General features: G+C 48.1%; 1 protein-coding gene and 1 long non-coding RNA gene across 3 annotated transcripts; one reads left to right on the top strand and one right to left on the bottom strand.

Moving 5' to 3' along the window:
- Positions 1-69,298: 69,298 nt before the first annotated feature.
- LOC118536494 (uncharacterized) lies at positions 69,299-82,605 on the bottom strand. Its single transcript, XR_004917698.2, has 5 exons — positions 82,475-82,605; positions 72,758-72,943; positions 71,574-71,733; positions 71,400-71,476; positions 69,299-69,843 (listed from the first exon to the last, which is right to left on the bottom strand). It is a non-coding gene; the product is annotated as an uncharacterized LOC118536494 (long non-coding RNA).
- STK35 (serine/threonine kinase 35) lies at positions 81,289-124,807 on the top strand. 2 transcript variants are annotated; one of them, XR_004917695.2, is made up of 5 exons: positions 81,289-81,620; positions 82,214-82,811; positions 94,916-95,665; positions 120,055-121,910; positions 124,595-124,807. XR_004917695.2 is itself a non-coding variant. In XM_036093361.2 (4 exons), the coding sequence occupies exons 1-3, from the start codon at positions 81,315-81,317 to the stop codon at positions 95,626-95,628; spliced, it is 1,617 nt and encodes a 538-aa protein (XP_035949254.1). In that variant the 5' UTR covers positions 81,289-81,314; the 3' UTR covers positions 95,629-95,665; positions 120,055-124,807. The 2 variants fall into 2 exon arrangements, 1 of the variants encoding a protein (XP_035949254.1); XM_036093361.2 differs by having other exon boundaries at positions 120,055-124,807.
- The last annotated feature ends 19,066 nt before the right edge of the window (positions 124,808-143,873 follow it).

Here is a 143,873-nt window from a genome sequence, read left to right as displayed (position 1 = left end):
CACCGATGCTGGGCCAGGCACTCAGCCAAAGCCGTCGGGTTGAATCCTCACCACCTGGCCAGGTAGTGAATATTATCCCCATCTTGCAGGTGAGGAAAAAGAGGCTTCAGAGCGAAGAAACGTCCCCAAAGACAGCCAGCCAGTTAAGTCATCAAGCTAGCTAGGAACAGACGCAGGCTTGTCTGACCCCAGAGTCCCCCGCTCACTCCCTCAGCCCTCCTGGGTGCGAAGGCTCCAATCTGCCAACGCTGAGGGGTGGGGGCCCAGGGCTGCCCTCTCTGGGGCTGTCTCTCTCCACCCCCCACCCCCTCCACCCCACCCCCGTCCAAGGTAGGACAGGGCTGTAGCTCAGAATATTGGAGACGTGGGTTTGCTTCCCAGCTCTGCCAGCTCACAGGTGGAGAGACCTTAGACAAGTTTCCAACTTCAGTTTCAGTTTGTTTATCTGTAAAATGGGGATAACGGTCTCTAGTTCGTTGGGCTCTTGTGGGGGGTGAAACAGAGGGTGTGGGCAGCATCACTTAACGCAGCCAACACTTAATGAGTGCTCCATCGCCATCTGTCCTTGTGATTAATGCCATCATTCCCACTCTGACGCACCAGCGTTCTCCGTTCTCCAGGCGCTGGTCCTCTCCCTGCACCTGATTCATTACAAGGAGGAAGATGGAAGGAGCCGTCTGCTGGGCACCTACTATGTTCCACACACTTCCTCATGTTGCACCGTATCGTCACAACCAGCAGACGTGTGCATGGATGCCCCAGCCACACAGGGAGGGAGGAGAAGTTGAGCCCAGTCCTTTGGGCCCCAAAGCTCAGCTCCCCCCACCACTCCCCTCCAGCCTGGAGATAACATCTACCTCCTCCCTTTCAGAGAGGACTCTTCGGGATCCGAATTTGCCTTTCTTCTCCTCCTTGTCCGTGTTCTCAGGCAGCATGTGCGGTCTGATAGGCAGGTGCAAAGGACTTCGGATGTCAGTGTGGAAGCCCCCGTCCCCAGTGTCCGATGGCCACGGCCCAGGCTCAGTGAGTGCCTGGCCACACATCAGGCTGGCTTCCGGCCAGGGGACCCAGAGGGCTTGGGTGGAGTCGACTCACTGCCACCCCGGGAATCTGGGAGCCTGGGGCTGCAACTGCTTCTTCTTCCCTAAGCCCAGCTTCATCCCCAGTCTCTCTCCAGCCTCCTTATTCTTCACATCCTGCTCAGCCTCCCCACCTCTACCTCTGTAAGCTCTTGGTAATAACCTTGGGATAGACAAAGGCTCTAAGAGATGGGGTACAACAGCTCCCATTCCTGGGAGTCAGCCGGTACCCGAATAGAGGAGTAGGGGCCTCTCTTGACCATTGTTCATCATAAAGAGGAGTAAGTAAGGACAGCCAGGGCAGAGACACTGCGGATAATCCCGATTCACACCATCAGGGTTTGGCATCCTTCACCCCTGGAGTCTATTGCGAGCCTCGAAAACAAACAGTTTATTCATCTGCTTTTCCTTTCCTTCTGCGGCGTCCTTTACGCGCATGCGCAGGACAAGGCCAGGAACAGCTTTCTCCCACAGTCCTAGGGAAGCTTGTTGTAAAGCTCACCCCTCTCCCAGGCTCAGTGAGGCTCGGGATCACGCCCCAGCCCCATGGGCAGTGGCACGTGGGTTGCGGACCCATGAAATCGCAGGCTGGCTTGGGCTCAAACCCCGATGTTCCTTATTCACTGCGTGGCAGCTGATGGGTCCCTCGCCTCTCCGGGCTCCTGAGTCATCCGAAGAGAGGCGGACAACACTACTCCACGCAGACGTGGGGACTAATTCCAAAGCTCTGTCATACTCTCTTCCCTGCATGACGAGGCTCTAATTCGGATCTCGAAGTGGGCCAAAAGCAAACACTGGAGAGAAGAAAATATTTGCAACAACCAGCCCTTGAATCATTCTGTTAGGAAGGAACAAGGAAGAACTTGGCAGAGGACTAGCAAGGAGAGCCAGCATTTTCTTAAGGCCTTCCCCCCGTGCCAGGCCCTGGGGCGAACCGTTCAGTTAGCGCCACGCCCGATTTTCCCAATACTCATGCAATCAGCTGCACGCCGTACCCCCACTTTACAGATCGGGAACAGAGGCTGTGAGAGGGTAAGCCGTTGGCACGGAGCCTTGCAGGGGGGGCACGTGTTAGAGCACAGCCTGAAACCAGGCCGCTGGGTCCCGGGTGTGTGCCCCAGGCACGGGTCCTACTGCCTCCCAGCGTCTCTCCGCCCTGCTTCTGTCTCATTTCAAAGCCCTGTGTATTTTCTCTCTTCACCTGTTGCACTGGGAACGTAGGGGCAGCTGACCTGGATCACTCCGGAGCACTTGGGTGGGATTCGGTGCCTGTCTCCAGCTGGTTTCCGGTCCCCTGGCTGCTCTCGTGCCGCCGCACGCATGCGCTGCTGGAGTCCTGTCTGCGCCGGGCTGCCACGGGATCGGGGACCAGGAAGTCAGAAGGGTCCCCCTGCTCAATCTCTCCGTCTCTGTCTCCCCCTCTCCCCCTCCCTGTCTCTCCTACTCTCGTATCGAAATGTCACCGTGTACCATTCTGTGCTTGGCCCTGAGAGGAAGTATGCCACACCCAACTGTGTCTCTTTGGCTTCATGGTCCAGGGTGGGGGGCGATGGAGGGGCAGGAAGTGCCCAGCAGTGTGATGAGGACCCGGCTGGGAGGGGACCTGCAGTTCCATGGGGACACGGAAGAGGGGCTCCCAGCCCAGCCAGGGGTGGGGTGGGGGGAGGAAGGGAGGAGGGGAAGGTTTCCTGGAGGACAGGAGAGCTAAGTGAGAAATGATCACGAGTAGGAGTTGTCCAGGCAAAGGGGAGGAGAGGACGTCCAGACAGAGGGAACAGCTCAGGCGAAGACGGAGAGGCAAGGATAGTAGAGGAGGATGTTATCCCCCAGAGGATTCATGCTTGACTCCCCTTGTCAAGCTGTCTCGTCCGCAGCCAGAGAGATTGTTTTAAAAATGTACCTACAGGGGCACCTGGGTGACTCAGTCCATTAAGCATCTGTCTTTGGCTCAGGTCATGATCTTGGAGTCCTTGGATTGAGCCCCATGTTGGGCTCCCTGCTCAGCAGGGAGTCTGCTTCTCCTTCTCCCTCTGTCCCCATTTGTGTGTGTGCGTGCTTTCTCTCAAATAGACAAAACCTTTAAAAAAATTAAAAAATAATAAAAATAAAAATGTACCTCTGATTGTGGTACACCCTTGTTTAAAACACTCCAGTGGTTTTCTTCAGCTTGGAAGAAGCTCCACTTTCCTTACGTGCAGGACCCGCTCTCTGCTGACCCGTCCCCAATTCACTGCTTCTGTGAGGCACCTGGAGCAGGCGAACTAGCAGAGACAGAAAGGGAAACAGATCACCAAGGGGCACGTTATTGCTTAAAGGGCACAGAGTTTTTGTTTAGGGTGATGAAAACATTCTGGAAATAGGCAGCAGTGATGGATGCACAACATAATGAATATCCTTAAGACCGCTGAACTGCACACTTTTGAATGGTTAAAAATGGAGGGGCAGGACAGATGGAAGAAGGTGTCTATTTTCCTAGTTGAGGAGAGCTCTTGGGTAACAATGGGGGAGAAAGCAGTTGTTCTTCTCCTAGCCAAGAGACGCAGGCCAATGCCAACAGTGGATTTGATGAACTGGAATTGGAGAGAACTTCCCACACCCGGAGCCTGTCCTGACTTCTGCCACCAGTCAAACAAGAGTTAAATGGTGGGAAATGGTTTTGCCCAAATGAAGAAGAGACGAACCTTCCATCTCCAATCACCCAAATCTTATCACAGCCACCATATATCCAGTTTCCACCAGGTGTTAGGCATGTCTCCTAAACCACCACAGTGCCCCTCACAACCACTCTATGATGTAGAAACCATTAGGTCCCCTTTACAGATGAGCTCAGAGGAGTGCAGTCACTTGCCTAAGTTTGCACAGCCAGTAAGTAGTAGTAGAGCTGGGATATAAACCCATCTGTCTGCCTGGAAAGCCAGGGCACTGCACTCAGCATGCTGCCTCTCAAAAGCCTCCAGTTCTTATATTCCTCGGGAGCAGCCTGGGCACCAGTAGGAGGACAGATCTACCAAGGGATTCTGTATATTTGATCTGAAATGGGAGCCTTGACACAAGAGCTTCTCCTCATCATCCCATAAGCTCCATGAGCTCCATCACCCCTAATAATAGCTCTTAATGAGAAGTGAGTTTCTTTTTGCCAAAGGGGGAGATTAAATTGCTTTATTCTCAGTCTGTGAATCTTAACAGTTTTGCCTAAATCCTATTAAACTGGCAAGTTGCTACCTTTTCTGTATTCATTCCACAAAATGCGCACAGAGTACCTGCCATAGGCCTGGTTCTCTGCTAAACACCCAGGGGTACAGCTGAGAAGACTCAGCCCCTGCCATCTGGGGATCACAGTGGGTGGGGATGATAGAAAGGAAACAGTTAATTTCAGTACCATGTGGAAAAGTCTGAGATGGGGGTGACTGTAGAATCACAGAGGAGAGGTACCTCAGTCAGCCTAGCTGGTAAAGGTAGTCATCCGAGAACTGAAGGCTGAGGCTAGGTTTTAAAGACCAAGTAGGAGTACGCCATGCTAATCGGTCCAAGTTCAGTGCAGATCAAAGAAACTATCCCAAGCTTTCATCGACAGAGATTTAATGTAGCAAATTGGGGGATTTTAAAAAGGTGCTGTTGGCGGGGGGTGGGGGGGTGCGCATCTGCTGGAGGACTAGACTGGTAATATGGGAGTCCCCTTAGAGCCCCAGCCCTGTGGCCCACATAGTCTGAGTGGGAAAAACCTATCAAACCAGATGAATCCAAATTGTCATTTTAGTGATGAGGGAAGTAAGGTCTGGAGAAGAGGTAGTCCTGTCTGAGCTACCAGCCACCGCACGGCCAGTGGGGCCTGGAACTTGGTTATTCCTGTTGTATCACACCGGTTCTGCCAGCCAGCCTCAGCCCCTCTCCTTCCTATCCTGGGGCTCATCCTGCCAGGGCTGGGGCTTGGTTGGAGCTGGGGGTGGTGGCTGGTGCAGGCCAAGGATGGCCGTCTGACATGGTGGGAAAAGTTCAGGCCCCGGAGTCAGACAGACCTGAGTTCTCTTCCTGGCCCCAGTCCTCCTAGCTGTGTGACCTTGGGAAAGTTACTTTACCTCTCTGAGCTCCAGTCGCCTCCTCTATGAAATGGACGTAATGGTAGCACAGAGTAGCGATGAGCACGCAACTAATGTATACTAAAAAGCATACAGTGGGTACTCTCTAAATGGAGCTCGTATGACTAGTTCTACAATATTATTGTTAATTTATGAACTGCTATTATTATTAATAGTAGCTCATCTTCCCCAGTTCAGGAGAAAAAAAATACTTGAAAACTATCATCTATTTCCTTCTCTTCTCCTACATCACAGCAGCATCAAAACACCTGCTCTCTAAGTGCTTCCCCCATCCTGGCCTGCCTACATGTCAATTTCTAACCAAATATCCCCTCCTGGAGGTCCTCAGACACTTATGGCCAGAGACCCACAAGTACCCTCAGGCCCACACCCACAGATGCATACCAAACACACACTGATGCACACACATGGTTAAGAAGACACACACAAACAAAATCACATACACAGACCCTCACCACCACTTCGGACTCACACAAACTCACAGAAACACAACCACACCCAAAAACACCCACAGCGACCACAGGCAAACATACCTTCCAACAGGCACACTGCACACTCTCACAGTTGTGGGACACATCAGGGATATTAAAAGTTGCAAGAAATGGAAGATGGGAAGCCTTGTTTCTCGACTTCCCTTTGAATAATTAACTGGTTGGTGACCACTCAGGACTCCTCCTGGCCCTCGTTGAAAGGACTTTATCAGTCTAATTCTGAGTATGCAGCCTGGGTCCCATCTCTGATAAAGCAATTAATTTTCCATTATAGCTTCTCCCTCTCTGAGTCATCCTTACAGGTCCCTGGAATAATAGCACTTAAGGAGGAAACATTCTGAACACCCCAAATCCCTACATAAAGGTTCAGCTTCCCCAGTGAAGCATTTATGTGCTGGGAAGGGTGCACAGAGAGACATGGTTTCCACATTTGAGAAAAGTAAGTGGGAGGGAATATCAGACAACTGCACAATGCAGATCATCATTTAAATAAAATCCCCATGGGGCTCCTTGGCAGCATTAAATCACTCTGTGCTCCATGAAGGTGTCAAAGAACAGGCTCTCTCCTTTCTTCTGCTTTACCACTGAGAAAAGCAGTGTGGAGCAGTGGAAATATTCTGGAGTTTGATCCTGGGCTTGAGTTGAGCCATCATTTCTGGACTATATATAACTGGGCAAGTTGCTTACCTCTCTGAGTAATGGTTGTTTTATCAACAGAGTACAATGATTAAGAGCAAGGGCTCCAGAGCCATACTACCTGGCTCTGCCCCTGACTAGCTGTGTGATTTTTGGCAAGTTATTTAATCTCTCTCTGGGTTTCAATTTTCTTATCTATGAAATGGGAATAAAATGGCACTTACTTCATACGTTTGTTGCAAATATGAAATTAGTATATGTAAAATGCTTAGGAAAGTGCCTACTACATACTTAGTGCTCAGTGAATACTAACTATCATCATTCTCACCACTGCTACCTTCCAACATTGCTGGGAGGATTAAGAAAGATTAAGAATGAGACTGTGCCCCATAGAAGGGGTCGAGATGTCAGGGGCTTACCATTATCAAAGTTGGTTCTAAATATCCAGGGGATTGGTCATTTTTCAAAAAAGCCAAACACGAGCTCCATGGTTGAGATCCAAGAACAGATTAGGACTGCAAATGGCTTTGGGGTCAGGCAGATTCAGGACTGAGTCCTATTTCATCTCTTTAAGCATTCTGTGACCCTGGGGAAGTCACTTAACTTTTCCAAGCTTCAGTTTCTCATTTGTCAAAAGAATAGATGTTACTCTGCCAATATCTCAAAGTTGCTGAGGATCCTGCAGCTACAAGGGAGGATGTATAAAATTCCTTTGCAATCTAAGACCAGTGAAGGATGGACTCTTCTTGTTTGGCAGGATTTATTTCAGGGACTTGGGAGTCTCCTGATGGGGGTGATAAGGAAACTCCAATCACCTCATGGAACCGATGTGAAGACTAAGTGAAATTCTTAGCAAAGATGTCTGAAATGTGAGCTGCTTTCCCTATGCTGTCTGGCAAGAAGTAGCCCATGCTGCTTTACTTGGACTGAACCTCAGTGGTGGGGGCTTCTAAAGCATCTGTTTCTAAGGCATAACCTACTCTAGACCACTGCTATTCCTATCTCTCAAGAGGCCCTATTGGAGAATAGGTAAGTATCAGAGAGAAGTGGCTTTACCTCAGCCTTCTGCTATCTGGAGCTTCTTACCTGCCTTTGGATATTCTGGTTCCATCCAGTGATTCATTCCCTCTTTTCCCCAGTTCCTAGACCTGAGACTTGCATTAGACAGTGGTCTTTGGGTACATAGCAGGTACTCAAAAAATGTTGGCTGAATAAATAGTACGTTGCTAACTCCCTCTGGCCTCCATTTATTAGATCATTAGACATGGTGAGATCTATATAGGCAGAAGCTCTAATTATCCTTATATCTCTAGTGGCATCCAGAGTGTTGTGGTTTATCCATGGAAAGTGCAGCTACAACTGTCATTCTGTAAATGTTTCTTCTATTCTGAGCATCTTGCTTTTCCTCCTCAAAACATGGGATCCAGTTTCTGTGTATTTATCCAATGCTTTCTAACGTCCCCTTTGATAAATCTGCTCTGCTCACATTGACCTCTTTGCTGTTCCTTGAACATCTTCTTCCTACTCAAGACTATTGCTCTGGTTGTTTCCTCTGCCTGGAACACTGCCCTTCCCTAATATTTACATGTCTTATTCTTTCAATCAATTTACATCTATGCTCAGATTTCACTTCCTCAAAGAGGCCTCCCATGATCATCTTACCTAAAAGAGTGTTCCTTTTCATTATCCTTCCTCTTGACTGGAATTATACAATACATTCATTTGTATAGTTGTTTATTGTTTATCTCCCCCACTGAAATGTAAGTTCCAGGAAGCCAGGGCCTTGACTTTCTTGTACTTGACTCTATCTGGAGCTCCTATAACAATGCCAGGCCACGGTAGGCACACAATAAATATTTATAGACTGAATGAATGATGAACATATTATCACATAAAATACTGGTCAAAATGAATCGTTGGCTAATCGGAACACTCATCCAGCTCCAGACTATTAATCTCAGGCCTTGCCTCTCTCTGGTTTCCCTATGGCCAGTTCTGACTCAGAGCTTCCCACATTCTTGGGTGACAGACATGGGTGAAATCAACCGGGAGTGGGGGGCATCTGTGACTGCTGCCTTTTCCTTGCCCAGGAAGAGACTGGAAAAAGGACCACCAGTTTTCAAGAACATTTTCAAACAGTGCTTTATGGGGCTGTGGGCTCCCAGGTATTACCCTGTGTGGTTATCAAAAAAAAAACACCTGTCTACCTAATGTTCCCAGCTAGCGAGAAATGCCAAATGGGGACAGCTGGAAAAAGAAATACCAGCTTTGGATTCCAAGATATGGCAAAATTAAGATGTCACTAATAGCCAGTGAGAAGTTGGCTCATTCTTCCCCCTCTCTATTCACTTCCCCTGGGCTCCATTTTCTGCCTCAGCACCTGCGCTGCCTCATGCCTACTAGCAGGAATTTGCTTTTCAGCACCACGGACAGCAATCAGCTGGCAGCCGGGAAGGCAGAGGGAGCCAGAACTTGGGGCATCTATGCAGCCAAACAAATATTTACTGAGCACATCCTGGGGCCAGGCACACTGGAGAATACAAAGATTTACGTGGTCTTGACCTTCAAATAACTTAATCCCTTCAAGTCATCAACATTCCTAGACTGATACAGCTGGGACAAGGCCCTGAGCCTCCAGATACTTGAAAAGTTGGAGAATCAAAGGGAAAATGTTTTATTTTTCAACGATTGTTGAATTTCTGCCTGTGTGTTGGCACATGTCATCTAAGTTTCTCACTAGACTGCCACCCTCGAGGAGAACAGGTAATGCGCCATCTTATGCGTTGTTATATTCCAAGTACTCAGCACTGTGCCTGGCACATAGTAGACACTTAGCAGTTTTTCAATAGGTATGCAGACACAGGAACTCTTACAAAATCCTATTCTATACCTTGTCTTTTTATCCTTAGTTTATAGATGAGAAATCTGAGGCTCAGAGAACTGTCTTCTCATGACAGCTGTTAAGGGGCAGAGCTTGGATTGGAAACCCAGGACCTTCTGATTTCATGCTATAATGCCAATCAGAGACACTTACTATGTGCTGGGCACTCATAGAACCTAGAAAAAGTACCATGGAAAGACTAGTTCTAACCTTAACATGGCTTTAAATAAATCACAACCTTAGTATATCACATTTTTCTTTCTGGCATCAATTTCCCCATATGTAAAGTGAGGAGAGGAGGTTGGTATGGCTAAAGGCTCCCCTCCCCCCTGCACCTGGTTTATAAGCACCCGCACTCCCAGCCACTGCCCTCCCCCAGTTGAATCATGCACCCATTGCAGTTGAGCAAGTGGACCAGCAGGGGGCGGTATAAAATGAATTTAAAACCTCTTCCCCCAGCCTCTGCAGGGCGTCAAAGGAGAAGTATATTGTTATCCCAACAGACCTTGGGCTCCCTTTTCATCTTTCTGCTATAACCAGAATGTGTGCGCAAGAAGTACAGGCTCTTTTCTTTTTAGAGTGCAACAAATGAACTTCAACCCCTCTTGAGAAGTGAGTAAAGAGGCAGCCCCAGGACACAGAGACAGTAGAGTGAGGTTGTGGTGACTTATCGCCCAGGAACCCACTGGCTGAGTAACTTTGGACAAAGCCCTGAGCAAAGATAACTGTTTAAATGGCTGCAGCAGCGGAAAAATCAGTTTGGTTGATTGATGTCCTGGGTTTCTAGTTAGCGGGTGGCTTCCAGCCATGGCTGTGCCTCAGCTCCCAGAATTACTCCAATAAGTGATTTGCTCATCCCTAACTCTTCCTGGGAGGCAAGGGAGGGGGCTGAATCAGCTATCTCCAAGCCTGATTGGGATTTAATGGAGGCCAGTGGGTATGTGCACTGGGGGCAGCGTGGGGAGAGGAGGAACAGATCCGTCAGGCTTGGCAGAAGTATCTGGTTCCTGCCTGGAAGTGCAGAGGAGAAAATAAAATCAGGAAAGAACTGATTGCAGAGTGAATGTCTTTCAATTATCTGAAAAGGATGTGAATCTAATGTTTCATAAAGGCAACTTCTCTAACCATATCTTAGTCATTGAAATGTAGATTGGCCAAGGAGGGTGTCCAGGTTGAAGAACAGTAATGCGGGACTTGGGAGATTTTGTCAAGGAGCCTGACTCAGTCAGAGCCGTCTAGAATAATTGGAAGAGAGCAAGCTCTACGATTAGCCAGACCTCAGTTCAGATCTTGGCTCTGCCACTGACTACCTGTGGGACCTGGATCAAGTTACTTCATCTTTTTGAAACTCAGTTTCCTCATCTGTAAAATGGGATAGTGATAACAGTACTTACTCTTTCAGCTGTCTATTTCTGCATAAGAAACCACATTAACACTTTGTGGCATAACAAAACCACCATTTTATTATGCTCACAGATTCTTAGGCCAGGAGTTCAGACAGGACATAAGACTTATGCCTTGTCTCTGCTGCACGAAGTCTGGGGCCTCAAATGGGAGAACCCAAATGATGGGGGGGTTGGAATAGCCTGGAAGTTTCTTCACTCGTGAAGGCCTAGGCTGGGGTGACTAAAGGCTGAGTTCATCCAAAACAATGACTAGTGTCCTCTCTGCATGGCATCCTCAGGGTGGTGGCTCAGGACCCAAAGAGTTCCAGTTAACACACTGAAGTTACATGACTTTCTATGATCTAGCAACTTCTTAGAAATCGCATAGTATCACTTCCTTTGCATTCTATTTGTCAAAGCCATCACAAATGCACCCGGATGAAGGGGAGGGGACATAGATCCTACTTCTAAATGAAAGGAGTGTCAATTTGCAATCAAGTTTTAAAACCACCACACCTACCATGCATGGATGTTGTAACAATTAAAAGCATGCTAAATACTTGACACCAGCTACTCCTGTTTTCTCAGATGACTGACTAGTTCATTGTGAGAGCTCTTCATTATTCTTAGCTAAAAACTGTAAATCCCTACCATGGTGTACAAGGAACTGTATGGTCTGGACATAATTTCTTCTCTAGCCTAATAATTCTTTCAAATTCCTTGCCAGTTGCCTTCCTTCAGCAACTAAAAGGCATCATGCCCCCTCCCATTTTCTAAGTCCCTTTGCTCTGCTGCTTCCTCTGCCTGGAACACTCTTTGCTCACTTCACTGCCTAGGAAAAAACACATATACCTTAGGTCACTGCTTCAGGGAAACCCTCCCTGATTCTTGAGACCTACATCAGGTCCCCTCTTTATATGGTCTTAGATTACACAACGCTTTCCTTCATAGCACTAATCACAAGGTAATTATTTAATTAATAGCCATTTTGGGTGGTGCCTGCGTGGCTCAGTTGGTTGAGCATCTGACTCTAGATTTCGGCTCAGGTCATGATCTCAGGGTCATGGGATAGAGACCCGCGTCGGCTCCACACTCGGTGCAGAGTCTGTTTATCCCTCTCCCTCTGCTCCCCGCCCACCCCCAGCTCTCTCTCTCTCAAATAAATAAATAAATAAATAAATAAATAAATAAAAATTTTTTAAAAAGCCATTCTTTCCTCATGCTCAAACTGACCACCATCATGATAACTAATGGACAGTGACCCTGTGTCTGTTGTATCCTCAGCATCTAGCAGAGAGACTCACATAAAGACTCAAATATTTGCTAAATAAATGAGCAAATCGGTGGCTGGACCTTTAAGGCTTTAGATGTGGGCTTGAATCACACTTACTAACAGTAATTAGTTCATGATAATCAGAAGATCTGATTGGCTTTGGTGTCATCATGGGGCTTAGGTATCTTCAGGGAAGAAGTTTCCAGTATTGAAGATGATAAACTTTCGAGGGTTGGTCTCTTGGAGAGACCTTAAAGATTCCCATCTCCAATGTTACACCTAGCACCTTCTGAGACAGCATTGGAGAATTTTGAGCATTTCCAGCTGGATTTTATAAGATGCAGTGAGAATGTTTCAACATTAACTCATTTGAGCTCAGCTTCTTTTCAGCCAAATAGTGCCAACAACACTGTAAGTATTAAATGAATAATTAAACCACAGAATTATATACACAACACACACACAGTTGTATTAGACACTGTGCCAGGCAATAAGAATACAGTGATAAGGGGAGGGCAGACATGTTCCCTGTTCTCATGGGTCTTAAAATCGAACAGGCAAGAAATATTCCAAAATGGGAAGAGAAGAGAACAAGTTCTGTGTAAGAGAGGAGTTCCAGCGGCTAGTGAGAGAACAGGGGTGGCCCCAGTTCTGCCTGTGGTAGGAGTAGTTAGGGGAGGCTTTCTTGGGGAGCTGACATCCAAACAAAGAATTCGTAGGTATTATTGAAGGGAAGAAGGAGGTGACACAAAGAAATTCCAAGAATGGAAATGGCACGTAGCACAAGGAAATAAAAGAGAAAAATAGCACGGCTTCTTCAAGGAGGTGGAAGACATGAGTATAAGAAAGGGAGGCACAGATGAGGCTAAAGAGCAGGCAGAAGCCTCAGGGTTAAGGACAAACTCTACACCATGTCAGGGAGCCTGTCCTTTTTCCTAAGGGCAGTGGAAAGTCACTGAAGGGTGCTGAGCATGGGTCTGATAAGGCTTCCGTGTGGAGAGCAGATTATAAGGGGAGACACTGAGTATAGGAAACCGGTTGGAGAGTGATCACTGCCTCTGCAGGAGGTAATGGTGGCTTCTGCTTGGGTGTGATGGTGGATCTAGGAGAAATTAACAAGTTCCAGGGAATGTGGCAGGAATAACGGTGATTCACAAGAAATGAAGAGTGGAGGAGAGAGAAGAGTCAAGGAGACCTCCAGAGTTCTGTCCTGAGCACCTGGATGTAAGGGCAGTCAGAATCTCAAGAGTAAAAGCAGATTTTAGTAGAGGAAGATGAGGGGTTCAACTTTTGGTATACTGCGTTTATGTTGCCTGTGAGCATGCTTGCAGAAATCTAGTGCTGGTGCTCGCCCTGGGATGTCTTGGTCCTGGAATTCCCAAGGGATTTGGCTTTATTTAAGGAGTGGATGGAGTTATGAAAAGAGGGTTCCATCTCAGCCAAAATCCCCCTTAAAATTAAAAATCTGAAAATAATAAAATAAAATAAAAATCTGACTTAATCTTCTGAGTTCCCCAAATCCAACCAGCTTTCCCACGGCTCAACTCAGGATGCATACAATCTCCTGGGCATGTGTCTCCTCTGTGGGGTAAAGAGAACATAGTTAAGAAGTCAGAAACCAGGAAGTTCTCATCAGACCTGGGAAGTAATGAGTTCTTTCTCAGTAGTTGCATTTAAGCACAGCATTCAGAGAGATGTTGTATAAGAGACTCAAGTATTGGATAAGTAATTAGATCAAGTGACCTTCAAGGACCCTTACAGTTCTGTTCTTTACTTGTAATTTTATATCTGTTACTAAAAAAAAAAAAATCTAAGTATCTCATTGCCTCAATTTCTTCATTTGCAGAAGAGGGTATAGAGTAATGATTTCAGAGAATCCTCCTAGTTTGGTTAACTACAACTGTTTTGTCAACAGTCTCCTTGTTGGAAGATCCAAAGGGCCCTTCTCAGTCCTTATCTTGACTGATCCCCCATAAGTATTTTACACTGCTAATTCCTCTCTATTTCTTGACTCCACTCTCTTTCTGGAGCTTCTAAGATGAAGAACTCTCCTTTTCTCTCTCTGAGCACTCCTCTTGTGCTTTTTCATGGTCTCCTTTTCCTCTACATATCCCTTAAATGGGGTTCCCTCTTCACTCTCTCTTGACACACTCCTATTCCACACTCTCATTCACCACCATGGCTTCCATACCCATTAGATGCTTATATATCAGTCAGAACTCTTTACTCAAAAGGAATAGAAAGCCCAATCAAACACAATTTAGAAAATATGGCTCACATGATTGAAAAGTCTGGAGACTGAGCACAGATTGACCAGGGGCTCAAGCAGTATCCCCTGGACCCACTCATTCCCAGCACCCCTCAGCTCACATATTTGCAGATGATTCTTCCTTCAGGGAAGAAAGATGGCAGCAGCATCAGATTAACTTCAACTAGAAACAAAGTGTGTCTCCCCAAGATGATGGGACAGAAGTATTGGACCTTACTCTCATTGGCCAAATTTGGTTACAGGTTTAACCCTGAGCCAATTCGTATGGCCAGGAGGAATGGGATATGATAATTAGTTGAGTCTACTCAAAACCCACTTCTAGAGTTGAGAGTGGGTTAGTCCCTTTCCTGTGGCCAAGAGTTAGGGATGGGGTGCCAAAGGCCAACAGATATTAAGTGTCAAAAACAATAGATGCCAACTGCAAATGAGGAGTTCCAAATCTATCCTTCTGCCCAGGACCTTTCTCCTAACTTCAGACCCATGTGATAAACTGCCTTCTGACAGGGCACCTGGGTGGCTCAGTCAGTTAAGCATCCAACTCTTGATTTCAGCTCAGGTCAGGATCTCAGGGTCCTGGGATTGAACCCTTCGTTGGGCTCCATGCTCGGGGGGAGTCAGCTTGGGAATTCTCTCTCCCCCTCTCTCTCTGCCCCTCCACTCCACTCATGTGCTTGTGCTCTCTCTCTCTCAAATAAATAAATAAATAAATATTTTTAAAGATTTTATGTATTTATTTGACAGAGAGAGAGACAGCGAGAGAGAGAACACAAGCAGGGGGAGTTGGGGAGGAAGAAGCAGGCTTCCCATGGAACAGGAAGCCCGATGCAGGGCTCGATCCCAGGACCCTGGGACAATGACCTGAGCCAAAGGCAGACACTTAAAGACTGAGCCACCCAGGCGCCCCTAAATAAAAATATTTTTTTAAAAATTGCCTTCTGACATCTCCACTTGAATGATCCACCAGTATCCCAAACTCTGTATGTTCCAAACAAAACTCATTTCCCTGAGATCTGCTCCTCCATTTAAATTCACCCTGGTAGCGGATGACATCACCTTATACCCAGTTCCTGATCCAGAAACTTCAGTGTCATACTTAATCCTTTCTTTTTTCCTATCCCCACATTAAATCAATTGCCACATCCTCTTGATTCCAGTAAACTGTTAAAAGTCAAGTATATATGTATTGTATTCCCTATATCAAGCATATATACTCTAATACAGCAACCACTAAAAACTGTATACAAAGAGATATGATAAATAAAAAGAGAAAATTTAAATAGAATGCTAAAAAAATTTTCAAAAAAATCCAAAAGAAGTCAGGAAGAGGAAAACAAAGCAAAGAAAAACAGAAGTCAAAAATGAAAAATAAAATAAAATAGGAGACCTAAAGTCAAACTTCTCAATAATTACAGTAAATGAAAATAGTGTAAACAAGAATCCCATCTTAAATTCATGACATGGGTAGGTTAGAAGTTAAAGGATGAAATATAATATACCATACAAATACTAAGAAAAAGAAAACTGGGGTGGCTTTATTAATATTGAAGTGCACCTCAGAGAAGACAAAACTACCACTAAATAATGATACAAGGGTCAATTCACCAAAAAAAGATACAACCTTCTTTTTTTTGAGAGAGAAAGAGAGAAAGGGAGAGAAAGAACATGCAGGAGCAGGGGGAGGGGCAGAGGGAGAGGGAGAGAGAGAATTCCCAAGCTGACTCCCTGCTGAGCATGGAGCCCAACAACGATGCAGGGCTCGATCTCATGACCCTGAGATCATGACCTGAGCTGAAATCAAGAGCTGGACAATTAATCAACTGAGCCACCTAGGCACCCCAAGACACAACATTCTTACATGCATGTATACAACAACAGAGTTTCAAAATAAGTAAAAACTACTGAGCTGGAAGGAGAAATGAACACAGCCATAATTATATTTGGAGATGTGAATATTATTCTCTCAATAACTGACAGGACAAGCACAGAGAGAGTCAGCAAGGATAGAGAAGAACCAACTCTTCATCAAGGAACTGGATCAAATCTACTTTTGCAGAATACTTCATCCAAGAACAGCAGAATATACATTCTTTTCAAATGTCCAAGGAACATTCACCAAAATAGACCATATTCTGGGTCACAAAATAAGCCTTAACAGGTTTGAAAAATTGAAAACATCCAAAAAATATCCCTGAAGATAACGGACTTAAATTAGAAACTCACAACAAAAAGTGATCTGGAAAATTCCCCAAATACTTAGAATATTAAAAAATGAAACAAGCAAACCAAAAAAACACTTGTAAATAATCCATGCATCAAAGAGGAAGTATCAAGGGATATTAGAACAGTTTGAAATGAAGGAAAATGAAAATACATCTCCACATGTGTGAGATATAGCTAAAGCAGTGCGTAGGGGAAAATGTAGATCATTAAATGCATGTATGTGGAAAGCTGTCATATAGGTGTCAAATCCACGATCTAAGATTCTACCTTATGAAATGAGAAAAGAAGGAATAAAATAAACCAGAAACAATCAGAAGGAAGGAAATAATAAAGATAGATATGATAATAAAGGTCAGAAATCAATGAATAGAAAACAGGAATAGTAGAGAAATTTGATCAAACCAAAAACTTCTACTGTGAAAATATCAATAAAATTGATGAATCTCTAGCCAGACTAACAAAGAAAAGACATGAATTACCAATATCCAGAGTGAAATAGAGACTATCACTACAGACCCCACAGATGTAAGTGGATAATAAAGAAAAAATACTGTGAACAACTCTATGCACTTAAATTTGACAACTTAGTTGAAATGGACTGATTTCTCAAAAGTGACAAACTACCAAATCTCACCCAAGAAGAAATAGATGACCTTAATATTCCCATGTCTAAGAAATCAAATAAGTAGTTTAAAATATTCTGAACAATATAACTCCAGGCCCATATGGTTTCATAAAAATATTAGCAAACCATATGAGTGTGTATATAATGTATGTACGCACACATGTACACATAATATATCTTTACCAAGTGAGGGTTATCTGGGGAGTGCAGTCTGGGTCAACATTTGAACATCAATGTAACCCACCACATTAACGTAGTAAAGAAGAAAACCACATGATCATATTATCTAATGAAGAAAAAGCACTTAAACTGCACCCAATATCCATTTGTAATTTTTTTTAAGGCTCTCAGCAAACTAAGATTAGAAGGAATCCTCCTTAACCTGATAAAAGGCCTCTATAAAACACTGACAGCTAACATCACACATGATGGTGAAAGGTTAAATGCTTTCCCTAAGACTGGGAACAAGGCAAGGATGCCCAGTCTCACTATCGACTCAGCATTGTACTGAAGTCCTAACCACTGCAAAAAGGCAAGTAAAAGAAATAAAAGCCATATAGATTGAAAAGAAAGAAAAACTGTATTCACAGATGCTATGATTGTCCATACAGGAAATTCAAAACAATCTACAAAACAATCTACAAAAAAGAAAAAGCTTCCAGAACTAATAGGTGAGTTTAGCAAGTTTATAAAATAGAAGGTCAGCATGTAAACTATTATTTTAAAATATGATTATTAATCGTATCTATATATACTATCAATGAACAATAAGGAACTGAAGTTTTAAAAACAGTACCATTTATAATAAGTCCTAAAAAAGTAAAATATTTAGGTGTAAGCCTAACAAAACATGTCTGGCATCTGTATGCTGAAAATTCCAAAACACTGATGAAAAAAACCTAAATTAAAAAAAAAGACACACCATGCTCACTGATTGAGAGACAACATAGTTAAGATGTCCATTATCCCCCAACTAACTGCAGCAGGAGCTTTTCTGTAGATATAGACAAGATAATTCTAAAATTCATATGGGTATGCAAAAGAACCAGCCAAAATAATTTTGATGAAAAAAACAATGTTGGAGGGCTCACAGTAACCAATTTTAACATTTATTATAAAGCCACAGTAATAAAGACATTGAGGTGAGGTATTAACCAAAGGACAAATACATAGATCAATGGAACAGAATAGAGAGTACAGACATGGACGGACATAAACATAGTTGATTGTTTTTCAACAAAGTCACGAAAGCGATTTAATAGAAGAAAGATAGTCTTTTCAACAAATGATGGTGGAACAATTAGACATTCATATGCCAAAAAATGAACCTCAACTTATACCTCACACCTTATACAAAAATTAACACAACATGATCATAGATAAAATGTAAAACATAAAACAGTTTAAAGAAAAGATAGGAGAGCTCTCCATGACCTTTAGTTAGACAGAGTTCATAGATATGACACCAAAAACATAACCCATTAAAAATTATTGATAAACTGGACTTCATGAAAATTTGAAACTTTTTTTTCTGCTAAGAGAATGAAAAAACAAGCTACATATGGGGAGAGAATAGTTGCAAATCACATATTCTGTAAGGGACTTTTTTTTTTTTTTTTTTTTGACAGAGAGAGAGACAGCGAGAGAGGGAACACAAGCAGTGGGAGTGGGAGAGGGAGAAGCAGGCTTCCCGCGGAGCAGAGAGCCCGATGCGGGGCTCGATCCCAGGACCCTGGGATCATGACCTGAGCTGAAGGCAGACGCCCAACGACTGAGCCACCCAGGTGCCCCTTTGTAAGGGACTTTTATTCAGAATATATAAAGAACTCTCCAAATTCAGCAGTGATAAGACAAAAAATGGGTCAAGTATTTCAATAGCCACTTTACCAAAGAAGATATATGAGAGGTAAATAAGAGCATGAGAGGATGCTCAACCATCATTTGCTTATGGAATTGCAAATTAAACCATCACCATTACACACCTAATAGAATGGCTACAATTAAGGGAGGGGAAAACCCACCTAACAATACTACATGCTGATAAGGATTCAGAGCAACTAGAACTCTCATCCACTGTTGGTGGGAAGGAGAATGGTATAGCCACTCTGCCCTTCAACAAGTGATAAAGGAACTGTGGATCATCAACACAATATAATACTAATAAATAATAAAAATGAAGTGTTGATACACATAACAATATGGATGTAATTCAGAAGTATTACGCTGAATGAAAGAAATCAGAATCAAAAAGTTACATGTTGCGGGGCACCTGGATGGTTCAATCAGTTGAGCTTCTGACTTGATTTCGGCTCAGGTCATGATCTCAGCGTCCTGAGATCAAATCCCACCCACGTTCAGCACGGAGTCTGCTTGAGGATTCTGTCCTTCGCCCTCTGCTCCTCCCCCATTCAGGCTCACTCTGTCTCACTATCTCTCTCAAATAAATAAATCTTTAAAAAGGTTACATATTCTATAATTCCATTATATGACATCTATAGGCCAAAACTATAGGGACAAAGAATAAATCCCTGGTTGTCAGAGGTCAGTGGATGGGGGAAGATTTGTCAAAAAGGGGCAGCATGAGGAAATTTTGGAGGATAACGGGACTGTTTTGTGGTTGTGGTTGTGGTTATGTCAACATTACATGCATTAAACTTCATAAAACAGTATATTGGAAAAGTCAAAGGCGCTGTATATAAATTGTTTTAAACACCCAATGATAGAAAAACAGAGAGCAATGTCTACAAGTTGCGCACCAAAACCCCATAATTTTATACCTAGTCAAGTTTTCGTTTGTATAAATGCAGCGGCAGCACATAGACATTTTCAAGTGTGCATGAACCTAGGAGCAAAGACACATTGTAGGGTTTTTTTCCTTCAAATTTTTATTTAAATTCTAGTTAGTTAACACACAGTGCAATATTGGTTTCAGGAGAAGAATTCAGTGACTCGTCACTTATATACCACACACAGTGCTCATCACAAGTACCCTCCTCATTGCCCATCCCCCATCTAGCCCATCCCCTACCCACCTCCCTCCATCAACCCTCAGTTTGTTCTCTATCTTAAGAGTCAAAGAGACATTGTTTTTTTTAAAGTATTCATTTATGAAATCCAGCCAATAAAGAGATAAACCAAAGTAAAGAATTCAAGAAACACAGTGGTGAGCACAGAATTATTTAAATATATAATCAAGATTAAACCGCTCCAGTAACAACGAGGAAGTCAATGTTCTAAAATCTTGACAATATAAAAATAATTAACAAAAATCTGCAAGTTTAGGAGGAGAAAATGAAAGGATTTCTAGGGGTGCTAATGCCATCGTATTTCACGACAGGGAGTGTTCCATACCCTCTTGAATAAAAACATAATTAGAAACTACTCTAGGGCGCCTGGGTGGCTCAGTTGGTTAAGCGACTGCCTTCGGCTCAGGTCATGATCCTGGAGTCCCTGGATCGAGTCCCGCATCGGGCTCCCTGCTCGGCAGGGAGTCTGCTTCTCCCTCTGACCCTCCCCCCTCTCATGTACTCGCTCTCTCTCATTCTCTCTCTCTCAAATAAATAAATGAAATCTTTAAAAAAAAAAAAAAAAAGAAACTACTCTAATCTCGTATGTCAATTGTAATTCAATAAAAAGCCTACTCTAATCTTCTGTTTTATAAATTTGTTTTCTTAAACTGAAAGTGATTTTTTAAAAATGTTTTATTTTGAAGTAATTCTAGAATTATGGAGAAGTTGGAAAAATAATACAGAGGATTCAATGTATCCTTCACCAGTTTCCCCTAATGTTAACATTTTACATGACCATATACAGTTATCAAAACCAGGAAATCGACACTGGTATAATACTATTAACAAAACTACAGATCTTATTAAAATATTACCAGTTTTCCCAATCATGTCCTTTTTCTGGTCCAGAATCCAATCCAGGATCCCACATTGCACTCAGTTGTCACATCTCCTTAATAATTTCCTTAGAAAGATCTGTTAAGACATAATATCCTTTGTGTGAAGAAAAAGTATTTGAAAATCAGCAATTACTTCAATTTCACTTCCATTTCTTCTTTTTCTTTAAAGTCGGGCAAAGTCAAATTTAATACTCTATTTGAAATGCTATTGCAATAACACCAGTGTCATATGACTTGAGTAAGAGATTAGTATCTCAATATTCATCAGAAAAAACTAATCAAGGTGCTGAGATGCTCTTTGAAAATCCTTATTTAGCCAGAAAATAACACCATGCCCGGGGTTGTTAGGTGATGAGAAACCTTTGAAAAGTTATCAGCACAGAAGGGAACTGATTTGTATGCTTCAAAACATACCTGTGGCAGCTATGCAGGGAATGAATTAGGGGGCTCACCCAGGGGGAGGCAAGTTGGCAAGTTGGGAAGCTGATAACACAACATGTAGACCATGTAGGAATCCATTTAGTTCTCAGTAACAGAAACCCCAAAAGACAGCAGCTTACACAAAGGAGGGGTTTCCTCTTCTTCTCACAAGAAATTTAGAGGTCAGCAGTTAGCTATTTCACCAAGGATCCAGGATCCTTTTTTTTTTTTTTTTTTTTTTTTTGGTGGGGTGGGGGGTTCTTTCTGTTCCATCTTATTATTTCATGGTTCCAAGATAGCTGCCACAGCTCCAGACATCACATCCATGTTTAAAAAAAGAAAAATTCAGGCAACATATAAGGCAAGGCTCCACGAGACTTTTGTTTCCCTCTTTCTGGTTACAACTGTCACTCCTAAGTGCAAAAGAGGCTGGGAACATGAGTAACCTGAGATATAATGGACATTACAGACACAGTGATGCTTTCAGTGTAGAAGAAGGAGAGATTTACATTTTGGGTAAGCAATTAACAATGTCTGTCAGACAGGTGTGACATCAAGAGCCCCTAGCTATGTCAATGAATGGGGACTGGAGATGACTGGGTACATATGAGATATTTAGAAGACAGGAAGGGCAGAACCTGGTGACCGATTAGCTGTCAGGTACGAGGAGAGAGGAATGAAAGATGCCTCTCCTGCCTCTGAGTTGGTAGAACAGATGAATGGCGGTGCTAGGACTGCAGGGGAAAATGCCACCTGCTACCTCCTTGGGGCATCCAGTATACTGAGCAATGTTAGGAATGTGTTCCTTGGTTAATTTTTAAAATAATAATCAAAACAACCACCAACTAATAAACATATACAATGGGCCAGGCATGGTATCAACTGTTTTATTTGCATTATCTCATTTAATCTTTATAACAACTCAGTGTGTTTGGTCTGTTTTGGTCATTGGAATATCACCAGCATCCAGAAAAGCACCTGGGACATAAGAGGTGTTATTTAAATATTAAACAAAGGAAGAAAGACCAGCAGGATTATCATTATTTTAAGATGAAAAATCGAAGGCTCAGAGAAATTTTTTTTAAAGATTTATTATGGGGAGGGAGGGGCAGAGGAAGAGAGAATCCCAAGGAGGCTCCACACTGAGCGCAGACCCCACCTGGGGCTCGACATCATGGCCCTGACATCATGACCTGAGCCAGAATCGAGAGTCAGACACTCAACCAACTGAGCCATCCGGGCATCCCTGAGGTTCAGAGAGGTTAAAGGGCTTGCCTCCAAAGGTCATACACCTGTAGACTGGTAGAGCCAAGAGCTCAGTTTAGCTCTGTGCTTTTCCACCATGGCTTACCACCTTCCTGTTAAACAAAGCTGTGAAACTCCCACTTCTTCAGAGAAAATGGAACCACAGGGAAATTGGAAGCTTTCCAGACACCGACTCCTTCCATAGCTTCCGTATCAGACTTCCCAACGTCTCCCCAACCCAGTCGTTTGTCATTCTACAGTCCTTAACGCACTCCGGTCGCTCCTTGCTCACTCAGAGGTTTTCTCAACCTCAAAGCCATCCTCAGGCTCTTCTCTCTGCCCTGAAAGCTCCATTCAGCTCCCAGGTGGATGGATGGCTCTTTCTCACCCACCAACTCTCAGAAGCCTTCCCTGACTGCAAGACTAAGTCAAGTTCCCCAGGGACAGGATCTCTAAGCACTACCTACCCCTTTTCTACAGTACTTCCTGGAGCTTATAACTAAAAAGATACAGGCAGGATTATCTGCTCATTTTCTGAACTCATGCTAGAACGTAAGCTCCATGAAGGCAAAATATCTGACTCATTTACCATATTCCCAGTGTTCAGCACAGTGTCTGGCACATAGTCGATGCTGCGTACACATTCTGTGCCTGACGGGATAGACTCTGATGGACAGGTGGATATGATGGATGGATGGATACAATGAATGAATGAACAAATGGCTGGAGGAACACATTTGGATGGATGCTCTAGGTAAATAACAGTTGCTTCATACAGACAGAAGGACAGCTGGGTGGATGGATGGATGGATGGATGGGTGGATGAGAAGGTGTCCTAGACCACCTATCCCAGAAGGGTCTCCATCTCACCTTCAGGCTCCTCGGGCTGTGGTTTTGAGTGTTCCTTCTTCCTTTGCCGACAAAGACTGCCTGGTTGGATCTCACCTGGGCCCACACTGCTGGGAAAGTAGCCAAGAGACTCCAAATCTGACCTGGGTGTGCAGCAGCAAGAGACTAGGGGCTGGTATGGAAATATCCTCCTGGGGAGAAGGTGGGCCCATGGCAATTATGCAGCAGAAAGGGTTCTCAAAGTAAATCTGTCTTGCACAATAGGTTAGAGTTAAATTTTTTTTTTTTAATTTTTTTATTGTTATGTTAATCCCCATACATTACATCATTAGTTTTAGATATAGTGTTCCATGATTCATTGTTTGTGCAGAACACCCAGTGCTCCATGCAGAACGTGCCCTCCTCAATACCCATCACCAGGCTAACCCATCCTCCCACCCCCCTCCCCTCTAGAACCCTCAGTTTGTTTTTCAGAGTCCATTGTCTCTCATGGTTCTTCTCCCCCTCCGATTTCCCCCTCTTCATTCTTCCCCAGGTTAGAGTTAAATTTGACCTGAGCCATGAATCACACTGTCAGTCTCCCATTCAACCACATCACTGAGTCAGCAACCTTTGTGAGTGCTACTATTTATACAGATACAAATACATGTATTTATTCAGAGAGGGGTATGTGTGCAACTGAAGCATTCTGATTAATTGTATCCTTGGGGAGCAAGACTTTTTTTGTCACTCTTCCTTTCAGTAGAGGCTGGTTCAAGAATGTAGAGATGGAGGGCCTTGAAAGACCGGGAGTGGGAGGTGTGGGAGATCACTGATTCACTCGGCAAACACTTCCTGGTGCCCACTCTGGAACGAGCCCTTGGTAGTGGGAGTGGGAGTGGAGTGGCAGAGGGTATGAAATTAGTAAGATATGCTTTTCACCCCCATTGAAGTCTGGGGGTGCTGCTGACTGGCAGGTGGAAGGATGATGGGTGGTTGAGGATTTAGACTCTTGTAATCAAACAGATGGAGATTCAAATCCCAGCTTCACCTTGTACTTGCTGTGTGACCTTGGCAAGGTGTGTCAAGTCTCTGAGCCCAGCTCTCTTGTCTATGGGTAAAGAGAGATATAAATTCTGCCTTCTGGAGTTTGTGTGAGTCTGGAATAAGACAATGAAGGTAAAGTCTGGCACAGACTAAACACTCAAGAATCTCCATCATCGTCCCCATCATCATCATAGCTAATACTTTTTCCAGCGTTCTGTATGTGCCAGGGGCATGTGCTAGTTTATTCCTCACAACGTCCCTAGGGAAGATACTATTACATTCTCTCCATTTTTCAAATGAAGAAAGTGAGACACACAGACATTAAGTGACTTGTTCAAGGTCACACTTCTACAAATCTGTGGGGCCAAGCCTCGAACTCGGAATACAAATGCAGACCCAGGGGGTCACAGACCCACCCCAGGATTTCTTTAGCACCCTCCCAGCACTCTTTACTTAACTGCGATGATCCTCCTGGGGACATTGCTTCTTTGATCATTAATCATTGCTAAGCACCGGGTGTTTCCTAGGAGCAGTACTGTGTGATGCTTATGGTTCGAATCTGTGCTCTTCTCTCACGTAGGAGAAAAGGTTCATAGCAATAATGATGGGATGAACAGTCTAATTCAAAAGGCATTGTACAGAGAAAGGCTTTAACTCCGATCAGGCTCTGAAGTCACTCATCTGCCATCCACCTCTGGGCCACTCACTTCCCCTCCGACGCCCTTTCGGCTACTTTACTTCTTTAGCAAACACTTCCCTGGCCACTGTTTTGTTGTTTTGTTTTTTTGAGTATGGTTGACACACAATGTTACATTCGTTTTGGGTGTACAACATAGTGATTCAACAAGTTTATACATGACGCTATGCTCACCGCAAGTATAGCAACCCCCCGTCCCCGTGGATACACTGCTATTATAATACCATCAACTCCATTCCTTATGCTGTGTCTTTTATTACCGGGATTTATTCATTCCATGGCTGATCACTGTTTTTAACATTTTACTAATATTAATCTTCATAACTACTCTAGGAAAGAGAAACGATTGTATCTCCATTCTGTAGTTGGGAAAACTGAGGCACAGAGAGGTCAGAAAACTTGCCATGGTCAGACAGCAGGTAAAGACAGAGCCAGGATTCAAACCAGGCCACCTGGCTTCACGGTCGTCAGTCCCCTTAAGCCGGATGTTCTCTGGCTTTATTCACCTTATCACATTCGAGGTATCCTCCCAACAACCCAAAGTGGGTAAACATTTTTTACCTCTATTTTACAGATGAGGACGCTGATGCTCAGAGAGGCAAAGCCACTGACCCGAGACCTCTGGCTCGTGAGCGGCAGTGCCCCAAGACAGAGGTCAGGTCTGCCGTGGGTGAGGTGTACTCCACACAGCAGCGCTGGGATCATCTGGGGACAGATCTGATCAGATATAGGCATTGACTCCTCGTCGCCCTCAGGATGAAGTCCAAGCGTGCTAAGCGGGCTGACCTGATGACCAGTGTGCTCTCCTGCCCTGTCACTCACCACTCCCTCTGGCACCACAGAGTCAAGTGAATGACATGCACCTCCCAAGGGTGCCAGACTCCTCTGTCCCAGCTCCAGTGGCATGCTGCCCTGTTGCCCCCAAAGAGCCTGGAACCTCCCACTCCACAGCCTATGGAAACAGAAGTCCCCCGCCCCCACCAAGTTCCTGTGACATCCATGGGGCTGTGTCTGGTCCCCTCTGTTGACTGTATTGGGGCCACTGTCTCTGATATCTTGGCAAACCCCACAGGCAGCCCCCCCCCCAATGCCGTGGACTCCACAAGCAGTCCAATCACAGAAAATGGTCAATGAATCCAGAGGCATGTCCATGGGGAGATGTCCTGTAGGGTTTTGTGCTGGCTGGAAACAGCCTGACCCTGCTAGGCACTCTATAAGGAGAGAAGAAGGGAGGGAGGGAGTGGGGAGGTTGGGGAGTGAGGAGGGAGAGAGGGAGGGAACGGGGTGGGAAAGAAGGAGGGGAGGAATACCTGGGTGGCTCAGTCGTTAAGTGTCAGCCTTTTGCTCAGGTCATGATCTCAGGGTCCTGGGATGGAGTTCCACATGGGGCTCCTTGCTCAGCAGGGAGCCTGCTTCTTCCTCTACCCCTCCCCCTGCTTGTGCGCTCTCTCTGACAAATAAGTAAATAAATAAATTTTTTAAAAAAGGAGGGGAGTGGGGAGCACATGGATAGCCCCTTACACCATCACCATTCCTAATTCATTTCACAACCAGAAGAGATGCCCCTGCTTTGCTCAGTTCCCACATTAGAGCAATCACCTCTCCATAGTTAAGTGATGCTCTTGAGGGTCTCATATCCTATCCACCCCAAAGAGCCCATCCAGCCATTTATTTTAAACAATGACAGGGCTCCCCAAAGGCAAACGATGCCCAGGTCCTACCCCAGACCAACAGAAAACAGATCTGTGGGGAGGACCTAGGCATTGGTAGTTTGAAAATATTTCCCCTCCATCCCCCCACCACCCCTGCACCATTGCCACTCCTCTTGTGTGGTTAACTCTCATTGGTCCTTTAGGTCTCTCTTCCTCCAGGAAGCCCTCCTATTGTCATTCTCAAAACCCAAGTTGGGTGTGCCTCCTCTGAGCTCCCATAGCACTGATCATCTGCTATAGTCACACTGACTGCCCTGGGAAAACTGTCCCCTCTGAACCTTGAGTGTTACATCCAGATTGTGTCTTATTGCTTGCTTGTGTCCCCAGAGTCTAATACAAATGTCTACCCCACTGTAAAAGGCCTTAATAGTGGAAATAAATGGGTGAATTGCACACTGAGGATGCTTCTGGAATTTTACTCCTGTAAATAACAGCGAGCATCTCCATAAATAAGCCTTTTCTTGGGTTTTAGAACATTCCCCCAGAAGTAGGGCTACCGGGACAAGGACATAAAGATTCATGTGTCTCTTGCTGTAGGTAAGATATGTCTTGCTCCATACTTTTCCTTTCCCTCTTCTTTATAAGACCTGGGATATGCCACCCATAGGTAGGATTGACCAACCCTTAATCCCTTGAGTAAATTTTCGGTTTAATCCAATCAGGATATCCTATCGCTCCCCACACCCACCCACTGCCACATGCAGTGATGGATTTAAGGATAATTACATGATCAAAGTTAGGCCCATGGGGCCAACCAGACTCAGATTCAACACTTCTTTTTTTCACTATCAGGAAAATGCATGACTCTGACCAGAGCCAGAAAGCATAGAGCTCCTATGCTGGTAATAATCAATTCTGTGGCCATTAAGGGGAAGTCCCATTGCTTAATAAGGATTAGCACACTGCCCCCTCCCTCCTGCAAGGAAGCAAAGGAGGGAAATGCACAAAAAGAAATTGACCCTGGTCACATTGCTGCTGGATTAAGCCTCACCTGAAACTTCTCTACCTCTCAGCTTTTGAGTTTTGTTAGTCAATAAATTCCCTCTCTCGTTTAAACCACGTTGCTTTTTTTTTAAGATTTGTTTTTAAGTAATCTCTACCCCTGCAACGTGGGGCTCGAACCCACAACCCCAAGATCAAGAGTTGCGCATTCTACTGACTGAGCCAGCGAAGCACCCCTGAGTTGCATTTCGTTTTTACTTACAAACATAAGCATCCTAATGCATATACTACATGCTGCCAGACTGTTTTTCAAGGATTTGTCCACATTTGCAATTAGGCTGAAATTGCTTTAACCTATTTGATAAGACAGCTGCTTCAAAGAACTCAATAATTCAGAATATCAGGGATCACAAAGATCACATTGACTCATTCATATTGCTCCCCCTCCCAGAGAGCAGTAGAATATAAGGTCAAACAATATCTGTCGCCCTGACCTGGAGAAACAGGTAGATGCGAGAACAATTTCTGTTCCCAGATGGTGCTGTGGGTTTTTTGTTTGTTTGTTTTTATGTCTGCGACTTTTGAGAATAACCTTTCCTGTTGGTGTTTCTTTTTCAATTCTTAAATATAAAACAAACCTTGTTCATTGCAAAATAACCAGAAATATCTAGGTTTCAACTATCTATTGATGTGTAACAACCCTTTCCAAAATTTTGCAGCTTAAAATGATTTTCTTACGCTCCCACATTCTGTGGGTCAACAATCTGGAAAGGACACAGTGGGCATGATATATATTTGCACCACCATGGGCCATCAGTTGGGAAGACCCCAATGCTGGGAATGACTTGACTGCTGGGGGCAGAATTATTTGGAAATATCTGAACTTAAATGTCCGGTCCTTGATGTTGGCTGGCTATTAGCTGGGACCTCAGCTGGGGCTGTCAGCTAGAACACATACATAGGGATTGTCCGTGTGGCCTGGGCTTCCTCATAACATGGCTGCCTCAGACGTCTTACATGGAAGCTCCAGGCTCCAAGGCTTGTGTCCCAAAAGAACTGGACCAAAGCTTCATAGCATTTTATGACTTAGCATTGGAAGTCACATAGCCTAATTTCCACCACACTCTGGAGAGCATTCAGTCATTAAGGTCCTCCAGAGTCAGTGGGAGAGAACAGAGACCCCATCTTTTGCTGGCAGAGGTATCAAAGAATTTGTGGACATGTTTGGGGTTTGGTGGTGGGGAGGGGGTTGGACATGTTTTAAATTTACTACAATATTCCAATAAAAAGAAGACAATAAGCAACAACATAGCCCTGACCACCCAGAGAAAATCACAATCAACATCTTGGTGTCTACTTTTATGAATACTTTTTTTTAAGATTTTATTTATTTATTTGAGATAGAGAGAGCAAGAGAGGGAGAGCACAAGCGGGGGTGGAGGGGGGGCAGAGGGAGACAGAGAAGCAGGCCTCCTATGGAGCAGGATCCTGGGATCATGACCTGAACCGAAGGCAGACGCTTAACCTACTGAGCCATCCAGGAGCCCCAATACTTTTTTTTAATGAATTTTGAGTTTTTTGTTACTGAATTTTATAAAATTGGCCTGTTTTAGTCAAGTCTTTTTTACTTTAAAGTGAGAGAAATCCAATTCAAACTAATGTAAACAATAAAAGAAATGCATTGGCTCATAGAGTTGAAAATCCTAGGAGCTTCATGATCCTGGAGTCCTGGAATCGACTGCCGCATCAGGCTCCCTGCTCAGCAAGGAGTCTGCTACTCCCTCTCCTGCTCCCCCTGCTTGTGTGCTCACTCTCTCTCTCTCCCTCTCTGTCAAATAGATAAATAAAATCTTAAAAAAAAAAAAAAAGAAAGAAAATCCTAGGGGCTGACTTCAGGAGCAGGTGGATCCAAGGGCTCAATGACTGTCATCTGAATCCGTCTTCCCACACCTCCTGATTCTACTTTCCCTTGTTTGATTTCATTTCAGGCAGACCCTCCCACATGGAGGCAAAAAGGGATGCCACAACTCTTGGCATGTGTGGTTGTCAGGCCTTAGGCCTATAGAAAGAGTTGTTTCTCTCCTGAGGGTTTTAGCATCATCTTAGGGATGGCCTTCATTGGCCCAGCTTGAGTGAGGAGCCCAGGGCATCCTGTCATGACATGGCCTGCCCCAAATATCCTGAGGAGATGAAAAGCTCATGTCCACTCCAGGGATCATACAACACATGCAGTTTTGTTCCCTGGTTTTCTCCAATTAACTTTATATTTATGCAAATGAATACACTTCCAAACAAATCATTTAGAACGACTGCTTAGCCTTATCAGCAGATGCACCCTTATTTATTTAAGAATTTGTTGCTGAACATTAAGCTATTTTCAGTTTTTCACTGCAACTGTCAGTCTAGCATGCCCTTTAATTAAATCTTTGCAAGTATCCACTAAATATTATATCTGGCCTTGGAATTGCTAAGTCAAAGGACATGCATGTTTTTAATGCTTTTGATGCTTTTTTTTTTTTTTTTTGGTCAGATTCCCTTCATGAAAAGTTGTAGCAACTTCTACTCCCACCTACATGATTTAAGACTGTTGATTTCTCCCCAACAGGACCTATACTGATACTAAAACTTTAAAAACAAAATCTTTACCAAACAGACAAAATGTTATTTTGTGGTTTTCAATTTTTTTTTTACGATTTATCACCTATAGTTCTTTTTTTTATTTTATTATATTATGTTAATCACCATGCATTACATCATTAGTTTTTGATGTAGTGTTCCATGATTCATTGTTTGCATACAACACCCAGTGCTCCATGTAGAACGTGCCCTCTTTAATACCCATCACTGGGTTAACCCGTCCCCCCACCACCCTCCCCTCTAAAACCCTGTATATTTTTCAGAGTCCCTAGTCTCTCATGGTTCACCTTCCATTTGTTTTTTGTTTTGTTTCATCTTCCTGATCGCTAGGGAGGCTCAATGCATTTCACTTCCTTCCATTAATTGCATTTCCCAGGGAAGAAGCAAAGCCTGTGAGGGTAGCCTGGCTCAAGACCCACAGCTCCCAATCCCTGAGCGGCAGCGGGGAGTAACAAGAGTGCTATTTGTGGTGATAATTTAAATAATAGTAGCTACAGTAATAGAGCCTCCCTCTATTAGTAATGATCAAGCATTGTGCCCAACACCATCTGTTGGTTATAGCATCTGACCTCCTGGGACATCATATGTGGCCCCTTCTGCTGGGGCCCCCTCTGGTAGACAGAGAGCTTTGCTCAGACCTCAGTTTCGTGGCTATGACGTCCTCCCTCGGGATTTCTGCCAAAGGGTTTCTTTACTGTGTCCTCTGCAGAAAAATCTCCGTTTCATCCCCTCCCTACTCAACCTTTTCGCTTACAGACCTGACAGCCACAGAAAGTAGGCAAGTGGCTTACAGCACACACGGTCTGGCCAACTTCACCAGTTTTTTGTTTCTTGTTTTCTCTCCTCCTCCCAGGAGCAAAATCATCCTTCTCTGTCCACAGAGCAGCATAGGAATAGCCCTGGGTGGTTTCAACATGCCCTCATACGGGTATGTGGCTCTCATCCTGCACAGGCTTATCAAGGTATTTATTTCCACACACAGAACAGGAAAGAAGTGGAAAATAAAATGTTCTCTAGGCTTTCAATATCTATAAGGTAGGGGGCTGACGCTGCCCCATTTTATAGATGAGAAAACTGAGGCTAAAAGAAATACCATCATTTGTCTGCGGTCCTCCACTTACTTTCGGCTAAGAAACCCTCAGGGATGCTGCCCCCAGCAACAAGAACCATCTACTCACCCTAAACTTAAAGCACATCTTCTTGCCCCAGGCCTTCCCTCCTGCAGCTTCCTGTGTTTCTCACTGACCATCCCACGTCCTCCCATTATCCCAATAATGGCTGTGCCAAGAGGCCACATCCTCGTCCTGCGGCTGGCCAAACAGAGCTCAGCCCCTAACAGCTGGAGAGATCGGTCACAGACACATGTCCGCATCGGCCTGAAAGGTGAGCCTCTTGTGACCCTGAGACCTCTCTGTCAAGTACCCCCAGGCGCTCAGCCTGGAGAACTAGGGCACCCTGAGCAGCTCTTGAGTGACTCACAGCTCCTCCGGACACGGGTAGAGATCAGCCTGTACCAGGGCTGGCAACTGACTCATTCACCCAGATCCTTTCCCATCTTCTCGACTCAGGCAGCTCCTGGTGCAAAGCTGAACGCTCTCCTCTGCCTCTTTGTCTGCCTATTCTTGGGGGCGGGGGCTTTGGGTAGATTTTTGAAAAGCAATTATGCTTATTACTGGTTAGGATTTCAGAAACCTTCTCTGTTTGCTGAGTGCATTAATTGCCAGCTCTTTCCATCAATCATGCTTCCTGACAGCCCCATTTTGCAGGTGGAAAAATGTGCCGATGCCAAGCAATAGAGAAAGGCTGTAATAGGAAACCAAAGATGGAAAGAGAATGTCCTGATGATGTTATTGGTGTCCATGGAGTTCCCAAGCCCTCACCCTGGACATCTTGGTTATGTGAGCCAATAAATCCTCTCCTTTACTTAAACAGGTTCCAGGTGAATTTCTCTCCCTTGCAATCAGGAGGCTCCTAGGATGCCTCTTGTAGTTGGTGTCTTTATATGTTTTAGGGGCACTGGGTGGCTCAGTCGTTAAGCGTCTGCCTTCGGCTCAGGTCATGATCCCGGGGTCCTGGGATCGTGCCCTGCATCGGGCTCCCTGCTAGGTGGGAAGCCTGCTTCTCCTTCTCCTTCTCCCACTCCCCCTGCTTGTGTTCCCTCTCTCGTTGTGTCTCTCTCTGTCAAATAAATAAAATCTTTAAAAAAAAATTTAAAAATTTAAAAAATAAAATATATGTTTTAAAAAATAAAATATGAATTATATTTATTTTTACTAAATGTTATTATATATATATAATATTTTAGTTTATTTTGCAAACTAAGGGCTCATGTTAAAAATTGAAACCATACAAAACTCTCTAAGGACTTGGGGTTAAGCGTAACCGAAGAAGCCCGTGGGCATGCCCCCTTGCAAATTCCCACTACAGTGAAAGGAAAGGGATAAAAGAGGTGAGCCACAAGGGTGAGGGGAAGGAGAGAGAGGACAACAGCCATCAAACACAGAGGTGCTGCAGCAAATGGACAAATGGTGACTGTCAGAGCAGAGCTAAGAAAGCTGAAACCTGTGCAAAGCAGAAGAGAGCGGGCAAGCCATCTAATTTGTACCTGGATTCCCCAAAAGGCTCAGGAATGAGAGGTGTCAGGTGCTTCCTAAAATAGGGTGCAGACAAGGCAGGAAATGGCCTGTGTGTTAGAAGTCTGTAAAAAGCAGCTATTAGAGGCCTCTGCGGGAGGACCCCTCACCCAGGCAGAAGATCAAAGGGTGTCTTTGTGGGGTTGAGGCAAGAGACTTTGGCTGTGGGAGTCTCCATCCAGAAGCCAGGAAGGAGCGGAGTTAAGTGAGAGGTATAATCTGAAGGCTGAGGCCCAGCTGTCCTCTCTACTCTGAGAGAGTCAGGCCTTCCCCCACTGGGCAACTGGAAGATTCCACTATGGAAAAATGAGCAGCGTTATGAGAAAAGGCACATCAATACTCACAGCTTCGCTCAAATAAACAGCTCAGCCGGACCAGTCCTTTTCCAGGCAACACCCTCCTCCGATGCATTTACTCACATGCATAATCACTTACAAAGGAAGGAAGGCTGTAATTATCCACACAACGCTGCCTTTTGCTTTTTTAATTTAATAATGTACCATGGACACATCCCGTGTCTGTACATATAAGTCTCTTTTTGCAGTAGACGGACCTGTGTGAAGAACAAGGTATTCATGCAGCCTCCAAGAAGCACCCCACAGGTTACTTATATACAGGGCGAGGAGGGTTCTTTCCAGAGAAATCCAATGGCTACTGCTTTCATCAAAGGCTCGAATTTGGCCTCATCAGTGAGGGACGCACTAATACCACACACTTCTGTGATGCACTAGCAAGCATACCATTACTTGCAAGACATTCCCGCTGAAACTGCATGTCCCGAATCTAGCCAGGAGGAAATAGACAAATCCAGAATGTGACATAGTCTTCTAGACTCTTCAAAAATGTCAGTGTTATGAGAGGGGGGCAAAAAAGGCTGAGAGCTGTTCTAGATTGAAGGCAACCAAAGAGATATGACAATCGAATGTAGCGGGATCTTAGATTGGAAGGAAACTAGCTGGAAGGGACATTTCGGGGACAATTGGGGAAATGTGAATATCGGATGTAAATCTGAATACAGAATGGATGGAATGTATTAATTAAAGTGTTACCATTGTGATTCTTGACTATGGTACAAATATGGCAAATTGTTGGCAATTGGTGAAACTAGGTAAAGGTTATGTGGGTGTTCGTTGCCCAAGTCTTGCAAGTTTGCTGTAAGTTTGAAATTTTTCACAATAAAAGGCTGGGGGATGAGGGATTGGCCTCCGGAGACAGATCCATGTGATCCATTTGGGCAGGCGACTCAACTTCTCAAGTGCCTCTTCTGTCAAGAGGGATAATAATAGAACCTACCTCATGAGCCCATTGAATTAAATGAGATAATGCCTGCAAAGTGCGTATGAGAGTTCCTGACATAGCAAATGGTAACTGTCACGAGCATCTGCCGCATTCTCTTTAATGGATGCATAATTCCATTGTCTCGAGTTTCTCTCGATTTGGCAGGAAAGTCATCGCCCAGCTAATGAGCTGTGCTATTTTCTTGTCAGTGCCAGATAAGGTGGCCCCAGCTGATGCCGTCTGCAAGGGATTGGAACAGAAAGAGGTCTTGCCCCGACTGTTGAATCTAGATGCCTAACCAGTGGACCGCTGCCCTTTCCCTACCTCCTTTGGGTTAGAGCTCCCTTTACAGGAGCACCCATTCGAAGTGGTGTGATTTGGGTTAACTCTGCTTCTATTGCCAGTGAAGCAGCCGCCCACCCAGTCCTGGATAAAGCCCTTTCCTCCTGGCAGTACTGGTTACTTTAAGCATCATCGCAGATAGGGTCCTCCCTAGGAGTCATTTGCTAGCACAATCTGGAATAGCTACGATGAACTAGAAGTACAGAAATAGATGCAGCCCAGCCCCGGACAGAGGTGATCCTCGGGTCTAAAAGGGGAGACAGCCAATACGAAGACCCAGCTCCCCAGTACCGCAAATCCCAAAAAGATCACTACTTCTCACTTTTCTGTCATGCCTTCAAACGAGGCACCAAAACTGAACTTCTCAGAAACCGGCTTTATCTGAAAGACAGAGATTTAAGGTTGCCACAGAAAGACTCGCGAGGAGCAATTTCCTCCCAATTACCACTAGTTTCTCAATGCCATTCCCTTGGGAGGCTTTATCGAGGGGAGATGGTACCGGCTGATAATGTCAGGGGATCTGCATTATTAAGTAAGTTCTGGAAATCCCCAAGGTTTAATGACAATGCTTTTCCTTTGAACTCCTTACTTCTTACTAAAAAAAAAAAAGCATTCTCCAGCTATTTCATTTTATTGTGTTCAGACTATCCTTTGACGCAAATGGGACAAATATAGTCCTATCTGTCTCTCCGAGAGCAGAGGAGGTGGTGCAGTGTCATGGAGAAGAACGCGGGCTCTGGCGTCAGACTGCTGCCTTCACCCTTGGCTCTGCCAATTAGCAGCTTTGTAATCCTGGGCCAGTGACTTGGCTTTTTTTGAGCCCCGGTTCCCTCTTCTGTGAAATAGGGGTTAAAAAGTACCTGCTGGGTGGCATTGTGGTAAAGCTCAAAGGAAATCATGAATACAGGGGCAAAACCTGGCACATAGTAGGTCTTCAATAAGTATTAGCTATTATTATTATTGTTGTTGTTGTTATTGTTATTGCAGACAGTCCAGGGATGACAAAGGTAGATAAGCAATCATGGATGGCTTCCAGGCAGAAGCATGATATTAGACATGGAGGCAGATACAAGGGCCAAGAAAATTGTCCCTGCTCTCCAGGACCTCAGAACTAGGTTGGGAAAGGGGGACAAAATCAGGGGCAAGCAAAATAATAATGCCCAACAATTAGAAAGGGGTCTTCCATCAAAGATGTTTCAAGGGGGCATCAACACCCAGGTGTACAGTATAGGCACTGATGTGAGCTCCACATGGTCAGATGGGAACTCATTCATCTCCAGCTGGGACTCAGCAGGGACTCAAGCCCCAGGAGATGCTCAAGTAAACATATATATACATATACACGTTCAAATGTTCAGAGTGAGGACATTTGTTACAGACAGATGTGCTTTGAGAAGTGTCTTGCCAAATTCTCACAGGGAGGAAATGTCACGAAGTTAGCCTGGCTTAGAATTCAGGCCTATCTGATACCAGAGTTCCCGATCTTTCTGTGACGTCCCACTGCCTTCACTGATTTCTGCCCACATCTCCACGGTTCTGAAGCACGGTGGGTGGAGATGATAGAAAGATGGGTAGATGGCATACAGTGGGTGGATGGAGGAGGGAGGGTAGATGGTGCGTGAATGGAAGATGAGGGATAGAGCGAAGGATAGTGGATAGCAGAAGGGGTGGATGGTGGCCAGATAGATGTGCGGTGGATGGATGGGTGGCTGGTGGCTGGAAGAACGGGAAGGGGGAATGGATGGGGGGGATGGAGGGGTGGCAGATAGATGGACAAAGACACAGACTTGCTTTATATGTAAAAGCCCAGGAGATGTAACCTATAGATGAGACACTAGCCCAGGGTGAAGTCCGGATGACAAAGCAACCTAGTCAGGTACTTAAGAGCCCAGTTACTCCTTGTTAAAATAACAACTATCTCATGGTAGTTAATAAGTACTATAACTGAGTACTTACTATGTGCCTGAGCCTGTGCTAAGCCCTTGAGAGGGATCATGTCACAAAAATCCCGAGGTCACTGTCGTCACACCCCTACAGAAATGGGAGCTTCGGGAGGTGCGTCCCCAGGTTGCACAGCAAGTAAACAAGTTGGCAGAATCAGGACTCAGGCTCAGGCTGCCAAAAACCCCAAACTCCTGTTCTTAACCACTGTGATTGACCCTCTTCTTCACAAAAGAAGCGTCAGAGCACCAGTTAAGAGTCAAGAAATTTTCCCAGGGAAGGAGACACCAGAGCTGAGTCTTAAAAGCCAGGAGAAGGAAGGGCTGTCGAGGCAGAAAGCACAGAGAGCCTAGCACTGAGGAGACATGACAAATCCTACCTACATGTGATAGCGAAGCAGGAAAAGAAATGAGGCTGGAGATGTAGGCTGGGACCGAGTCAAGGAGGGCCTCAAGTGCCATATGTAGAATAAGTAATAGTAATACTAATAGCAGAGCACTATGAGTCAAGCATTCTGCAAAGTACCTTCACTTGTATTAGCGCATCTGATCCTCTTAAATATGTGAGCTTAGATGCTACTGTTTGCCCAATTTGTGGCTGAACATCTGAAAGACTGAGTCACTTACTGAAGGTCACACAGCTAATAAGTGGCAGAGCCACGCCTCGAACCCACATTTCTCTGACTCCATGGTCCATGTCTTAACCACCATGCTGCACTGTCCGGTGTGAGCTTGAACTTGATCCATTCCACAAGGGTTTGGACTTCCTCCTGTCCAATGGGAAGCCATTGGGAGTTTTTGAACAGGGGAATAACCTGATAAAATGCATGTCTTCAAAATGTCCCCAACTCTGCAAGTTGGACAGAGTAAGACAAAACTGGTCTCTACCGTAAGCCCACCTTTGATCGGCCTCTCCTAAGTGCCTCGCTCTGCCTAGACAACCTGGAGCTCACCTCCCAGCCCCCGGAGCCCACTCACTGTGTCAGGAGGCCAAAACAACGGCTTCTCTGTGGGACTTTAAGCAGGACCTGCCCCTCACTGGGCCTCGAATTCCCGATAGGAAGAGGGTGGCTTCTACATCTTTAAAAATCTCTCCAGCTCTGACATTATACTTCCCTCTGATGTTCTCTGGGGCTAGGCAGCGAAATGTGTCACTTTTAGCCACTCATAATAGCCTCGGGAAAGTTGACATCTGCATTTTTTCCCCACCACCATGAAGTTCCAATGGCTCTTCCTCCCATCATAAAAGAGTTATTTTTGGCCGCTGTTCAATATAAAGCTTTGTTCTCCCAGCCCTCGTGTGTCATCACCAGCTTGTCGCTACAGAATCCCCTTCAAGACACCTTTGCCTTCCGGAGCCACTAACTCCAAGAGGGAAGCTATTTATAAGCCTCTGACAGTGCATAATTGCTGATTGCGTCTAGCTGAGGAGTTGTCAACAAGTAGGGTTATGCTGGAGACTGGCTTTCTTAATGCCAGCAGATGTGTCAACTGTCACTTTGTTGAGACTCTGGGGAAGGTCTGCATTCCATTTAAATGTAGCCCAAGAACTAAATGGAGGTCGGAGGGAGGGTTGTTGTAAACCAAATGGTGAACATGACCTCTGGCCTGTGCCCCGAATCATATTCGGGTAGACCTGGCTCCCTTAGTCCCTGATGGAAGGGCAGGTGCTGATGAGCAGGGAGCACTGTAGTGTGGTATCCAGAGGAGTGCGCTTAGAGCCAGACTGCCTGGGTTCAAAGCTCAGCTCTGCTTCTTGGAGACGCTACAACCCTGAGCAAGTCACCTAACATCTCCGTGCCTCACGTTCCCCATGTGGAAAATGGGGATATTGTGGGTTTAAGGGAGTTACTGTGTGTGAAGTCATAAGAGTATAAGCACATCGTAACAGCTCAACAAAATGTGGGACATTGTCGTTATTATTATTAGGATTCCAGGCATAGTGAGAGCCCCCACTGGACTGAAGAAATGAGGAGACCACAAGGCAGTGGTCCTCAAAGTGTGGTCCCCAGCTTTACCAGAGAACTTGTTAGAAATGCAAATTCTCAGACCCCACCTGGACTCACTGAATCCGACTCTCTCAGGGTGGAGCCATAAATCTGGGTTTTAAGAAGCTCTCTGTGTGACACTGATACACAATGACATCTGGATGGCATCCTTCCCTTTCTCCTAACTGGTCATCCCCTAAGATGAATGAAAATGGCAGCACTCACTGTGTGACTTAGGGCAGGCCTTTTCCTTTGCCTGGCCCTTCTCTCCACGGTGAAATGGGTGAAGATACAGGGCTGGCGTGGGGGAGTCAATGATATTAGGAATATGACAAGCCTGAATGACCTCTCCCGCCTCTGTTTTGTCTTCCCAGGTGACCTGAGGAAAATGTCCCTGGGACAAAAGTCAGGCTCCAGCTGATTCCACAGTTCGGTTCACTGGCTTTGGAAACATGCAGACCTTTACAGTGAAGAGAAAACCAACAGAGAGACGAGTGTCTGAGTGGCTCTCAGCAGGTGGCTTCCTCCTCCTGGATCCAGCTCCTCCCAGCCATTGATAAACATGGCAGCAGAGGGCCTTCAGACCAGATGACTGGGGGAAGAAGAATGGCTTCAGAATGATCAAGACTCAAATCTTGGTTCCAGCTGAGTGACACGGGCAACTTGCTGCACCTCCCTGAGCCTTTCTGTAAAACAAAAATAAGCATCCCTCCGTTCAGATGGCTGAGACAAGGAAATGAGATCTCTCACCAAGAGACCCTCCTCAAGCACGTACTTTGTGCAGGCTCTGCAGATACAGAGTGACAAGACAGATGGGCCCCTGCCCTTGTGGAGCAGATGTTCTAATGAGGGAGAGAGATATCCAGCATCCAGTTACCAGGCTAATTATCTTATTTCAGTTGTCATCGATACATGGTGGCCTAAGAGGGACTCACTCTAATGTGTGAGCTTTGGGACAGGTGAGGAAAAATGGTAACATTTGGTCTGAGAGCAAGAACTCGGTGGGTAAAATTCCAGAACCTTGAAGGCCACCTTGAGAATTCTGAGCAATAAGAAGCAATAACAGATTTCCAGCCAGGGTATGAAGTGATCAAATCTGAGTTTTTTGAAGAACCCTCTAAAAAAAAAAAAAGACCATACCAAGTGCTGATGAGGATGTGGAGCAACTAGTACTCTCCCGTATTGCTGGTGGGAATGTTAAATTGTAGAATGACTTTGGAAAACAGTTGGCAATTTCATATAAAGTTAAAAATACTTTTGGGGCATCTGGGTGGCTCAGTTGGTTAAGCAACTGCCTTCAGCTCAGGTCATGATCCTGGAGTCCCAGATCAAGTCCCGCATCAGGCTCCCGGCTTAGCAGGGAGTCTGCTTCTCCCCCTGACCCTCACCCCTCTCATGCTCTTTCTCTCAAAAATAAATAAAATCTTTAAAAAAAATACTTTTATTACCATCTAATCCAGCAGTCCCATTTTTAGGTATTTGCCCAGGTGAAATCGACCATATGTTCACACACACACACACACACACACACACACACACACACACACACACTGGAGGCCAATGTCTATAGCAGCTTTGTACAAAATCACTAAAACCTGGAAACAATCCACATGCCCCCTGACTGCTCAAGGGATAAACAAAATGCCCACTACTAAACAGCAAAAAGAAACAAATCACAAATACATGCAGCGACGTGGCTGAATCTCATAAGAATGATGCTGTGTGAGAGAAGACTCGAGAGTACCTACTGTATTCTTGTATTTACATGCTATTTGAGAAAAGCCAAAGCTCCAGATAGAAAACAGATCAGTGGCTGCCAAGGGATAGAGGGAAGGAGGGCTTGATTGTAAAGGGGCACAGGGAAACTTTTGGGGGTCACAGAACTGTTCTACATATCTTGATTAAGGTGATGGTTACCTGACTGTGTGTGTATTTGTCAAACTCACAAAACTGTACGTGAAAAAGAGGGAATTTTACTGTGTGTGAATTATGCTTTAAAAAAAAAGTGTTTGTTACAGAAAGCAAATAATTAGGGCTGGGGGACCATTAGAAGGCTTTTACATGTCAGAGATAAGAGATGACAAGTCTGTGCTTGGGGTGGGGCGGTAGGGATAGAGAAGCAGGCAGATTTAAGAACTGGTCCAGGGGTGAGTATATACACAAAATGCCCCACAGCATGAGGGCTGGCCCCTCACCTCTCTCCATGTTATTTATACGAGCCATATGTATACACAGACAGCTTTCACATACTTATCTGCAACTCCTGCCAATCACAGCATGCTGTGGCCTTGCAGTTTCGTAAGGGACAGTGGTCAGGTGAGGGCACAGAGGCATCACTGGGGACAGAGTGGAACAGAGAGTCACAGGAGGACAGCAGGGCAGGTTGGAGTCAAGGCACATCTGAGGTGTAAACATGGTGGCAGAGGAACAACCAGCCCCGTCCGTGAATGAAGAGACCAATGTAAGGATGACAGTGACCCTGACATGGCTGTCCTGGGCTACCACCACCCCTCCCTGTACCCGCTTATATACCCCTTCTCCTCTGAGCCATTGAGCCTCAAAGCAGAGCCATGAATCATGGTTCAAATCTCAGGTCTAATTATTTCCTTGGATGACATTACCCTGTCTTTCAAATCTTGGACACAGGGCTAGTCTTGCGCCGTAAGACCTGGGGTGGGAGTCATGAGACCTGAATCATCATTCCGGTTCTGACTCTCTGACTCTGGGTGACTTACTTTCACTCTCTGGACTTTGACTTCTGTGTTTGGAAATGAGCTGGTTGATCTCTAAGGACTCACCCAGCTTTTAAAATAAGTGAATTCTGGGGCGCCTGGGTGGCTCAGTCGTTAAGCATCTGCCTTCGGCTCAGGTTATGATCCCAGAGTCCTGGGATCGAGCCCCACATCAGGCTCCCTGCTCAGCAGGAAGCCTGCTTCTCCCTCTCCCACTCCCCCTGCTTGTGTTCCCTCTCTTGCTATGTCTCTCTCTGTCAAATAAATTAATAAAAAATCTTAAAATAAAATAAGTGAATTCTACCCCAAAAGTTTTTATTTTGCCCGTCCTAATTCCAAAATGTACATGTTAAAATATTTTACCAAAATGAATAGGGCAAGATAGAATGAATTGATTAGGAAATTGAGATGAAGGAGGCCAAGGGTAGGATTATAGGCTTGTACTTTGCTGGAGATTAACCTTATCCTTGACCTTGGAGATTGAATTTATCTCCAAGATTTCTAGCAGCCAAAGCAAAGAGGCAATCAAGATTCATTAGATTAGAGGGCGCCTGGGTGGCTCAGTCGGTTAAGTGTTAGACTCTTGGTTTTGGCTCAGGTCATGATCTCAGGGTCCTGAGATCAAGCCCCATGTCGGGCTCTACACTCAGCGTGGAGTCTGCTTGTCCCACTCCCTCTTCTCCTCCCCCTGCTCTCTCTCTCTCTCTCCCTCTTGAATAAATAAAATCTCTTTTTAAAAAAGAAGATACATTAGATCAGAACTGTTTGATAGAAATTTCTGTGATGGAATATTCTATATCTGCCCTGTTCTAATGTAGTAGCCTCTAGCCACATGTGGCTACTGAGAACTTAAAATGTGGCTAGTGTGACTGAGGATGGGAATTTTAACCCTTTACTTAATTTTAATGAGTATAAATTGTAGTAGCCTCTAGCCACAGGTTTCACGAGGCTGTTCTATCAGTGCAGCTTTAGAGAATTCACCATGTTTTCTCAGGGTGCCAATTATAAATCTACTGCCTTAGTCCCACCCCTTGTTGCCGGGTCTGCCATACTGCAGGCGGGCCTTGTAATTATTTCTCCTTTGCCAGCTGGTACAATGTTAGGTTTTGTCATGAGCGGCAAGGGCGGGACCCTGAAGGAGGAAGGGGTTTCTCTTCTTGTTTCCAGCCCACTGTCCCGGTAGGCTTCCACAGCTCTGCCTGGTTCATGCAGCACCAGGCTCTGGGTAGCACCTGCGGCTTCGGCAGGTCCCAGCTCCTGCAACACACACGGCTTCTCCCTCAGTGTCTGGGGCTTCTCCAGGGCCTGGCAGCTTCTCCAACCCTCGGCCTCTGGAGAGCCGGCACCAGCTCCTGCAGTGTGCCCAGAGACAAGCAGCTTTCCCCAGGAGCTCTTCAGGTGCCTCCAGAGTGGAAGGCTACAGACCTCGTACCTCCCTGTGAACCACCCCCCGACCTGGGCAATTTTATAGCAAGCTCCAAGGCATCGCATCTCCAGGCAGATGGCTCCCCACTGGGACCCCCGAGGGCAAATGTCCAGCAAATCCTGCAGATGCAGGACTCAGAGGCTCATCCACTATCCCACTGGCCCTCTCCAAGGTCTGGGTCACAGCCCCGGGGCCAGGAGCCTTTCCTAGGTCGCTCTCTTAGTCCCAAGCGTAGGACTACCCTCAGAGCCTTGTATCCACTATTCCTGTATTCTTCGCAAGTTCTTTACTTCTCACTAGCCAATTCTTTGTTACTCCAATCTTCTCTTTTGATTAATTTTATATTAATTTTTCTCTGTTCCAATTTCTGTGTAGTTTTTATCTCCTGATGGACTCTGGCTGCGATAGGAGTAGTCTCCGGAGACAGACCTGTAAAAATGGGATTTTGGTGTTGGTGTGGTCATACCCTTGGGCTTGAGAGCAATAATGAGCTCCTCGCCAATGGGAAATGGGATGCTAGTGATCCACTGCAAGCTGCGCTGATTAAATAAGCTATCACCTGTGCTCGACTGGGATGAAGAGCCAGCTGAAATAAGCGCCCAGGGAGCCCCGTGAGATGATTCACTTGACTCTATGGCTGTAATGATGACGATAATGACTAGAGTGGGGGATATGTTCCTTTGAGTGGACTGGAATGGTTATAGAGAAAAAAAAATGCCAAGTTCAGTTCAAACCATGGCCTGAGAAGTTAAAACGATAGAAGTTAAGTGGGTTGAGCATCCGACCCTTGATTTCAGCTCAGGTCATGATCTCAGGGTCGTGGAATCTGGCCCCGTGTCAGACTCCACGCTAGGCTTGAGATTCTCTCTCTCTCTCTCTCCTGCCCCTCCCCACTCTAAAAAAACAAAACAAAAAGAATAGAAGTTAAAAGGATATTTTATTTCCTAAAGACATAAGGTTGATATGACTGAAAATATAGAATTTAATTGTATGAGTGGCTGAATGTCAATAACAATAGAATTCACAGCTTCATTGAGTTGTTCATGTGAAACTAGATCGGGAAAGAATGGGATCATAAAATGTGAAAGGGAAACATCTGATTGAATCCAGATGAAACTGACAATCTTGAACCTCTATGTCATTCTGAGCATCCATTATCAGTAGCAGTAGCTTTCCCCGTGGTGTATTAGGACACTAGCATTTTTTTTCCCTTGAACCCCGTGATAACTTCATCTAAGGCAAATGCCTTAAAAGGGTATGCTCACTCTCCTCAAGACCCACCACGACCACCTTTAGTTGCCACTAAACCCACAAGTAGGGTCAAATATTAGTATGCTTTATGGAGACAGGTACACATGATGATCCTGGAGGAAACAGCTTAAATATCCAAGAATTACAAAATTTTGCTAATATATATCAGCAGAAATCTGGGATCCCATGCGTGGGTCTGGATTTGAAGAGTGGAGTGTGAGACCAAGGATGGTGGACTATAACACTACAGTAGGCAAATTCATTGATGTAGATGAACCTACTAGAGACTCTAGATTTATTGTTATCTCATACCCCTGGAGGTGTCTCTAACTGCTCACTTGGTGATTGACTGAAACTTGAACTCAACAGTGACCTACATTTAATGAAATTGAGAGGCTACAGCCTGGATTTATATGCCTGGAATTATATGGAAGACATGAGAAGATTTGATTGGATTTGTCATGTACAACTTGTACACCCACCCACCAACTGTGTTCCATGAGAACACCCAGAAGACACTCCCTTGATTAAGGCATTGAGAAATACATTTGAGAGGGGAGCACCTATATTCTCGAAAGCTCTGGGGTTGCTCTTTTTGAATGATAGGTTCAACTATAGGGAATGTCACTGTTGATATGGGCTCCCTGATTTCAGTGGAAATCATGGGATCCTGAAGTAGCAGAGGACAAATGGTATTACTTAACTGTTAAAGACCAGGTGGGTATATCTAATAGCAGCAGGGATGTACCAGTAACTAGATGTCTTGGTACACAAAGATCTTTGGTAATGATTAATTGATCATGGAATCCTAGGGATAAAACAGATGGCCACCCTAGGAGGGCACTGCTTGATTTCTATAACAGGAAAAGACTCTAGGTCTCGTAGCCAAAAATCTGACCTAATGTCCACAGTAAAGAGTCATGGCTCTCACCCAATTTCGAAGCCTAGGTCAATTCACACAGTAAGAGCCCTTTGATTGAAGGAGTGGTGGGGTACCCTTGAAGAACGGCCCTGCACCACTGCCTCAAATATGCACAGTAAATCTTCTGGTAAGAGTTCCCCAAAAGGACCACCAGTCATTTGCTAGAGTGACTTTATTAGGAGGAAAAAGAAAATTTCAGAGCTAACTAGACACTGGCTCTAAACTGAAGCTTATTCCTGGAGACCCAAAACACCACTGCAGCCCAAAGTGGGGGTTACAGTGGTCAGGCAGTAGAATCTTAGCTCAAGTCAGATTCACGGTAGACCCAGTTCATCCACAAATCCACCCTGTAGGTTATTTTCCCGGCTTCTAAGTTTATCATTTAAATAGACATACTTGACGACTGGCAGAGTCCTCACACTGGCTCTCCGACCAATGGGAAGAGGATCGCTATGGTAGGAAAGACAGAGTGGAAACCCTTAGAACTTCCCCTCTTATTGCTGTGGCAAACCAGAAGTGATACCACGTCACTGGGGAAATTGCAAAGATTGCTGTCACTTTCAAAGACTTGAAAAAAGTAGGGATAAGTTACCTATCACATACCCGAATTAACTTACCAGTTTGACCTATGAGGAAATCAGATAGATCTTGAGAAATGTGAACTCGTATAAACGTAACCAGTGATGCTTCCCACGGCAGTTGCTGTTCCAGATTTAGTATCTTTATTGGAACACATCAACAAGGCCCCAGGCACTTCGTAGGCAGTGGATTGTCTACTGGATTGTCTAATGCCTCCCCCCACCCCAGATCAGTGCGTACGGACAGTTAGAAGCAGTTTGTTTTTACTTAGCAGGGACAACAGTCTACCTTCCCAGTTGTGCTCCATGAATACATCAGTTCCATTCTCTGTCATAAACAATAATCTGTGGAGATCTTAATTATCATGATATTCTATAAAATATCATACCAATTCACTACATTGATGACATTTTGCTAGTTGGATCTGAGCTATTTTATGCTTCTCATATTTTTGTTTTATATACACAAGTTTTTGAAACTTAATCTTACAATTTGGTCTTCCGATAACAATATTCAGTGGGACGTGACAGAACTGGGGAACAATTAATAAAGCTAGCAATGGATACAATGCCTGTTGGGATGGTGCTTCTCCTCTTTTGGGAGAGAGGGTGAGAACTTCTTCATGTGTAATAAGGAGAACTATAACTTATTAGATGGAAAGTTTAATCCCATTGGGGATTTCTGGGACACAGTGTAGAACCCACACCTCAGGGATATCCACCCCGAGGATCAACACAGATAGACTGTTTATGCGCGAACTCCCACCAGTCAGTGGTTGAAAGTTGCTGGGGATTGCTGATGCTCCAGCACCTTTAGCTGCCAGGCCAAGGGCAATAGGAAACACCTGGGCAAAGAAATGGAGGTGCCCACTGTTGGAAGGGGTGGTAAGGGCAGGAGAATGCAGGTAAAGCCCTGAAAGTGCCTGCTCCCTGGCAGTTTCCTTCTTTCTAAACCAGGAAGGACAGGGGCGCCTGGGTAGCTCAGTTGGTTAAACGTCCAACTCTTGATTTAGTTTCAGGTCATGATCTCAGGGTCATGAGATCGAGCCCTGCGTCGGTCTCTGCACTCAGCAGGGAGTCTGCTTGAGAGTCCCTCTCTCTCTTTCCCTCTGCCCCTCCCCGACCAAAAAAGCGTATAAAACAGGGAGGAAAATTCCTACTTCATAGGGTTGTTTCTGTGCTCCTGACCTGCAAGCTCCGGGAGTCACTATTCATGACTTGGGGGCCCTGAACTGCTGGGAGAACTAAGAGAGATGGTGTAGAGAGAGCAGCTGACAAAGAGTCTGTCCTCAATGGGAGTCCATTCCCTCTCCCTTTCCATTTTAGTAACTGCTTCCCTATATCCAGGACTTACTCTGTGCCTGTGCAGTACAGGTGTTAACCATCCTATCCAGAAGAGGAAACAGAGGCTCGGAGCGTTTAAGTCCCTCTCCCCACATCACTGATGGTTTGACTCCAGCGCCCTGGCTCTTAACCTCTGTGCTGCACTACGTCACCAAGGGCTGGCTTCCGACGTGCTCGCAACGGTGCTTAGTGAGGAGCTCAGGTAGCACACACCTCAGGAGCATCTGCCCTAGCCAGACGGGACCCAGATTTGCTTTGGGAGAAGCCGCTGCCAGGAACGGGTGTGTGTTCTGCTTCTCTTCCTTCATAACTGGTGTCCCACCAAGATAGCTGAGGTGGGTGGGAGAAAGTCTCTTCCTACCTGCCCCAGGCTTTGTCCTCTTCTACCCACACATGCCCCCGAGGCATCACCTAGCCTCACCTTTTGAGGGCTTCCTTCGGGGAATTAATCTTGAGTCTAGGCCTCGAGGCTCCATGGCCAGGCTCTTTGTTCTATCAAGCTGGTTCATCTGAGCACAGACAACATGGACATTCTGCCTACTTTGTACCTTTCTGCCTGGGAAGGCCCAAGCTGTCGCTGCTCACCTTTTCCTCACTGGGCTCGTAGTCTAGCAAAGGCAGAATGAGCATGTGCTTAGGGCACCAGCAAAGAAAGGCACCAGAAAGGGATAGTGATAAGTGCAAACCAATGTAGTGACCAGGAAAATGGTTCCTACATTTGGGGTGTGCTTCTGACATCAAGGGTTGGCTCGCTCAACTCCATACCCCGCCCCTGGGCCTACTTTACCACATGCTAGAGGCTGGCGAGCGCAAGTCTACAGACTGGGTCCTTGAGGAACTTGATTTCCAAAAATGGCCACGTCGTGTGGAAGCTAGAAGTGAGGTGGAGAATGTACTTCCGCTCTCTGCATTAACAAGCGTGTTCTTGGAGCATTTTTTTTCCCTTGCAGCAGGGACAGCAGAGGTCCAGGGACTGGGGCCTCACTTTGTTTTACTAAGAGGAAGGTCCTGGGACATCCATTTGGTCGCCTTCAATCAAGGCAGAGGTAGCATGGCCCTAGAGCCTAGAGCCTCTCCACCCGTCATTTGCAAAGGAGAGGGGGTAGCGGTTTCCTGATCTATGCATATCAGCTGAGACAACGTGGCCTTGGAGCCAGCGACTGAGACACAGGCTTCCTGAATCTTCATCTTCCTCATCACAGAAGCTCCTTTGGTGGACCAATCCTACTGGCACATTCTGGGAGACATTCCTGGAAGTTCTGCCTACATCTGGGAGGCAAAAGGCACATTTTGATTCCCCTGCTCTCGTGGGCAACACATGGGCTTCAGCAGATGGCCACAGAAGCCTCTAGACATTCTCTTACAATTGTGAGGCCTACGGGCAATTGTGGAGCTCCAGGCAACACGTCTGATACTGAAAGGGGCTCCGGAAAACACATACATGACCTCATTTGATTTTCACAGCAACCCTATGAAGAAGAGGCTATCCATAATCCCACCTTACAGATAAGTGAGGTTAAATAATCACCCTAGGCCACAGGTCTATGTGACTGCAGAGGTCCTGTTCACCTTCTCCTATCCCCCAACATCCTGCCCTGCTCACCTCCACCCCTCATTTGCAAAGGAGAGGGGGTAGCAGGTGCAGGAGAGGAGAGAGCTGGGCAGGAAGGACCCAGAGATCGCCTGGAGCCAGGCAGTGGTCAAAGCACAAACTATCCTCGGAATGTTATAAAGTTCTCTTGGAAAGTCCTTCAGAGCCTGAAGCACATTCTTCTAAAGCACTTTCTTGATGGGAAAAATCCGGTGCTTTGAGGATGGAATTGAACGCGTGGGAATGGCCCAAGGATGTTGGGTGGCACAGCTGCAGAGTAAGGAAGCAGGTCAAGCTAGGGGACACCATCAGAGGTCAGAGCCAGCCAGCATCACCCAGAGACAGGCCCAGGGGGTGGTCAACATTGTCAGGACCATGGAAGCTTCAAGGGAGGAACCCAGAGGATGAGCATTCCAAAGGTACTCATTAGCTGTGCACCCTCGGGGAAGTCACTTCACCTCTCTGAGACTCCGCCTTCCCAACAGCCCTCTGCCGGAGGGGCAGAGCATTACGGTGGTTAGGATTGCTGGCTTTCAAACCCGCCAGCTGAGTCCTTGGCTCTGCCACCAGCGTGGTTTCTCTGTGCCTGTTTCCACGTCTGTGAAATGAGAATGAAAGTCCCTAGGAAACAGCGTCATTGGGACAGTTAAATGAATTGGCATAGAAAAGGATTTTGAACTGCACTAGGCGTATAGCAAACCTGAATACACGTGAGCTGTTGTTTTTCTTACCTAAGAGGGAAGTGTGAGGATTAAAGGAGACAGTATGGGGGCGCCTCGGGGGCTCAGTCGGTTAAGCGTCTGCCTTTAGCTCAGGTCCTGATCCCAGAGTCCTGGGATGGAGCCCCGCATCAGGCTCCCTGCTCAGCCTCCTTCTTCCTCTCCCTCTGCCTGCGGCTCCCCCTGCTTGTGCTCTCGCTCACTCTCTCTCTCTGTCAAATAAATAAATAAAAATCTTAAAAAAAAAAAAAAAAAGGAGACAGTATGTGTGTAAGGTTTCATATATAATTTGCCTTAGAAGATCAGCTCAGAAAGTGGTGGTATTCTGATTATCTAATACTGCATAAAAAACCATTCCAGAACATAGTGGCTTAAAATAACAATGATCAATTACTTTGCTCACAAATCTGCAATCTGGGCAGGCCTTAGCAGGGTTGGCTCATCTCTGCTCCATGCAACATCAGCTGGGGAGGTTGAAGGGGGGCTGACGGATTCACCTCCAAGATGGTTCACTCCCATGGGTAGCCAGTTGGTGCTAGCTGATGGCTGAGAGTTCAACTGGGGCTATAGAACAATGGCCTATATTATCTCTCCATGGCGTCTCCATGGGGCTGTTTGGGCTTCCCCACAGCATGGCAGCTGGATTGTAAGAACAAGTGTTCCAAGAGACGGAAGGTGGAGCTTCCAGTCTCTAAAGGTGTTGGCCTGAAAATGGGCCCAACCTCATTTCTGCTGTATTCTGTTAGTCAAGCATTCACTGAGCCTGTCCAGTCTCAAAGGGAGGAAGATATATTCCTCCTCTTGAATGGAAAGAATGTCAAAGAATTTGCAGCCATCTTTAATCTATTACAGGTAATTTGTGTTTTCACTCCAGGTACTGGCCCCAGGTCTGTGTAAGACATAGGTGGGTAAGCTCTTGTTCCCAAACCACACCCAACTGAGAAGTAGATGATCAAAGGGGGAAGGAGGTACCTCCTCCAACCTGGATAAGTCCTATTTGTTGTTCCAGATCCAGTAGAAGAGAGTCTGTGAGTCTCTCATCTCCCAAGATCCCTGGGTCAAATGCCTACCCTGCATCCCCGGTATCCCTGCTTCCGTTTCCCTAGCGCTGGTCGGGAGCCCATGGTTTATTCAGTGTTGTAAGTCAGAATGGTGAAGCACACAGTCTGTGGAGCCTTTGGGTAGCTTCCTAAACTCTTTCAGCCTTACGTATCTCATCCAGAAAATGGGCATGAGACGCCCTACATCACAAAGTTGTTCTGAGGCTTAACTGAGGTCATGAGTAGGTAGGGTGAAAGCAAATTAACAAGTGACCCATTGGGCTCATTTTTTTTTTTTTAATGTGGCATATTTTTCATTTAAGAAACAGATTTCCTCTTTCTCTCCAGCTCCCTACCTTACTAGATTGTGGCGAGTAGGCAGGAGTCAGGAGACTTTAAATAACCAATTAAAAGTAAGCCTTCCTAAAATAGATAACTAGTATAGATATAAGAACAGCTATAGATCTATAGTATAGTACATAGAGATAGTATGATCTTAACTATGTGAAAAGACAGAGACTAGAGGAAATGTGCTGAGATATTAACAGTGGTTGACTCTAGAAGATGAGACTACGGCTGATTTTTTTTCCCTGCTTCTCCTTTATAATTTTTGTGTGTGCGACCCCCACATCTTAGTAGATTCTGTGTTACTTTTATAATAAAGACATACAGATAAAATGAGCAGATATGTGATAGCACCCTTCCCACACACCTCCACACATCCTCCCACACAAACTTTTCTACAGAGCAGGCTTTGCACAGGATGATGCTATTGGACCTTTGGGCCGACAAGTCTTCCTTGAGCTGGAGTAGACCAGGCATCGGGGGACATTGAGCACCCCTGCTCCTCGCCCTCGGAATTGCCAGCAGAGCTCCCCAGCATCAACTAAGAACGCCCCCACGTTATGCAGAAAAAATGTTCTTGTTTTTCAGAGATGCATTTGGGGTGAAATGTCAGGATGTTTGTAATTTAGTTTCAACTACTTCAAAAAAAAAATGGAACAAACAACAATCGAGAAATCTAGGCCATGGATATATGTGCATTGGTTCAATTACTCTTCCTACTTTTCTGCTTGAACATTTTCACATAATCAAAAAGTGGGAGGAAACGCCCCCCCCCATTTTCCAAATGCCCCTGATGGGTGTGGTACTACCCCTTGTTGAAAACCCTATGGCTACGTTCTGTACCAGCCTCTTCTTCATAGATGGTGTGTCTGGTTCTAAGTCGAAAACCCCTACAGCAGTGCTTCTTTGGTCTTCAAATGTTTCCTCGATGACGTCTGGAGGTAGGGGGACTGTCCTCATGGCAACGGGAAGAAGGGGCCCTTGTCCGGTCCTCTGGGGCCTTGCTGGTTCCGTGAGGTGCCCCCTGCCCTGCCTGGTCAGTGGTTGTCCCGATGGCTTGAGCTAAAACTCACGATCCATTCCCACTGGCACGGACTCAATGCCTCCACCTCTGTCCTGGGCACCTGCGTGGCTCGGAGACTCAGCTGCACCCTCCATGCAGCCCTGCCTCAGCTTGCCACGTGGCCACTCTCCAGGCTCATCCATTCTTCCCTGGGGGCACATAGGGACCTCCAGGGCCTCTCGGGCCATGCACACCCTGAGATGATTCTTAACACAGGTGACAACACCAGATGGGATAAGATGCAGTAACAAGGAAGCCCAACCATCCACCCGTACCTTACTCGTACGTGGCATTTTATAGATTTCATGTACACGCTCCCTTCACTCACAAACCCTTTCTGAGTGCCCACCCTGTGCCAGGCACTGTGCTAAGGGTCTGGGCCCCCCACCCCACTGCATATACACACCAGGTGTCTACTGATAGGTGAAAAGGCAAACAGATCATGCTGTAGCCATACAAGTGAATATCAAGCTGCTGTTACAAAGAATAAAATGAATTGATATGTACTGATAGGGAAAGATATCCAAGCAATGTCGTTCAAAAGAAAGGCAAGTTTCAGTATAACAGGTGGGGTAGGCTAGGAGCCCTTTTCCACGAAAAAAAAAATGTATAATAATGAGAACTGAAAGCAACACTCTTTTCTGTCCCTGCATTAAATAACATTGCGACCAAGTAATAATTTAGTTGCTTGCTCTAGGAAATTCCTGCTCACGGAAGATAAGACAGAACCAGCCAAGGGGCACCTGGGTGGCTCAGTCGTTAAGCGTCTGCCTTCGGCTCAGGTCATGATCCCAGGGGCCTGGGATCGAGCCCCGCATCGGGCTCCCTGCTCCGCGGGGAGCCTGCTTCTCCCTCTCCCACTCCCCCTGCTTGTGTTCCCTCTCCCGCTGTGTCTCTCTCTGTCAAATAAATAAATAAAATCTTAAAAAAAAAAAAAAAAGACAGAACCAGCCAAATGCCTTACTTACCGAAACAAAATGTGCTCATCTGGACTCACTTCAAGTCCCTTGCCTCTCTGGGCCCACAATCCAAAGCTCTTAGGTCATAAATTTTGCCCAATCTCAACCAGTTACCTGCCTTATATGACCACCTTAATGAGTTACCCATTTATATGATCAGTGCAGCCTTTAACGCCCCGGCAGTATCCTTCCTTAACGTCTTCACTTTCCGACGCCCCTAAGACTTTTTCTAGGTGGTGGTCTCCCTTTCTGCAGGAAGTTGAATACACTTAGCTTTGTCTGATCAACAAGTTTTCCTGGTGGCCTTTTAGGGAATCAATGATCAAGAATTATAATAATTACTACGTGCTAGGGACTGAGCTGATTGTTTTATACACTAATCTTACTCTGTGAGATGTTTAATATCGCTGTTCCCATTTTACAGGTGAAGAAAGTAAGGATTGGAATTTGAACAACTTGCCCAATATTACACAGGAATAAGTGGCAGAGAAGAACTCAAGAAATCTGACTCCAGAGCCTGAGAGTTCAACTCCCTGCTATGACCTCTCTTCTAGCTGTTATGACTATATAACAAGTTGCTCAAAATCCCAGTGGCTTAAAAAAATTTTTATTTTGCTTACAGATCTTCATTTCGGGCCGGGCTTGGTAGAGATAAGTGCCTCGGCTCCATGCAGCATCAGCCAAGGTGGCTCAGACGCTGGAAGCTGGAATCATCTGGAAACTCATTCTGTCGCTTATCTGGCAATTAATGCTGATTGTCAGCTGGGACCTCAGCTGGGCAATTAGCCACCACACTTGCACGAGGCCTCTTCCTGTGACCAGGGCTTCTGCATAATGTGGTGGCTGGCTTCCCGGAGTGAGCATCCCAGGAAAAGAGATTTCCAGGTAAAGCCATATTGCCTTTCATAACCTAGCCTTGGAAGTCAGGCAGCGTCACTTCTGCCACATTCTATCTGTCATAGGCAATCACAGAGCCGTCTCCAGATTCCAGGGGAGGGGAAATAGACTCACCTAGCGATGGGGAGTGGCAATGTCTGGAAGAGCATACGGGACCAGAAATATTGATGTGGTCATTTTTGGAAACACAATCTTCTGCAGACCCACATATTCAGTGTGCATGCATATAAAACCCGAAATATTATATAACAAATAGTTAGCTGTGGTTATGCTGGAGCTAATAGGGCTTTTTAAAAAAAATTTTCTATGCTGTTTGGATTTTTGTAACAGGTGTGCAGAACACTATGGCAACATATTTTTCAAAGTCTAGTGTCCAATCTCAAGAAGCTCATGCTGAAGGTGACTATATATACTGACCATTGGCTCTTTCTTCTCCTATATCCATTTTCTGCCCCTTGCTGCTCTACTTTGTGCCTCAAGAGGACGACCCCTACAGATGGTGTCACCTGGATTCCTCTCCCCTCTGTCTTCTGACTGGGTTGACCCTATGGGAGCTGAAGTCGGAGGGTGAGGGGAGAGAGGGGTGGGTATCTATTCTCCCCTCCCTACCTGCCCATGGTTCTCGTGATGGCCATATTCCCCTATAGCCCAGGGCATCTGTTGGGGAGCCCCTCTTCCATAGCTACAGGTCTCACTGGGTTCCAGTAACACTTTGCTTTATCTCGATTATTCAGAGATAATGGCTAGTCCCTGGGACACCTCATCATCCCTTATGGGTTTCCTTAATCCTCTCTATTCCTCTATAATTGTCTCTTCATTAAACTCTCTTCAGTTGAGCCCTTTAAGTGTGTTCTCTGCTCCCTACCAAGTCCCAGTCCCTGACTGATCCAGTAAGGCATTGATGGAGACAAATATGCAAACAATGACATTACAGTATACTGACTGCTTTGAAAGGCATGTATAGGAAAAGAATATATTTTCTTTTCTTTTCTTTTTTTTTTTTTTTAGAGAGAGACAGAGAGCATGAGCAGGGGTACCGGCAGGGAGAGAGAGAATCCCAAGCAGGCTCCATGCCCAGCATGGAGTGCAACTCGGGGCTCGACCCCATGACCCCAAGACCATGACCCAAATCACAATCAAGAGTCAGACGCTCAACCGACTGAGCCACCCTAGCACCCCAGGAAAAGAATATCGTGGTTTTTAAAAGGAAGAGTCAGAGAAGTCTTCCCAAAGAAAATGACACTTAAATTGAGACGAAAAAGATGAGCCAGTGTTCACTAGTTTGTGAAAAAGAGAAGAACTTTCAATCTCATGAGGTTTCCATGGATAAGGAAAGGGGCCAAGAGAGGTTAGGTGACTTAGTTGTGGCCACACAGGATGTACCATAGACTCAAGCTTTCTGCTTAATCCATCACACTACAGGACAAGTTTATATTAGTTATATTAGTTGAGATGTTTTTGGCTGCAAGTAACCAGGAAAAAAATTACTTAAGCAGCAAGGAAAATATTTATATGATAGATTTATATTATCCTGTTATATAATAACAAGAAAACCAAGGTAAGGTAACTCTAGGGTTGATTAAATGAAATCAGATGTTCAACAAAGTCATCCAAGGATTGGAAGACTGAACACTGTTAAATCAATCCTTAAATTGACTTATAGATTTAATACAATCACAATCAAATTCCCACAAAGTTTATGTGTGGAAATCATCAAGCTAATTCTACAATTTATAGGGAAATACACAAGAGCAGCCTAGACTATATTGAAGAAGAACATACACTACCAGATATCAACACTTAATATCAAGCTATAGTAATTAAGTCAGTGTGGTATTGGTACAAAGATAGACAAATAGACCAGTGGAACAGAACTGAGAGTCCAGAAATGGAACCAAACATGTATGTTCATTTTATTTCCAACAAGGGTGCCACTGAAATTCAGCAGCACTGGAGAAATGGGCTATCCATACAGAACATAGGCTGCATGGGGGGAAAAAATGAATCTTTACCTCACACCATATATAAAAATTAATGTGATGTAGATCACAGACCTAAATGTAAAGGTTAAAAAGAATCAGGCTTCTCAAGGAAAATATAGAAAAATATCTTCATGATCTTAGGGGTAGGCAAATATCTCTGAAATTGAGCACAAAAACAAACAAACAAACAAACAAAAAACCCTATACTGAAAACATTGATAATTTGGACTTCATTAAATATAAGAACTTATGTTCACCCAAAGACATTATTATGGAAGTGAAGAAGCAATCTACAGACCGGGAGAAGATATTTACATTCCATATATCTGACAAAGAACTTATATCCAGAATATAAATGAACACCTACAAATCAATAAGTAAAAGACAAAACGACCCACTTTTAAGAAGGGAAAGAGACTTGAACAGGCACCTCTTAGAAGAGGAAATGACCAAAATGCACTTGAAAAACTCATCAGAAAAATGCAAACTAAAACTACAACAGGGTACCACTACGCACCCACCAGAATGGACAAAATGAAAGACTGGCAATATCAAGCGTTGATGAGCACTTAGAACGACTGGAAATCTCACACACTTCCGGTGGGAGTATAGGTTGGTTAAACCACTTTGGAAACTGGCCGTATCTACTAACTAACTAAAGTGTTATTTATCCCATGACTTAGCAATTTCACTCCTAGGTGTACATTCAAGAGAAATGAGGACACCCATCCACCCAAAGATGGGTACATAGAATGTTTATTGCACATTTTTCCCCCCATAATAGCCAAAAACTGGAAATAGCTCAAATGTCCATCAGCAGGAAATGGATCAGCAAAATTGTGGTACCACTGGAACACTACACAGTGATTTGTTTTTTTTAAGAGATAAACTACCGGTGTACATAAAAACATAAATGAATGTCAAAGAAAACATGCTGAACAAAAGAAGCCAAACACAAAATAGTAAGTACTGCATGAATCCATTTATATGAAGTTCTGGTACAATAATTTATGGAGCTAGAAATCAGAACAGTAGGTGCTGGATATTGCCTGGGAAGGAGCATGAGAGAACCGTCTGGAGAACCCACTGGATATGTTCTGCATCTTGATCCAGTAGTGGTTACTCAAGTGAATACATACATAAAAATTTGCCACGCTGTGTACACTTAAGGTTTGCATATTTTATTGTATGGAAATTACACTTCCAGTTTGAAAATCTGCTACCAAGGATTTTCACTCTGCCATCCTCTGTGCGTGGACTCTGTTCCCACATAATCACAAGACTGCGGCTTCAATATCAAGGCATCGCATATAGTGAAGAATATGGCTGGGGGAAAGGGAGACCGTCTTTTCCTGTGTCTCTTTGAAAAGTAAAGAAACTTCCTGCAGATGCTTCCTCACATCTTATTGGCCACAATCTCATCACATGTGCTGACTTAACCCAACCACTGGCAAGGGAAGTAGGAGTGTCCTGATCAGAGTTTGCCTTCCTCCTGGTCACATGGGAAAGAGAGGAAGACTTGCTGGGTCAGTGATAAATGCTAAGCTCGTAGCAATCAGTTCTTGAACAAGGAACTGGGCTCACCCCACAGAGATTACCTCACAGGGATAATGCAGCATTCCATCCCTTACAACGTCTCGTTTTGTCTTTTTTTAATCTTTTTTTCCAAAATGCATCTATCTTCGTTGTTTTTCTGTGTAGGTGATTAATGTTCATTGTAAAAGTTCAACAAATAAGTGAAAACCAGCTGTAATTAATTCTCCCCTACCCCACACTATGATAATCACTATTAAAAGTTTGATCTATGGTCTTCCAGAATTTTTTCTTGACGTATATGTCATTTTATATACTTATATGATTTTTTTCACCTAAAGAAATAGGGGCACACCATATTTGTCAAATACTATCATTCGCCTACACATTGAACCCTTTCTATCATTTTCTCTGCTGCAACCCTCATTATTCTTCAGGTGTCTAGCGGCCAAGTCCTTCAGGGAAAGTAGCCCCTTCCCTGGCCCTGGGGGATGAATTATGATTAGTGTGAAAGAGTGGTTCTGATCTGTACTGCCCATCAAAAATACCTAGGGAATTAAAAGATCTATGTGAAGGAGATGCCGGGGTGGCTCAGTCGGTTAAGCGTCTGCCTTCGGCTCAGGTCATGATCCCAGGGTCCTGGGATTGAGCCCCACATCGGGCTCCCTGCTCGGCAGGGAGTCTGCTTCTCCCTCTCACTCTGCCCCTCTTCCCTGCTCTCGTGCTCACTCAGTCTCTCCCTCTTTCTCTCACTCTTTCTCAAATAAATAAATAAAATCTTAAAAAAAAAAAAAAATCCTATGTGAAGCCCTAGGTGTCCCACCCCCAGAGAGATGCCCAGACCTCACAGGTATTGCTGAGAGGCAGCTGGGGTTGAGAGCTGCTAGTCTCAGCTCTTGGCGATGTACCCATTCCCCGTGGGCGCGCCACTCCTGGAATGATGGCAGTCGCCTGGGACCGGGAGGGGAGGAGACTCTGGAGATGGCCGAGCAGAAATGTGGAAAGAGCTTGAGTCCCTGATGATGTCATCGTGCCACCAATCTGAGCTTCTTGAGTGAGATGATAAGATTTCATTCACCTTTTCACCCCTTTGAGTTACATACAGCCAGAAGCTTCCTAACTAGGGTAACCATTGTTCACAACCTGCTTACCAACTTCCTTGTTTTGGGTTTGGGCTTTTATTACAGTTGTACATTTGTTGCTTGTTTGCTCCCAGCCCCCCATTCGGGTTGCTGAGGAGGATCATCTGTTAGAGGGAAGGACTTGGAACGGGTGAGGCACTTGAGGGGCTCCAGCTTGGAACCTGAAAAGCAGCTACTCCCTCCAGATTGGGGGTGCTGCTGAGCAAAAGGGGGAGATGCTAGAATTGGGGAGGCCCAGCTCAGCTGCAGGAGTGAGGGGCCCAGGGGCTGTGCCAGATGTGGTCAGTCAGGGTCAGGAGCTCCTGCAAGGATCAGCAGGTAGGCAGATCCTGAGCCCTGGGGGACAGAAAGGGTGGAAGTGGAACTGGGAGCCAGGGAACCCACAGAGGTAGGAATCGGCCTTAGGGCAGCAGGGTCCCCTCCCAGTCCGGGCATATCCCATTTCATCTCACTAACCAGGTCCTAAAAAACAGATGTCCTTAATAAAAGTATCAAAAGGAAACCTATTACCATTATATTAAATGGGAAAACCTCAAAACCCTCAATAAATTTCCTGAAATTTTACTGAGGTAAAACTCAGTAAAAAATATATATGTGTGTATATATATATACACACACACATATACATATATGCACATACATACATATGTATGTTTTATAAAACTATCGTGTTAGGGGCACCTGGGTGGCTCAGTCGGTTAAGTGTCTGCCTTCAGCTCAGGTCAAGATCGCAGGATCCTGGGATCGAGTCCTGCATCGGGCTCCCTGCTTGGTGGGAAGCCTGCTTCTCCCTCTCCCACTCCCCCTGCTTGTGTTCCCTCTCTCGCTGTGTCTCTCTCTGTCAAATAAATAAATAAAATCTTTAAATAAATAAATAAATAAATAAATAAATAAATAAATAAATAAAATGTCCTAATGAGTTTTAGGATCTAAATATAAATGTTTTCCTATATAAACATTTGCCCCAAAAAAGCGTTGTTATTGACAGACACATCTACACTATCAGTTTGGGTATTATAACTAAGAGTCTTTCTAGTGGGAGAACATTAAGGAGGGAAATATTCTACAGGATATGCCTGAATACTCCAGAGGTTTCTCTCTCCTTACAGCTCAACCCCGTCTTTGGCAACAGTCACATAGTAAACACACCATTGTGTGCCATAACTGACGTAAACTGTCCTCTACTGTTGGACATTCAGAATGTTTCCAATTTTTCACAACTGTAAACAAAGCTGCATTAAACATCTTTGTACAAACATCCTTTTGTCCAATTACCTCTTTGAGAAGAATTAAATCCTTGAAATGAAACTGCTGGGCTGAAGGTTCTACAAATTTAAAATTTTGATGCATACTGCTACATTGCCTTCCAGAAAGGTTGTACCAACTCCACTACTTCCCCATTGCTGGAACAATGAACATGCATCACTGTGCCATGCTGGCCCACTTTGACGGAGAGGAGAATGGATGGCTCTGTTAACATAGCCTTTGGAAGCAGAGAGCTTCGTAATTCAGGTACCAATTACATTTGGAAATGAGATTAGCACATGGAATCTTCCCATTCATCTCTCTGGGAGTTTCAAGGTTCCATTCCTGGGCAGATGAAACAATAAAACAAAACTAGGGAAATGAAGTCAATGTGGAGCCACGACGTTTATCCTGATAAATATTTTCATTTAGGACAGATTTCCAGGGCTTGCTTGGAGCTGACTTGAAGGAACATCCACAGCACACTCAGTCCCCGGTTGTTCGTCACGAGTGACCCATCCTCCCTAAAACATACATGCTGAGCCCATCAGCCCCCTTCTTAAAAGTAAATCATGATGCCCCACCCAAAACGTGTTCTTGAGAAGGATGCCCAGCCTCCTAATCGAACAATTGCAGGTGTTCCCTACGTCCTAATAATGATGACATCAACAACGGTATAAAAGTTAGCACTTACCTAACGGGGAGTTACTGTTTAATGGGTAGGGAGTTGCAATTTGGGGTGAAAGAAAGTTCTGCTGATGGATGGTGGTGATGGTTGCACAACACCGTGCATGTACTTAATGCCTTGGAACTGGACACTTAAGGATGGTTAAAATGATAAATTTTATGTTATGGATATTTTACTACAATGGAAAAAATGTAAAAAAAAAAAAAAGAAGTCCCCAACTTCCAGTTTCCGGTCCAGCATGTAAGGAATTGGAAGTCATCACTCTGTCCTAACAATAAGGACAGAACTGAACAAACTGAAAAATCGACAACTCTTCTTGGATCTGTAAGAGAAATGAGGTCCCAGGGCAGATGGCTGCCCCTAAAATTGGACAGACAGGCAGATACAAAGAATCATGATTTGCAGGAGCAGAAACGTCCATGGGAGCCAGCGCCAGGGCAGGAACACCTGAACGACAATTGACAAGTTGCAGGAGGTTCAGCGTGAATAAGACTGAGAGATATAGCCTCTAGGGGATCCCAGTCATGGGGAACCCTTACGAGTTTTTCCTCCAGGAGCTTGACCAAGTTCTCACAGTGAATATTGGAATTTCAGTGAATATGGGAGGAAAATCCATTCATGCCTCTACCAGGGCAAGAGGAAATACAAGAAAGCACTCTGTTCTTACCAGTGCCTGCCCTCAGGAGAAACTATTTTACCAGAGCTTAACCTATTGGGGTCTTATCAGAGCCTAACTGACCTAGGGGAACAAAACACCCAACTCCAGCACCCTCTAGCCATCTTGTCCCACGTACAGGAGGGAGAAACTGAGAAATGCTTGTGAAGTCCACAGCCCAGACACACAGCGTCATTAGAAGACTGAGCAGGACGACAGCATGCTTGCCCTCCCCTACACTTTACCACCACATCACTAAAGGCCTATTTACTGGAGTTTCTTCTATCTGGTCTGGTTTTCAACAAAAAAATCACAAGGCATACTAAAAGGCAAAAACACAGTTTGAAGAGACAGAGAAAACACCAGAACCAGACTCAGATATAGCAGGATGTTGAAATGATCAGACTGGGAATTTTAAATGATTATTATGCTAAAGGCACTCGTGGAAAAAGTAGACCACATGCAAGAACAGATGGGCAATGTAAGCAGAGAGATGGACATTCTAAGAAAGAATGGAAAAGAAATGTTAGAGATTGAAAACCCTGTAACAGAAATGAAGTGGTGTCTGCCTCCCATCAAGACACATAACATGAGGAATTCCTCAAATAGAGCATAGGGGTTCAGTTCAGATGCAGGGTGGCTTCCAAATAATAATGTCTATTCCACATATCATGTGGGTGAGGGCTGGACCAACTTAGGTACTTTGCACCCTTCTCTTGGCAGACACTAGCATCTGGTGCTAAATCAGAGGGTCAAAGTGTTGCCCTGACCACCCCCCTTCCCTTTACCAAGTTCAGGTTCAAATTCATAGTATTCAGAAGAGCCTCAGTAAACCCAGCCCTAGTAGGTAACCTAAGGACAGAGGCAAAAAGGGTTTTAGTGATTGCCCTGTCTTCCCCTTTTTCTTTTCCCAGTCAGCTCATTCTGCCTTCTGCTGAGCTTTGAAGTGTAATTCAAAGGCCTGAGCTGATTTACTCCCAAGCACCTACCCAGTCCAGCTCTCAGCCCAATTAACAAGCATTTTATCCCGAGACTGGGCAAGCAGGTGCTGCTGGGAGATTGTTACTCAGCTCTCCAACCAGGCTGTTGGGAGAAAAGGGGCTTTTGCATCCAGAGGCAGCAGACGTATCCCTCTAAAGGAGATGAGCGAGGTGGGCAGAAATTTGGGGAAGCACCAAGGGGGTCACCCAACCCAGACAGAAGGTTGGGGGTCAGGGAAGACTTCCTAGAAAACCAGTATTTCAGGTAAGTCTGGAAAGAGGAGTGGGAATTAACTCTACCAACAAGGGAAAGGTGCTCCCAGTCAAAGTACCTGTGTGTACAGAGCCCAGAGGCGTGAGAAGGCAAAATATATGCAGGGAACAAGCCCATGGTGAGAAATTAGAAATCTAGTCAATAAGTGGCCCAGCCCTTAGTGTATCTCAGATTCCCCCCAGAGAATCTGATGTGTTCGTTCTACCCCAGTCATGAGCCCGTATGCACACCTATGCAGAATCTGGCACCCACTGTCAAGGACAGCAGGGATCCCAGGTTAAGGATCCTTTCCATAAGTCAACCCTTCAGTAGCAGCTGCCCAAACAAGCCCAGAGAAGGCCAAAGTGGCAATTGCAGCAAAGCATTGCCTCTGCAACCTTTTCTTGCCTCTCTCTCATTCATTGGAAAACTTAGTGACTAATCATCTTTATTTCAAAGGGAGGCAATCACTGAAAGCTTTACAAGCATGGAGAAGGTTTGACAACCGATATGTTTCACTGTAGGGCAACTGAGTGTCCAGCTGGACTTCGTGAGAAGTCCTGGATGGCACAATTGCAGGTCTTTTCTCTGGGGCAGTTGGGTTTCTTCATAAAAGGAAGCTCTACGTCACTGCTTGGGGCAGGAGAGGGGTAGGGGATGCTGCTGAATGAGCCTACATGCAAATATTCTGCTCAGCTGGGAAGGGCTGGGGGTGTCATCATTCAGAATGCAGCTTTTTAGGCAACCCCTATGTCTAGTTCAGCACCCTCTCCCCCATTCCCATAAGCTGGGACTGTGGTCATGAAAGCAGGAACCTCTCTGGTTAAAATTTTCCCGAGATTAAACCCCTGAGGAAAGAAGCACCTCTCAACAAGGGGTCAAAGTGCCCCATGACAAAGAATTTCCATCAGTCCTCTTGTTTTTGGCACCCTCCCTTGCCTCCACCTCCTGCAAAACCTGGTTCTGCCAATTCCAGAGCCTTCCGGGATTCTGGGGTGAATTGGCTGTCCGTCAATATACACCCCTCCTTAGGCAAGATGGTGGACCCTCCTCCATTCTGCCAAATCTTTTGTCATTCCCCAACCCAGTTTCTGTCTTCATGTATTGTGTTTCACAGTTAGAGATGTCTCCTGGTCTCATCAAAGATGGAAGGGGTGTTTGCATTTCTTCTTATTGTCTGAAGTGGATTCAATGAGAAGAGAACAAGATAGAAAGAAAACCCAGCCGTCCTTGAATATACTTAACACTACTGAACCGCACACTCACACATGGTAAAAATGGTACATGTAATGTTGGGTGGTTTTTTACCACAATTAAAAACAAAAATGAAACTTAGCCATCTTAAAACCAGAAGTCTCCCCATTGAGTTTTCTATGGATTTTGAAAACCAAACACAAGAAGCCATTTCCTTGAAAACCTATTTACATGTAGACGTGAATATTTTGATTCCTTCTATACAAGACAATTACTGGGAATACCTACGCAGTGGTTCTCAAAGTGTGTTCTCCAAATCAGCAGCAGCAGCATCACCTGGACACTTGTAAGAAATGCAACACCCACCCCCAAAAAAGAAATGCAAACTCCTAGGCCCTACCCCAGACCTACTGAATCAGAAGTTCTATAATGTGCGTTTTAAAGCCCTTCATGACTAAATATTGAGTATCAGCTTTGTGACAGCTGATACATAAAGTCTGAGAACCACTCATCTAGAGCAATGTGGGGGGAAAAAAGAATGAAGCCAATATAGGCTGGCCATCAAAGGAAAGGTCTAACTCCATAACATGCAAAAAATGTAAAGGAAATAGTGAAATGGGGAGCGAAAGCAATTCATTGGGTGCCTTCCATGCATCAGGTACGATGCTTGCCAAGTTAGGTACTTATTTAATCCTCAAAGTTTCCTTGAAAAGAAAGAATTATTCCACCTATTTTGTAGATAAGAAAACTGAGGCTTAGGAAAAGTAAGTAACTTAGCTAATTAAGAAGGATTTCAACCACGGTCTGCCTGACTCCTTAGGTCCAATGAGGACAGAAAAGAAAACAAGGTTTTTTTCTCTGCTTGGTAAAGCCTATTCATCCTCCAAAGCAGAACTCAAATGTCACCTCCTCTGGCAAGTCTTCAAGAGAACTGCCTCATTCAAAGTTAACCTTCCCACAGCACTTTGCACATACCTGTCTTGGAGTACATCATATACCTTATTATAGAAGTTCTCAAATCTGTGGTCTCAGGATCCCCTAGAAATTATTGACATTCGGAGACAAATGAACCTTGACCTAAACCTCACATTTTATACAAAAATTAACTCAAATTTTTTCATCAAAAAAGGATTAGATGTAGAATGAAAACTACACAACTTTTTTTTAAAGATCTATTTATTTATTTAAGATAGAGAGAGATAGAGCAGGGGGAGGAGCAGAGGGAGAGGGAGAGAGAGAATCCTCAAGCAGACTCCCCACTGAGTGCAAAGCCTGACACAGGGTTCGATTCCAGGACCCTGAGATCATAACCCCAGCCGAAATCAAGAGTCAGCCACTCACCAACTGAGCCACCCAGGCACCCCAACACTATACAACTTCTGTGGGGGGGAGAAAACTTAAAAAAAAAAAAAAAATCTTTGTGACCTAGGGCTGTGTGAAAAGTTCTTAGTTTCTTAGTAAAAGCATGATTCATAAAAAAATAATAAGTTGGATCATGCAAAATGAAAATCTTTTGCTCCGAGAAAGGCCCTGTAAAGAGGACAAAAGCACTGGGAGAATATATTTGCAAACCACATATCTGACAAAGGACTGGTATCGAGAATACGTAAAGAACTCTCCAAACCCAAGAGTGAGAGCAAACAATCCAATTAGAAAATGGGCAAAGAACATGAACGGACATTGCACTGAAAAGGATATACAGATGGCAAGTAAGCACATAAAAATATTTTCAACATCATTAGCCATCAGGAAATGCAAATTCAAATCATAATGAGCTATCACTACACAACTATTGGGATGACTAAGATAAAACACGGTGATAACACCAAATGCTGGCGGAGATGCAGAGAAACTAGATCACTCATAGATTGGGATGTAAAATGATATAGCCACTCAGAAAAAAAAAGTTGTGATGGCCTCTTACAAAATGAAATATGCTTACTGTACTACTCAGCAATTGTATTGGGGGGTATTTACCCCAGACAAGTAAAAACTTCTGTTCACTCAAAAACCTGTACATGAATGCTCATGGCAACTGTATTTGCAATAGCCAAGAACCAGAAACAATCCAAATGTCCTTCCCCAGGGGAACCATTCAGTAAACCGTGGTGCGTCCACACCATGGAACACCACTCACCAAAGCAAGGGGTACACTCTGGATACACACAACACCTGGGATGGATCTCAAGGGAATTATGCTGAGTGAATAAGCCCATCTCAAGAGGTTACATAATGTATTATTCCATTTATAGGATATTCTTGATGACAAAATTATAGAGAGGGAGAACAGGGGTCCAGGAGGGGAGAGGGAGGGAGCTGGCTGTGGGTACAAGAGGGTAGTAGGAGAGATCACTGTGATGGAATTGTTGTACATCTTGACTGCGGTGGTGGACACACAAATCTACACATGCGATAAAGTGGCGTAAATTAAACACACACACACACACAACCGGTGGGATCTGGATAAGGGAGTTGGATTGTATCACCGCCAGGCTCCTGGTCGTACTGAAGTTACGCACGATGTTTGCCATCAGGGGAAACTGGGTGAAGAGTACACAGCCTCTCTCTGCAGTCTTTCTTACAACCCCATGTGAACCTACCGTGATCGCAAAGTGAAAAGTTAAAAAAAAAAAAAAAAGTATTGAGGACTGCAAAGAGATTTTGTTCCTGTGGGCCATATTAATTGGAATCTGCTATATTAGAGATTAAAATGGAGATTTTATGTATTCATTACCTTTAAAACAATAATAAGCCCATCTTATGTTAATATAGACAAATCGTTTTTTTTATGAAATATATTTTTTGAAAAATAGTGAGAAGAGTGACACTGTTTTACAAATTTACACAATTCTCTTTAATGTCTGGCTTCACAGACAACTGATTCTCCTGTCTGCTTCTGCATTATAATATGTTGTGATAACAGACATCATACAGTTTCTGGAAAATTCCACTGTACACATAAGAAAAATTAAGAGTGAAAGGGGCAAATAATGTCTTAGTGTTATTATGAAAATAGTTTTGGCCTCATGGATCCCCTCAAAGGGTCTCAGGGCCCCCCTTTGGAAATTCTTGCATTATTGTGATCATTCTTTCATACATTTGCGCCTGCACTTAGTGAGAACAGGGAGAACATCTTTTTCATCTTTGTATTCCAAGCACCTTATACAGTGCCTGGCAAAAAGCTGATACCCAATAAATATTTGATGAACCAAAGGAATATCAACAACTTGTTAGCCCTTGGAGAGGGCGAGAGAGAGCACCAATCTGATTGAGAATATAGGCTTTAGACTTTTTTAGTTCTGAGTCAGAATAAAGGTCAGAGTGTTCTGGCATAGCTTGGTCCCAAAGAACAAACATTGTTCTGAGAAACCAGGAGGCTCCTGGGGCATGAAACATGGGTTTGCAATGACTGAGTGGTCTTTTGAGAAAGGTCTCACTGTGTCACCATTTCTCACAAGTTTTGACCTTGAGGCCTCTCCACACCATTCAGAACAAACATGGGAAGATGGGGGCTTCATGGGTTATGTGGAGACGTAATGAATTCTTTCTCCTGCGTTATTATCCTCCTACACCTAACCCCCAGGTCATCCCCAAAGCACCCACTGGTGGCCAGTCTCAGTCCACTTGGTCCATAGCCATTCTGGGAAGAGAAAAACAGTTCTAACCACCATTCCAGATTACAAATTGGTTCTCATTTCTCATCCAAAGAATTCACCAAAGCACAATTTAGCAGGGAGCACAGAAAAACATCCGAAGCTGACTTAGAGTTACCACTGAAAGATGTTCGTTAGAATCCACTCTGCGTCAGACACTGAGCCAGACCTGTGGAATATTCCACCATGACAAAGCTCATGCCCCTCCCGCTCCCCGGTCCCCCGGCCAAGGAACTCCTGCTCCAGTGGAGAGATGATTTGAGTCTACGCTAGGCAGCAACCAGGGCTCTGAGGTGGAGAGAGAAACCATCTCTCCTAAGATCAGGGAAAGGAGGGGCGCCTGGGTGGCTCAGTCGTTAGGCATCTGCCTTCGGCTCAGGTCAGGATCTCAGTGTCCTGGGATTGAGCCCCGCATCAGGCTCCCTGCTCCACGGGAAGCCTGCTTCTTCCTCTCCCTCTCCCACTCCCCCTGCTTGTGTTCCCTCTCTCGCTGTGTCTCTCTCTGTCAAATAAATAAATAAATAAATAACCTTAAAAAAAAAAAAGATCAGGGAAAGGAAGTGCATTTGATTTTGTCCTTGAAAGGCAGGAGAGGGCTGTTGCCAGGCAGATGGTGGGTCAGCACACTAGCACATTGGGGAAGAGAGTTGTGTTCACACAGACCTCAAGTAATGGCGCCTAATAAAATGGAAGCTTCTTCTTGTATCACAGTCCAGGCTTAAGTGGTCTAGAGCCCCTACGGTGTCAGGGACCCAGGCCCCTTCCCCCCTGATGCTCCACCATACCTGAGGCGCAGCCCTCATCTGTTTGCGTGGTTCCAAACCATCATGTCTGTATTCCAGCCGGTGGACATGGGCAAGCGGAAGGGCAGACACGTTCTTTCCTTCTGGGGGCACAAGTAGGAAATTGCACACTCCACTTCTGCTCACATCCCATGGGTCAGAACACAGTTGCAAGGGAGGCTGGGAAATGGGATTTCAAAATGTGAGCTTCTGTTGCTCTATAGAAATTGGGGGACAGCTAAGGGTTTCTGGCCCCAAGCACAGAGGTGAGAAAGTGCAGGGAGGTTTGAGGAGCCAGTAGCTAGGTGTGTTTAGAAGTTGCAGGAAGGAAAAGGAAAGGGGAGTGAGGGGCATATGATGAAGGGGGGCCCCTTCATTCTGTAAGTCATTGGTGCCCAAACTGGAGTGCCCATCAGCATCACCGGATGGCTTTGTTGAAGCCCGAATGCTGAGCCCCACCTCCAGGGAGTCTGATTCAGCAAGTCAACGGTGGGGCCCGAAAATGCACATTGCTAATCAGTCCCAAGTGCCGCTGGTGCTGCTGATCCAGGAACTTTGAGAAAGGTGGGGTCACAGAAAGTTTTAAAGAGGAGAATGAGATGAGAAGGTCTGTATTTCAGAAAACTTACTCTGTTCAGCAATAGGGAACGAGCTGTACCGAAGCCTTCCGGAGCACTAAAGCTTCTCACCCTCTTGATCCTTAGTGTTCCTGAGAAATCTCACTCAAGAAAAACAGAGATGATAAAAAGCCTGCAAAGCAGAGTTCACAGAACTCCAGTGCTCAGGGGTCGCTCCCTACTTCCTGGCGGGCCTGATGGTGTCAGTATCAACCTGGACCCACCAGTTCTTTGCATGGTGTGCAGAAGCCTGGATATGGGGGAGGGCAGGCAAGTCCCTTTCCTCCCTGGACCTGGGTTTCTCCAGCAATAAGAATCATGAGGATCATTTACCTAGCCGGGTGCCAAGGACTGTCAGATGGCACAGATCAAAAAGCTGGACAATGTCCCGAGGCTGTGGGGACTCACCGACCCACTACGCCGTGGGTTGGAGAGTAAATTGGACTCCCCACGAAGGGCAATTTGACAATCAAATCAGAATTTAAGATGTCTATGCCCTTTGACCCAACAGCTTCATTTCCAGGAAATAAGCCTATAGATACACTCATTGTTTATGTGCAAAAGACAGGTTGTTCAGTGCCCATTGTTCGTACTGGCAAGAGGTAGGAAACAACCTAAAAGTCACCCACAGGGGGCTGGTTAAATAAACCATGGTGCTTCCACAAACGGAATAATGGGCAGTCCTTAAAAATAAGCTAGATCTAGGGGTGCCTGTTTGGCTCAGTTGGTTAAGCGTCTGCCTTCGGCTCAGGTCATGATCCCAGGGTCCTGGGATTGAGCCCCACGTCGGGTTCCCTGCTCAGCGGGGAGTTTGCTTCTCCCTCTCCTTCTGCCCCTCTCCCTGCTCATTCTCTCTCCCTCAAATAAATAAATAAAATCTTAAAAAAATAAAAATAAAAATAAGCTAGATCTATGAGCCAGTTTATCTATCATAGATAGATGATAAGGATGAGAATGATGATGATGATGATGATGGATAGAGATAGATATATGTATGTCAGTGAATCTCCCTTTCTCATATACATATATATGATATGTGTATGTATCTCCTATGAGATATATATATGATACATATATGGCTGGGGCTAAATACTGTCATGATATACTGCCATTTAAAAAAATATACATGTGTCAAGAAGATCACACACACACACACACACACGCACGTGTACCGTTTATATATGCTTACATATCTCTGGAAGGATTTGGAGAAACAGTTTGCCTTTCGGGATAGGAATTGGAATGGAAGTCCAGGTTGACAAGGAAACTTTTGTAACATTTGTTTGTTTTCAACTCTCAGTATGCATCATTTATTTAAAAAAAACAGACAAGCAATGCCTTGTGCTTTACTTGCTTCATCTCACTATATCTTCAGAGTAACCTAGAGGCGAAGTACTCTTACGATTCCCAAGGCACGGGGAGATTCACTCATTTGGGGGAGGGATGTGGGGGTGGAAGGAGCCTTGATGTATAAGGTTTGCCAATTCCCATGGGGTAAATTCTCCCACCGTGGCTAATTTCAAGCTGCCAATGTGATGTCACTGAGCAGAGCTGGGAAGAGATGCACACGATCAGCCCTCACGGGTCCGCAGGAACCAGCTCCAGCACACACCTGTAATGGACCCTTGCACTCGGAAGGGAGGCACCACTGACTTCCCACTTCAAACCTGAAACGGTCGCCTTTCAAGAGCGAAACAAATATAAGTAAATATATCATTTCAGGACCTAAGAGCAGCTTCCGGGGGATCTTTAGACATAGATGCCGGAGCATTTATTTAGAGTGTAAATAACCTGCCTTGTTCTGCAATGGATTTGAAACAGAAACCCAGAAATTAAAATTAAGCATCTGGGTTTTATATTTGCAAATTGCTCTGCCATTCTCTTTATGAAATACTGCACACAGCTATACAAGCAGAAGGCAATAAAAGAATAATAAATTAATCAGTGTTAGCATTCTGTCAACACAGCCCCACAGACTTACCAGAGCCAGCCATCTAAATTAGGAAGTTGGTTTAGAAACTTTTCCAGTGCTTTAATGGGAGAGGTGGGGGCGAGAGGGCCAGATACACTTGGATTTGAGTTGTGTTCTGGCTCTGCCATCTGCTAGGCACCTTGGGTAAGTCACCTTACCTTCTGCATCTCAATTTACACACATGTTAAGTGAGGATAGCGGCACCACACGGATTTGCACAGCCAGATTCACCACGTTTAATAGGTGAGGTTAACATGTGGTTAAGTATCTGGACATAAGGCAGGGTGTTTATCCCTAAAAAACTATCCCACGGCATAAAGTGAGAGTTGCCTTATATTTAAGTTCTTACAAAGGCTTACAGAATGTTATGTATTCCCTAGACTCTCAATTACTTGATTTTAAGCAACAAAGTATCTTTGAGGAAGACCAATTTATAGAAGTAACCCGATGGAAGTGATTTCAAAAAAAAAGCAAACAATCTTCGATACAGACATAGTCGTTATACTGGGGGTTGGCCTCACATCCCGTATGATGAAGCCAGCCTTCTAAAGATGACTTTAAAAGCAACAAATTAAATGCTAGGATGTTGTGATCGCAAATATAAACCGATAGGACAAACGGAAAAACAACAGTGTCCTAAGATTAAGTGAATCGGGACTTTGAAGTTAAAATCTTTCAGCAAGAGAATCAATACAGGCTCAAAAAGTGCTGCATCACACACAATTTCAATAGGAGTGAAATTTATGTGATCTAGAAAGTGAGTTGGGTGATTCAGAAACCATCCCTGGTAATAATAACAATCCTAGAATCAAAGACGCACAGGAAGAGATGGAATAAAACTGTTTTGTAAAATGTGAGAGTGGAAAAAAAACAGTATTTCTCAATTAAGATATTATTTATTAATATATTATATATTTAAACTTATTTAAATATATTAATCTTGAAAGTATGTGCATACCTAAAGTAATAAATTAAATATTACACATAGACATTTGATTATTTCATCTACAGCCTAAAGAATTGATATATTCGAGTTGGTCCCCCCAAATATTTGCCTTTTTGCAATCTTCTTATTGTGAAAAATGGGAGGGTCGCCTTATATTTAGGACTACCAAATACAGAGAGAAGTATGTGCAAGCACTTAAAACCCAACATAGCTCCATGTGATTTGCGACAGATACTGTTAGGGTTGTTAATACTATTTTTTATTATGATTGTGGCACCACAGGCTGGGCTCTTTGGTTGTGCTCCTCAAAGCACTTACCTGGATTGGAATTCCCTGATCTTCTCCTTCCTAGCTGTGTGATCTTGGGCAAGTTGCCTAACCTCTCTGTGCCTCATCTGTAAGAAAGAAATAATAGTAGTACCTCTCAATAAGTTAGTATATGTAAGAAGTGTTTGAACCAGTACCTGGTAAGTGCTTCTTTAATATTATTACCATTACATTCACCAACGGAGACCTGTATTTTTAAACGTGGCGGGTTTCCTCACAATGCAGTGAAATTTTATCAGCAGGGAACTTGTCTTGCTCTTCCAGATCCCCAGCTCACACAGAGGGCCAAGTGCCCAGTAAACGTTGGCTGGACCAATAATGAGTTCTGTAGAGAGAGGAAGGCAATGTGTCATGTTGGGGGCCCAGCACAGCAGCGGATAACACTTTGAGGTTGATACCTAGAGTGCAGCCTCATTCCTCACTGGCCAACTAAAATCGAAAGTAAAATTGCAGTGCAACAGAGCTGGGCAAAACTGTAGACTGGAATTGGTACAACCACTATGGAAAACAGTACGAAGTTTCCTCAATAAATTAAATATAGACCTACCATAGGATCCAGCAATTCTGCTTCTGTGTGTTTATCCAAAGGAAACTAAAACACTAACTCGAAAAGATATGTGCACCCCCATGTTTATGGCAGCGTTATTTACAACAGCCAAGATATAGAAACAACCTGAGTGTCATGTCCGTCAATGGACGAATGCATAAAGAAAATGTGATATACACATATAGGAATACATGTATTATATAGAGGAATATATATATTATAGATAGATAGATAGATAGATAGATAGATAGATAGATAGATAGATAGATAGCTGATAGATAGATAGATAGGAATATTACTCAGCCATAAAAGGAGTGAGATCTTGCCATTTGTGACAACATGGATGGAATTTGAAGGCGTTATGCTAGTGAAATAAGCCAGAAAGAGAAAGACAAATACTGTAATGACCTCACTTATATGTGGGAACCTAAAAAAAAGAAAAAACAAAACCCCCCAACAACCCAAGCTCACAGACACAGAAAGCAAATTAGTGGTTGCCAGAATTGGGCGGATAGGTGACGTGAGTGAAGGGGGTCAAAGGTTCACATTTTCCATTATAAAATAAGTAAGTCAAGGGGAGGTCATGTACAGCATGGTGACTATAGTTAATAATACTGTATTACATATCTGAAAGTTGGTAAGAGTAAATCTTGAAAGTTCTCATCCCAAGAAAAATAATGTAGTAACTATGTATGATGATCGATGTTAACCAGACTTGTGGTGATCATTTCATTATACATACAAATAGTGAATCCTTATGTTGTACACCTGAAGCTAATATTATGTTATATGTCAATGATACCTCAATTAAAAAAAAAAAAAAAGGCTATAATGGAGCCTGGGTGACTCAGTCGTTGGGCGTCTGCCTTCGGCTCAGGTCATGATGCCAGGGTCCTGGGATCAGTCCCGCGTCGGGCTCCCTGCTCAGCGGGGACCTGCTTCTCCCTCTGCCTGCCGCTCCCCCTGTTTGTGTGTTCTCTCTCTCGCTCTGAAAAATAAATAAATAAAATCTTTAAAAAAATTAATAACCAAAAGACATACATTAAAGTTCAAATTATACAAAAATGTTGAAAGTAGAAGAATCACCTGAAGGGAATTCTTGGCATCTAGAGTATTATTTATCTAAATGTTCCTTTATGGATGCATGAAACTAACATGTAAGTACACAGGCTGTATCATGTGATGGTTTAAGACCACGAATCAGGTGTGCCCGTGTTTAAAATCTAGCTCCGCCTTTTTAGTGGCATGGCCTTGAGAAAATCACATAACCTCTCCGTGCCTCGGTTTCTTTTTATTTTTTAATATTTATTTATTTATTTATTTGAGAGAGAGAGCTCGGCAGAGGGAGAGGGAGAAGCAGGCTCCCCGCTGAGCAGGGAGCCCCACGTGGGGCTTGACCCCAGGAAGCTGGGATCATGACCCCAGCCAAGCAGAAGGCAGATGCTTAACCCTGACTGAGCCACCCAGGCACCCCTGCGCCTCAGTTTCTATGGAGACTAGAGATGATGAAACCCACCCTCTAGGCTTATTGGAATAATAAGTCTAAAGAGAGCATTTAGGATAGCAACAAATACAGAGAAACAACTCAGTGAAGATTAGCAGTTATGAACTTACAAATATATATTAAAACAAAATATGAAGTCGCACTATAGATCCTAGTTTACATTTGCTTTTTTTTTATGTAACAGTATGCTGTGACTAGTTCCGTGCTAGTACATACAGAGCTAATTCCTTCTTTTTGATGGCTACATTATATTCAAATGCGTATGTAACTAATCCCCTGTCTCAGCTACCTGAGTATTTCTAATATTTTACTATTACAAATAACCACAATAAAAATCCTCATTGCACATATATTGCTCCATCCTTGGGGACGTATTTCTATAGGATAAGTTCTAGAAATGGAATCTCTGGATCCAAGTATATGAATTTTTAACTATATTAATAAACAATGAGTTATCAAATTTCCTTCCTAAAAGGCTGTATCCTTTACACTTTGATCAGCAAGTGTACTTTGTCACCTTGTGGCTGTATACATTTCAACCTGATTCCCCAACCATTTATTTTGAATGTCCCAGTCGTGAACAGAATCAGGGACTTTGCCCTGTTACTTCTGCATTATATTCCCTTATCTTTCCAAAAATCATAAACAACTCCTAAGAACCTAGCAACTAATTTTCTGCAGCAAATGTTCAGGTACATAGCCTGGCAGAGAATTTTTATACTATTCCCAGATGGGAGAGGAAGAAAGGTTGGAATTCCTGAGCCTTTTCAGTGGCCAGTAGGAAGAACATACGAAATGAGAACAATCCATTAAGTTTGGGAAACAGTACTGGTTATCTGCTTCCATCTTTGTTTTCTGTGACTTGGACCCTCGTTAAAGAGACAAGAGGCCGCCTTTGCGGAGTCTGGCTGGGGACCAGAGTCTCTAGTGCAGAGTCCCCAGGGTGTGATTTGAGTACTTAACTACTTGCAGCTCTTCTGATGCCTTTAGGCAACATAGGACAACAGGTGGGCGTCAGAGCCAGAAGCTGAACAGCGCCACCAAGAGGACAGGCTGCTTCAGTGGTAGCTAAATCCCATGCCCACTTTCATTTTTAATTTAGATTTTAATCCAAGTAATAAATATACATAATGGTTAAGAGTTAGTTACTACTACAAACTAGATCCTATGACAAGGCTTATAAGAAGAATGCCACCTCCCTCAGTCATTAAGTGTCTGCCTTCGGCTCAGGTCATGATCCCAGGGTCCTGGGATTGAGCCCAGCATCAGTCTCCCTGCTCAGCGGGAAGCCTGCTTCTCCCTCTCCCACTCCCCCTGCTTGTGTTCCTGCTCTCGCTATCTCTCTCTGTCAAATAAATAAAACCTTAAAAAATAAATAAAAAAAAGAAGAATGCCACCTCCAAGTCTCATCCATGAAGCAGTAACTCATTCTGTGGTTGTCTCTTCAAACCTGATTATGGTGGCACTTCCAAGGTTTTTTAATTTTAGGCTTTTCTATTAACTTACAGCTATGGAGAATAAGAATTTAGTTTTCCTCTCTCTCTCCACTCTTTCTCTACACACACCCTCTCCAATTTTCCCCAAATAATTACAGCATAATTTTTGGTTAAATCAATGTGCTGTTTTTACATTATAATGACAATGTAATATTATTTCCAGCTAAGTGTTGTAGTTTATGATGATTACAATATTTTTGTTATAAATCGTTTTTGTTTTCTTGGCTTTAATAATCACTGTGTGTCTTATTTGCTTAGTTTTCTCTGTAATAGCTCCAATCCATCTCCGAATTCTTTGCCAGAATGCCAATCCTTTATAATGGTCTCAGCTTTGTGCTCAGTCTAGGGGCAGCATAGTGTAATGTTGTGGTTCTCAAAGCGTGGTCAGTCCCTAGACCAGCAACTTTAACAGCATCACCTGGGACCAAGCTAGAGATGCAAATGATGGAGCCCTACCCAAGACTTACTGATTAGCTGCCACTCTGGGGCTGGGGTCCAGCCATCTGGTTTTTTAACCAGCCCTCCTGGGGATGCCAGTGTGCACCCAAGCTTGAGAACACCTGTACAAGGGTTAAGAGCTTGGATGCCCAAACCCATGGCTGCCGGGGGTTCGGATCCCAGCTGTTGCACTCGTTTGGGATGGAACGGCTTTCAGGGCCCAATCTTCCCATTCACTAAATGAGAGACGGTTTGTCTCTCCCACATAGTTGTTGTGAGCTCCTTGGTGTTGGGCAGTGTAACAAGCTCCAGTTTTCCTGGGGGACACCCCTCCTAGAGCCCAGTGAAACCCATGCCAGTATGGGAGGGGAGTGCAAGCTGGCTGCAGAGCCTCCCCAGGCCTTCCTGGGTCCCCTACTCAGAATATGCCCTCCTTCAAGGCACCTACCTCGAGCTTCTGTCTTTCAGCACCTCCACAGCCCTCCGAAGTGAAGTCCCCTCCTCTACCCCGGTAGGAGCCTCACCTCCCCCTGCTACAACCACCAATTCGCAGCATTCTCTGCCAGAGCCCCCTGCCACCCAGCCCCACCCTCCCTCCTCATCCCCCTCTCACTCTCTCCTAGCCCACTAGAGCCATCTCATGCCCCTCCCAGCTTCCATTCCTTCCACACTCCTCCACTCCACCCAACCTTCCCCTCCTGGGCCAGAGCTCCCCATTTTCCCATGGAACCACCCCCATGGCTGCCCCTGGGGTATGTTTCCTCCCCCTGAAATACGGGGATGGGCAGGGAGCATCACCACTCTGCCTTCTCCCTCTGGACAGTTCTCAGAGTAACAACATCTGTGAGCCTCAATTCTCCTGCTCCTTTGCTTTCTGTGGTGCTCCATATATCACAAAGGCTCAGTAAACCCCAAGTCCTCATCACCGCCCACAAGCTGCTGCCTCACCACCAGCCCACCACATCTCTCCCTATGTCCTGCTTGTCTTCCTCCATTCCCTGTGCTCCAGCCACACTGGCCTCCTTTGCACTTGCTCTTCCCTCTGACACAAATGCTCTTCCAGTAGATAGGCATTTGGCTGCCTCTTACTTCTATCAGGTCTCTGCCAACGGTCACCCCCTTGGAGAGGTTTTCCCAAACCACCGTTCTCAAACGGCACCTGCTCTGTCCCTTGCTATCGCTTTACAAACTGCTTTAGTATCCTGTGCACGACTAATGTTATTCAGGACCACGCAATTCCATGACATCTTTAAAAACCTTTTTTTTTTAAAAAAAGATTTTATTTATTTGACAGAGAGAGAGCGAGCAAGAGAGAGCACAAGCAGGGGGAGCAGCAGAGGGTGAGGGAGAAGCAGGGCCCCGCCGAGCAGGAAGCCCGATGCGGGACTCAATCCCAGGACCCCGGGATCATGACCTGAGCCAAAGGCAGATGCTTAACAACTGAGCAGCCCAGGCGCCCTCCATCATGTCTTATGTTCTATGTCAGCCCCTCAAAGGCAGGGGCCTGCTGGAAGGGCATAGACCTCACTGCTGCCCCTCCCTTTTCCTTCATTTCTTCTGTCACTAAATGTTGGGCTCCAGTCATATGTCTGGCACCATCTGAGGCTCCGGGGATATGGAGGCAGGCAGACGTGCCGACAGAGAAAGGCGTGGAAGGCTTGCCATAATTTTCACATAAATGCTTACCCTGGGGAGGGTTGAGCAGGAAAGGTAGAGTGAAGAGTCTGGGGTCTCAGGTCCAATCCTAGCTGGGCAACCTCCTCCCTCCTCAGTCTCTTCATCTATAAAATGGGGCTAATGATAGTAACCACCTCATGGGATTGGCATGAGAATACTTTGTTAATTCCTGGGGCTGACAGACAACTTTAGTAGCTGTTGGCAACTGATTAAAATAAGAAGAGGGTTCCTTCTGTAACTTAAGAAAAGCCATAAAAAAGGGGGGAAAAAATCAGTCAAGCCACCAACAATGTTTCAAGCAGCCCAGCCCTTCTCACACACACGAAAAGATTTATCCTCCTCGTGGTTCTCCCAGAACATCAGATCCAACCTCTCTTCTAAGACTCAGGTCGGGGAGTGGGCACCTGGGTGGCTCAGTTGTTAAGCATCTGCCTTCGGCTCAGGTCATGATCCCAGCATCCTGGGATCGAGCCCCGCATCGGGCTCCCTGCTCAGCAGGAAGCCTGCTTCTCCCTCTCCCACTCCCCCTGCTGTGTTCCTTCTCTCTCTTTGTCTCTGTCAAATAAATAAATAAAATCTTAAAAAAAAGAAAAAAAGACTCCAGTGGGATCACTAGCTGGGAGAAAGACTCCATTGGCCTTGCTCAACTCTGGAGCCAGTAATGGTGGGAACCGGGCCAGCACCCTGCAGCTTTCCATCCTTGGAAGCTCTGAGTAAAGATACAGGTGCTCATGGCATGGCAGGATTTTGGTGGGGTTTTTTTTCACCTTTTAAATCAACTTTATTTGCAGTATAATCTCCGTACAATAAAATTCCATCACCCAGAAAATGCTCTTGTGCCCCTCAGCAGTCAACTCCCACCCCAAAGATAACCACTGATTTGTTTTCTGCCGCCACAGATCAATGTTGCTTGACTTTATATTAATGGAATCATACAGCATGGACTCTTTTTAATCCATTTTTTTACAGCTTTAATGAGGTAAAGCTGTAAAACTGATGTACATAAACTGCACCTATTTAAAGTGTACAGTTTGAGGTGGCTTTAACATATTCCCCAGCCCCGGAAACGATCATGAGATAACTTCAAGATAATAAACATATCCATCAGCCCCAAAAGTTTTCCTCATGTACCTGCCTCCCCACCCCAACTACTAATCTGCTTTCTGTCACTGTAAATTGGTTTGCGTTTTCAAGCACTGTAAACAGAATCATGTAGTCTGTACTCTTCTGTGCCTGGTTTCTTTCATTCAGCATGATTATTTTAATTCAACCATGTTGTTGTATTCCTCCCCATCCCCCCCAACCCCCCATGCCAGCAGCATCTCACCGTATAGGAAGACCCCAGTTTGGTTATCCATGCACTTATTGGTGAACATTAGAGTGTTTTACAGTTTGGGATTCTTATGGAAAAAGCCACTATAAGCATTCTGATGAAAGTGTATTTGTGAAGATAAATTTTCATGTATCTTGGGTAAATACCGAGGCATGGAGGTGCTGGGCCATAGGGTAGATGTATATTTAACTTCATAAGAAACTGCCAAACTTTTTTTTTCCAAAGTGGTTGTACCACTTTACACACTCACCAGCCGGCTGAAGTTGAACATCAAGCTTGTTCCTGTCTCACGGCTTCTATACTTCTTCCTGCTTCCTTAATGCCTTACCACTAGTTTTAGCATGGCTGGCTTCAGGTCCCCCCAAATTCATATGTTGAATTTATAAGCCCCAGTACCTTAGAATGTAACATATTTGGAGATAGGTCTTTAAAGAGATGATGAAGGGGCGCGTGGGTGGTTCAGTCCCTTAAGCCTCTGCCTTCGGCTGGGGGTCTTGATCCCAGGGTTCTGGGATAGAGCCCTGCGTCAGGCTCCCTGCTCAGGGAGGAGTCTGCTTCTACCTCTCCCTCTGTGTGCTTGCTCGATCTCTCTCTCAAATAAATATATAAATCTTAAAAAAAAAAAAAACTAAAGAGATGATTAACACAAGCCCATTAGGGTGGGGCCCTAATGCAATATGACTTGTGTCCTTACAATAAGAGGAAACGATAACCCACACAGAGGAAAGATCTTGTGGGGACACAGTCAGAAGGTAACCACCTTCAGGCCAAGAAGAGAGGTCTCAGGGGTGAAACTAAACCTGCCAACACCTTGATCTTGGACTTCTAGCTTCCAGAACTGTGAGAAAATGAATTTCTGTTAAGCCACCTGGTCTGTAATATTTTGTTATGGTGGCCCTAGCAAACCAACACAGAGGACTTCCCATCACCATTTTGCAACCATTATAGTAATAATTGATTCAGGCAAGAATCATCAACGAACGTAAAACCAGTGGGCAGACAGTGAGATGAAAAACAGGATAGTCTCAAAATATCTTCCCCCAAGATACTTATTAATTACAAAGGGAAAAACAGCAACTTTTCAGTGGAGTACGTCGGCAGACATCATCTTAACTAAATGATCAAAGTTAATATCACTAATTTTGGGACAAACCAAGCCATGTGCCTTCTGATGTGATGCACTCATGACATAAATTTCTTTCAGTGGCATTCTTGCCAAAAATGCATAACCTGAATCTAATCAGGAGAAAATAACAGACAGAGTCAAATTAAGGACATCTACAAAATAACTCACCAGTACTCTTCAAAAATGTCACAGTCATGAAAGACAAAGGCTGAGGAACTAACTGCTTCTCCAGATTAAAGGAAACTAAAAAGACCAGACAGCTAAATGAAACCTGCGATCCTGAGTTGGATCCTGGGGAATGGCTACATTATTGGGACAATTAGCAAAATTTACATATTAAAGGTGTATTAAAAGAATCATATCATTGTTAAAATTCCTGATTTTGATCATTACCCTGAGATTCTGCAAGAGAATGTCCACGTTCTTAGGACATAGACACAAGAAGTACATCAGATAAAGGGGCATAATGTCTGGAAACCCACTCCAAAATTATTTAGGGAAAAAAAGTATATGTACATATTATATACACATACACATACATAAGAGAGACTATGATAATGCAAACATAGCAAAATATAACAACTTGTTATTTTGGTTAAAAGTATATCAGAATTCTTGTGTTCACTTCGGCAGCACATACACTAAAAATTGGAACAGAGATTAGCATGGCCCAAAGTATATGAGAATTCCTTACTATTCTTGTAACTTACATGTTAATTTGAAATTTTATCCCCTCAAAATTACAGCCTTTCAATGACCACACTATCAGAAGGGGCCTGCTCCCAAACCCAAAGCACTTTTTCACTCATTCTTTTTCTCCATCATACTTATCCATGTCAAAAATTATTCTATTTGTTCAGTTAATAGTATCTAACATTTACTGTGTGCAAGGCCCTGTCCTGTTCTAAGTGTTTTAACTGTACAACCACCGTGACTCAACTACTGTTCTTCCCATCTTACAGATGGGAACTAAAAGACACAAGTTAATTAACTTGCACAAGATCACCCATATCATCTGTCTCCTCCAGGGGCGTAGACCCTCAACTAAGGTAGATTGTCTTGTTCACTGCTATTTCCTCAGAGACTCAGAACAGTGCCTAGCACATTATAGGAATTCAATAAATACCCAGATTCAGTTTAAAAACAACGGGTACCTACTAGGCATTGGAGTACAAAGCAGTGAACAAAATAGCACTTTCAGCCTTGCACCCAATTAGCCACTTATTATATATATTCATATATACTTAGCCACTCTTAGTATATGTATTTATATATTTTTTTATATTTATATATAAAATATGTTATATATATATATATATATATATTTCATTTAGCGCTATTAACACTGGGAGGTTAAGGTCCAATCACCCCTTTTGCAGAACAGAAAACTGAGGCACGGAACCGGACAATGATTTGCCCAGAATCAAAGGGGCTATTGGGAGGCAGGGTGTGGATTCCAGCCCAGTCCGGAAGGTTCCCAGGCACTGCCTATGAATCAATCAAACCGACCAATCCAATCAACCAATCAGTATTTATTAGGCGCCTACTGCGCGCAGCCCCTCTTCACACAGCGAAGGCGAGGAGGGAGGAGGCCGTGGTGGGCAGGCAGGCGCGGAGAGCCGGAGCACGCAGCGGATCGCGGGAATTTGGCGCCTATTTTTTGTTGGCTGCGTGTTCTCGCCTGTGATTGGGCCCCGCGCGGCGTGCCCGGTGCGCCCGGCTGCGGCTGCTCTGTCGACCTTGGCAAGACCCAGGCGGCGCCGTACGCGACCGGCCTCCCGGGGGATGGGCCACCAGGAGCCCCCGCTGGCCCGAGTGCGGGCGGGAGGTGCGGCTTATATAAACAGGTTATGTAAAGGGCTCAGCTGGCGCGAACACGTGGAGAGCCGCGGGAGCCCGGACGCCCGGTTCTCCCCCGCGGGCGCCGCCGCCACCACCCGTGCCGCAGCACGCTCCGAAGCACACTCGGCCCCGGCCGCCGCCTCTCGCGCCGCTCCGTACCGGAGGCAGCCCTGTCCCGGAGCGGACCATCCCCAGCCCGGGGCGCCAGGGGGGAAACGGGCCGCCCGGAAGTGGAGGGGCGCCAGCCAGGTAAGGGCGCAGTCTGCGGAGTCAAAGAGCGCCGAGGCTGGAGCCACCGCCGTCCCCTCGGGCGCTTGAGGAGGGCAGTCGGGCCCCCTGTTTGGCGGGCTCAGGGACGCGGAACTTTTAAGCCAACCTCCTCCACCCGCCGCCCTCGGGGACTTGGGTTGGTCCGCCGAGCACCGCTCAGGCTTAATTCAATGGACTGTTTACACCCGGGAGAACCCAAGGCGGGATGCGGGGAAGGGGACCCCAGGGGGGACCAGGCAGGGAACAAGATGTCCACAGTCAGAGTTGCCTCTTAAGGCAATTTTCTTAAGTCGTAAAGACTGCTGGTCGTTGTTTTTCCTATTCTTGGGCGATAAATTAACTGGGAAGCTGGGGGTGTTTTGCTCTTCTTTCCGGTTCCCCCTCTGAGCCACAGCCTAGTGGTTTCGTCCTTCCCGCTTTTCCCCTCCCCTCCCCCGTTCAGTCAGCGGCGGCGGCTTCCGTCTTAAAGGGGCCGCAGCCGCCGGAGGAGGTGGAGGTGGGGCGCCTTGCGGCCTGCGCTCCTTTCCTCCCCGCTTCGGCCTAGTTGGTTAAACCGATTCTTTCGCCCGCAGGTCACAATCCAGGGTCCCGCTCCTCCGCGTCCCGGGGCCGGACGGAGGGATGAGGCAGGGGGGACCCAGGCAGCGCCGTTGCTGCTCCCCCCGCCGCCCGCAGCCATGGAAACGGGGGAGGAGGACGGCACCCGCAGAGGTACACAAAGCCCCGAGCGGAAAAGGCGAAGCCCAGTGCCGCGGGCGCCCAGCGCGAAGCTGAGGCCGGCGGCGGCCCAGGCCATGGATCCGGTGGCGGCCGAGGCCCCGGGCGAGGCCTACCTGGCGCGGCGGCGGCCAGAGGGCGGCGGCGGGTCGGCACGGCCGCGGTACAGCCTGTTGGCGGAGATCGGGCGCGGCAGTTACGGCGTGGTTTACGAGGCAGTGGCCGGGCGCAGCGGGGCCCGGGTGGCGGTCAAGAAGATCCGCTGCGACGCCCCCGAGAACGTGGAGCTGGCGCTGGCCGAATTCTGGGCCCTGACCAGCCTCAAGCGGCGCCACCAGAACGTCGTGCAGTTTGAGGAGTGCGTCCTGCAGCGCAACGGGCTAGCCCAGCGCATGAGCCACGGCAACAAGAGCTCACAGCTTTACCTGCGCCTGGTGGAGACCTCGCTCAAAGGTAAGAGCGCCGCCGGCCGTCCCGCCCACACGGGGCCTGGACCCGCTGCTCTGGATGGCTCGGCCCCAGCGGACCCCCAGGCCCGTAGGCCCTGGTCCTGGTCCTGTCAGCCTGGGCCCAGACACGCCCTCCTAACCGGGGCCCAGACTATTAGGCCCTCCTCTCATCTCAGGACCCCGGATCAGTCCCTGGCACAGACGGGAGCTGGTGTTTTCATAAAAAGGGGCTCATTAAGTGCTCACCATTATTTTAGTTAAGTGCTCAATAAAGGTGAACTGTTATTATCAAACTTCTAGCACTTTGAGTTTCCACGGGGGGAGTGAGGGGGATTGGGCTGAGTTGGTGGAAGAACTTCAGAGCCCCCTCTCTAGGGCCTCTTCTCTTTCCCTCCTAAAGCAAACAAAAAGAACTTTACTGGACCCACCCACACCCCCTCCCTGTCTGGTTCCAAATGTCCTGACACCCTTCAGCTCCACCCCCAAACTCTTGCTTCCTAGTCTTCCGTTTTCCTCTGAGACCCCCAACCCCAAGGCAGTCAAGCAAACTGGCAGGCTTCCTGGCTAAGTCCTCTGGGGCCTGCTGAATAATACCCCCCCCCCCGCCCCCTCCCCCCCCGCCGTGGGCCTAGAGCTGTCACATAACATGTAACATCTTTTTTCTTCCTTTCCTCCGTTTTACATACTTCATCTTTTTCTAAACCCCCTGAGGCTGGCTGGCTTGGGTGTTCATAGGGAAGATGGGCCTCAGGGAAGCAAAGGGGCTTTTGCAGTCATGGGAGGGCTTATCCTAATGTCTGGGTTTTAGCTGCAGTTAGGGAGTGAGTTCATCTTGAGTGCCCAGTAGTCGCATGTCTTGTTCAGACTCAAAAGTAGCCAAGGATCTCTAAAGAGAGGAGAGGGCCAGGGGGCTAGAAAGGTCTTAGGAGACTTCCTCAGGGGAGAGGTTACTAATCTGAGTCCCAGCTATGTCCTAGATGTCTTACAGAGTGACTTTAGGTAATAACTTTAAAAGTAAATCCTCTCCTCTATTAATGGAGAAACTAAGGATTAGAGGTAAACAACTATAAGTTGATGAGGTTAATCAGCTTGTAAGGGAAGTTGGGCTTCCTTACAGTTATTCAGAGCTTAAGTGACATAAACCCAGACCTGTCTTGATTCAAGGCCTAGATCCTTTCAAAGGGTAATGATGCCCTCACTTCCCCAATAAACTGGAACTGACCTTTAAGAATGGGTAGGATTTGGGGTGGGGTTGGACAGGGCATTTTGTTTGGAGTTTTTGCCCAATTTTAAACTCCTGCAACCCATCCCAGGAGAACTCCGTCCCATCTCAAGTCAGTTGTTTTGACAGTGGATTGAGGGATATGATCAACATCACCTGGGGTCCTTTTTCAGCCCTGCCTCATCCTTTCGGAAAAGCCCACCCTCTCTCCCCAGGGTGAATAGATTTGCTTTGAAACGACTTTCCACGAGAGTCTTTGAAGCTTACCTGTGTCCTAAAAGCTCTTCACTCCCATTCTCAGACTGTCTTCTCCACTGTGATTAACGAATAGTCTGGACTTCATAATACGTGACTGCCTTGGGATGTGGGAATTCACTTTGCCAATGATCCCCTTCTACCCTCAGTTCATTGAGGCCAATCTTGAAACTTCCACCCAGGTGTGAAGTCTTGGCTTCCCCTCCTTACATATTGTTCAGATTCTCACGTGTGTAGAATTTGTCAGAACTCCACAGTAAATAGTGGCAGGATAGCCTCGTGGTTAATACCATAGGCTTTGCAGTTAGGCTCACTTTAAGTCATGGCTCGTCTGAACTGACTACATGAGGCATGGGACAAGTTGTTTAAAACCTGTGGGGAGCATTCCTTTATCCATAAGATAAGGGTGCCTGTGTGCTCGAGCTGCTGTGCAGCCTGGGAATGCCCCTAAGTGCTCCGATAAGGAGGAACTCAGCAAGTTCAGTCCACATTTGGAGTCCTCTTTCATCATCCCTTTTGAGAATTCACTGTGTTCTTGTTCAAGTTTGACGGTGGAGCACATCCTATTGTCTGGGTTGTCAGTAACACCAGGTTGAGAGAAACACTGGTATTTTCTCCCTCTCTTTGTGAATTAAAACAGGTCTAGAGAAACAAAGTAATTTTGCTATAGGCCATACACTTCAATCGTCCCTTTCAGTTGTTGGGAGTCTTCAAAATACTTGAGCCTCTACTATGGGTCAGGTAATGTTCAGGGCTCAGAGAGGGAGCAATAAAGGAAATGGTGCACAGCCTAGCTGATGAAACTGACATTGAAATTTACATGTCAAATGTTGATTTAGCAAGCAGTAAATAGGCATTGTTTTCTGCTATTAGTATTAAAGTTAAGAACAAAAAGACCCACATTGCTCTTAGGTTAAGTTTTCTTGCCTTCAGCTTCCAGAATTGAGCAGTCTTAATCAGCCCTGGGGCACTGGATTTACAGCATGCTGCTATCACTCAGAAATGTTAGAGCTGGAAGGAATCTTAGAGATAATCTGGTTCAACCCTGTCATTAAACAAACTCCTGTGCAGTCACCTTTTGCCCCGTCTTCTGCAATTTAGAATCATTTTGAAATAGGCCAAAAAAGTGTTAATCTGCCTTAAAGTCTCTTTTGAACTAAATTTACATAGTTACTGAATCCTCATAGTAGCATTTTGGGCGGGGCGGGGCGGGGAGGGGGGTGGCCCGCGGGCTGCAGCCTTTCCCCCAAAAGGAACTTAATTTGTAAAGTTTGAGGACCTGTGGAAGACTTAAGTGCTCATCAGAGTTATAGGAGGAAAGGCAAGTTGTCTGGTTAACAAGGACTTTCTACAGAGTATTGCACAGGATTAACAAGAATGATAATCTAGAGTTAGCTAGGAATTGGCAGAGAAGATAGGCTTGAAAGAAGGGTGCCTAGGACCATGTAGATAGGTAGAGAAGAAGTGGGATTTATTTTACAATGGGCCAAATAGGGAATAGTTGGGTTTTTTCCCTCTTCGGTATCAGCGCTTTATTGAATATGCAGAAGGCATCTCTATAGTCTTAAGAAATTATTTGACCTGTAAATCCAGTCTCAAAAAGAAAAGAGAAACTTCTTAATGCAGTTCTTAGTCTTATCCAACTTTGATAGGCTTCTAGGTCTCCTGTCCTTCCCTGAACATAGGCCAAGCACATAGAGCATTATGTAGTAAACGGAAGTTCGAGTCAGCAGTGGTCTTAGAAGCCTGATCTGGTCTTCTGTTTCACAGGCAAGGAAACAAGCCTGGGAAAGAGACAGGACTTGTCTCATATGAGTTAGTGGTAGCACTCAAACCAGGCTCCCAGACTTTTTTAAACCAGATTAACAATCCTGTAAATTATTTGGTGGATGCGATGATGTCTTTGTTTAGCTTTTAAGTACTTGTCACAAAAAAACAGGAGTTAGAACATCAACAGTTGGCTTTTATCCCCTTGCTTCCATTGCCAAAGGACCCTGTCCTGAATGCACCTAAAACTAAATTCAAGATTGCTGCCACTTAGAAGACAGCAGGCAAGCCTGAACTCATTGTCAAACTAAACTCAAATTCCTGCGTGCTCTCTAACGCACACACTGATCCTTCTGAGAAACAGCGATGAATAAGGAGTTTATATATATGATATATCATCTCCAGGAGAAACCCAAGGCTCATAAGACCAAATAAGAAGTTTGGAAAAGCTGGGGGTCTAGCTTATCCCATCTTGGTAAGACCCTAACTAGTTCTGCTTTACTGACTATTTCATGTTTACTGTGCTCAAGAGATCTTTAGGCGGCTTCACAGGGGTGGGAATCTAGGCCCTTGGTAAGTCTGGTCTGTGCATTTGTGCCCAGTGATGACTGTGAGCCAGGCACTGCGGGAGAGGCTATGGCAAAGTTTCCTCCATGAGGCATGCAGAAGACACAGGCCCAGATGACCACAATTCAAGGTCCCGAGAGGTGGGTAGCCTAGAAAGTAAGGCAGGAGTTAGTGTGGGGAGGGAAACTGGGGTCTTAGCAGTGGACTGGCTATCAGCCTGCACACACACACACCCACCCCAGTCTGTAGGAAAACCTGACGCTCAGAGCTGGCCCACCCCCGCCTAGACCCCTAGAAAGCAACTCTGAATTCTCTACTATGCCTTGGGCCTCAGAAAAGCGGAGAGCTGGGGGGTGATGATCGGCTACTTGGACATGATCAAAGGTGTCATTAATGGCCTTGGAAATTAACGGGACACAATAAACAGTGCTAGCATTGACTGGGAGTCCGAAGGTTTGGGTTCCACTGTCACCATTAGTAAGAGCTGCAGCTTACTGATTGCTATGGGCCAGGTGCTGTTCTAGACTTTATACCCATTAACCGATTCAATCCTCGCAACCCCCTTTTGAAGTCGGTGCTATAATTACCCCTATTTTACAGGTGAGGGGACCCAGGTTAGTGAAATTGCCCCATGTAGAACAGCTAAGCAGATAGCCAAGCTGAGGTCCAAACACAGGCATTTCGGGCTTCAGTCCGCGCTTCCTAACTGCTGTGTTGCACTCTTGGGACAGGTGGCTTAAATTCCGGGTTCTTCTGTTTTTCTTGGTTGTTAAATGGGCATAATCACATTTTACTCAGAAACTAATGGCCACTGTTTATTTTGTAATTAGGTGCTAATCAGTGTTTGGCACTGCCAGTCTGCGGGTGCCTCCCCTGTGTCTCAGCTGCCAGGGACCCTGTTCCTCCTTTCTGGTCTGCCCTTCAGTGTCTTGAGACAACCATGCAGACTTCTCTCTTATTGCTGCCTGCCTGCCTTCTGTGTGCACTGGGGATTTTAGATATCAGCCTCAGGAGACAGGAACAACCCTTGGCTTAAATGAGAATTTTGGCTAATTGGGTTGCACAGGATAGGCTTTTTATAGTGTAAATTTCCAAGAATTGCTTAGCTTGCTATAAAACATCAGTTCACTCTCAACTCCGATTTGGCCTTTGGGTGGGGTCCTTAGTGACCCCAAAATTTTGGATCCTTACCTCGTTGTCTTTAACATACACATTCTACATGCCTACTACTAGAACTTTCCCTGTGTCTTCTTTTTTTTTTTTTTTAAGCCTCCAGCTCACAGTTCTCCTCTTGTTTCATTTCACCCAATTATTGAGCCCCTGCTATGTGTGAGGCGGATCGAGAGGAGTGCAGAGACTTGGTTTCCTCCCGCAGTGCGCAGGCTCATGGAGGAGACGGACAGAACACAGATGTTACTTCACCGCAGCCTCTGAGAGGTGCTCTAAGGGAACGGTTGCCAGGAATGTGGACTAAGTTGAGGGGAGGGAAGGATGAGTTGTAAAAGGGTAAACAGAAGGAATCCTGGCAAGAGGTAAGGCCTAGATTAAGTGGGAAGGCCCTCGCATGTGGAGAGGAAAATGGGCCAGGGCCGCCAGGGGTTACTTCCCACTCTCTGCTTGGCTGGCAGAGTCTGCATTTTAACAAGACCCCTGTAATGTTCCATTCCTAATAGCTAGGCTCAGTATTTTCATGTTTGTGCTCATTTAATCCCCCATTTGAAGTTGGGTGTTTTCGTAACCTGGTCTTATACAGGAGAAAATCCAGATCCATCGAGGTCAAGTAACTTGTCCAGTACCACCAGTGAAGGGTCAGGCTCCAGATGTACACAGAAGCTCCTTCCAGTTTCCGTGTGCTTGACCTGCTGCTGCCTTATGACTGCCCAAGGGCTGCCCCTGGTGTCCAGACATATGAACATAATTAACACCCAGTAGTTGTATGCTCCGGTGTCCAGGTACCATGCAAAATGCTTCCTGTATCACAGTTAGGCCTTACAGTAGCCCGGTCAGGTAGATGTCTCCCAATTTATGGATAATGAAACAGATTCATAGGGTCTTAGGACCTTCGCCCAGGGTCACATAGCCATGGAAGTGAACAGTGGGGGTGCCAGCCCTGGGCCTGGCAGGCTCCGCAGCCCTTGTCCTGTCTTTTCTGTTAGGCCTGCAGGTTCTTGGCCTCTTGGCCTCTGTAGGACACTGTATCTTGTCTTGACAGCCACCCTAAGGGGTTGATTGTCTAGTGCACAGTGACATTTGACTAATCTCATGAAGTACTTTGAACACACCCTGTGTGTTGATACTGGACCCAGCCTCTTTATAGTGACAGGACACAGCCCAAGGTCATTGAGACGGGGACCAGGGCTTGGTCTGTGTGCTCATCTTTCTTTGGAAGAAGAGCTTGTCTTGGGAAGGGTCCTTGTCTTCAGCTTCTCAGGACTGATTGTCAGCTGAGCCACTTCTTTAAAATATATATATTAACATATAGCTTTTAACTGATCAAAAACAGGGCTGGCTGTAGTCATAATGAATTCAGAGTTCATTTTTCTAGGTTTTTTTTTTCCTAACCCTTTTTCTTAAAATTATAATTTTATATTCTACTTTTTTTTCCATTTCACGTTAAACTTGCTTCTGACCTGTTATGTGACCTCCTCTTTTGACTTTTTATTTAAGTAAATTAGAAGTATAACATGGCCCTTTAAAGCATTCAGCCAAGTGGCAATACTGTAATTAACCACTAACTCTTCTTGGACCGTTCTTTTCGATCCTTCACTTTTACTTTGTTGTGTAGAATACCCGTTCTGGGTGCTTCGGGGGCTTGCTGTGCCCTTTTTGTTGCTGTCGGTGATAGGGGTCTCGTTCGTTTCTGGTTTTTGTGTTTTTGGTACTCTTCTTAGAATAAATTCCTCGAGTGAGTTTTTTTATGTCCAATGGATTGAGCAATTTTAAGACTTGTGATACATACTGCTGAACTTGGTACATTTAAGTCAAAATCCTAATTAGTGCTCTACTGAAAAATGAACCTGCAGTTCGTATGATTGGACTATCAACACGAGGGACTTGGTGAACATGAAACTCCTTGGGGGCATATGTCCATGAACTTAACAAAGAATCTGTGTCAGCGGTGGGCCGTAGAACATCTAGGCTGTAGGCTCATGGTTAGGAATCCAGACTGTAGAGCCTGGGCCCATCTCTTACTAGCTGTGAGACCACAGGCAAGTAATTATTCTTGAGCCTTTGTTTCCTCCCCTGTAAAAGGGGATGTAATTATGTTCTCAGTAGATAGGGGTTTGGAGTAAGAAGAGAGGATTGGCTAGAGTACTCTCTCCATGCTTCCTTCCTGTCACAGAGGACATGTGATGTTACTAAGTTCTATTGATTCAAGATCTCCCCCTGCCCCCCCATCTCTCCCTTGCCAGTCCTCACTTCTTGGGGTTTCCAAAACTCCTGATGAATCTCTCAGCTGCCGGGCTGTCTTCCATCTCTAACTCCTCATGCCTGCAGAGGGAACTTGTAGGAGGGATTCTGAGACCTGCTCTTGCATGTGGCCGCATCTTGGTGATCAGAACCCAGTGTAAGCAGCTGTGTGCGGTAGTGTTCTTAGCAGCCTATTAGCAGTTCTAAGCAGTCTTACTTAAATGGTAGGTCTTAAACTTGGTGACTTAAGACTCTGTAAGCAGGATATCGTTCTAAAACATGTCAAGAACTTTTAGTTCCCATTTCTTAGAGCTTAAGCTCAAATCCTTCAGTCTGCCAGACCCCGTTTCTTAGGACCCAACTCCAGCGGCTTCACCTTCAGCCTCCTTTCTGCACATCTCCTGCTACATCTCTTATGTGCTGACCCCAGATGACTTGGGTCCCGAGCTGAGAGCTCACACCCCGTGTGTGGTGTGCTCACTCTCCATCCTGGGAGACACTGCCCAAGGGCCACCCCTGAGTGATCTTCAGCCTGCCTCTCTCCTAACCACCTTGCCCACTCCTTGTGCGGAATTGCACCCTGTTCCTTGTTCTCATCCCTGTGGGCTGTCATTCTGCTTCTAATGACCAGAAACCTGAACGAGGGCAGAGATGACTGCTGATCTCCTCTCTGGTGTCTCACAAGCAGCGTGTGCCCAGGAAGTGTTTAAATGGGATTGACTAGAGTTAGGAAATCCCAGCTTCTGGAGGCAGCTTGGGAATAGGCTCATGAACCCCTGGCTATGTTGTATCCCTTTCTAGGAGGTGCCTTCTGTCCCAAAGCTCACACCGACTCATCCTTCTGCCAAGCCTGCGGGCCTCAAGTTTCTGAACAAAGCAGGCCACGTTTTGTTGGGAGACACCTGCTTGACTTGTTTTTTTCCCCCATTTTCTCTGTCTCCCTGTGAACTGTGGCATGGAATGTTTTGAAATAGAGTATAATCTGTGGTCTCCAGGCTGTTGGACTTGAAGGGAAGGTAATCAAACTGTCCTGAAGGTGGGCCTGTCTCTTTAATCACAGTGCATTTCCTAGCCCCCTGGGACCCGGGTGACAGCATCGTGTTGGTGGAAGGACTTGGCAGCGGAGGCCCAGGTCTTACCCAACCAGCCATGGCCGTGATCTTGGGCCAGTTACTTAACCTTCCTTTTAGTTTGCCAACCTGTAAAAGCACGTCCAGAGAGCAGAGACGGCTCACATAGTGAGCCTTTACATAGTGCCTGGAACCCAGTGGCCTCTTAGGTGAATTTACCTGAAATCCTTAACACTTCCAGGGAACACTCCATCTCTCTCTCGCTCTGGGAAGCTAAATCTTTGACTCTTCTCACCTTACAGAACTGTCAGGCTGTACCAAACAAGGGAATTATAAAATTTAATTTTGTTTCTATCCACTCAAAACATTGTAAGCTTCATGTGGGGATTCTGCTCTAGTTGGTGCGTGTGTATTCTGGGTCTCCGTCCTGAAACTGCGGGTAGCCATGGCTGGGCAACTGCCGGGCCGGCTGTGAGATGGATGGATACTGATGCTCCCTGGGACCACCTGACCTTCATGAGCCCCTACTGACCGGTGGACCCCAGGGATGTGTCTGCAGGAATCCGTGTCCTTGCAGGACCATGGTTTGGTGATCCCTGAAAGTTTGAGCACTTTCCCTTCCCCAGTGTGCAGTCACCGTGGTAAATTAGAAGACAAGAGCTGTGGCCAGTCAGAAGAGGGAAGTCACCGGGGAGGTCAGGCGGGCATCAAGTAGGTTGGCGTTTGGGCAGGGGGTGAAGGTACACATTCAGATGCACCAGCAGAAGTGTGGGGAGAGAGAAGGCTTTCTAGGGAGGGAGCACCTCAAAACCGCCTGGTCTGCCTAGAACATGGGCTTAGCTATTTACGGCCTGAGCAATAGGATAAAATCATCCACTTTCATTTTCTGATTTCAACGTCCTGTTTCCTAGCGCTTCACTCTGTGACCTACAGCACTGGGCTTATTGGGATCGGTGGCTTCCTCGGACTTGACGGAGGCCCAGTGGAGAGGTTATTGATGGTCGGGATGTCCTTTCCCCAAAGTATCTGAGGCCCTGCAGAATCTGTTTCTTGTCTGTGACTTAACTCCCAGGACTACGTGGTGTCGGTGTCCCTGTGAATGTGGTGGGGGCAGCAGAGGCTCACAGAGCTTCGGCCATCCTTTGCCCAAGGTCCTTCCCGTCGTTTCTGTCTCCCCCATGTTTCCCTTCGAGCTAGGAGCCTACCCAGTTAGCCAGGGCACAGAGTTGTGATCTAACCCCAGACTCGGCACCTTCTCACCTGGACCCTTCCTGTGACTTCACCCTGGCTGGCTTCTCAGCAGAAACGCATCAGGTGCCACGTGCCCTCCGTCCTACCGTGAGGTAGGCAGGGGCCCAGGTGGGCAGTCTGCCAGAAGGAAAGGACTGGAATTGTCGCATGCCTCTCCTGTTTGTGAGTGGGCAGCAGGGGATTCCTGCGTGAAAACCCATGCTGCGGTTTCTGATGAAATGAGCCCACGGCCCTGGCCCGTGCAGGGAAGTGGTTCTTGCCTCTGGGACAAGTGCCGCCTTCCCTGGCTTTCCATTCTGACATGCTCCCTGATGCCGGGTCGGGTTCGGAGCCCGCTTCTTCCTGTCCGGCACTTTGCTCTCAACAGACAGCCCCTGCCTGTAGCATGTCCGGAGCTCAGCTCATTCCCCCCCACTGGAGCGAGCTTTTCAGTCCCTGGCCCATAACCCCCCCCCCCCCCGCCCGCCCCCAGGGCACTTGTTTACCCTTCTTTTCTTTCCTTGGGTCCTCATAACCTGGACTTACAATGTAGTCTGTTTTGCAGACTTGTTTTCTTTTTACTTTAGTTGCCCTGGTTACCAGCTTTGTATATAAAGTAATCACTATTCCCCACCCTTTATTTCCCCACTGTTTCAGTGAAAAAGTTGCACTGTTTTCTGATGGTAGCCCTTGCAGAAGGAATTTGATGGCTTTTTAAACACTTCCTTTCTGGCTGTACCACCAGCAGACCTTTTCCTGCCCTCGTTTTTACGGGTCTTTACTCTGGCGTCGGGATGGATTTGGGCTTTAGATCACCGCATCATTTCGCAGTGTTTTTAGATAAAGAGCCTCAGCCCACCAGAGCCAGTGACCTAGAAAGAGGATTATGAGATGGGAAAGAGCTAATTTTAAAAAGAAAACGCCCCATCTGCCCTAAACGGGTTCTACCTGTGTTGCTTTGATTGTGAGTAATATAAACAAACAAATTATATAATTACAGGGGAAGTGAGGTCTGTCTGATCATGGTCAAAAACCCAGAGCTTTTGCCTTGTCCATCTCTCTTCATCCTGCCTCAACCTAGAACTCCCAAAACAGTGGCTTCTGTAGACTCAGCTTTGGCAGAGGCTATGTAAAGAGATGTAGCTCTTATTTTCCTGGTGGAATGGAGACCCCGTACTAGGGATGAGAGGACTGGTCTTCACGCTCAGTCTTGAATGATCCATATGACCACCCACGGCAGGCCCCGCCTTTTCATCAGCAAGATAAGACTTCTGCCTATTTAGACTTTGGGGGCAGTTATAGTCCTCAGATAACTTCCACAGAAGGACTCCGTGTGCCATTAATTGCTTTATAAAGAACATTGGGATTTGTTTGGAGATGCCAGTCACCAGCTCTCCTGGAGTTTCTATTGGTTCAACAAAAGGAAAGACTTCTTGAAAGGCAGAGCTGGAGAGTCAAGCCAACACGACTTGATTCTAACTTCTGTGTCTGCTTTGGACTCCTGTTCCCACCAGACTTTCTTCCTGTTTACACCTCTCCCATGTCCATTATCCATCCCATCTCTCAGCCTAGAATTCTCTTCTTGCTTCTCCCCACTGATCTACTGCCTGTCCTGTAGGTGGAACCCAGGTCCTGCGCCTTCTGACTCCCAGATCTGGCAACTCCTACCCACCCGTCACTGCTCGTTGTAAAAGTTGACCTCGATGCAGATACTTAAGATGCTTGCTGTCTTACATACTTACCTGTTATCTCCTTGAAACTAAGCTTTGTAGAGAGAGGGGCCTGTTACAGACCTAACTTGTGCTAGGCAGATACGGTGGGCGAGCAGCAAACACTGGAATATGCCTCTCGAATGAAACTGTAGTGCTGTGTTCTAGGCGCATCCACAAGAGTCCTGCAAGTTAGGAGAGCGAGGAGGAGAGGTCCTTTGCCTGATAAGGATTAACAGACATTTTTACGGCCTTCTTGCACCCTTGACCTTGTCTCATCAGCAGCCCTGCGAGCCATGGGGGGTGTGATGCTGCTGGTCCGGAGGCGCTGGAATGAAACACAGTGGCTTCCCAGTCACATGGATTGGAGTCCCTGGGCTCTTAAGTCTCTGGGAGCCTCAGGTTCTTCATCTTTTAAGATGGGGCTATTTCCGTCCTACCCCCGGGGGGGGGGGGGGTGAATACCAGCTTGAAGGTCAGAGGCCAGTGTAGGTATTCTGTGAGTGAGTGACGTGTGGCTGTGTACAGGTGTGGCGGCAGAAGCAGAGACTTGGAAAGGTGAACTAAGTGCAGTTGCCTCCTGGTTATTCATTGAACCGGTCAGCAGGCAGCGGGTAATTCCAAAGCCAGGTGCTTGACCCCAGTGTCCGCAGCCTGTGTCATTTCTTAGCTTGTTAGCCCTTGATTCATCCCATGTGAGTAGAGCTGGGCCTGCTTCGTGCAGTGTTGGCTCCGTGCGGGGTTTGCTGGTCCTCTCGGATGGGAGCCTGGTCACCACTGTCCCATCGTAAGTCCGCTGTGCTGCATGCGTGTCGTCTGAGAGTGGTGTGGATGTGTCCGTGGCACTCAAGCTCTTTCCGGTCTTCCTTCGATTTAGGAGAAAGGATCCTGGGTTATGCCGAGGAGCCCTGCTATCTCTGGTTTGTCATGGAGTTCTGTGAAGGTGGAGACCTGAATCAGTACGTCCTGTCCCGGAGGCCGGACCCAGCCACCAACAAAAGCTTCATGCTACAGCTCACAAGCGCCATTGCCTTCCTGCACAAAAACCACATCGTGCACAGGGACCTAAAGCCAGACAACATCCTCATCACCGAGCGGTCTGGCACCCCCATCCTCAAGGTGGCAGACTTTGGACTAAGCAAGGTCTGTGCGGGGTTAGCCCCCCGAGGAAAAGAGGGCCATCAAGACAACAAAAATGTGAATGTGAATAAGTACTGGCTGTCCTCAGCCTGCGGCTCAGACTTCTACATGGCCCCCGAAGTCTGGGAGGGACACTACACAGCCAAGGCCGACATCTTTGCCCTGGGCATTATCATCTGGGCAATGATAGAAAGAATCACTTTTATTGACTCTGAGACCAAGAAGGAGCTCCTGGGGACCTATATCAAACAGGGGACCGAAATCGTCCCTGTTGGTGAGGCGCTGCTAGAAAACCCAAAGATGGAGTTGCATATCCCCCAGAAACGCAGGACTTCCATGTCTGAGGGGATCAAGCAGCTCTTGAAAGATATGTTAGCTGCTAACCCACAGGACCGGCCTGATGCCTTTGAACTTGAAACCAGAATGGACCAGGTCACATGTGCTGCTTAAAATTCAGGGCAAAGCATCTTGAGTGTTTTTAAACTAGGTGAGTGTACTCTTTTTGTTCTGCATGCACACTTCCCGGACTGGATTCTTCATCTCGGGCCCTACAGTGGGCCCCATGGAGCTGGGGGGGCGATGGAGGGTTGAAGACAACCGAGTGCTTATTGTGAGAGGACCCGCCTGAGTCTTGAGGAGGAGAGCTTTGGGGGAGTGAGAGCTGAAAAGTCTAGGAAAGTTCTCTGAGGGAACATCGCATTTGAGCAGAGTCTCATGTGTTTTAGAAATACTTTTTCTCGTCAATTAATAAATGCTTACTGGAGAAAATGTGCAAAAGAGATAACGGACAATTTTTTTCAGAGAATAAACATTATCCATAATTGTATCCTTCCTATTCACATGTCCAATTCTGCACAGTTGAGACCGTGCTATATTTAGGTACAGTTTTGTTTCCTGCTCTTTGAATACTCATCTGAGCATCTCCCCATGTGATACTTGGGAAGTTCGGTTTTCAATAATTGATGTCCCATTATATGTACAATTTTCCTATTTTAGATATCTGATGGGTTTCCTTCATTTTAGATAGTGTAAATAATGTGTGAGTGAATATTCTTATATGGAAGTCTTTGCTTATTTAAGAGATTGATTGTGGGCTTCCATTTGTCAAGTATTGTGCTAGGCTCTGGGGTAACAGCGGTGAGCAAATTCAGAAAATGGCTCCCCCATCCTCATGAATTCTGCAGCTTAGTTGAATTAGTCGGGGAGAGAAACATTGATCGTTATTTGTCATAGGTGCTTTACGACAAAGGAGAAATGATATTAAGGGAAATTAGCCTTTTAGGTGATGGTGCCCTGAGGCAGGAGTAGGGAATTGGGAGCATTCCAGGTAAAAGGAGTAACCTCTGCAAAGGACCTGAAGCTGGAGGGAGCCTAGCACACTTGAGCGCCTCCGCCAGTTTGGGGTAGTGAAGAAAGCAGACCTTTGGTAATCAGACAGTGACCTGTCAGGAGAGTTAGGCAGAGCTGAGGTGGAAAATCCAAAAGTGTGTACCGGGCAGGGCAGTGGTCATTGAGATGGACCAGAGAGTCTGGGGTGTGAGCAAGGGACATAAGATCAGAAATAAGGTGAAATGGGGACCCTGGAATTTGACCTTAGGAGGCATTTGGGAGCCACATGCATACCAGAGCAGAAGGGTGCAGCGTTAAGGACTTCCGGTACATGCGAATGGAGTTGAACTGGAGCCTGAGAGACCAGCTGGACCAATGGTTTTATTCCCAGTGCTAGTAAGGCGATGTTGTTGAACCGGAAATTAAGTAGCACTGAGGATGGAGGAGTGCCTGGATCATCATCAAGGCAGGCAGTTGGCAAGACAGCCGGCCAGATGTGGAAGCAGAAGAAAGCAATACATTGGGAGAGATTGATGGCAATAGATACAAAGGCTGGCTGGTGTATTGGTCAGATTTGACTTGTTTTCAAGTAAGGCAGCCTAGCTTTGTGAGAAGGGACAAGAACATTGACTCCTCCCATATATGCCAGGTGGGTAGTAGCAATTGGTTTTCCCTTTGCCACCCTGCAAGGGGTTAGGTCATTTATCCACTGTCCTTCTAATTTAAGTGCAGGTGTATTTTCCTCATGACCCTCCCCCCATCCTACCTTTTTTCTTAATCTGGCAAGCTGGAAATAAGCTATTCTTATATTTGCTGAAGCCTTGAGATGAGGTGATGAGGGGTGGTGCTAATCCCAGGGGTCACCCTGGGCACAGAGCCGTCCGTCGCCTGGGTGGGTTCTTGGTCCCTTCCTTTCCCCCCATCGCCCTCGGAGTGCTGTTTGCTGTCAGTGAGTGCTGAGCGGAGCCTGGTCACATCTGTAATGTTCTCAGTGAACTTACTTCGGGAGCGAGCCACTAGGTTTAATTCTTCCTTCCCAGAAACATTGAGCACTTTGGCAGATGGCAGGCCAGTTTGCCCTGATGCCCACTGAGTGAGAGTGTTCTCCAGAGCTCGGTTTGGGGTAGTGCCGTGTTAGAGCCCAGAAAGGGTTGGCTAGACCACGTTTTAGTCATATTTCATGCCACCACTTCTCATTTCCAACTTATCGCTTCCACTTTTAAAAAACCTCTTAGAGGGACACCTGAGTGGCACAGTCGGTTAAGCACCTGACTCTTGGTTTCAGCTCAGTTTGTGATCTCTGGGAGATCCGCTCATCGTGGAGTCTGCCTGAGATTCTCTCCCTCTGCCCCTCCCTCCCCCCCACCCCATAAACGTGCGCGCGCGCTGTCTCTCTAAAATAAATCTTAAAAAAAAAAAACCTCTTAGAATTCAAGTTTTGTCCTGGGGTAGGATGAAGGTTGTCATTGGGAGAGACCTGAATTTGGGTTAGGATTGTGGGGTTGTCAAAACTAATTGAGATCAGGTCTCCATTTGGACAGCCACCGTTGGGATTTGTCCTGGTTTGCAGGGCAAAGTTCTAGCTAAAAGAAGGGTGATTCCTCCAGGTAGGAGAAATAGGTGACGTTGCCATAAGAGAAGATGAGGCACATAGCCCTGCTGAGTGTCCCGGGCTCTGACGGCTGGTGACAGCAATACTTGGTCAGCTGGTGCCTATTTGAGCCTAGCCTGTCCCGGCCCGGCATTTAGATCTGTGGGCCTGGGCCCAGGTCTGTGTAACCAGGAGCTGACCCTTGTAGTGCCAAAAGCTTCAAATCATTTGCTGTGTCAATGAACTGTGTCTGGCTGGGTAAGGAATCAGAGGCTTGAGTTGGAAAGAGCTATTGTCCAAACTACCCCTGCTCCCCACTTAAGTTTTATAGATAGAGAAGCTAATTTCACGTAGTCAACATATTGACACACTATTTGCCAGGGATTATTTTAGTTATACAAGATATTTTAGCGGATAAAATAGACAACAATTTTTGCAGTTGTGGCACTTACATCCTGGTGGGGAGATAGACAATAAACATAGTATGTTTGAAAATGCCAAGTGCTCCGGGGGCCTTAGAGCAGGACAAGGGAGATCAGAATGCTGGGAGGTGGAGGGTGGAGGTGTACTTTTAAATGGAAGAGATCAGGGTGGGTCTCTTGAGACAGTGACCTTTTGAGTAAAGGCTAGGAGTTGAGTGAGTCATGAGGATTTCTGGAAAAAGAGCATCCCAGACAGAGGGAACAGCCAGTATAAAGGCTTGAAAGCTGGATAGAGAGCTGGGAGGGGAGTGTAGTAAGAAAAGAAGCAAGAAAGGTAACTAGGAGTTAATTAGAGTAGGCCTGTAGGCCATTGTAAGGATTTGGGAGTTTGGGCCTGGGTAGGATGGAAAGTCCTGAATGCGTGTTCGTTCAGCTGTGGGATAGCTGATCTTTTGAAAGGATCGTTGTGGCTGCTGTGATAAAAGTAAACTCTAGGGGAACAAGGGAGGGGAAAAGATGGGAGGCTACTGTGACAAGCCAGGTGAGAGAGAATGGTGGCTTTGAACAATGGAGCCCGGGAGGGGATAGTAGATTTGGGGTGAATTTTGAAGTCAGCCAACCATTTCCTGCTGGATTGAATGTAAGGTATGACAAAGGAATCAAAGAGGGCTTGGAGGTTTTGGCCTTGGAAGCCCTTGGAAGGATAGAGTTGCCACCAAGTGAGACGGGAGGGACATGGAGAGGAACAGGTTGGGCTGGAGAAGGTTAGGCTTTGCTGCCGTGTGTAAGTTTGCAATGCCTATTTAAAATCCAAGTACAGAGGTGGAGTGGGTAGTTGGGAGTCTGGAGTTCAGGGGAGAGATCTGGTCTAGAGATAGAAATTTAGAGATGGCCAAGGCACCAGAGTAGGGATAGAGAGTTCAAAGAATGACTGGGCTCTGGGCCATCCCACAGTGAGGTTGGGGAGAAGGAAAGGAGCCAGCGAGATAGGAGACCTGGGATATGGTGTCCTGGAAGCAGGTGAAGACACGGTGAGGAGGAAGTAATTGGCCGTGGCCCATGTGCTGGTGGGTTGAGGGAGATGGGGACTGAGGATTGACCTTTGGCTTTAGCCAAAGTCATTGACACTCACGAGCAATTTTGGTGGCACGTAATGAAGAGAACCCCTCAAACCACAGCAGGTTTGAGAGGGAATGAAAGGGAAGAAAATTGAGGCAGTGAGAGTTGACCAGTGATTCTCCAGGTTTTTGGTTTAAAAGCCCAGTTACACTTGCGAAATTGAGGACTCTAAAAAGCTTTTGTTTGGGGTTATATCTATGGATACTGGTAATATTAAAAATTAAAACCGAGAGGGGCGCCTGGGTGGCTCAGTCGTTAAGCGTCTGCCTTCGGCTCAGGTCATGATCCCAGGGTCCTGGGATCGAGCCCCGCATCAGGCTCCCCGCTCCGCGGGAAGCCTGCTTCTCTCTCTCCCACTCCCCCTGCTTGTGTTCCCTCATCTCGCTGTGTCTCTCTCTGTCAAATAAACAAATAAAATCTAAAAAAAAAAAAAAATTAAAACCGAGAAATGTTTTAAATGTTCTTTTCAAACAAAAATTTAGTGAGTAGAGTGGTATTGTTTTATATTCTTGCAAATCTTTTTACTATCTGCCTTAATAGCTGGGTTCTCTTATTTGCTTCTGATTTTAACCTGGTGCCATGTCACTCAGCATGTGACCTCTGGAAAACTCCATTGTACACCTAAGAGAGGATGTGAGAAAGGCAAACATGTCTTAGTGTTACTACGAACAGGGTTGGCTTCATGGAGTCCCGCACTCTAGACTACACTTCCGAGAACCAGTGGTATAGATGACTCTTCCTGAGGAATTTTCTGTGAAGGGGAGCTGCTGAAGTAGGGGACAGCTGGAGATCTAGAAAGGAGTTACTCAAGGTCCCGAATGAAGGGACAGAACTTGTGTGTCCTTACTCCTTGTCAGCGTTCCCATTAGACCTGTTATTGTGGCTCAGATTCCAGCTGCATATAGGCAACACTCTGTGCCTAGCTTGGCATGATGCAGAAAGGTCTCCGTTAATCTGAGATTGTAGATTTCAGAGTAGTGTTCAAATCAGGGCTCACTGGTTTTAGTTTTTTTGCAACAGTGAACAAATGCACTTTGGGTGGGAAACATGGGATTCCTCTGGAAGGAGTGTTGCCTACTGAGCTGTCCAGGACTGAGTGGTTCCATGTTTGGGGCTTACTGGCAAGTTAGTAGTGACCTCAGGCAAGTTATATTACCTCTCTGGGTTTTATCATCCATTAAACGGAGGTAGATCCTGTTTATCTTATTGAGGTTGTTGGAATCACAGGAGGTTATAAAAGTGCCCTATATGACCTGCTAAATGAAACGCTAAATTTTATTTTATTTTATTTATTTTTTAAGATTTTATTTATTTATTTGACAGAGAGTGACACAGCAAGAGAGGAACACAAGCAGGGGGAGTGGGAGAGGGAGAAGCAGGCTTCCCACGGAGCAGGGAGCCCGATGTAGGGCTCGATCCCAGGACCCTGGGATCATGACCTGAGCCAAAGGCAGACGCTTAACGACTGAGCCACCCAGGTGCCCCGAAACGCTAAATTTTAGATACACACTTTGGCTTGAGGTGAAAGTATTGTCCTCTCTTTGTCTTTGAAGACAGTGGTCTTTAGTAGCCTTGCTTCAGAGGATTTACCAGATAGCTTTTTTTTTTTTTTAAACAAAGCTGGACTCCAGGCAACTGTGGCCAATTGCTTGTTCCAGAAAACTTACCTATTTTTAAAGATTACTCAATGGCGGATTCTATCTCTCCCTTATTGGTCATTTTTAAAAGATGTTTAATAATTCCCAGTGTTTCCCAGCCAGCCACAGACCTTACCCAAAGTGGGTAAGCTAAACTGCTGTTCTAGGTGCCACCGCCCACCTCCGTTGCCAGGGAGGGTGTTGTAAGATGAGGGAGTCTGCGTTCATGGCCAAGTTTGCTGTCTCATAGACGAGCCTCGGTTACTAGGGCCTTTGATAGTCAGGGTCCTTGAATGACATTTATTTGGAGCAGGCAGCTCAGGCCAGCTGAAGGAAATCTAGATGTTGGTGTGGCCTGAAGGGTCGTAGAAAATATTCTTTGTTCCATATGTGATCTTGGTAGCTGCCTAACATCAGAGGAAAAAAAAATCCAGCCTATTGTTGAGGTAATAAAGGATATATTTATTCTTGGCGTGAGGTCCAAAGATGTGGCTCTGGGCTCATATGCTAGAGGACCTGAGTTGACCCCTTGACCTGGGCTTCAGATTCTTCTTGTTTTTATGAGATTTGAGGTGGAGGTCCCCAACCCACTAGTTGGACCCCTGTTAGTCTCCTGGGGATTCACAAGCTTCAGCTCATCTAACAGGCAACAGCATGTTGGCTCACATTGAAGCTGTAGAAACCAATTCAGAACACTTCTTTACTTTTTGGCAGAATTATACCCCAATTGTGTCACATTATAGGTGTCGAGTTAAAAGTGATACTGGAAACTAAAAAATGGAAAAGAAATTCTTAATGTGGTTCATTTTAAACAGCAAAGTTTTCAAAACAATCCCCGGAGGGTAAACTAGAAATGGGTCTTCCGTGAGAAGTTGGGAGCCTGGGACAAATAGGTAGGTATTCAGGTCCCCTCTCGGTTGAGTGTGACTTCCTTGTCCAGCCATGAGGACAGACGTGAACAAATCCAGGAGCACATAACACATGCCCTTCACTCAGGACCCTGTGGGAGGTGGCCACACTAAACTGAGCTTCTGGGGTGAGACCCCCCACCTGGAGCCTCGCCTTGTGTGGGGGAGGGGGCTGAGGGGTTAGGTTTTGAAGGAGAGCGACAGTGCTGAAGATGGCCAAAGATGTTGATAATCACTGCATCCCTGGGGCCACGTGCTTTTTGACCATTATTTCAACTTCCCAAAGGTCACAGCTGATAAGGAGCAAAGCGTAGATTTGAACCCAGGTATGAGTCCCTGGTGTCCACTGATATGGGGTAATGCCTCATTGAAACATCTAGAAATCACGTGTTTTTATAACCGAATTCACCGAATAGTTGCGCGCTGAGTGGAGTGTGAGATGAGTAACGTGAGCACGAGGCGCATGGCCATTAGTAGCCTTCTAGTTGGGAGTTTCTTGTAACCCGAAAAGTACAGCGTGCTGAACAGCTAGGTAGCCCAACGGGGGGGGGGATGAGCAAGGACACCTTCTCCATGAAGCCTTAACCGCCGAAGGGACCAGAGTCGGTTTGATTCCTACACCCCAGAGGCTCATCCCAGTTAGTCTCTGGTGGAATCTTGAACCTTCCAAAGAGGATGAAAGGAGGGAAATGCCGTCCTTGCCCTGAAGCGGATGATTAGATCCTTACGGGATGGGGGTTTTATTTAAAGTTGGAAGATCTTTGGGAGGGGAATGTATTTAGCTGGTGATTATCAATCCTTGGATGCAAGCAGATCTGCAGTCTCTGAGCCTCTTTTGAATTCCTGTCTATAAAATGGATGTCTCAGCCTGGCCTTCCCCATCACCCTAGCACTCCTTAGGGCTAAGAGCGGAGGGGTTGTGCGTGAGGATCCAGAAGGTTTGCTTCTCTTCTCGCTGGGAAATTAAAGCTGTGTCTTCACTCTGAGGACCTGGTGGCCGGAGGTGCCAGCATCCAGGGAGACCGTGGGGCCTGGTCTGTCTCCTCGTGTTTTCTCGGGGCTCCCCCAGGTCAAGAAGGCCAGGCATCTCCCTGGGGGCCGGCTTTTGCTCTTGCCTTTGCCCTCCCCTGACAGCTCTGGCTGTACCCACGGGAGGAAGCTGAGCTGGGGTTATGTAATGGGGCAGGTGGCCCCCAGGGACAGTCTGTCTCTTGAAGCTCTGCAGGACATCAAAGCATCCGTGAGGGGACAGGCCTGCCCCAGGGCTGTTGTGGTTCACATTCTCCTATTCCCTGGCATCCTTGGCTCCTCCTAGCCCAGACGGCATCCCTTTGGGCAAAGCAAAATCGCTTTTGTAATCGTGCAGCTGTAAGCAAGGCTGCCTGATGGTTGGGGTCCTTCCAAGTCCCATTTCCTCTTCCCCCCCCCCCCCCCCCCCGACACAAACACTTCTACCAACAATAACAGCTCCTGGGTGTAAAAACCTGCTTTGAGGGGCCCCTGACTTGTGCCGAGCAGAGGCTTTGTCCTCTCTCTTCAGCTCTGAATGAAATACTTTCCACACTTTTTAATAGTTGGCACCACGTGTGCAGTTACCACATAGCATCTGCATGACTGCCACCCGCCGGCCTGCTGCAGATGAGGAAGCGGAGAATCCCCTTACTAAATTTTGAGAGCCGGGATTTAAAACAAGGTATCTGCCCGGAAATTTCACTCTTCCCTTCTGCTTCCTGCAGCCTCTTTAAAAGCAGCTTTTGATGGGTTCATATTTTCAGGCGGATGGTGGACTCCCCTTCCGAGGAGCACCGTACAGGTGGCCCCGTAGGTATTCGTGTACGGTGCTGCCCGTGGGCATCTCTGAGTCTGACGACTGACCTGGGCACAGGCACAACGGAGCGGGGCCACCGTCCGCTCCTCCAGTGAGGTCACCTGTGTGCGGGTTCCCCTTGGGTCACCCTGATACAGCCTCACACGTGGGCAGGTGAGGCGAGGCTGGGTTAGTGAGGCTCCCACATAACCGGGGGCGGGCCACAGCAGGCAGAAGTCTAAGTTACCCAAAGGTTGGAAGGTGGGAGACCAGAAGCCCGCTCCATGTGATGGCCGTCGGGAAAGCGCGGGCACTGAGGGAGTGCCGACAGGCACCGGGCTGAGGAAAGGGCTCCGATGTGACCCAAAGGCAGCCTGCTGTCTCTGTTCCCTCCGCCAGGGGTCCTGGCAGAAGCCCCTTCCCAGTGAACATAGCACGGGCCTTTGAGACTGAGGACCCAAAGCAAAATAGCAGTAGTGGCCAGGTTTCTCCCTGACAGATCTCCCAGTTCATTTATGAAATCTTGACTAAAGCGGGGGATTTCGTCATTGGTGCCCATCACTGATGTGGCTGCCCGCAGCCCTGTGTGGAAAGATGCTGGGGCCAAGTCGCATTTGGTGAGCAAGAGCCCTCCTGATACATGGCAGGCACTTGCCTGGAGGTGGTGTTGACAGGCTAGAACCCCCCCCTCCCAGTGTTGTCCTCTAGTCGTTTACCGTGCAGCAACGGGGAGATGACATGGAGACTTAATTGTAGTAGCTGTGGCCCAGGAGAGATACAGGAAGCCTGGAGGGAGCGGAGGGAAAGCTTCCGGGAGGAAGGAGCACCTTGGGCTGGTTCTTGAAGGTCGGTTTAGTGGCACCTTGTAAACCAGGTGATAGCAGGTCACAGTTCAGGGCTCGCCAGAAACTCGCCTTTCGCGCCCTGAGGCTTTGTTGGGTACAGGACCCAGCTCTCCAGGGGAGAGGGTACCACTGTAGTCGTGAAATCCGAACCAGAGATGCCTTCTAGACCCAGGACCTGGGGAGACAGCCCAGGATTCCGTCTTGATAAACTAGGGCAGCGGCATACAAGCTCCCAGCCCCCCCTTTTGTTGCCACTAGTGAGTCCTCGGTGGTATTACAGAACCAAAGGAAATGGAGACCTCCTCCCGCATCTCTAGGATGCAGAAGCATGGCAGGCCTTAAAACTGCCAGCCAAGTTTAAAATAAATCAATACCATAACATACTGCAATGAATTTCCCAACTTTAAAGGAATTTCACTTTCAGTTAGAGGTGCCAGGGGAAAGCTATAACTCAGCCTGCATCATATACAGGTCAGATTTCTGTGTTGTTTCTTTGTAAAAGAAAACAATATCTAGGGACTCGGTGGGGGGAGCTGGATTCGAGCCACCCAGCCACACCACAGGGCATAGTGAGGAAGATGAAAATGCTTCTGGTTTTTCCAGGCTGGAAAAAGGAGCCGGGTATGGGGCCTGGGCAGTAATCTCATGGAGGGGAACCTTGGCTCCTTGTCATCCAAGGCCTGGTACCGTAGCAATGATGGAAGGCAGGTCGGCTTTGGTATATGGTGTTGGATTTTAGCATTGGTCAGCTCTTCCAATGGGAAAGTCACAGAGATGGTGGAGCCAGTTGACTCATCCTGCATTTACTTCCATCCATTTAGAAAAAGGAAACCCTTACATATCGTGGACAGCACCCTTTTGTTTTTTGCCTTTCTGCTTTTTTCAGACATGTCCAAGACATGTCTTTCCTTCCAGAAGGCTCTGGTCTGGGACATGTCTGAAGCATGGGCTTGGAAGCACAGTGCCGTCAGATCTTGGCAGAGTGCATGGGCCTTACCAGCCCAGCCCACCCTTGTACAGACATAAGGAAAACTGGAAGTCACAAGTAAAGACTCATTTGTTGTTAGTAACCAGATTGCATACTTGGATTTGATGAATGGTTTGCATGGGGCAGCAGAAATGAGTGTGAGTAGACCACACCCCAAACAACACAGTGACTCTTACCTTCTAGAAGAAGTTATTTGGGAGTTTAGGCCAGTTGCCTAAACTGAAATCCAGATGTCACTGCCGATGTGATCCAGGTGACCCCTCCCTGCCCTGCCCTCAGATGCTCAGGGCAGAGGCACCAAGCAGGTGTAGCACCAAGAGCCACTGGAGGGCCCATCACTCCATCGCAGTGTTTTGTTTGGAGTCCTGTGGCTGTGGGACAGCTGTTCTGGAACTGTGGCTTCCCACCGACTCATAGAGTGTCACTGAGTTGGGGCTAAGCTCGTGGTGCCATGGGCAGACCCAGATGTGAGTCTTCAGGATCTGCAGCCTGATTATGTGGCCTGGGCAAAGTTGAACCAGAGTTCAAAAGACTGCTTCCTTTCTATCAGTGGGAGGAACGGAGGATGTCACGAGTAAGAAGTTTCCTACTTAATAGATCAAGATTCTATCCTGTGAACTTGAAGATGTTGACAAGCTATCACCATACTCCTCCCTGCTCCTCCTCGCTAGCTCCCATCCCCCCACACAGTGTCAGGGACAGACCTTCTCAGAGTGTGGTCCCCAGACTGGCAGCATCACCTGGGAACTTGTCAGAATGCATATCTCTGGCCCCACTTTAGTCCTGCGGAGTCGGAAACCAGGGGAGGGTATTCAGCAAGCCGTCTGGGTGACACTGAGGCACACTCAGGGTCAGGGTTGAGGGCTGCCCTGGCAAAAGAAGGTAAAGGCACACTCTGCCACGTTACCGTCTATTAAACACACAGCCACATACCTTACCTCTTAACCTTTGGGCCTCAAAAAGCTTAGATCCAGGCTTAAGAGCTAGGAAGAGGGGCCTGCTGGGTCCTAATCCTGTCTCTGCCTTCCATAATTACCTATCATCGGGACTTTGGGCAAGTCACTTCTCTGTGGGCTGTGGTTTTTTTGTCTAGAAAACCAGGGCACCTAAAGGACCACTCTCAGCCCCGCTCTCCCCGCTCCCTCAGCCCAGTCATGTTCGTGGGTTCCACAGTGGATGAGTTTCCAGGAGTCGGGATTCCTGATCCTTGCTTTGTTTCCCCCTCAGTGCATGTGTCCTTAGGATGAGGTGAGGTCCTGCAGCCACCTGCTCCTGGGAAGAGAAAGAAAATAATTGAATTTCTCCATGGGCTTCCCTGGCCCTGGGAGAGAGACTTCTGAGCCATAATAACAATGAGTATCTTGGGATGATCTCCAGCAGAGTACCCTCAGGGGAGTACAGGGCCCTGTGAGGTCCTTGTTGTACGATGGGAGCTCACCCTTCAAGAAAGGGGAACTTGAGAGGCAGCTGGGCATAGGGAATGGGGAAGCAACAGGATGCACAGGTCCGGCTTGGGTCTCCAAGTGGAGTCTTGGACATGGCTTGAATCCTGACTAGAAATCTTCACTTGTTCATTCCCCCTGACATGTATTGAGCACCTGCTCTTTGTCCAGCTTGGGCCATGGAGACAAAGATAATCCCTGACCTCAGTCCAGCTAAACCTTAGGCATCTCTCTGAGCCTTGGAGTCCTCATTTATAAAATGGGTTGCTACTAACATTTACCCCATAGGATTTTCATGTGGATTCAATGGAAAATGGATGTAAAGCTAGACCCCATAGCTCTTGGGTTCTGTTGTCTTTTCGTACTAGTTCTTGGCCACCCTGGTGACAGAGCGTGAAGTAGTCTCAGGATGCTTCCCACTCACCCCCATCAATAAAGAAAACACACACGCCAGAGGGGCCCATTAATTTTTTTGGTAGCCTAACCGGTAGGTGCTTACGGTACATCGGGGACAGCTCAGACCTGGTCCCCATGCTCCGGGCCCTTTGACCTCAGTTTGAGAGATTGGTCCTCAGAGCAAACTAAATTTCATGCCTGTATGGATGGAGGAAACAGAAAATAGGGGACCCTCCCCAAGGCTGGAGGAGGAGGTGCCATTGAACCTGAGACCTGAAGGATGAGGTGTCTGCCAGGCAGCTGGGCAGTGAATGGGTAGGGGCGAGGTGGGAGAGACTGGAAGGAAGAAGCAGGAGCCTGACGTGCCCGGCGTTGGGGATGGTGATAAGTCTCAGATCAGCTTCCCCCGTCGGGTTCCGTGTTTACAGGAGCACTCTGGCTCTGCTGCCGGGATTGGAGAGGGCAAGCATGGACCTGGGGGCCCAGCTAGGAAGTCGAGTTCCCCAGGTTAGGGCGGATGGTACATGGGATGGGGCAGAGTGAATTTAAAGTGCATTTGGAGATTGCTGGAGGACTGCAGGTGGACGGAATGAGGGAGATGAAGGCAGAGTGGCTCCATGAATCACTGGGCTGGGGGGCAGAGCCATTTTCGAGACTGTGAACCCTGCAGTAGAGGGGCTTTGTGGGGGGGGCGTGGAAAGTACACAGATGTATCTTGGATGTATGGCCATCAACCCATCCTCTCTCCTTTAGACGGGTATTTGGTAAGTGATTATCTGGGTCTTCTTGGGGTGCCGCTGGATCCCAAATTTGGAACTAAGCCTGGGACACCTTCATGAGCCCCAACTGCCTGCCTTAGACCCAGAGCTGCCTTCACAGCCTTCATCTGATGACTGTGCCTTGCTGTGTTTTGTTCTTTCCTTTGTAATCAGCTTCTCATTAGGTGACTGGTGTGTCTGGCTCTTCTCTGTCTTCATTTGCATATGCACTCTGCTGTAATTACGTCCCAAGAACATAGCGTTTTGTTGTTTTTTGTATTTACTTTTGCTTTCCCGAGCTGAAAACCTGTGCAGTGTCCTGTCACATGGGCAGGCTGGTGGTTCTGCCAAAGAGCAGCTTTCTAGCGCCCGCGTCTCCCTCTCCGGGTTTTTTTCATGGTTATATAATATCGAGGCCATGATTGCTGGCTATAAAATTGACTTTGAGGGCCACTTTAATTTGTGAATTGGGAAATACTTTCTATTTTGGGTTAAGGAGAAAACGGGGAGAGGTGCGGAGAGCTCTGTGGTCAGTTGCCTTCAGGCACTTAAAGTGCAAGAGTTGAGGGGCTACCCCAAGGCCTGAACTTGACATCAAGCTAGTGGAAGGGGGCTTCAAGGTCAGTCCTTCAGCCGTCCTCGGACATCTTGGTTTGAACTACATGTGGGGCGTGGGGTAGAAGCTGGCCCTACCTATTCACCACATCTCCTTCCCTGGAGAGTAGGTCCGTGTTTTATACTCATTTACGAGTGCTTACTGGGAGCTTTTGCAGTTTGCTGGCGGGCTTACAGTCACTTTATTTGTTTCTGTGTAGAACAGGCCTGGGGCAGCCTGGAGCCTTTATCATCCTAAGGCATGAGGGCAAGGGGCAGGGTCACTTCCTCTCGGTTAGCTTCTGACTTACTGAGCACATGCCATGTGCAGACTTCATACTCTCCCCCTCTGTTTCTTACCTCGTCACATCCTCACATGGGTCCTGGGTAGGATGTCCTTCCCACTCCAAAGACAGTAAGTGATGTGCCCCACCGGCCACATGGCCAGGAAGGGCTAGCTCCAGGGCCCTCTGCCACTGGCTTCTGAGGATAGGTCTGTAAGTGGCACCGTGCTTGGTGCTCCCAGGAGCTCAGTGCAGGGAACGTTGGCTTTTGGTTGAAGAAGTCAGTAACGGCAACAAGTAGGACCTGTGACTTAAGATAGCCCTTGAAGAAAAGGCATGCAAGGGTGTTGTAAGCAAGGGACACAGCGTGAGAACATTGAGAATTTGTGTCAAGAGCAGGTCTTCGGGTTGGCTCACACAGAGGTGAAGTGGGAGAGCGAAATGGCACTAAGTTGCCCAGAGCCTTGAATGTCAGCCTAAGGAGGGTGACCTTCACCCTGGGGAAGAAAAAGTGGAGGCGGGTGATGGTGGTGTACAAGGCTGTTCTTTCTGGCAGATGAGTAGGTCACGGTGAGGAGAGAACGGTCAGCTCCCTGGAGGAGGGAGGAGATGTGACACCCAACAGGGCTGGCCTTCAGAAGGTGCGAGACGGCACAGGTGCCCTCCTGAGCACGCGAAGGGAGACAGGGCAGCAGCTGATACGGCCATTGGGAGCCCTGTATTTCCCTGTTGGTGTCAGTAAGAGACTGGCTTCGGAACCTGGCGTGTTGATAAATCTAGGTTTAAATTGCAGCTCTCCCACGGCCCAGCTGGGTGACCTTGGGCAAGTCTCCTAACTTCTCCGGGTCCGCATTTCCTGTCTGCTAAATGATGCTCATTTAACACTGACGTTCACTATCGGCTGGTGTGAAGACCAGATGCACAAGAAATAGGAAGTACCCAGTGCAACTCCACGCACGCGGCGAGAGCTCAGGAACGGGCAGCTCTGTGTGTTGCCTTCGTGCAGTCTGTTTTTGCCAAATCCTTACAGGCCTGTCATTCGTTGCACTAACAATCTGCAGTGCTCTGCTTTTCCCTAAGAGAGCTCCAAGCCTCTTGGCAATGCCCCCCCGTGAGTTCCCTGGGCACACCGGGCTTTGGTCTGGTTGCTGTAACCGAAGTCCATATGGTCCCCTTTTGCACAGACCGCTCTGGGCATGACCTTGTTTGAGTCTTGCCTCTTCTAACCACAGACTGTCCGGTCACCATATGGAAGAGCAACCGCTCCCCTTTAGCTGTGACGGCACCTTAGGCATGCTCCTGGCAAAGGGCCGGGGAGGAGGGTTCTCCCAGGAGCCTAGCCTCTCCCTGGAGCCCTTTGTCTGCTAATCACAGCAGCCACAGCTGAACCTCGGTCTCTTCGGGGACCAGTTGAGGCAGTTGGCAGCTTTCGCTTCATCCCCACTTAATAAGTTGAGGAAGGGAATTAGTTAGGGGGTCCCTGTAGCCGACTGCCAATTACCGGGGCTGTTTCTGCAGACAAAAAGTTCCCCCTTCGTTTGTCTGGAGTGCCAGCCAGTGCCTGTTTCCCGGCGCAGGTGCTTCCCAGCTCCCCGAGGGCCCCCAGACATGACCTCCCAAGGCCAGAGAGACCGGCTTTAAATGGGTCTACGGCCTCAGACCCTGGTGGGATGACTCGGGATGCAGTCCTGTGGATTGCTGGTCACCAGAGAGCCTTCCAGATCTCAGACTCTGAGGTCTTGTCAGCAATTCTTCCTTTGTTTCGGGGGTTGTTTTTGAAAGATTTTATTTTTAAGCAATCCCGACACCCACCGTGGGGCTCGAGTTCACAACCCAGAGAACAGGAGTCACACGCCCCACTGACGGAGCCAGCCAGGCGCCCCAGCAATTCTTCCTTTTGTGCATTTGGCGAGCTTTTGAATACCAGCATTTGGGGCAGCTCGCTTTGAGAAATCAAAAGGTTTCAAACAGTGTTAGGCAAGGCTGCAATGGCGACGACATGGGCACTGCTGTAATATGACCAGAGTCTCAGAGGCTGCAAGCTTCCATGGTAACTGGCCGCCGCATTTTATGTAGGCGCGTTCACTGCCCTGGCCCAGCTTTGTGACCCAGCGGAGATAAGGCTGGCATCTGTCTGCAGCAGCTCTCCCCCCCTTCTCTCAGTAAACCAGGCCCCGCCGTACAGCCGGCCCGTCAGCTGGGGCTGCAAGAGAGCGTTGTGTCCTCACCATGCTAAGTGGGCCACCGATCGAGCTCAGCTGACTCGGCGTAGAGCCCGTCTCCTCTCCATGGCCTTTGTCTGCTTTAAGAGTCTCAGCTTTGCCTTGAAAATCTGTAAGGAGAGGGACCCTCCACCACCCACCCCCCACCCACCCACCCACCCACCCCCACCCCCATCGCACTGGTAGGCAGGGCTCTGGTGCGGTCAGCTACAGCCTGGCTCCTGCGCCCAGCTTGTCCTGCTCCACTGTGCCCCAGGCAACCCCGTGGAGCCCTCCCAGGTTGCTTTCTGGTTAGAGTCTTTGCCTTGATAGATAAGAGCCTGCCGAGGTGCTCGTGGTTCTTAGATTCCTCAGAAGCTGAGTGTCAGGGCTGTCCCTCCAGAAAAAGGCACGCGACTGATGCACACTGTGGTACTTCATATGCCTTCCGGGCTCTTGCAGGCCCTATGCATCCTTGGAGTTCGAAGGACCCCAGATGGAGAACCCCTGCCCTGTTCCCAAGCGCCCCTCAGTGGCGCAGGGAGAGAGCTAGATGAGACTGGAAACCAGGGTCCCCACCACCAGGCGGGGTCCTTTATCATTTTCCTGCAGTTTACTTCAGTGTCTCTTAGTAGAGGCTAGGTTCCTCTGGTTGCCATCTGCTGTTCCAGCCTGGGCGACAGTCTGCCTTTCAGAATGCATGGGGCGGCCTCCTCCAGACACGCAGAAGCGGGCGAAGGGTGGGCCCCTGGCTGCTCGAGAGCTGGTGTTCAGTTTCTGGGGGGGGGGCTACCCTGCTGCAGCCCTCACCCCCACCTCCACCTCCGATTTCCATGACCAGTGGGCTTCGAATGTGGGGTGCGGAGTCCGCCCTGGCAGGAAGGCCACCACCGCCTCTCGAGCTGTTGGCCTGCTACAGAGCAGTGTTGGGCATCAGAGGTTTTTTTGGGGGTCGGTCCTAGAGGAAGGCTGCGTGGGTCTTGAAGATCTGGGGAAGACCACAGAGTTGAAGCCAGAGCCAAGGCTTCCGGTCGCGAGGCCACCGTTCTCATTTGCGTCTTCCTGTGGCTGGCTTTCCCGGGGGGGGGGGGGGGGGTGGCCCACTGAAGCCAGACTGGCTCCCGCTGGCCACCCCTGGATTTCAGGCTTCCCTCTCCAGATTGAACAGAAGGCCTTATTTTCTTGCCCTTTGAAAGGCGGCGAGGGAAGGAGGGCCAGAGAGTGGGCGTTGGCCCCAGAGCTGCCTGGTTCTGTAGCGGGTCGGCCGTGTCATGTCCGGGAAACCCTTCATCCCTGTCCCCGTGTGCCTCCTGTCCCCCACCTAGCACTGCAGGTGTGTTGGGGGGCAGGGGTACAGCACGGTGTGGCCCGGTAGGAAATGAGCCCGGACGACCTCCCGGCTTGGACAGGCGGCCCGGTTTTCTGAGGTGAGGGTGAGCATCTCTCTCTCCACCTGGCATTGCGTTGCTCAGTGCGAACTCAGCTGTAGGCAGGGATGTTACAACCAGATTTTTGTGTTAAGATCCTGTCATGCTGAATGATTCCGTGAAGTTCGTAAATTAATTCTTTTATTGCCACGTGCTAGCTCCCGGGTCCCGTCCATCAGCCAGTATTTGACTCGTGGGCTTGGCGCCCTGAGAGGCTCAAGAGAAGCCCAGGATGTCCTGTCCTTCAGGCAGTTGGGCTTGGCGGGGGCACACGGCATGGCTCGTGGGGGTCTGCTCGCTGGGGCGCGGGGGCTGGGGCCCCTGGGAGAAGGCCCGTGGAGGGGGGTCTGGAAGGGTGAGGGGCAGGGGAGGTGACAACCAGACCAGCGCTTGCTGAGGCCCAAAGCAGAAAGGAGGCTGGCTTGATGCCAAGTCGTCTGGTCTGGAATTTTTGCCTGGGCCAGCCAGGGAGGTGGTGAGGTTTAGGGTTGGGGTGTGATCGAAAGCTGCCATCACCGCATGCTAATCGCCTCCTGTATACCTCAGCGTGCCCCGTACGGATACCGTCGCTGGACGTCACACCCTGCACGGCAGACATGGCCACCTTGTCAGCTGAGACAGCTGAGGCTCAGGGGCCTCGACTAGTAACAGGGAGGAGAGCTGGGGTATCGGTTTTAGGTCTCCTACCTCGAGGCCCAGGCCCTTGACAGAGCAGTAGCTCTCCGCCGCTCCGTAACCTGATGCTCCGTGAATGACGTTCTCCCCGCGTTCGGGACCTGCTCCCAAACTCCTGCCTTCTTTTGGCCTCCTGGTCAGGGCTCAGAGACCATCGCAAATGGCGCCCCTGGCCTTTGAGAGCATCGTGGCTGCTGCGGAGCCCCTGTTGGGTGTGCTCTGCTCGGACTCCTGTGCCCTTTTCCCTTCTGTAGACCCGGGCGCTGCTTGTGGCACCGTGGTCCCTAGCTTTGCCCCTGTCTGAGCCCCTGGGGCTAGCAGAGCCTTCGATAAATGGTGTATCAGAAAGCTTGGCTCCCTGGCCTCTGTCCCTCTGACAGATGGGGACAGACAGTAGTACCGGGGCCGCTGAACCCCGGGCCTGGCCGGTCGGTATCTGCGTATGAAAAGCCAGCTGCTTTGGTATATTAGGCAAGCGAGGAAGACTGATTCTGCTTAGGAGAGGCCTGCCCTCTGTGACCCTGACATCGCCTAGCCCCTGTGCCTCCACAGTGTGATACGCAGACAATGAATACCTGAGCCTTGGTTTGCCCATCTGTAAAATAGAGATCATTCCTCCATGCCCCTTTGTTTGGGCAAAGGAAGCATTGCTTTCGAAGCCTTGCACGCTGACTGGCATGTCAAAGGTAGTCTTAACTACAGGAATAATACCTCCACGCAGGAGTGCAGGGAGGACTTACTTTAAGAGTGAGTTCTTGGCTCCCCACCTAGGAATACCACCATTTGAGTTTATATTGTGCTTTAGTCTATGAGCATGCCAACCCAATGACTTCCTTTTCTGTTGAATAGATGAGAGGGATAGAGAACACTGGACTTGAGGTTTGAATCCCAGTTAAGCATTTACGAGTCATTGAACCTTTCCGCATTTTGCTGAGTGTCGAGAGTGTATGCATCACATATGCTTACGGTTGCTTCTTACCTTCACAGCAGGTGGCATGAGCTCAGGTGCTCTGTGCCACCCTGAAACCTGGTATGGGAGCTCTCCTGACACGTGCCAGTGGTCACCTGGGGTACTGGCCCATCCTTTCCACGGGGTAGCTATGACATTCTTGTATAATATCACAGAAAATAGATCCTTGAAGACAGCTAAGTGGTATTTCAGATTTCGGGGCTCGTGGGCTTTAAAAACCCATCCTTAGGCCTGAGCAGGTTGACAGGGGCTGAGGATACCTTTGCCACCATCTGGCTGTCCTTGAGGCATTACAGCAATGGTGTGGCAGAGGCTGCCTTCCAGAGGGCGTATTGGAAGAGCTCCCCCCCGCCCCGCCTTCACCCTACACATCCATACTGCAGATAAGGACAGAAAGTTCCTGAATTAAGCCTCATCTCTAGATACATTGTACAGTTCGGTCTGAGAACCAGAGTGACCAGTAACACGGTGAACAATGTGATCGATCGTACGGAGTGTCCCGCTCGGTACCAGGTGCTGGGATAGGCAGCTTACTTGAATCCTCACAGCAGCCCCTAAAAGGGTAAAGAGCAGCATCCCCACTTGCTAGCAAGGAAAAGGAGGCTCAGCTGCTATAAGCGGCCGGTAAGTGGCAGAGGCAGAATTTGAACCCAGGACTGTCCCCCACAGCCTGTGCTGTTTCCCCAATAGAGCACTTGAGTGAAGATGCTCGACTGAAACGTAGTGGCGGCTCCCGGGAGATTCTCACACCCTGCGGCTGCCAGACTGACACATTTGGAAGGATGGTACAGTTTGAAAGAAGGAGGCCGAGTAGGAGACGGGAGACCACAAACCATTCCCATTTAGTTTCATCTCAAAATGACATTTTGACATCAACAAAGTAGGAGGGCCGCACTTGGAGAGTAAAGGATAGCCTTCTCTTCCCTGAGACGGTCCGTGTCTGCAGGCTGGGGGGTTGGGAGGAGGTGGACGGTGGGGAGGGGGGGGGGCCCGTCCATCCCGCCCCTTCGTCCTCACTCCACGCCCCTTCCCCTACTTCCCTTCTCCAAAGTGCTGGTGGTGTTCATGGGAGCACTCTGGTTCCCCCATCTCCTTGATCAGGCAGACAACTGCTTAGCTGGCAGAGGAACTTGCTAGAAGGCTGCTCCCTGCCCGATGGCTCCACATCCTCCGATGTGCTCTAGACACCAGCCTTGTGCAGAGGTACCTAAGCCAAGCCCTCCCTGAACCCTTTTCTGAACGAATGTGTTTATAAATGAAGGGATTAAGTGGGTTTTAAACTCCACTTAAGCTCTTGTCTCTCCAGGAAGGGATTTCCCAGGACAGTCCGATGCTGAAAGCAGGAGCTGTGGGGTGAGACTGACCCAGGCCCAGACCCTTCTCTCGCCCACCCTTTGGCCGTGCAGCCCTTTTCTCTGAGCTTCTCTGGAACTGGGTGACCTAGTGCCTACCTCATAGGGTTGGAGGGGCGAGATGAGGCCGTAGCTGTAACACGCCGGCTCCGTGTGGGGACACAGTGAGGGGGAAGCAGCGGGGAAGAGCTGAAAGTTGCCTTAATGGGTTGTTCCCTACAAAGCCCTTGGAACTTTCGATGCTGGGTGAGCGATTGCTGTGATGATAATTACAGAGAAGGAAGGTCGGACATGCTGAGGGAGCTTTGTCCGAGAGCTGAAAGGAGGGGAAGGATTTGCCAGCACGCCTTCCCGGATCACTGGCCCCTCTCCCCCTCGGGACCGGCGGCAGATGCAGGGTACTGCGGGCAGTGTCAGCAGCGCTGTGGTGTGGGCCGAGCCGCTCCGGCTCTCTGGGCCTGTCCCTTGTTAAAATGGGGCGGTCAGCCTCACCAAATGAGACGATCAGGAAGGCGAATATGGCGGTTAATCACACACCACTGACTCGGCCCTCCGCACAGGGCTCTGTGGTCAGAGGTACGCATTCCACTGGAAAGCGACGAGGCAGGCCCTGGTCCAAGCTGGTCACTGGGCAGCCAGGGAGCCGGGGTGTGACATCTGCTAGGATGAAGTCGGAGGCTCCCAGCCCCTACGCCTGGGCTGGGCCCTTACACCATTTCCCGCCCCAGCAGGTGCCTGGGAGGGTCTGCTGTCGGTCTAACCCAGAACCAGGGGCTCCGAGCCATTCCTGCTCATAGCTGCAGAGCCTGGCTCCCCGTGCACCTGCCACCATTGGCTCCCCAGGGCAGGTGCGCCTTCTGTAATGGGAGGCGGGAGAGGAACCCGAAGCTGAGGTCCTCTCCCTGAAAGAGAGCCCTCTTACTTTCCTTGTCCCTGCCCCCAAGAGAGAAGCAGACGCAGACCTGTAGGCCATCCTGAGGCATCCTCCCGGGAGGAGGGGACCCAGTGCCAAAGCCGGGGGAGGGTGGAGGAGCCTATGGGAAATGTCAGCCTGGCTTCCTGGCAGGGGACCCAGTGATTACAGCGGTCATTACACACTGGTGTCTTGGGAGCTCTTGCAGAGAGCTGTGCTGTTGGTTTGACCTTCTGCGGGCACACTCTGTTCTGCTAGTTTATTATGTAAAAAGGGACTTCTGGCTTCTGAATCTCGGCCTCCTTGACCGCTGCTTTTCTGCTGCCGTGGGCCACCTTCCTGCTGATGGGCATCCCTTTGAGCAGGGTATCCTCAGCTTGGGTCCTGCCAAGGGAGGGAGGAAAGCAGTGTCGAAAAGGTCATAACTGGTCCCGGAGATGAGCTTAGCAGATCACACATTAGCCTACAGTTTCCTGGGCTTTTCTTGTCCTGTTTCACAAGGACTTGGAGTGTCTCGGATGGTGAGGTTCCCACCCCCAGCCCTCCCTCCCCCTGGCTGCTGGTTGCTCTGCTTTGTCTTGAAAGCACAGGGAGAAGGTTGTAGACATGCTGAGTAAAGCCAGAGTTTGAGATGGCTTCTGGGTCATCCCAGGATGTGCTTCTGGTGATTTTATTTTGCCAAGTCAGAAACTGAGATACTAAACCCACCAATGCATTTTTTTGTTGTTGATGGAGCGGACTTCACAGGCAGGGAAACAGAAGTAGCAGAGGAAAAGGTTGAGGCTGAGAAAGCCAGTATTTTCTTCCAGATCAAATACTTTTCCAGCACCTTTATAATTCACCCCCACTCTACTCCCCATACACAGACACTGGGCGCCCCTTCCTCGCCTTGCGCTGGAGGAAGAAACTGCCAGTCTAACCTCACCTGACAGCTTGTGGAAAATTCTCCACTGTCCACTATGTGTGTGAAAGAGCCTGGGTCTGGTCTCTTGGACTGCTCCTCCAGGGACCTTTCTTTGGGGCTGCCAGCTTTTCTTGTCCCTTAGAGTACGCTGGTTTTCCCATTACAAAGTAAAGCATGACAACGTGATGTGTCCTCAGTAGTAAGCAGGGGAAGGAGAAAATGCACCCACGACAAGTACAACATTTTCATGTACTCTTGACAGATTTCCTATACGTGGAGGTTTTTGTTTGTTACATGGTTCTGCTCATACCATATGCCGCGGGACATCGTAGGCTGCTTATTTCTCCTTAACCCCGGGAAGTGCTTCTGCCATAACCTGCCTTCTCATTTCCTCTGTACTACATCACTGAGTAAGATGGATCATTTGCTTAAATCTTCTCTTTTTGGGGGCGCCTGGGTGGCTCAGTTGGTTGAGCGACTGCCTTCAGCTCAGGTCATGATCCTGGAGTCCCTGGATCGAGTCCCGCATCGGGCTCCCTACTCAGCAGGGAGTCTGCTTCTCCCTCTGACTCTCCCGACCCTCCCCCCTCTCATGTGCTCTCTCTCTCAGTCTTTCTCTCTCAAATAAATAAATAAAATCTTTAAAAAAAAAAAAAAAAAAATCTTCTCTTTTTGGATTTGTGGGTTGCCTCGTAATGTAGATCATACTTCAACGAGCATCTGTATTCATAAAGTCCTTTTCATATATAAGATGACCAGTCAAGCTGGGTTTCCGGAAGTGGAACCTTAGGGTCTAGAGGTCTGCACACACCTGAGGCCCTGAAAACACAGGCCCGGATTGCTTTCCGGAAGGCGCTGGTACACGTGTCCAGCAGGGTGTGCATCCCTTGCACGCCCCCCTCGCCCAGCTAGGAGCGAGCAGTTTGGGTGGTCCAGTGGCTGCGGACTGCATCCCGTCCAAATCGAACACATTCATTGTTGCCGGTTGGGGACGAGGACAGGGTGGGCTCATGGCGTCAGTCAGTTCCTGCTGGGGGCCAGGTACTCTGCAGTCGTTACTCCAGTCAGACCTCAAAGAAGAGTCCGCCGTCTCTCACAGGAGGAGACAGGCTGTCTCATATTGCCAGACCCCACTGCCTCCCGTGAGGACCAGCCAGGCGTCTGTCTCCCTGGGACCTGAGGACGGCAGGCCCGGGTGGTCAGGCTGCAGAGGCAGCAAGTGATGGTGGGGAGGGCGCGGCTCCTCGGGCTACACGGAGCTTACACAAGAGTAAAGCCCTGGGGGTGAGGGTGGATGTGGAGGGATTTCAAGCGTGCCATGAAGGACCCGTCATTCAGGTTGAGAGCAGGCACTCCGAAACCCCAGGGTGAGTCCCTGCGCCGTGCAGAGGGAGGAGCACTGCTGCCTGGGAGGGGGCCCTGCTCAGCTCATTGGGCTGGAGGCAGGTGCTGGCTCAAGGCTGATCGCTTAGGCTCGTGTGTTGCAGGCCTCCACTAAAATGGGTCCCTGAAAGGCCGATGGCTGGTCCTGTTCCCGAGGCCTGGCACCAAGGCAATTCCCAAGCAATAGCTGATCATAATAGAGCCAGGCGCTGTCTCAGCCTAGACGCGTTAGTTCATTTGGTCCTCATAATAACCTGTGATGTTGTGCAGGTGACGAGACCGAGGAGCAGAGGGCTTAAATTCGCCCGTGGTCAAGTGGCAGAACCTCATTCTTAACCCTGGCCCTGAGTCACCCCAGCCCCTGGCTGTGGGGTTCTGGCCTCTCTTGAGACCTGAGAGCTTTGGCTAACTCAGGTTCTCAGGGGGCTGAGCCGCACTTGTCTGTGACACAGGATAAACCCGAGAGCGTGAGCGCGAAACTTCCGTACAGCACAGTTAGAGAGGGCGAGGAGGGACGTGGGCCAGGGTCTGGAGGGACCGATGGCTAGGGTCCTGCGGCATCTTGTCCTAATAGCACAGGGATGGGGGTCATGATGGGATTGGCAGCTGCAGCCAGCAAGCCTGCATTCCCAGCCAGGATTGACTGCTCCATCAGTGTGATGTTAGTCATGTGTCTTTATTAACAGTGCCTCAGTTTCCCTCTGTGAAAAAGGAGAATAATGTGCCGTGTCTACGGCAGGGTGGTTGTAGCGAAGCTAGATTCACTCCCTGTGAGGTATTCAGAAACCTCTCTGGCCCCCAGCACATCACAGCTCCTGAGGTCCTCGGGGTTGAGTGCTGGCCCCGAGTGGGGCATCCGGAGCCTGGAGGTGCGCCGAGCCCACCGGCCCAGTGTCCGCTCATCCCCGGCCTTCTGTCTTCTGTCTTCCAGGTTGATCCTCGGGACCCACAGTCTCATCGTGTCTCCCACAGAGGCCCACCGAGGTGGTGGCTTGGTCGGTTGGTGATCTCCCGACAGCTGGATCTCCGGCAATGTGAAGCTTTTGTTTGGGTTTTCCCCCCTCCTTTTAGTTTCGCTTAATTTTTTTTAAATCTTATTTTATTTTTTGTCTTTTTTTTTTTCCTTCCTTTTTTAATTTAAACGATTAAGACTTCAGAAGAGCAGGAAACTATGCTGTGGAAAAACAACATGGACAAAAGCATATGTATAAATGTCGTTTTTAACTTTTATAAGGGGTTAGGGAGCTATTTTGTTTCGTTCCTTTATTTTCCCTCTGTCTTCTTTGTTTCACCCATCCTTCAGTTCTGCTTAGAGCACCTCACTTCCCCAGAGAAGGCCTGCCTCTCTGCGGAGAGCCAGGGTGGGTCCCGGCCTGGGGGGCATGAAGACAGAAGGCAGCCTGTGGGCCACCTCCCCCCACAGACACAGGCGCTGCCGGACTCCGCGGGCCTCCCTCGGGCCTTAGAAATGGTCAGAGGTGAAGAAGGACCTGGAAGAGGAAGACAGGGTTTGGCCCGGAGAACTCAAGAAAGAAAGTCTCAACTGCGGGTTTGTTCTCTCTCAGCTGCCGGAAGCCCTGGGCCACTCCAGGACTCACAGTGGTGGGAGGCCATTCTCTCTTCTGCCCTTTAGAACCCGGAGCGCTGTGCGGGGTGTGGGGGGGCAGACAGAGGTGATATCCCCCACTTCCCGGCGGTCGAGCGCCAGCCCAGCCCAGCTCTACAAGCCTACCTTTCTGTTAGTGGTCTCCCTCCCAGAGGAAGACCCCCACCCCCCCAGGAAAAACAACTGTCGTGCCAAACCTCTGCCTGGGACACGGCCGGGTCTTCGGCGGGCATCTGTCACTCCTGTGAGGTTAGCTCCCGTCACCTCCTGCCTCCTGGATCGTCTCCTTCCCACATGTGCCCGCCACGCATCCCGGTTGTCAGAGACGACCTGAGTCCCTGCGATCCGACTGTGACCTGGCCCTAAGAACAGGGTGTCCTGAAACTGGCTGCCACTGTCACCTCCTCGCAGTGAAGGGCATGCCCTGCACGTGGGCCCACGGTGTCCCAGCCGGCGACAGCGTCAAGCGCCGTCTCCCTCACCCCCAGGAATAACTGTTAGGTGCCCTCCCTCCGCGTACACGTGTCTGGTGGGAAAAGAGTGGGCCCACCAAGAGCAGGGAGGGGACGGGCTAGACCCCCCCCCGACCCCCCACAGCCGTCAGGTGCCCATGTGTGGCCTGCCACCTTAAAGTTTGCCCCGTGTGACCCTGTTGACCTCAGCACCAGCGTCTGTGTGGCCATCCCACGCTCTCTGCCAGCACGCGGGCAGCTCCCTCGCCTCGGGCTTCTGAACCTGAGGGTTTGCCCCCCCACCCCCCCACCTCCCTGGGCGCAGGGGCAGGTGGCTGGCCCCGTGTCGTCCCTCTCACCCGCAAGCTGCTGGGGCTGCTCCAAAGGCTTCCCCCCATTACGACCAAGCAGGACAGGGTCTTGGGGGAAAGGGAAAGAAATTCTTTTGTTTCTTGTTTTCTCTAAACCAGCATAGGATCGATAGGGGAGGTAGTTGGAGGGCATTCAGGTTGGTGTGTGACCAAGGGGGGGCTCTCCTCCTCCCCCCCCCCCCCCCAGTGGCTGTCCTTTGGCCCTGGGCGTTTGGGAGAGACCAACACGACACCAGCCCAAACTTGCAAACTCACCACACGTTTGCTGGCATTTTCTCGCCTTTTCTCAGGGCCCTCAAATACCAAGGCTGCTGCTTCCTCCTGGGCAGACGGTTGGCCGTGGTGAGCAGGGCTGCAGGTGGGAGCCATGCCCTTCCCTTCCTTGTGAAATCCTTCATGCCCACCCGCCCCATCTCCTCTCTGGCTTCTCAGGCCACCGGAGTGCACCCTGAGCCGCCCCCAGGAGGGTGGGGAGCACAGTGTCCCTGACTGCAGCGCACCCTCCTTCTCTGCCTCCCCTCCCCTCCCCTTGGGGGCAGCTGATGGTGAGAACTAGGGGACTGGTTCTCACCCCACGTTCCCTGGCTGCAGCCCCCGCCCTCAAGTTCTTGGTCAAGGCTCAGGCCTAACCTGAGGCCCTTTGCTTCAACTTCACCTCGGCCCTCCCCCGGTCTCTAACCTCCATTTGGATCAGGTCTCGGAGCTGCAGCGGTCCCCCTTCATTATTTCTCTTGGCATCAATGTAGCCCCCGTAGGTCACAGGATGTCTCTGCCTTTTGGGCAAGGCAGGCAGCCTGGGAGGGCTAGCACTTATCTTGCAGGACTCAGCCTACCCTTGCTTGGTGGCAGGGCCTCCTTCCCAGGCTCACGATGGCCAGCTTGTTAGCCCCAAGTGCCTGTCTCTCCCTCTTGCTCCCCCCACCCCCGCCCCCCCACTTTGTCTACCCCGGGTGCCCAGCCAGCCAGGTGGACGTCAACCCCAAGTGAGCGCCGGCTCGGCCCACAGCCAGTGGACTAGCCTCGGTTGGACCCAGGTAGCTCCCATCCGCTTCTCAGCCACCTTCCCCCTGTTCCCGCTGTGGGTCAGCCCGCTGCCTCTTCTTCCCCCTCTTCATCCTCTTCGCCTGCAGCTGGGGCCTGGCGGCAGCCCTGTGCCACCTCATTCAGCACCACCACGTTCGGAAGGCCTGTGCAAGTTCTAGGAGTTCCAAACCTTGAAATAGCAGTCACTCTCTTCTCCTTGGATCTGTGAAACGGTTAGCCCGCAGGGGGGAGGTTCTGGGCCTGAGACCTGTGGATCTTGAGCTCAGTGTCCCCCCCCAGCGAGAGGACTCAGCAAGACAGATCATAGTGCCTTATTCCACTGCCCTCGCTTGACCAGACCTGCTGGCTCCGCTGGAAGTCTGTGGCATCCTTCTCCCTATGTCTGTCTGTCACTTAACCTCTCGCTCCTGCCCACAGAGAGCCGTGAGGGAAGCCAGGCCCAGGGCTCCCGCCACCACCCGGACACTAAGCACAGCTATAGCCGAGGACAGAACAACCATGTTTGCACCAGGTGGATGCTCTCTGCCTCTCACTACCCAGCAGGCCCCCTGCCTCTTACCTCTAGCCAGGAGGATGCCGCAGTCTGTCCGTTCAGGACTGGCTCCGTCTGACCCCTTTCTGGGCACCGGGGACGAAAGGCGCAGGCCTTAGCCCCCTTTCATCCCGGAAGCATTGGGACAGGAGAGGGGGACTTCTTTCCTCCCACCCAGACGTGGTTTGCCCCCGATTGGCTGCCTTTCTGAGGGAGTGTATTCAATGTTTACTTAAGAAATACCCTGTTTACAGCTAGAGGAGAAACGAGCCCAACACTGGCAGAGATCTGACTCCTGATGGGGCCTGGCCTCCTTTCGGGCACTGCCAGTGGGGGGTCCCAGAGCGAATGAAGGCTGAGCCCGCAGGGGCGCACGCCCTGCACCCCCTCTGCTCCCTGACCCCGCGGTGCTAAAACCACTCACCACCTTCTTCGCAGCCTTCTTGCCCGTGGACATTCCCCACCTCCACCATTCCCTTCCTCCCAGGTTCTCTGCTCCTTGACATATCAGCTGTCTCCTAGAAAACCAGTGTTTGGAGCAATAAGATTATTTTTGCCTGAGTCTTTTTTCGAGAAAAGGTAAAGAGCCGGCATTGTAGGAATGTTCTATCTATGCTGTCGCAGTTCACCTTTTCAGAAGACAGATCTTTGTAGGACGGCTGTCTGGGTTTCAGCCTCAGAGTATCTTTTGGACACTTGGAACAGCAGGAGTTGGGCCTCCACCCCCTCAGAAGGGGACCCCTAACTCTCTGCCCTCACCTTGCTCCATGCTGCCTGGGCTCCTGGCTCTGCCCACCAAGTGCGCCTGTCCCCTCTGATCCTCCTTGTGCCCCCTCTCCCCCGTACACACCCATCTGGGGGCACCAGTGGCTCCTGGGTTATTGCTCCCCCCTGACTCCCTTCCCCTCCCTTGGCCTGCGTGGTGGCCCCCAGACCACAGTGCTACTGGAGTCACCTAGGAACTGACAGCCTGACAACAGCCAAGCCTGGGGCTAAGGCCCGGAGATGGCACTTTGGCCGTCCTCCCACACTGGGCCGAGGCACGGCCTCCGGGACGCCAGGCCCGTCTCTGATCCTGCCTGCCAGGCTCGGAGGTCAGGGACTCCTGTCCAGAGAGATGCCCTCAGAGGGAAAGCGAGGAGGTGGGACAGGAGGGCTGGCGAATGTAAGCTTCCAAGGTCACCATCGAGAGGTGAAGCCACTCCCACTGGTTACCCAGAGGCCCCCACATCTTTTCCCAGGAGGGGCCACACAAAAGGAAGGGAGTTTGTTCAGGAACATTGTAAAGAACTCTTTATGTGCCCCAGGGGGCCTCCTCCATCACAGCCGGGGAGTATGAGGCCACGATTTAACATGCAGGTGGGGACGACTTGGATGTGAGGGAGGCACCGAGTAACCCAGGCGCAAAGTTAGCTTCAGATACTAGTTAATAAATCTATTTTTCTTTATTTTCTTTTTTTGCACAGAAGCTGGTAATCTAGGACCTACGTGTGAACAACTTTATATGAATATTTTTTGTACTTGGTTTACTTGGGTTGGTATGATACATTATATTTAAGTTCCTTGAACACTGTGGATCCCCCTAATGTGTATGAATGACTGAGGCTTTGTAAATTAAGGGACGTTTGTGTGAATAAAGTTATTTGATGGGGTCAAAGAAGCCATATGTGATTTGAAAACGAGTGCTTCGTGGTTTTGTTGGCACCCGTTTGGGGGAGGGAGGAGCCAGGCGGCACCACAGGTCCCAGGTCCCAGGTCCTGGTGGGTGAGCTGCCTGGTGGCCTTCGACCAGCCTTCCAGCCCCACCCGGGGAGCAGGCCCTCAGGAGGAGGAACCTGCCTGTCCTTGGGGCACAGGAATCCACACCTAGCCTGGCCGGCCCATCACAGGGGTTCCAGGGGCTGCAACCAGGCCGTCAAAGGCCCTTCCAGGCCCAGCTCTGCTTCTGCAAGTTCTGCCCTCGGGAGTTTTAACAGAGAGATAAGAGAGGTCTCCGAACCACAGCGGCAGGGGGAAGGGGACAGGGATGTCCCAGGGGGGCGGTGGGCTCCGAGAGGAGCAGGACAGAACGGCTCTGAGCTGAGGGGCTAACACCCATGTCCCGAGAGCAGAGACTGAGCCAGGCTGTGGTGGCTGGCCTGGCCAACAGCAGCCGTTCCATGTCGCATGAGCAATGAGCACTTACTACAAGCCAGGTGCTACCAGCCCGCATGGTAGGTGTGGTGTGTACCCTTCTACCAAGGGGTAAGAAAACTAGGGCCCAGAGTCCCGCGGGGTGCCGGCTGGGTGCTCGGTGCACCGGGAAGAACAAGAACTGCTGCCACCTGTCGCCGGGGACGGGGCACTTAGTCTCGCTGCGCATCCCTTTCCTCAAGCAAAATGGCAGTGGTTGAGGCTAAATAGGAACCTCGTGTTGGGCCCAGCACTTAGTAGGCCTTCAACCAAGGCTCCTATAGTTCCCTTTTCCCAGAGAGCCAGGTTTGGGATGATCCCAGCATCTGCTCGCCGCTGAGCCTGGACTCCCGGGCCTGCACAGCCTCGGGAAAGCTGCTCGCTCTGGAAGGGCTGGTGTTTGACCGGAGGCCCACGGCTCAGGCTTTTCGGAATCGGACCTTGTAGACAGGAATCCTAAAACTGCTGGAGGCCGAGTCAGGCCGCTGGAATGTGTGCCCGAGGAACAGATAAGTCCGCCTTCCTGCCGGTCTGAGAGTGAGCACGCCACATTCCAAGCCCAGGCTTTGGTGTCTGGGGACAAGGCTTCTTGCAAAGGATCCTTCTGTGCTTAGCCTGGGGCTTGGGGAAGGACGACCCACAGGTTCACTTTAATAACTTGGCTGAGATCATTCACCCTTTTGAAGTGTGTACAAGTCAGTGTTTTTTTTTCTTACGTTCAGAGTTGTGCAACCATCGCACCGTCCGATTCCAGAACATTCTTACCGCCTCAGAAAAGAAATCACACCCGTTAGCAATCACTTATCCCCTCCCCAAAGCGCACTCCCAGCCCGAGGCAACGGCTAATCTACCTTTTGTCGATGGATCTGCCTATTCTGGGCATTCCGTGTAAATGGAATCACACACTCTGTGGCCTTCGGTGTCCGGCTCCTGTCACCGCACAGTGTTTTCAAGGCCCATCCATGTCCTCGCGTGTGTCAGCGCTTTGTCCCTGTTGATTGTTGAATTGTATTCCATTGTGTGGAAACACCGCGTCCCCTGTATCCGTTCACGGTCAGTGGACACTGTTTTCCGTTTGGGGGCTCTTAGGAGTAACGCCGCTGTGCACGTTTGGGTGCGAGTTTCTGCACAGACCTCTCTGAGCCCTTGGGCACATAACGTGCCTCACAGAATTGCTGGGTCATATGGTAACTACAGTCGTTGAGGAACCGCCAAATTGTTTTCCAAAGACACTGCACCATTTTACATTCCCACCAACGGGGTGCGAGGGTTCTCCTTTCTCCACGTCCTTGCCGACACTTGCTACTGTCCTTTTTTATTGGCCTCCCAGTGGGGGTCATAGACGTCGACACCATCGTACTACTTATTAATGGCAGATGAGGGGAGAAGAGCAGATGGGTACTTGAGACCCAGATGCAGTCACGGATCCAGCAAGTAGTAGGTACCTCGCAGAGTCCAGAGAATGCAGACTGACCCTGCTTCGCACCGGCTCCCTGGACGCTGAGGCAGATCGCCTCGCTGACTTCATTTTCTCATCTATAAAATAGGGTGGTTGTCAGGACTAAAGGTTGGTCGTGCGGACGACATGGCGGGCACTCCTCAGGGCATTTCCTTGTCCCTGTGTCCTAGGCACCCGGGCTAACTAGGACAGGACTCAGAAATGAGGCTCTAGGGGGGCTCCCAGTGTGTTGGGTTTGGCGTGGGTGATGAGGAACAGGTCACCGTAACACGGGGTCTACTGAGGGCCACACCACACTGAGCAGGGGGATGTGTCATCCAGGCCCTGGGAGGGAGGGAGCTAGGCGTCCGCTCGTCCCTGCTGGGGCCCCAGAGCCTGCAGCGCCCCGACAAATGGCCCGCAGCGGGCGCAGCACCCTCTCTTGCCTGTTGCTGGCCTCTCCACTTGAAGCGTCACAGCGCCTCCCTGGTTTCTGGGAGGTGTTTGCCTCACCACGTCCCATCCTGAGGAGCCAAAGGAGGGTCGATGGCGTTTGAGACCTAGCCCTCAATCCAGCCCCCACACCACAGAGCAGGCCAAGGTGCAAGACCATCTGTCTGTCTCCATTGCACGTGGACTATTACCCAGACCCTCTCCTTGGCCTGTAGAAGGCACTTCTCCTCCTTCCCCCTCTCCCCACGCTTACTCCTCAGACCTGCTTGCTACCCAGCGCCCCCAGGCTCTACCCTCTGGCCCGCTGGGCCTTATTGCTGTCCTTTTTTTATTCATTCAGTCAGTCAGTCAGTCATTCTGTTTGGGTTTTTTTGAGAGAGGGAGAGAGGGAGGGGCAGAGGGAGAGGGAGAGAATCTCAAGCAGACCCCCCTCGGGTGCAGAGCCCAACCCAGAGCTCGAAATCACGACCCCAAGATCATGACCTGAGCCAAAATCAAGAGTCAGACACTTCCAGCTGAGCCACCCACGTGCCCCTCTTACTGTCCCTGAAGCACACACGACATTTCCATCTCGGGGCCTTTGTGCTTGCCGCCGTTCCCTCTGCCCAGAGCACATGACTTCTTGCTTCATCTAGGTCTCTGCTCACACACCCAAGAGACCTTCCCTGGCCCCCTTAAAGAAACCTCATCACCATCACTATCTCTTTAACATGCTTTATTTTTCTTTTTAGCACAATCACCAGCAGGAAGTTTTTTGTATAACATACAAATATACAATACATGTAAAAGTGTGTGTATATATGTAAATAATCTCTCCTCTCCTTAAACTGGGCCTGACATGGCCCATAGTAGACATTCGATGCGTATTTAGTAAGTAGATGAATGAGAGCAGGTTACATCAGTAAGAACACAGCCCTCATGGAAGGAACTTGCTCAGGGGTAGGGGGGAGCCCACGTAGTGTCCATGTGCAGGGTCTATGGTGCACGGCATGGCCCATACTGATGAGTCCAGCTCAGGGATGTGTCGCCATGTCACGTGTCAGACCCATAGAGGTGATGTTGGTGATGGGGCAAGAACCAGGCCCAGAATTTCTGCCTCATCTCCAGCTGGTCTCTTGGCCACAGCTCCGGGTGCGTGGGAGGGAAGTGCAGGGTAGGGAGATGGACATCGTTCACCATCTGACGTATGTTCATGAACCTAGAAGCCCCAAAGTCTGAAAACCTAATGGGAACAAGAATTAAGAAACCTGGATCCAGATCCAGCTGGTCTCCTGCCGGCTGTGTGGGATGTGGCAAAATCTCTCCTCTCTGGGCCTCATGGTATGGTGGATTCTGGAATCAGACGGGAGGGTTGGATGACTGCTTTACCACGCACAGTCCCATGACCTTGGCATGTTACCCTCTGAGCCTGTCTTCTTACAATACCAGGACCCACTTCATAGATTTTTCTGAGAACGCATGAAACGGTGTGTGTACAAATCATAGCGCAGTGCCTGACGTGAGATAAATTATCCATAAATGGCATCTAGTGATAATATTTTTTAAAGGGAAAAAGACCTCCTTTAAGAATGTTTCTCCAGAAAAAAGTGCTCGGACTGTTAAGGAATGTTGTGTGTCTCATTCCCGCCCCCCATGTCCCAGTGCACGCTAAAGGTCCTGAGAAGGCCTGTATGAGCCCAGTTTCTCAAGCTTCTGGGATCACTGATGCTTCCACATGGAACACCTATTAACATCTCCTGACAGTGGGGTTCTGGGGAAACGCTTTGGGGCCTGCTTCAGAAGCTAACCAAGACCATCTTCGCAGCTCTCAGATCCTAACTCCCCGTCAGGGGACTGTAGCCACCCCAACCTGTTTCACATGGGCCTGGAATGACTTCCTTCTTGCAAAAGCCTCCAATAATTGCCTCCGCTTGGTCTGCTGGTTCCTTGAGGGCAGATCAGAATATGAGGAATTTAATAACCGCGGTCTGGATCCCCTGCCAAAATGCTGTAGGGCCCTGGCCCAGACTCGAATGTGGTGAGAACACGGAGCAGCTCCCCCAGCCAGCAGACCAGGCCACTGCCAAAACCCTGACGCTCCCGGTGCCCATCTGGCAGAGCCCCGCCACTCTGCAGCGAGCCCTGACCCAGCACACCGAGCACTTAGCCTTCTGCTGGGGGGCACCCGCCGTTCGGTAGGTACGCATGCAAACCCTACTGCCAGACTTCAGGGCTCAAGTTGCTCTACCTCTTTAGGACTCAGCTTCCTCAAATGAAAAATGGGCATCATAACCACACCCATGTCGGTGAGGATTCGGTATAGCCTGATCGGGAGACCCCAAATAGCAGCAGTGGAAGCAAGAGAGAAGCTGGAGCTCTCTCCCATAAAAGAAGTGTGAGGGGGCACCTGGGTGGCTCAGTCAGTTAAGCGTCTGCCTTCTGCTCGGGTCATGATCTTGGGGTCATGGGATGGAGCCCCTTGTCGGGCTCTCTGCTCAGCGGGGAGTCTGCTTCTCCCTCTCCCTCTCCCTGCTGCTCCCCCTGCTCATGCACTCCCTCTCTCTCTCAAATAAATAAATAAAATCTTAATTAAAAAAAAAAAGGAAGTGTGAGGCTATCAATCCAGGGCCATCCAGGGCTTCACATGTGGGAGATCACTGGAGAACCCATCTCCTGTCTTCGTTTCTGACCTCTTCAGCAAGTGGCTCAAGTTCAGGGTCACTTCCCAGTCCAGGGTAGCTGCCAGAGCTTCGGGCATGTTCTTCCCAGCCCTGACAACATCGAGGAGGGAGGGAGGCAGAGAGCTGGCCCCCTTCCTTCCATGGAAGCTTCCCTGAAGTCCCACACCCCCCTTCCACTTACATCGCATTGGCTAGAGCTTAGTATGGCCACATGTGGTGCCAAGGAGGCTGGGAAGCAGAGGGCGCAGCGGTCCTGTTACTAAGGTTGACGGAGTCTGGGTGTCGGGTGGGCAAGCAACCACCTGTGCCGCGAGCGTGCCTCCAGCTCCCTCCAATAAAGGTTAGGTGTTCCCATCATTAATCATAGTCCTGCAGGCCTGGGTTCAAAAGAAACGAAGTAACTAAATTAGCCAGAGGGCCTCTAAGGGGGCTTGTTCAGAGCTGGGACACCAGCCACGGGGTGAAACCAGCAGAAAGTTGTCGACTTGGGTTCATTGTCTGCTGGTATGTCAGCTCTTCAGTAAGTGCGGACTGAGCGCCAGCTTCTAGGGCTGGGGGTACAGAGGAGATGGCCGAAGAGGCAGTGTCTCATGGTGAGTAAGAGTGGTGTCTGAAATACAGAGCCTGGGGTAGGGTCCCAGGTCTGCCACTTCCTGTGTGATCCTGGGCAGCTCACTTAACCTCTCTGGGCTTTGTTGTCTTCATCTCTAAGATGGAGAGATGGTGATAAACACCAACACAGGATTATTCTGCGGGTCAAAGGAATTAATACAAATAAAGTGCTTTGAACACTGAAAAAAAAAAAAATCCCTCCGATCTCTCCAGTGGACCCACGAGCTTCTCGATACCTACTCTGCTTTCTTCCTGCCCATGCTGAGCATTCACTGAGCATGTTCTCTGCTGCTCACTGGAGACTCCGAGATGAAATACACCCTAAACCTACCTGCATCCCTTCATCATAGGGATGTTTCCTGAGCCCCTACCGTGTGCCAAGCTCCGTGTCACTTCCAGGCGGAGGTGTGGAGTCAGGGGTGGGACACACAGAGGACCCCAGCTCAGACATGGATGGGGGGCTAGGAGACTTGGGGTCCGGCCCCAGCTCTGTTGGTAGTATGCGGCCTGTGGACATCTGTGTCCCGTGATTCTGGACAGGCGGCCCAGCCAGGCCTGTGGATGGGGCCTGGGAAAGGAGGCCACCGATTCCAGCACAGAAAAGTAGTCCTTTATTTTCCTGGGTCATCAGATAAGCAGTAATCTGGGAACAAAAGGTGATTAGCGGTGGATGCCTGCAGAGCTGAGCCAGTTGCCCTCACGCCAGAGCCCAGCCAGTCCTCTGCTCTCAGGGACCCAAGCTCGCTTCCCCCGGACAGTTCCTTTGACCCCTTCCCCACCCCTACCTATTCTTGAAACCCTCCTACCCCTCCCCTGCCAGCTTCGGAGAGCGGTTGAAATAGGGGTTCTGCCCACCTGTGTCAGTTACTAATTCATTGCCCCTCAGTTCCAAATGCTCCTTCAATTATTACTCTATGATGAGCAACAGAATTCCTTTAGGCATTTCTCCTGTAAAGTGAGCACAATTTTAAGACCTCAGTAGAGGACTCTGGGGGGACATTGCAGAAGGAAAAGGCTTCTTGCAATTTCCAGCTTGGCACGTAGGGCTGGAGGGGGGCGGTTACTGAGGAGGGGGTGTCCCACGGTGGATTCTTACCCCTGCCAAGGGCTCAGAGTGTGATCCCCCTGCGACCTTGCAGCCTCGGCCCGGTGATAACCTTTCTACAGCCCTCCTGAAACCAAAGCCCCTCCATGACCTGCATACAGTCACCTGTGGCCTGGAGAGTCTCACAGACACAACAACGCTCTCTCCGCAAGTCCGTGTGCAGCCCAGGTAGTCTGAAGACCCCTGCCCGCCGGCGCCCTGTCTCCCGCTGCCCATGACCATTGGCTGAAGGCCTGCAGCCCCCAACACATACCCACTGAAGGGTGGCCTATTGCTTCCCCTAGAAACTCCAGGCCAGCTCCAGCCTGGCTAGGCATCAAAGTTCTCTGCTGCCCGTGACTGAACTACACCTTTCCTAACAAGGTCTAAACCCCTTGCGCGGTGTCCTTCCTTGCACAGGACATTTGTGAAAAACTACAGCTAACATCATACCTAAAGGCAAAAGACAGAATATTCTCCCTCTTAGGTCAGGAACAAGAAAGGATGTCCACTCTTAACCATTCAACATTTACTGGAGTTTCTAGCCAGTGCAAATAGGTGAGAAATACAATTAAAGATAAGGCATGAGATTAGGAAGAGGTTAACTGTCTTGATTAGCACATGACACCACCATCTATGTAGAATATCCAATGGAATCTACAAAAAACCTCCCAGAATTAATTGAGTTTGGCAAGGTTCCAGGATACAAGATCAATATACAACAATCAATTGTATCTTTATATGCCAGCAATGAATAACTGAGAATTGAAACAGGAAAAAAAAAAAACCACAGTATCATTAAAAATGCCGAACTACTTAGGGATAAATCTGGCAAAAGCTATGAAACACTACAAAGCATTGCTAAGAGAAATTAAGGAAAACCTAAATGAACGGAGAGATAGAAGTCAGTCCTCATTATTTGCAGATTCCACACTTGGAAATTCACCTACTCGCCGAAATGTATCCATAACCCCCATATCAATAATGGCAGTGCTGTTGCAGTTATTCACAGACATGCACAGAACAGCAGAAAATTGTGAGTAGCCCAACCCACACTGCCAGCTGAGGTCAAACCAGGTGATGCTCTGCCTCCTTGTTTCAGCTCTCATACCATAAGCAAGTGAGCAAGTGTCCTTTTTGCAATCTATTTAGTTAGTGCTATGGTTTTCACACTTGTACTTTTTGTTGGTGATTTTCAAATGGCCACCAAGTATAGTGCTGGAGTGCTATCTGGAGTTCCTTTGTGAAAGAAGGCTGTGATGTGCCTTACTGAGAAAATGCGTGTGTTAAACTTCATTCAGGCATGAGTTATAACGCTGTTGACTGTGAGTTCAATGGCAATAAATCAACCAAAGATATTACATAAGTTCCCTTTAAACAGAAACACATATAAAACAAAGTTGTTTATTGATCAGTTGACAAAAATGTGACTAGAGGCTCTAGGAACCTAACCTTGTATTTCCCCCGGAAACAACAGTTCAGTATTTGCTAATTCAGCATTCACGGAGACTTTATAGACCATACTATTGTGAATAATGAGAGTCAACTGTACTTTGTTCAGGGATGAGAAAACTCAATATTAAGATGGCAATTCTACCCAAACTGATCTATAGGTTCAGTGCAATCCCAACCAAAATCCCAGCAGACTTTCTGTAAAAATTGACAAGCTGATTTTAAAATTCCTATGGAAATAAAAAGGACCTCACGTGGTCAAAACAGAGCTGAGAAAAACAAACTTAGAAGGCTAATACTGTCTGCTTTTAAGAATTATTATGAAGTTATAGTAATCAGAACAGTATGATAGTGACATAAAGATAGACATATAGATCATAAGACAGAACAGAGTCCAAAAATAGACCCACACACGTTCGGACAACTGATTTTTGACAGTTATGAAAGCAATTCAGTGGAGAAAGATCGCCTTTTTAAAAATGGTGCTGGGAGGCACCTGGCTGACTCAGTCGGTGCATTGTGCGACTCTTGATCTCGGGGTTGTGAGTTCAAACCCCATGTTGGGGATAGAGAGTCCTTAAAAATAAACTCTTTTTTAAAAAAGGTGCTGGAATAACTGGATACACATGTGAAAGAAGAAAAAAAGAATTTCAATGTATGCCTCACACTTGTATACACAAATTAACTCAAAGCGGTTTGTAGACCTGAAGGTAAAACCTAACACAATAAAACTTCTAGAGAAAACGCAGGAGAAAATCTTTGTGGTCTTTGGTTAAGCAGATATGCCACCGAAAGCACAATCCATGAAAGAACAAGTGAAGGAACTGAATTACATCAAGATGTAAAAATTCCACACTTTGAGGGACACTTCAGAGAATGCGAAGACAAAGCACAGACCGGGAGAAAATCTTTACAAAGCACATATTTAATAAAGGACTTGTATCCAGAGTATTTAAAGAACTCTCAAAACTGAAGAGTAAGAAAAACAACCCAGTACAAAACTGGCTAAAGATTTCAATAGACATGTAACAATCGAAAATAAACATAGGGCAAATAGCACGTGAAAAGATGCTCAACATCGCTTGTCACTAAGGGAAGTTAAATGTTTTAAGTTTTTTTAAATTTAAATTTAAAAAGGAAAACCCCGGGGAGATATCACTACACACCTAATAGAATGGCTACAGTTCTTTAGACTGACCATGACAGTCTGGGAGAGGATGTGCAGGAACCGGAACTCGGGCGCTGACTGGCAGGAATAGAAAGTGGTACGACCCCCTTGGGCGCATGTTGACAATTTCTTAAAAATTAAATGTACGCCTCCCATATGATCAAGCCATCCCAGTCCTAGGGGTTTACTAGAGAGAAAAAGTAGTCTGTTTTTGCAAAGACTTACACGAACATTCAGAGCGGCTTTATTTGTAATAGCCCCAAACTGGAAATAGCCCGAATGTCCATCACCATATTGACACGTGGACAAATTGTGATGTGTCCATCCAACGGAATGCTACTCAGCCACGAAAGTGATGACGTCTGGGTACCTGTGGTAACAGAGAAGGATCTCAGTGATGATGCTGAGTGGAAGGAAATAACGTGAAGGAGCACAGAACGGTGCTTCCATTTCTAGAATGCAAGCTCATCCACATGACTCCAAGCAGATCCGTGGTGGCCTGGGGATGGTGAAGGGCTGGAGGGGAAGGTGACCAGATGAAGATGGAAATGCACCAGGAAACATTTGGAGGGACGGATATGTTTGCTCTCTTGAACACGGTCATGATTTCATGGGTATAGACATATTGTCAAAACGTGTTAATTGTACACTTTAAACATATGCAATTTATTCGATGTCAAGTATGCCTCAATGAAATTATTATTAAAGAAAACATTGGGGCACATAAAGAGTCAGCTGGAAGGGACTTCCACAGGCCAAACTTGGAACAATTTGAACATCAAAAAGAGCAACAGTCATCAGATTTTTAACACGTTGAATAGTAACGTGATAAAACAATCCATAAGTGTGTGGTAATAATACAAAAAGGTGGGGGAGGACTTTTCTTTACTGAGGAACATAGAAGGGTTCATAGAATTAGGAACATCTCCACATCGCGGCCACCAATGCAGTCACTGATTCGGGCAAGGTCTCGGGCAAGGCTGCTGAAATCACTGTGTGAAAATTTGTGGGGGAATTCACACAGGACATTCACACAGTCTCAAACATCATAATTCATTACACAGATGGATTATTATTTACAAAGGGAAAGATTAACTTTACAATGGAGAGATCTGTTGGAACCACTTGAATCGAATGATCACATTTAACATCACTAAAGACAGGACAAGTTGGCATGATGCCCTCCTTATGTAACACATGGCGGGGGTTGGGGAGAGGGGGGACGCGACCTCACCTCCGTAGTGTTGTTGCCCAGAATGTTCCACCCGAACTTAATCACGAGGAAACAATCAGATACGCCCAAATGGAGGGTCATTCAAAACAACTGGGCTGTCTCTTCAAAAATGTCAGTGTCATGAAAGAAAAAAAAAAGGCATCGTGGGTGGTGCAGTGGGCACTGTTCATTCTACATCTGACGCTGAAGGAATGTAACCAGCAAATGAAGTGTCTAATCCTTGATGGAATCCCAGATTGAGGAAAGTCAAAGTGAAACAGCTGTAGAGGACGTGGTGGAGACATTTGGGCTAGATGCTGACAGACTGCACGCTGATGTACGGTACCAACGTCCCATGGCGGTATCGTACAGTGGTCAGCGTTTGGGTTATTTTGGTGTTTTTCTTGTAGAGAGGAACGACCTTATTTTTAGGTGGTAAATGGGTACATGCTGAAGCATTTAGGGATGAAACACTAGGATAGCCATACCTCCCTCTCTCTGGTCTCTAGAGACAGAGAAAGGGAGGGAGGGAGGGGGGAAGGGAGAAGCTCTGGGGCCACATGCTAACAACTGGGGTCAAGGGTATCTGGGTGTGTTCATGGTAGGATTCTTTTAACTCTTCTGTGGGTATGAAAACGCTACAGTTAAAAATGGGAGGAGAGGGGCGCCTGGGTGGCTTAGTTAGTTAAGCGACTGCCTTCGGCTCAGGTTACGATCCCGGAGTCCTGGGATCGAGCCCCACATCGGGTTCCCGGCTCAGCGGGGAGCCTGTTTCTCCCTCTGACCCTCTCCCCTCTCACGCTGTTTCTCTCTCGCTCGCTTTCTAATAAATAAATAAATACAATCTTTTAAAAAAAAAGTGGGAGGAGAAGCAGTAAGGTAGGTAGCCCACAGGGTCTTTCCAGCTGGAGGGTCGGCTTAGGGCTCAGACCCTTGACCACCAGGCAATACGGGGGCCTCTCCTGACCCACCACCCACCCGGAGGCCTCTTCCTGCCCTCAGCAGCCACAGTCCTGCCCAGTCCTATCAGGCCACTGGTGGCGGGACAGGATGGTTATCCCTTCCTGCCGGGCTCTTCCCTCCCAGAGCTCCGGGGAGCTCAGAGTAAAGCATGGCCGACCTGTGTGTGTTGGTGTTGGGGGGGCGGGCCACAGATGCCCTCAAGAGGTACCAGGCCACCAGCTCCATTTGTGGATGAACAACACTGTGTATGCTTCCGGGGCCAGGCTTGACCCAAGATCCCTTCACTAAAACCCTGCCATGGCTTCCATCTCATGGCGGCTAAGAGCAGAAGTCCTCTCCATCCCTTACAGGCCCTTAGTCGGCCACTGTCCCCATCCTGACTCAAGTACTCTCCTCACCTCCCTCATGCTGTTCCAGCCCCACGCACTTCCCTGTTAGCTTTGAGGACTCACGTCACAGCCACACACGCCTGCCTCAGGGCCTTTGCACTCGTTTGCTCTCCTGAAATTCTTCCCCTCCCGTCCTCCACCTCAACAGCCCCCCAGCTCCCTCACTCCCCTCTTGTCTTTTTTGCTGGCTTTATTTTTATCTTTCTCCTGAGCACCTATCCCCACCTCACACTCCAGGTAGTTGTCATGTTCTTTGTCTGTCTCCCCACCAGAGTGCCAATTCCCCAAGGGCAGCCATCTTTGTCTGTCATGTTCCCTACTGTGTTCCCAGCACCTAGAAGAATGCCTGCTCTCATAGTAGACGCTCAATACAGATTTCTTGAGTGACTGAGTCCAAAGCCAGGTTTCTCCTTTTCTTTTAGACAGTGGTGTGTGTGTGTGTGTGTGTGTGTGTGTGTGTGTGTGTGTGTGTGTGTCGGGCAGGCTGGGGGCTGGCGAGGCAGGAGCCAGCCGGGTCAGTCTCCTGAGACTCATTTCCTGGGGTGTAGGCAGAGCTCTCAGAGGGTTGGGTGGATGCCCCTCATGGCATCAACATATTACATAACCTGGCACTGGGCAGGGGTGAGGGGCAGGCAGGGCCTTTATTCTGTGTTTGCCCAGAGAAGCCTCCCCAGGCCACATCCCAAGCTGCCAGCCCTTCAGCTTTGTGCCCTCTAATCGCCCCGACAGGGCCCACCGCCCATTCACCCTGCCCACTGGCTCTGAAAGGAGCCTGCACGGACGCCTGGGGCCTGGGAGGAGCAGAGGCCCTGCTCTGTCCCTGACACTGTTGCCTGCGGCCTCAGCCCCGCCTGAGCCTGGAGGACCCTACAAGACCATGCTCACCTGTCCACCTGCTGACACATGCCCAGGGTTCCAGGAGCTCACTCGGGACCCAGCCCGTCTTCCCACTGACCTTTCCTGTGTTGGGACTCCAGGCCTGAGCTGCCTCACTGGGCACCACCCTGTGCCTCAGGCCTCCTCTTACCCACAGAGTGACCCAGGACAGGTCCTGGAACTGACCTCCCAGTGTTACGGGCAGTGATGCCCATCAGGGGCCCGCTCCCGCTTGGAGGGCAGCAAGTGAGAGCCATTGGCATGGTCCCCGTCGCGGAGGGGCCGATCGGGCAGCCGCAGGCTGGCTGCTGGGGAGCCAGAGCCCGTGTGCATTCAGCTTCTGCTTCCTTGGCACTTAGGGCCCAGTGCAGGGAGACAGATACAAACAAAAGTATGCCGCGGGCAGTGAGTGCTTTGAAGAAGAGAAATCAGGGCGATGGGATAGAGAGCGTGAGGGTAGCAGGGACGGCTTCCCTGCAGAGGGGACAAGGCACAGAGGCCTGACTGAAGTGAGGGGCGAGCCAGGCCATGGCTGGGGAGGGGGCACAGCAAGTGCGAAGGCCCTGAGTGCTGGGTGTGGATGGGGCGGGGGCTAGGGTGGCTGCAGTGCGGGGGGATGAGGTGGGAGGTGCCAGACCATGCGGGGCCTGCAGGTCATTGCAAGGTCTCTGGCTTTTCCTCCCTTGGTAGGGGGACACTTTGGAGGGTCTTGAGCCAAGTGACAGCATCTGGCTTCCATTTTCAAAGGGTCCCTCAGCTGCCATGTTGGCAATAGATTTGGGTGAAGGGCAGGTGGAGAAGCAGGGAGGGGTCCCGAGGACAAGCCCCATAATCCCAGGCCTGGAGGTCTGGGAAGTGGTCAGGGGCTGGGGGGATTCTGAAGGCAGAGCCTCCAGGACTAGCTGACCAATGACAAGATGCATCAATGACATGACAGCCATTGCCATCTTCCCCCTGGCTCTGGGGCATGCCCTGACCGACGGAACCGGCTGTAAGGAACACAGCCCCGGAAAACTGCATGCTGTCCTCATTTTCAAGAGAGAGAAACGGGGGCTAAGTGAGAGGCGGGACGTGAACCCCGGGCGGGGTGGCACTGAGTCATCACTGCCCTCCTTGGAGAGGTTTCCTCTGCAGGGAGGCTGTGGCCGGGCCACGGCTCGTCCACCTGCAGCCACACACTCTCCCTCCCTCCGGCTGCACACAGCCCTTTGCTCCGGGAGAACGCGGTGGCCCGACACCGGTTCCGCATCTCATTATAGGCTTCCGGAAACCTCCATGCCTTCTGTCCATCTGCACCATGGCCTCCAGCCCAGGGCCCCGCCTAGCACCCCAGTGTTCCCAGACCTCCACTCACCCACCGGAGGGCACCTCCAAGTCCACAGGTTGAAAAGGAGCTGACCTCCCCTCCCACGCTCACCCTCCTCCACCTCCACGCTCCTCTTGCCGTGCCAGGGTGAGTGAGGACCCGGCGCTTCGCTCAGCACTCAGGCAGGTTAGCTCACTCCCTCCTGGCATCTACTCTCGGAGAGAGGTACCAGGGCTGGCCCCATGGTACAGATGACAAAACCAAGGCACAAGGAAGTGAGCTGGCTTGCCTCAACTCAACCAGCTGGTGAGTCGCTGACGTGGGATTTGAACCTGGCAGTCCCACTCCAGAGGCTAACCCTACCCTCGACCATCCACCAGCCAGGACTGGGGAGGCGCTAAGCCTCGAGGGACAGGGAAAGTGCCTGACAAACATCCAATCTCTCCCCCCACCTGCCCTTGTACAATTTCCTGCCACCTGACGCGGCTCCTTATGACACCCAGTGCCGTGCCCGACTCTGTGATGTGCTGTTATTGTGCCCATTTTACAGATGACAAAACCAAGGTCCAGAGCAGTTGAGGCACGAGCCAATTCCGCATAAGGAGAAAGCGGCAGAACAGGGATTGAATGTGGGTCTGTGTGATGTAGGAGCTCGTGCAGATGTGGAGGAAGGCAGCGTCTTCCATACCTTGCCCAGGAGACAACCGAGTGTGTGTGGAAGGGGGCAGGCGGACAGAAGAGCCAATCGATAGCAGCCCAGGCAGGGGGAGGAGAATCCAAATCCAAGGCTCACTTTACACTTTGGGGTTTTCTGCTGGGTGAAAAAAAGCAGTTCATTATGGAGACGGCCACTGCGCTCTGCCGCCTGAAATGTGGATCGCCAAGGTAATTGGGGTCTTCTGTCTGGTCAATCAGCCCCTGGAAAGAATTTCCAGGTAGATTTCAGCCGGGAGCTCTGAATTCTACTTAGAATGTAAAATGTGTGTGTGAAGTGTTTTCTCTGAAGTGGGAATAGGTAATTGATTTTTTAAAGAAGGCGACCTTTCTGGGCTCTGGAAAGCGCTTTTGGGTCCCTTTCTTATTTTTCTGTGCATAAAGGCAATTATCCCAGGTCAGCACTCCACACAGGAAATGGGACTCGCTAATTTCACACAACAAATGTTTCACTGTAGCTTTTCCTTACCACAAGAAGGATTATTGTATCAGCTTGTTTCACATCAGAGAGAAAAACCGGCCCTGCCTTAACTAGGGGGGGCTGAGGCCCGAGATTCCAGAGCGGCTGGAAATCCCGGCTCTGCCTCTACCCACCACGTGCCCCTCCCTGCGAGAGTCACCTTCCTCTCCGACCTTAGTGTCCCGTCTGTGCAAAAGCAATCATCACAGCTCCCGCCTCTAAGAATGCTTCCCGCCGCTGGTAAATGGTGGAAATGGACACACACATACCCCCTCCCTCCGTTCATGCCCTTTGTCGTCCTCCCTTACCTGACCCTGGGCACGGCCTTGCCACTTGCTTTGGCCAATGGGACAAGAGCAACTGTGACACACACAGAGGCCTGCCAATCACTTGCTGCTCTTTGGAACCATGTGATTGAGCCTGAGCCAGGCTGCTGGAGTTTGGGAAACCATCCCGGCTGAGGGCTCCCAGACCAACCAGCCCGTCAACTGCCAGACAGGTGCATGAGGCCAACCTAACCATCGAGCCCCGGATGAGCTGGTCCAGACCAGACGAACTTCCCAATAACCTATGGGATTGTGAAAAATAATTGCTGGTTGTTCCAATCCACTCATTTTCAGGGGGTGTTTTATTCCACAGCAGCTGCTAACTGATACATCAGCAGTTTGTCCTGTATCTGTTAGTCCTTTGGTACTGGGGTAAAAGGAGAATTTACTGGGAGATTACTGAGAATCACAGACTTGGGGGGAGGACCAGGCTTGGAATCAGGCCGGGGCCAGAACAGTCGCTAGCAGCCCCACCATCCCTGCATCCCTGCATCCTTGCATCCTTGCATCCTCGGGAGTCAAAATCCCATGCTGTGGAATGAGGTCACGGGTCCAGCCTGGGCTGTATCAGCACAGTGAGAAGCCCGAGGAAAAGACACCCACAGAGCAGTGATAAAGCGTGAGGCCCCCAGAGCCAGCCTATCTCCGCTCAAATCCCAGTCGGCTCCATAGGAGCACATTCATCTTGGAGCGTGCCTTGGCCCTCTGGAAGTGCGCTGGATGTGCTGAGAAGATGCAGTGAGGTGATGTGTGTAAAGCCCTGAGACCAACACCTGGCATTCAGAAGACACTCGATAACATTAGTTGGTATTATTACTATTATTACATTCTGCAGGGGGAGGGGAGAACTAGAGAAGTTATCTGGAGGGATCTGTCAAATCACTAAGACTCCACGCCACGTGGGAAAGGTGATCCCGCAAAGGGAATCGGGGCACTGTTAGGAAGGGGAGGACGGGCACTGGGTGACCAAGAACGATAAATGTCCCTGTGGGGGATGTTGTGAGGACCCGGCTTCATCATTCCCGATACTGAGCCCAGCGCTGTGCGGAGGGGCGGAGGGGACAGTGACAATGGCGAGGTGGACCCAGTCCCTGCGCCCGGGGCTGGCCTTCTGGCCGGGGGGAGGCTGGCTCTGGACAAGTGAGTTCATAGATAACATGATGATTCCTGAGAGCACCAAGTGCCAAGACGAGTGGGAAAGAAAGGGATGGGGCATGGCTTAGGTCAAGGTCCTGGTGCTCAGGCATTTTATTAGCTGCTGCTTGGTCCGTGCAAAGTCCCTGTGCCCACCATGTTATCTCCCTTCCTCGGGGCAGCCCTGAGGTGGGGGAGGGCGGTAAAAAACCCTGGCTCCTAGTCCAGGCTGTGCTGCCCAAGCAAGCCCCTTGCCCTCTCTGAGCCTCCATTTCCATGCCGATGTGATGAAGGTGCTGGAGGGGTCAGCAAATTTTCAAAAATAGTTTACCTTCCGTTGTTCCGTGTGAGACCCAAAGAAAATGGATGAAAGGGAGGGGGAGTATCAGAGTCCCACTTGTGAGCCCAGTTCCTCTGTCACCTCCCCTCCGAGGCCCCTGAGACACTCCGCAGACACCTGAGCCTCCGAGGAGACCCAGCTGCAAGCTACAAGCATGCATAAGTGCTGCCTTGGAATAGGCAGATGTGGCTGGACTTCACTCCACTGCTTATGCGCTGTGTGGTCTGGGGTCAGTCATTTGACCTCTCTGACCCACCTGTACCATCTCTGCAGCAGGGATGGGAAGTAGAAGGTCGACCCGAGTTCTAGAGCCCGTGCCCACCACTGCCTTGCTCTGTGTCTTTGGCAAGCCCCCTGCCCCCTCCCTTCACTGGTCCCCAAACCTGATGGCAGATTGGGAATCCTCATTCCCGCCTCTCCTGGGTCTGCCTCTCTTATGGAGTCCCTAAGGCACAGCCAGCCCCCTCCTCCCTCTCAGGCTCAATGGAGGAGAGCCATCTAGGAGGCCCCTGGCAGCCCCCACAGCCCAGAAATAGCAGGCCGGCTGGTGGGCGGCTGACCTTGGGACTCGGGGCCTGAGCGGAGGCCTGTTGCCTGGCAACAGGTACCATCACACACCGTGGGTGGCCAGGGGTTCTGGCAGTGGCCCACATCCCAGCCCAGACCAGCTCCGCCCCGGGTGCTGGAGAGGGCAGGCGGAGTGTCCACGGAGGCTTGGAAGCGAAGTTTCCCCCTGCAGGGGCATTTCCATGTGGCCCTCCCCACCTTCACCCTTCTAGCATCTCCTAGAAGCACACAGCTACCACCGTGTGGTCATCATTACCTTTCACCCTGACAAGAACTCAGCAAATAGGGATCATCAGCCCCTCCGGGCAGGTGAGGAAAGTGCCACCCAGCCTGGCCGCGTGTCTCGCCCAGGATCAGATGGTGGAGCAGCAGACGGCCCCTCGACTGGGGCCCGAAGAGAGGGAGGGCAGAGGGGCCCTGGGCAGGAAGTGGGTTTCAGAGCAGGTTTAGTGGCGGCGGTGAAAGATGAGGTGAAGAGAGATGGCGTCTGTGGGCCAATCCCTGCCAAGCCCTGGTGAGGTAAGGTCCGGGGTGTGAGCACGGGAGCGGTGGCCGCCCCCAGCGGTGAGCGGTCAACGCCCTGAGCTACTTGGGGGGCCCGGGCTGGCATGGCCCCTGGGCCCTGGCTCGGGGACGCACACAGGACCACGCGCCAGGAGCACGGAGCCTCTGGGTACTGCTCCCTTTCTGCAGACAGCACTTCACCCCTTCCTTGGCCCATCCAGCTTGACCCTTTAGGGAGTGCTTGCGGGTACGGGATGCTGACCCCTAGACTCCGCATGGCATAGACTCGAGCTCTGGCTGTCCTCGCCACCCTCCCCAGATGAGTGAACCCTTCTGGGGTTGGGCGGATTTCCCCTGAGACTACCTCGTCATGGGTGTCCTTATCCTTATTCCACAGTCCAAGACACCGAGCCCCAAAGAGGTGAAGCCGCTGCTAAGGGCAGAGCTGGGGTGCAAGCTCATTCGTCTCAGTTATCTGTTGCCGTGTGACCCTCATGACTTAAAACAACAACGCTGTGTGTGACTGGGTGACATGGCCAGGGTGCGGCGGACACCAGCACCCCTGCTCCTGTCGCCATTAGCTGGGGGAGCTCGGAGGCTGGGGCTGCAATCTGCCTGCTTCACTCGTGCGTGGGGTGTTGGTGGTGGCCGGTGGTGGTGACTTCGGCTGAGTGGCCCTCTGCGTGGCCTGGGCTTTCTCATGACACAGAGCCGGGGTTCGAGAGTTAAGTCATGTGAGTCTGTCTCCAAAGCCTGTGTTCTTCCCCAGGAAGGACCGAAGGAGTGGGGAATACAGCTCTGGGCGGTGGGGAGCTTGGATCCCCAGCAGGATCCAAGCAGAATGTTCTGTCCTGGAAGGCTGGGCCTGGAGAAGCCTCTCTCCCAAAGGCAGAGGAGGGAGGAGGGCCTGGAGG

This window comes from Halichoerus grypus, chromosome 10 (genome assembly GCF_964656455.1).
Source record: "Halichoerus grypus chromosome 10, mHalGry1.hap1.1, whole genome shotgun sequence".
NCBI lineage: Eukaryota > Metazoa > Chordata > Mammalia > Carnivora > Phocidae > Halichoerus > Halichoerus grypus.
This window is presented reverse-complemented; position numbering and strand designations above follow the sequence as displayed.

Excerpts from the sequence above, each read along its gene's own strand:
- STK35 (XM_036093361.2), top strand. The coding sequence starts at position 81,315 with ATGGGCCACCAGGAGCCCCCGCTGGCCCGAGTGCGGGCGGGAGGTGCG. Across the intron at positions 81,621-82,213 it reads AGTGGAGGGGCGCCAGCCAG|GTCACAATCCAGGGTCCCGC; the intron begins GTAAGGGCGCAG and ends TTTCGCCCGCAG. Across the intron at positions 82,812-94,915 it reads GGTGGAGACCTCGCTCAAAG|GAGAAAGGATCCTGGGTTAT; the intron begins GTAAGAGCGCCG and ends CCTTCGATTTAG.